Here is a 144,179-nt window from a genome sequence, read left to right as displayed (position 1 = left end):
AGTAACTTCTTAACATAGATCTACCAAAAAGTGGCGGGTCTGTCTTAGAATGTCGATTTCTATTGAAACCCATATCAATATTCTTGCAACCAATCCTGCAGGTATTCCTGTTCTTGTTCAAAATTAGCTGAACAGGCCCATCTTATATCTGCCCAATGCTTCATACCCTCATAGATAAAAGTTGGTCCAATCGCATAAGTTTCTGGTAAAAAATTACATCTTGCCCATCAGGCTCTCTAGTCTTGTTATATTATGAATTATGATTCCTTCATAGAAGTGCCTAAATCATCTTCAAATCTTGCTTTTATTATTCTCCAGAAGAGATGATGTAATCTATCCACATACAATCGTTGATTGAGGTGCGGTTTTTTCTTCCATTCACAGGAATCAGCTTCTAGATTTCTGTTGACTGAGACTTTCATGTCTCCATAAATTTTTGTTTCTTGATGACCGCTGATGGAGACCCCTCGTGTTGGTTTCCCTTTGCTTGTTTATCACTTTGTCCAGATGCACCTTCCTCCAATCATACCACAAGCTTCCAATCAAACCACAAGCTTCCACTTGTATGATCGTGATTTTAGATAGTGTTTTTAATTTTTCAAGTATTAAAAAAATTAAAAATATTTTTCATGTACGCATAGTCTAATTTATAAGAGTTTCTCAAAACATTAAAAGATTATGTTTAATACTTGAAAAATAAAAAAATAGAAAAAAAATCTAAAAATTACTTTCTTATATTTGATTTACCATACAAAATATTTATTAATATAAATATTATTTAAATTAATTAATAATTTATATATTTAAACTATTTAATTTTTTTTTTCAAAAAAAGCTTTTGGATAATTTTTTTCACTATTTATTTAGACCACTGATTTAGAACAATATAAATATAGAATTAATTCAAATAGAAAATAATGAAAAAATAATTGAATAAATTCTAACTCATGTCTCTTAGAAGGAAAACCCAGTCAATAACCCTTGAGATACGTAAATTGGATTTGAAAGAACGTAATTTTCTGACTTACCAATCAATCCATTCTTGTGGTGGGTGCCACACTTAATTTCGTCCCTTTCATATATATATGTGGAAGTCATATCAGCATTTTGGAATTTTAGGCAAGTTGTGAAGGAAAATTAGCCCTAAAAATTAAAATAAATAAAAAAGTTTTTAATTAGGTTCAAAAATTGCTTGTACAAATTTTTATTTTTATTTTTATTTTAACCTCCATGGGATGCAAACTTCGGAGTGTCTCACAACAACCAATACCAAGTAAATTTAGAGTATCATTAGTGACAAAATTTGAACCCATTTTTTAGTGTTCATCTTGATCAATTGGACTATTTTGATGGGTTTTAAATATTATATAATTAAAATTTTATAATTTGTCATATGTGGGAGGCCGGATTCTCTTCCCCTCCTCACCCCACTCACGCTCCACCACAACTCAAGGTTCTTGATTTGAGGTCAACCCTAGATGAAACCCTAACTTTATTATATCAAACAAATTGAAAACAAATAATAACATAAGATATTAAACTATTAAATATAATAATGGGTTGGTTTAATAAATCGGATTAAACTTATGGGCATGAAGACTTATATGAAGAATTTAATTTATTAAATTGGATGAATTGAATTGTATTCATCCCAATCTACTTGCATGTGAACTTTGAGGATATTTTTTTCTCATGGTTTGGAGGTCACCTTGTCCTATCTCTCATTTTCTTTTGATCTTTAAAAAATAATTAAAAAATTAAAAATAATTCTATTTACCTATTCTTTTTTCTATATAAAGGAAGAGACCAAGGCAAGAGGCAAAGGAGGATAAACCACATGGCAATGCAAGGCTATTTTATCTTAAGACTTTTTCTTCTTCTTCTTCTAAGCTCAGTGGGCATTATCAAAGCTTCTGATACACCAAACTATGGCACTGCTTTGCTCAACAGAAGCAGCTTCCCGGAGGGTTTCATTTTCGGGACGGCGTCGGCATCTTACCAGGTGATGGATTCATAGGTTTAGGCTTGTTGATCTGCAAGTGTTTGCTCATGTTTTCTTGGTCTGGTTTCTCAGTATGAAGGTGCTGCATATGAAGATGGTAGAGGACCTAGTATATGGGACACTTACACTCATAAATATCCAGGTTATTTAATTTCTCTCCAAAATCAACCCTATATGATGAGCTCAAAAATTGTGGAATATTATGGTTTTCTTATTCTTTTTTTCCTTTTTATTTTTTAATTTTTTTTTATTTTTTACCTTCATGGTTTCATAGCATTTTGGTTAATATTTTTATAGGGTTTGGTTTTGTTAAAAAGCATGATAAGCACATTAAACCCAAATCTGCAAGTTTAAACTTTTAGGAAAATTGATAGTTTAAAAATGGTTTGAGTCATGTCTTTGCAATCTGCTCGTTTGTTCCCTATTCGATATTTGTTTTTGTTTGTTGGATATGACACATACAGATATAAAATCGCACGTAAGAGAAAGTATTACGAAACATGATATGCATATTAAGCCTAAATCCTTCGAACGTAGGCTTTTAGGAAAATCAATAATTTAACAAGTTTAAGTTCCATGAAAATGATGATACTACAATTAGGGTCCTCTTGTGAGATCATAGGTCTTGGATGAATAAGCTAAATTAATTGAAATCTTGGTAAAATTGTTATTTTTATAAATATTTTTAATTTTATTTATTTTAAAATTTCTAAGTCCAAAATATTTTGTCATGTGACCCAAATTAATGAAAATTTCTCAAACTATATATATTTCGAGAAATATTTTTCTGATTTCATATGGTAAAATACTTATCATTGTATTGAAATAATTTTATTAAAAAAAAACAAAAGCTCGCCATAATTTTATTGCTAAAAAATAAAAAATAATTTTTAATATATTATTTATATATTTAATATCAATAAAATAATTTTCATAACTTTTATCATTATTCAGTTGAAAACATGCATGTACTATTGCAGAATCCATAGGTCTTCTTGTCCATTATCACTATTATTCTTCTTGTTGGGTTTTTTATTTTTTTGGAACTGCTTGCAAATGAGTAGATAGATGCCTTTTTCCGTACTTTTCAAAAGTCAAATCCAAAAACAGTAAAATTAAAAAACCCTAACCCTACCCCACCTTTGGTGGACTGCACCCAATTTGTCCATTTGTAATCTTTTTTTTTAAATCAAAATAGGAACAACATCATACTTTCCACAATAGAAAATTTAAGAGATCATATTTTGAGAAAGTAAATAAAATTAGTTTTTAGATAAACTTTTGCACCACTAATTTTTTTAGTTACTCAAGTGGTTCACTCATCCCATCAATTTACAGAAAGGATAAAAGATGGAAGTAACGGAAGTATAGCTGTTGATGCTTATCATCGTTATAAGGTATGATGCATGATGTATCTTTATGATTGATTTTTTATTTATTTATATTTTTAGATTATATTATTTAGAACTTATGACTTACCCAAAAGTTTATTTCAAATTGTTTCAAATTATTACATAATTTTGGAAAATGCAGGAAGATGTAGGGATTATGAAGGGAATGAATCTCGATGCTTATAGGTTCTCAATCTCGTGGTCTAGAATATTGCCGAGTAAGATTATTATTTACACTTTTCGTTTTTTAATTTCTCTAGTTTTTAGGTGTGTTTATATGAAATTTTGTATGGGAAGTAAGGACTTAGAAATAATAAAAGTCTCCTTTTAATAATTTTATTTTTCAAATTCAATATAAGGATCTACAATAGCAAAAGTTTCAAGGAATTACCCCAATTATACTTATGAATAATTTGATGCCTCTAAAATAGTAAGAAAAAAAGGAAGTAGATGTTAAAAAATAAAATAAAATCTACCCATTTTACACAACCAAGGAAAGTACATTTTTCCATTGTATAAATTTAATCAAATTGAATGATGAAGTGATGTTAAAATTTTGAGGGCTTAGGTAATCTCCATGCTCCCAAACACATGGAATTCTAACCGGTATCATTTTCCGATATTTTTTGAGCCATCAGATGGAAAGCTAAGTGGGGGAGTGAACAAGAAGGGAATCGACTATTACAACAACCTCATCAATGAGCTTCTAGCGAATGGTCAATATTCATTCTTATCATTCATCGATTTTATTGCTTATTCGTATGGCTAAAAATTAATCTGATTGTTCCTTATCATGAACAGGCATTCAACCTTTTGTGACCATTTTCCATTGGGACCTCCCTCAAGCCCTAGAAGATGAGTATGGTGGTTTCTTGAGTCCCCATAGTGTGTAAGTGACTCACTTTTCTTCCCATGTTCCATCAATCTTAGTCGATGGCCAGGAATAGCAGTCGAACCACAAATTTCTAAACACCTCAGAGAACTGACTTTGAAAAATGTTTTAAAGATTCAAACCCTATCATCAAGATTCGATCCGATGTCTCTACTGCAAACTCCTAAAAACTTCAAGAATTGTTTCTTGACATAATGTATTAGGGATGATTTCCGAGATTACGCGGAGCTTTGCTTTAAAGAGTTTGGGGACAGGGTGAAGCATTGGATAACATTAAACGAGCCATGGAGCTATACCATGGGTGGTTATGTGCAGGGGATATTTCCCCCTGCTAGATGTTCTGCATGGCAAGGGCTGAATTGCACTGGTGGGGACTCAGGGACTGAGCCCTATTTGGTGTCACACCACCTACTTCTTGCCCATGCAGCTGCTGTCCATGTCTACAAGCAAAAATATCAGGTTTCATTCAAAACCCTCCAAAAATCGAACTTTTAATGACATTTCAGTGAATAGTACTAAACCGATATGATTAATTCATTATGGAATAATTGCATGCAGGCATATCAGAAGGGGAAGATAGGAATCACATTGGTGTCGCACTGGTTTGTACCATTCTCGAATGCGACTCACCACCAGAATGCGGCGAAGCGGGCTCTTGACTTCATGTTTGGATGGTGAGTACTGCATCAATCACATGAGCGTCCATAGTAACACCATGGGGGTAGGGCATCACCATAACAGTTCCCACCAGTGGATTTTGCTATGATGCATCCCAATACTGTGCCATATGGTGCAAATGTACAAACAGATGCCCACTTCTTTAATGGGCTTCACATGGGCCAAAATGAGTGTGTGTCGTGTCGTCAAGACCCATGAACAGTGCAAATATATGAATCTTTGATGTTTGTTGTAGGTTCATGGATCCATTGACTAATGGAGACTATCCTCATAGCATGCGATCGCTTGTTGGAAGCCGATTGCCTAAGTTCTCTAAGGAGCAATCCATGATGGTAAAAGGGTCATATGATTTTCTTGGATTGAATTACTACACTGCTAATTATGCAGCCTATGCTCCCCACTCTAGTAATACAAAACCTAGCTACACAACGGATCCTTATGCTAATCTTCTGAGTAAGTCTAATCAAAATCGTTATGTATATTCATTCATTTAAAAGTAAATCGATACTTATCATCCATACATGTTATTGTGGCGTGCAGCTCAACGGAATGGCATTCCTATCGGTATAAAGGTATGATGATGCGTTAACACTTACTTGAAGTTCAAAAAATTAAACAAAAAATAAAAAACCTACTTTTAGTTTATGTTTGATTTTTAAAAAAATTTGAAAGAAAAAAAATAGAAAAGAAAAATAAAAGGAATAAAAAGAGTAAGGGGAGTTATGAATTTTTTTCTCTTAGTTGATTGCAATAGGAAAGTTGAGGGAAAGAAGTTTAATTGTTGAGAAATATATTTTTTGAAGGCTTTTGTTTCAAAATTAAAATAGAGGAAAATCTTTTATGCTATGTTTGATTCTTAGAAAATTTGATAGAAAATGCAAATAAAAGAAAATACAAAGGAAAAAGTAGAAGAAAAATAAAAAATAGATTAAAAGTCGATAAATTATTTTTATTTATTACTTCAAACTTATTCTATTTATTTTAACTCATCGATATAAAAATTAAATAATTTAAAAATACACAAGTTTCTAATTAGTTTTAATTAGATTTGATTTTCTTTGATATTTTTTAAAGGACAACCAAACATAAAAAAAAAAAAAAAAAAAAAAAAAAATCATTTTCTTTTACATTTTTTTTTCTCTCCTTAGTATTTCTGGGAACCAAACATAAACTTAGTATTTTCTTCGATTTTTTCTTTTTTTAACGAACTAAACATAGTCCAAAGAGAAGATATTAAATGAGATGACCTTAATGTTATGTTCTCATAATTGACTAGCTACCTCCATTTCCTTGAAACAATTTTGCAGGCAGCTTCAGATTGGCTTTATATTTATCCAAGTGGAATTCGAAAAATTTTGTTGTACACAAAGAAGAAGTATAATGCTCCACTTATTTACATTACAGAGAATGGTAATCAACTTAATGAATTTCGGGTATTATTAATTAATTACTGCTTTGGTATCAATAAGAATTTAAATATCGATATTTTCCCACTATTTTGCAGGAATTGATGAAGTGAATAATAGCACATTATCACTTAAAGAAGCCCTTGTTGACAACTTAAGGATATACTACTACTATCATCATCTTTCTTACCTTAAGAGCGCAATCAAGTAAGTGCTTTAAAAATAACTAATTCGATTTATTTTTCCCTGCCCATCTTAAGGTTTATCTATAGTATCGAATTGTTTTTTTTTTGTGTATAAATATTTAAATCACTAACAATTAATATGTGTTGTTAAGTATAAGAATGACAACAAGTATTTTCAAGGACCAATTGCGCCCCACCTATAAAACCTTTTTATAGGACATATTTAGGAGTGACCTAATTGGATCTAGAATAAGTTTTATTGTCTGTTTTTTAAACTTTAGGGGTTCAATTATTATGCCACCTCCTTTGAACCCATTAAGATTATATATAAATTTTAAATTAGCTTTTTAACATTTATAATATAAAAAAATACATATTCACTTTTCATAAAAAAATAATGCATAAAATTTATTTCCAAAATATATTTATTTAATATAATAAAAAATAAAATTGTAATTAAATATTTTTAAAAGGATTGGGGCACAATCGCATGAGAAAAATCCAAATCCACCCGTTCTACTACTCATATTTGGTGTAGGGACATCCTTATCAATAATCAAGATAAGATCACTTTGGGGATTTAATACCAAACACGTCCTATTGGCATACCTAGTCAAGTTCTATTATTTAGCTTATGTATTATTTATCCATTCTTTATAGGTTAAATTTATAGATTAATCGCTATTTTAACTTTAAGGATGTACTATAGAAAAAAAAAAGTTAAGGTTTCTTGTCTTATATTTACAAAAGATCGTCACTCATATAGTATGATTCTTAATTTGTAGAGATGGAGTCAACGTGAAAGGATATTTTGCATGGTCATTATTGGACAACTTTGAATGGAATTCGGGTTATACAGTTCGCTTTGGTATAAACTTTGTTGATTATAAAGATGGATTGAAAAGATACCCAAAACTCTCAGCAACTTGGTTCAAGAATTTCCTCAAAAAGTAAAAGCATATATGTGACCACCTTCACTATATATGCATTTTCTATTGATGTTTTTGGGTATAAAATCAATAAGCAGAAGATCTCTTCTTCTATGATATGTATTTGTGGTAGAATCCATTCTTTGAGCTGCTAAAAGAATATGTTTAGGTGTATTTGCGACAGTATTAGATTGCATGTGTGTTGGCAAGAATTCGGAAAAAAATTAGTGAGAATAATGAATTGACCTTGAAGTTAAAATTTTTTCATATTGAATGATACATATAAATTATCAATGTTTATGTCACAAACTATATATCACATGATAATAATTTTGTTTGTTTACTAGATTTTACATCAAAATTAGGTGAACAATCTCTCCTAATTAAAATTGGCATGCTTCCTTTGCTATTCTTATTCAACAATTAATAAATTTAATTTATTTAATAATTATACCATTTTAAGGCTATGTTTGATTTTTAGAATTTTTGATAAGGGTCTCCAACGGGCGGGGCGGGCCGGGCCTGAAATAAGAGGCCCGCGGCCCAGCTCGGGCCGGGCCTATGGGCCCGTTGACCAGTCAACGGGCCGGGCCGGGCCATGCAAGAATGGTAGGCCCGCGGCCCAGCCTATGAGCCCGCGGGTTGGCGGGCTGGTGGGCGGGCCGGGCCGGGCCGGCGGGCTTTTTTATTAAAGCCAAAATGAAACAAGGGAAGGGAGAGGGGGGGATTCGAACCCCTCCCCTCATGGTTAAAATTTGAGGCTTTAACCAACTAAGCTACAAACTTTTTATGTTTATTAATGGACTTAGTTATATGTATATAAAAATACAGTATATTATTTAAAAAAAAAAATTAAAGGCTCCAACGGTCACATGACCGTTGGAGCCTTTAGCTCCATCCCATTATTCCCATATGACCGTTGGAGGCTCCAACGGTCACATGTCAATTTTTTTTTTTTTTTTTTTAAATCTTCCTATAAATACATCTTCTTCCTTTTCATTTTTTCATCAAATTCTCTCTATTTCTCTCTCTATTTCTCTCACATTCTACAATATTTCAAATTCTTTTATTTTTCCATCAAATTATACAATATTGTTGGTGGTGCAAAACAAGCATTGGTGGCTCAAAGAGTTCAAATTTGCTAGGAATTTCTGCATCGGTTCTCTAATTGAGTAACATACTTCACCCCTACTACTTTATTTTTTTGTTACATTTTTTTTATATTTATTACTTTATTATTTTTGGCATAATATTTTATCAATAATTATAATATGACAAGTGCTTCTTCATCTAGTCCATGTGATGAAATATCATCAAACAAAAAATTTACTTCAAATATATGGAATTTTTTTGATAGAATAGAAATAATTTTAGAAAATAATAAAAAAGAAATAAAAGCAAAATGTAAAATTTGTAATAAATTTCTTACTGGTGGCTCAAATGCAGGCACAAGTCATTTAAAAAGACATCATGAAAATTGTAAAACTAAAAATAATGTAGATATTAGAAATTATATGCAATTAGGTAAAAATGAAAGTGGAAATTTAAAAACATTTTCTTATGATGAATCTAACTGTCGTGAAGAAATGATTGATTATATAATAAGAGCAGAACAACCTTTCAACATGATGGAAACTCATGATTTTGTAGGAACAATTCAACGAGGTATTAATCCTCAATTTAAAGGTTGGTCTGGAAATACAGTTAAAAGAGATATTATGAAAAAATTTTATACATAAAAAGAAATTAAAAAATTTTTTTTTGCAAATTTTGAAGGAAATATTTGTTTAACATCTGATATTTGGACATCTTTAACTCACACTGGTTTTTTATGTATAACTGCTCACTACATTGATAATGAATGGAAATTAAATAAAAGAATAATTTCATTTAAATTAATAAATGCTCCACATAGTGGTAAAAATATAGCATCTTTAATAAATGATGAAATTATAGATTTAGGCATTCGTGATAAAATATTGACAATAACATTAGATAATGCTGCTAATAATGATGCAGCAATACATAGACTAAAACTATATTGGCAAGTAAAAGAAGATCATGCTAAAATATTTCATGTGCGTTGTTGTGCACATATTTTAAATTTAATTGTAAAGGATGGATTAAAAAATGTTGATAGTACATTGGAAAAAATTAGAGGCATTGCATATAGTATTAATAGTTCTCAAGCAAAACATGAATTATTTTTTCATTGTTGCAAAATGTTAAATATGAAAAGAAAAAATATAAATTTGGATATGGCCATTAGATGGAATTCCACATATAAACTTTTACAAAATATTACAAAATATAGAAAAGTAGTCGAATTATATGAAATACAATTAATTAATAATGATTGTGAAGCAGATATTTATGCATTAAATGATTATGATTGGCATATTGCGGATCTTTTAAGAGATCTTTTTGAAGTTTTTGATATTTCAACAAACATTTTTTGTGGTGTATATTATCCAACTTCAAATCGAGTTATTACGCAAATAACTAATATTTTTCTTGTATTTAAAAAATATTTAAGTTTTGAAATATTTAATGATACAATATTTGCAATGATAGAAAAATTTAGAAAATATTGGGGAGAAATACCTTTAATTTTTTATATTGCTTTAATTGTGGACCCTAGATTGAAATTTGAAGCTTTGGATGAATGGTTAAAAGTTATTTATTTTAATGACCAAATAAAAATTGAAGAAATTAAAAATGAAATAAATTCATTATTATATAATTTATATAACTATTATAAAGAAAAATATGGTAATGTTATTAATACTATTAAATTACCACCTACATCTACAAACTCCTCATCTTTTTAGAAAGGAGCTCTAGAAATGTTGAAAAGTCGAAAAAAGACAACAAATAGTTCTCCAAATAATACATCTGATTTAGATAAATATCTTAATACTGATACAATTTTATTTAAAAGATCAAGAAGATTTTGATATTTTAATATGGTGGAAATCACATCAACACAAATATCATGTGCTTTCTATAATTGCTCGTGATGTACTAACAATTCCTGTGAGTACAGTTGCATCAGAAGCTGCTTTTAGTGCAGGTGGAAGAGTAGTTAGTAAAAAACGATGCAACTTAGCGCCAGATGTTATTGAAGCAGGGATATGTGTGAAAGATTGGGAAATAACAGATAAAAGGATGTATGATTCCATTCGAGAAACAGAGATGTTTGCCGATATGGAATCTTTAAAATTATCAAGATCTTCATGGATGCATGATAGTTCGCCATCACCGCCAGAAAATAATGACTAAATGTATATTATATTTTTATTTTTATTTTTTGTGGTTGAAAAATACAGATGATTGACAAATAAATAGGTGCCAACCTAGTTGGGATGTATTTATTTTGTAGTGATGTAAACTTTTCCCACATTTTCAAATGTAATTATATATTCAATGAATAAAATTTTGAAATGAATATTTTTTTTAATAATTTTTATTTTTGTAATTTTTTTTTAAAGGGCCGGGCCGGGCCTAAACTTAGGCCCGCGGCCCGGCCCGCCCAAAAACGGGCTTGGGCCGGGCGGGCTTGGGCCGGGCCTAAAGCGGGCCACGGGCCGCGGGCTTTTTGGAGACCCTTAATATTTGAGGAAAGATGAAAAGGTAAATAAAATATAAAGAAAAAAAATAAGAAGAAAGAAAAAGTGAAGGAAAAAAAAAGATTTAAAATTAACCAATTATTTGTATATATTGTTTCAAATTTATTTAACTTATTTTAATTCTTATGTAGATTAAATAATTCAAAAAAAAGTATAAGTTTCTTATTAATTTTAAAGCCAAATATGAGAAAAAAAATTTTCTTTAGCATTTTTTCTTTCCTCGATACTTCCTGGAAACCAAATGTGATGTTTTGAAGAAAAATTAGCCTTAAAATGTAATGTTCTAAGAATTAGATCGTTAGTCAAATCTCTTTTTAATTTAATTCACATTTTAATTCGATTTTGGATCAAAGGCCATTTGATGGTGTTTTTAAAAAACATTTATAGTAAAAAACAATTGAAGAAAAATTAGATGTTTAATAAACTTTTAAAAAGTTATAAAACTATTTGTAATGCTTTTTGTAGAAGCACTTGATAGATAACTCTTCAAAAAACGCATATAGAGAATAGACTTCAACAATGAAAAAGACTTCCAAACACAATTTGATTCTTATGCAATCGTTTTTTCATGAGAGCATGCAAGGCTCCAAGGTAAAATGGAGACATTCAATAGTCATTAGGCCAAGTTAATCTTGTTATCATATTGTATATGATTTAGTATAATAAAATAGAACTGTACTAGTTTGAATTGGATGAACCCTTGCAATTTTAAAAAGTGTATGTATGGTTAAGATAAATTAACTACATATATGGTGTTAGAAATTCCTTTCCATATATATATATATATATATATATATATATATATTCTCTTGATTACATAAATGTGCCTTAAAATCGTGAAGGTCGTTGGGCTCAAAATAGCCAATATCCATACAAAAGGGAGCAAGTCGTTATAAATGATATCAATAATCATCTCTATTAATCCTGACTCAACTCGACCTTGATGTGAGACTTTGCCTATTCAACCCTACAAAAATGTTGTGAGTTTGACTTCATGACCTTATAGGATAAGGTAATTGTATTTGCACATAAGTTGACCATGATACTTGGCTAAAAGAAAAAAAAGTTTCTGACATTATTTATATGATAAAACTTCTTTTAATCATATGGATGCATTTAAAAATCGTGACCATCATTGAGCTTAAAGCGAACAATGACTTCTTTTAAATGTGATTGGACAGTTAAATGTTATATTTTTATTAATTATATTTATTAAAAAAAATGGAAAATGTATTTCCTATTTTACATTTTAAAAATAATAAAAATGCCATTATTTATGACTTTAATAAAGATAAAAATTCCATTTAATATCTCCCAGGCACTGAACTTTATTTTTAAATATTAGAAGTATAAACATCATGTTATCTAGAAAATCCATTTCTTAGGCATTAAATTCTCATTTTCATTTAGTTTTATAATTTTTGACATTTACAATCCCTTAATTATCACTTTATATATGATTTTTATTTAATAGTTTCTTCAATTTAGGGATGAGGTTTATTTTTTTATTCAATTTTAATCATATATTTATTTCAAAATTAGGTGATATTTGTTTGTGGTTTTTTTTTTTTTTACCTAATTTTAAATCAAAGTTAAATGTGTAAGAAAAATTCTCTCCATCATCAATTTGAGATACCATAATCACTTTTATGTAAATATGATGTCCTCGACACATCCTATGAGATCATGAGACTAGTTAGAACACTCACTTTAACTCTCACATTAAGGTTGAGATTTACTCTAATATTATTTATAATGACACATTATACTTCTATTTGAATCAACTTCCAAGAAGTTATTTGTTTTTGTTTTTAAACTCAATAAAGACTTTTAATAAAAGCCAATATAAAAACCAAAAAAATATTGCTTTTAATAAAGTTCGTTTAATAAAATTTTTATAATATCAATATTGTCTCTTAAAAATTATAATTTGAAACCTCAACTTCTAACTAAAGTGAAAAATAGGAAGTGATTTGACAGGAGCCCTATATATGCATAGTTAGGATTTTACTACATATATCCTTAAATATCATGAATCAAACATTTTTATAAGGGTTGATTTAATATCCCATCCAGATTTGATGCAAATATATTTTATGATCATTGATTTCAAATTTTTTTAGTTAATATATATATATATATATATATATATATATATATATATATATATATATAATTTTTTTAGTAAAATGGAAAAAGTATTTTATGGGCTGCTAATCCCAAAATTCACTGCCCTACTTTTCAAAAAGAAGCATACATTAATCTAAAAAATTATTATGTTTACATGTACTATGTATGCCCTTTCCTATCCTCCGGGTCAACTTGAAAAAATGCAATCAAACAAAACGAAACTCCCTCCATTTGCTTCATCTCCCAAGAATTGATCTCCGTCTCGAAACCAAATCCTAACCTTCCTTGTTTTCCTCTTATTTTGGAAACCCGAAAAGCCCTAACCTTCCTTGTCTTCCTCTCATTTAGGAAAATCGAAAAACCCTAACCTATTCCTCTCATTCCGAAACCTCTCCACCTCGTTTTCCTCTGATTCTAGAAACCCGAAAAACCCTAATAATAATGAAGCAGCTTCATAGGGTTAGAATGTACAAGAGACTCAAAGAGTGCGCAACGCCCGGTTCCATTGCGAATCTCGATCTTTCTCTCCATATCTGGCCGGCGATCTCTCATAATCTGAGGTCAATCAATCGTATTTTCAGTCTAGGGTTTTCGGAATTCGGTTATAGTATGTTGAATTCTCTTCGTTTTGATTGGCGTTCAAGAAAGTGGGGATCTTTGTTTGGTTCTCTTCATAGCAGAGGAAAGAAAGAGAAAATAGATTTCTTTCGAAAATTACAATGGTGTTTAAGGGGCTTTGAAGCTGGAAGGCTCTATCCCGAGAACCGTATCTGGAAGGCTCAATCCTTCGATTCTCCTGTCTGTCTGTGTATACATGGTGTGTAATTCGGAAGCAAGAAAGCAATGTCAGGGCCTCAATGCTGCAAGAATCCACCAAGCCTGAACCCGAACAGCGGAACAGGGGATGTGGAACAACTTGGAGGCCTTTCCTGTTATATTGCTGGCTTTCCTCATTCCAAGCTCGCCATTCTTGTGGTTTCTGACATCCTTGGTATCCTTTCCCCAACACCCACATTCACCCCTGTGAAAACCCAACAACAATCATCCTCACAATTCTTGAATCTGCAGGATATTGAGAACACACCCACCTCCATACCAATCAACTCTAGCACCCTATTGTCCCAAAAAATAAGGATCCCCCTAGACAAGCCTCGCGCATTCAGAGCGCCCCACTCAATGAATCTGCCTACTCCAATAAAGCAAACCAAACCAGTCGATCCTGAACCTTAGTTTCTTGTAGACATACCAGGTCCACCCTCTAGGCTTTAACCAAAGACTTTTTGTCCAGGCCACTTGCCCTTTTCACATTCCTAAACATGATTCTGAGCTTCATTTACCACTTGAATCAAAGACCCGCCCCTCCTTTCCTTGACCTCCACTACTTGAGCCTTTAAACTTGACTGAACATTCCAATCTTCTGAGCTCCCTCGCGAACTTTGAAGTACCGCCCCTAACCCTACCATTGCCAGCCACCTGACCATTCTACTCCTTACTCATCTTTATTTTCTTAACCAAGGTTAAAATCTCCACCTCATAGCCCTTTGTGGGCATGCCCAACCAATCGGTAAACTGTGCAAGACGGTAGACCGGTCCTCGACACCTAACCTCTCAACCGCCATCCGACATCATCGTAAAACCTAGTCACTGACTCACTACCGAATCTTGAATCACGCCATTCTCACCCCCTGCCGAGCTCCCATCAGTCCAATAGAGTCTTAACGAATGGAGGAAGGCTTCCCCTTCCATTCCTTCCAAAACGACGTCATCCCCATCCACTTGACTCCTTTAGACTCCCGATCCCAAAGAGAAGAAGGAGAAGAAGAGAGGTCCCGCAACCCCAAAGGAAACAGAAGAGAATGAGATGAAGGAGGGCACCTTAGACGCCTCTTCCACTAGTGCTTCGTCAATGCCCCCCATCCGAAAGAACTTTGACAGACTTTGCTCGTTGAACTCTACAAAAGCTTCTACCCCAAGGAATGAGCCCTAGGGAGTCATCCTTAATTGCTAAAGGCTCCGTAGCACTTAAACAACCACAACCCTTCTGGGCTTTGCCCAAACAAAGCAAACCCCCCAACTTTGGGCTAAAAGGCCAATGGCCTTCTCAAGACAATGGTCCTGTAGCCTTATGGGCCTCACTCAGCACATTTAAACACCCATCACTCGGCCCAAAAGGACGCCTTTTAAATCCCATCCGACCCATCAACTGCTACAGAATTGAAGAAGTTTCGAGATCATGCCCTAATGCCTAACTTTCTGGAGGCCTTTTCTGCTAGAGGATTTGATTGCGGTCAATTGTTGAAATTTCTGTAACCCATTTTAGAGTGATTATAAGAAGGTAAAAAAAAAATTCATTTATTTCTGGATTTCTGTAAAAATATATTATTAAAACATTTTTAGATTTAAAGAATCATCTCAGGCGATTATTATTATTATGATCAATCAATTACAAATGTTATGGTAATCCGTGTGTGAAAGAGGCAAAGGAGCAACATGATCAAACAAACCTTCAACCATTATATGAAGTCCCTTCAATCCATAAGTCCAGACAACAAAAATTGAGAAATCTAAACACCTCTTACAATATTATCAATATTCTACTATTCATTGTTCCTGCAATTCCTGAAGCCACATTTCAATGAGGAAAATAAGGACTCTGATTATTCACAAAATAAATGATGTAAAGGGAAGAAACAAAATACGCACCAGAGGCAGGTTGAAGAGATAATTGATATTGTTGAAACACATGGAAAGTGGTTGAAATGGAAGAACCATGTTCTTCTACTGCTCGATATTTGTAATGAAGTCAAAAACACATTGATCAGTACTCAGTAATCACCATCTGGATTCTCCTCTGCATTTCAACCATGTCGAAACGCAAAAAGCAAAAAGCAGACGGAGGTTCCTGGATGGGCGCAACAGGTTGCCTAACGCCCAAAACCCGGCCCGGCCCAAATAACCTTTTATTTTATTTTATTTTTTTTATGTGCTGAAAACCCAAAAGCTAAATTTAGGTATCATCCATGATAGGACTTGAATCCAAAATCAAGTACCACTTACTCGCATTCATGAATTGAAATATCGGTAAATACAGATATATCAGTATTTGAATTTTACAGATATATAAAAAATATCGAAGAAATATCGGTGGATATTTTTACATAAATATCGGTGAGACAAAAATGATCCAAAATTGATAGGAATGCTTAGAAAAATCCAAAGAATGATAAAATAAGTAAGAATATACATGTTAAAGTGATTTTATAAGTGTAATTGATATTAATATGGTCAAATAAAAAAATGTTGGTAAATAGTTTACGATACTTGGATTCTAAGAATAGAAAATATGAATTTTGAAATTGCACACTTAAAAAGTTAGAATTGAGTTAAGAATTATTTGATTTTATTAAATGAAAACAATTTACACATGAACATAATACATATGACATTGCAATAGTTCTTAATATCAAAATGAAGATCGATGTGATTTTATCATATTGTTAGATGAAGGGAGCTCATCTTGTTGAAGACAATATTCATATCAGGACATAAAGTTTCGATAGTACTTTTCATTGTAAGTACGAACATGTCATGCATAAATGAGATAGATATAAAAAGTAGTTAAAAATAAAATGATAATAGAGATTTAAAATAAAAAAATAAATTAAAAATGAATAATTAAAAAATAAAAATAAAAGATAAATATTTAAAATATATATATATATATGATATATTGCTAATATATCATCAATATATTCGATATTTTGACAAGCTTTTTCCGCTGCTCTGTGCATCGCTTCATGCTCGATTTATCTGTTCCAAATTGATATATCGTTGATATTTAAGCAATTTTGCTGATTTTTTGCCGATATTCCTCCCGTTTGATAATCGGTGTTGAATTTCGTTTCGAGGCCGCCCGATATCCAATATATCAACAATAAAATCCTATTTTTCAATCCATGCTCACATGACACTTCCTAATAATCGCTTCAACCAATTGGGCTACCTTAATGGGTCCAAATGACATTTCTATTTCTAGTAAATTAGGGTCCAAATATATTCACTATCAATAATAAGAAAATTTAAATCTACTTATAAAGAAAAAATATGGGATATCAAATTTGTAATCTCAATCATTGAAAGTAAAGTATATGGTAAAATTTAGGGTTATTTGAATAAAAGCAATGAAATAATCTCATATTTTTAAATATGTTGCTTTCCAATTTTAAACATGAAAGAGATTGGATTTACAAATTTAGAATCATTTAATCTTTTTTAATCAAATAATTCTAAAATTTAAGCTATTAAATACATATATAAATAAGTGAGATCAAATACAAATAAATAGATAAAAATATAAACAATTAAACCAATATATAAAATAATGAGATATAAATGAGGTGGAAAGTAATAAAATCAAATTAGTCACGTATTATGATTAGACTCAATTTTCAATAAATGTCAATTTGATATTGTAATCAAACTCATGTATTAAGCCAAGTAAATATCAATAATTTAAAATATCAATGAAGTAAATTTGTGGAGGTAATTGGGAGTTCATTTGGCAGTGATTTTAGAAAATGGCTTTAGTCTAAAAAATGCTTTTGAAAAAAAAAATAAATGTTCGACAAAATTCGGAGATTTCTCCGTGCTTTATGAGCTTTATTAAGAGATTTTGCACATGTTATGAATAAATAATTACTCAACTCATTATACATCATTGCACAAGAAGGGTTTTTTTTTTAAAAAAAAATAAAAATAAAAAGAATGAGGCATGACTATATTATGGTTGAAATTAAAAATAAAAATAAAAATTTATGTGTATATAATCATATGAGAGTTAAGTTAAACTTTACTTTGGTTATGTTTAAAGATGCATTATTAGGTGCTTTATTTCATTTTTCCATTGAAATTGAACCTAAACCTGTGCTCGCGATAATTGTCCATACATTACTAAGAGATCTATGGATTTTCAAGGAACAACTTTTAAATTGACCAAACTTTTATCCTAAAGAGAAACCAATATCTTTTTTCTTAACCTCGATTTGCCCAACCTTAGGTGATGTGCTTACATGACTCTTCCTAGTCTTAAACTTTGTGTGGAACCTGTTTTCTTTCTTTGTTTTTAGGATTTGATTTATTAGGAAGTTTGACTCACTCACTAGAGTATAACACAAGATTGAAACCTATTGAAGAGTCTATTAAAGCATCTACTTTTGTCATGTCCAGGTTTGTCGCAAACAGTGCAGTGGGGAGTGGAGCTGGTGGAGGACTTCAAAGATAGAGCACTTTCCTAGGCCTTAAGAAAGTTGGTTTTTCCACTAGAAGTCTCATATCTTTATTCACATAATCTAGGCCTGTTTTATCTTTAGTGAACTTTACCTTGCTAGTTATTTCATCATTTGTCCTTTGGTGAAACATCTCATTTTTAGATCCGAAATCCTTTCTCATTTTTTTTAAAAAAATTCTAGAGATATATATTTATTTTTCTCAATCACATTCTCATGTTCACATTCAACAAATTTTATTTTGTTGACCTTTTAAGTGTTTAGTGAGTTGTCTAATTCATTCACTTTTAAAGCCCTATTATGTACCTTAATACTATCAGTTTTAATTTTTAGACTTTCTTCAAGCACGACTTTATATGAACTGTGTAAACTAGCGAGCTCACACTTAACATCATCATCATATTCTATATCATGCATGAGATCAGAGCCAGAGTTTATTGATTCAACAAAAGCAAGATAATTATCATTTTGATCAAACCTACTATCTCTTGAGTTTGAAGATGCACCATCACTTGACTCAGAATCACTCTAAGTAGCAAGCATTGTTTTCTTAATATTTTTTAGAACAAGAACAATCCACAATCATGTGTCCTACTCCTCCATAATTAAAACATTCAACCTTTTTATTCTTTGATGATTTTTTTTTTCTTTTTCTTTCATATGATTATCAACTCTTTTTCCTTTCATAGAGTTTGTTTTGTGAAAATTTATTTGATGATCTTTCCTAACTTTTTTTAAAACTTTTTAGACAAGAATGAAAGCTTATCATATGTTAAAATTTGATTATTAGATTTTTCATACTCTTTACCTTCATTCTTAGAAGCTTTGAAGGTTGGCCCCTTAGGATTTTGAAAACCAACCATGATTCTAGTTAGTAAGCATTTGAATTTTGTACAACTTTACAACAAAAGTGCCCCATTGTGTAATTGATCAGATGATGTCCTATGCTTATTTAGTATGTTTGCATGTGACTATCCTACAAAAACTTAGCATGACTCACCTTATTAAAAATATAGAGAGCTGAGTATTGGCCTCACTACCCTCTTTGTCCACTTTATTCCATTCTTGTTTGGGTTTTAATTCATCAATTGATCGATCTATTCTATCCAGTTTTAATTATGGCCCCCAATTGACTCTAACCGTATTCTAAACCCATTCCCTCTACTTTCTTAAAAAGAATTCTATATATGCTTTCCAATGAGGATAATTATTACCATCAAAATAAGGTGGATTATTTATAGAAGATCCTATTCTTTGTGGTTTAATGATTTAAGATCTTTATTTTATTTTTTTGTTTTTTTGGCTTTGATACAAATTGAGAGTTTAAGACCTTACTCCATGAAACTATCTAGAGAGAGGGACTTTAGGGGGGAAGGGGAGTAAGGGAGTGTTTGAATAGATAATCTTGCAATATTTGCCCAAAATATCGAAATTTTAGTTTCTATATGTTATTAATTGGGATATAATTAATCAATAAAAACAAATTAAGAACATTCAATTGCACAAAGAGATGCATGATTTACATGGAAAACTACTCACAAAAAGACCTTACGGATGTAAATTAAAACCATGGGTTTGAGACCATAAAGTTAAAATCCATTAAATATAAAAATAAGTATACAGTTTTACCTTATAGTTGTTACTTTTTTGAGACTTATATTGCTAGTACCTACACACACAATACTTTTGTGCTCCTTAGTGTGCTTCTCAATATCTTGATGGGATGCAATTCTATACCACAAACTTCAATGAGCAAAAGATGTTCTTGAGAGTATTGAGTTAAGCGCAAATAATAATGATGTAATGCTTAAGACATGCTTCTTGAGTATTGGGAGTGCTTGAGTTGTCCCTAAGGGTGTTTGAGCACTCCTTTATAAATTTTCATTTTTCAATTATTTTTCACACCCAATTCGTTTTTCTGTTTTTTCAAATCAATTTTCAATTAAAATTATTTTCCAAATCAAGTTTATTCTTAATTTCTATAAAAGTCTGTTTTATATCTTTTACATCATTATTCTCAATTAACTGAACCATACTTGTTAATTTTGGGTTGATTTTGCATCAATATTTAACCTTTATATGAGTGTAAATCACAAGAGTGTATGTAGAGCCCTGAATCAAGATGAATAAAATAAAATTGTCAACTTAACTAAATAATCTAATAGGTTATAAAACACTAAGGTTGTGTTTGTTTTTTGATTGAATAAAAAAAACCAAAATATTTGGTTTTTTCTATTCAACTAAAATTAACCTATCAATATCAACTAACAAAATTAAATTAAACCTATTGATAACAAGTTTACTTGGTTGATATTAATATGTTACTTTTAATTGAATAGAAAAAGACAAAATTAGTTTTAAAAAAAACCAAACACCACCTAGCATCTACAAAAAAATACAAAAAGCTTAAGAAAATATGACAACACCTAGAATTGAGGTATGGCTTAAAGATGAGCTAATAAGGGCTGAGATGCACACAAGGATGAAAATATTGGTAATCACAGATATATCGGAGATATATCGGCGGATATTTGGAAAAAAATATCAATAAGCCTAAAATCGATCAAAATTTATAAAAATATAAGAAAAACTTCATAAAAGTGTAATTAGAAGTATATTGATATTTTTAAGTTGTTTTATTAAATAATTTGATACATGTATAATATGATTTATCATATTTGATAATAATATCGTATGCATCGATAAAAATATGAATTTTATAAGTGTACATATATTATTAAATTACATCTAATATTATGATATTTGGTTGTAATATGTCTAATTTTAAAATATATATTAATATTAAAATTATGATTCATTTAATTCAATTGTATTAAACAATATAAAATAAATTATGATATATGTATAATTTTTTAATATTTAATTAATTATTAATGATATTAAAAACATTATAAAGAAAATTATATAATTTTTATAATTTTGGTAATCAATTAAAAGAAAATTTTGCATTTAATTATAAAATAATTATAATTAATTTGCTCTTTAAAATATTCTTTTAATATTTTCTTTATATAATGAGTTTAACTATATATGTTTAATGCATATTATATAACAAGGGTGAGTTCCCCGAGCAACAAAAGGTTTTCAAGCACTAGTGCATTGACTTTACTATATCGCGTTTGACTGTCGTTGACCCTCCCGAGCGGGGATCAATCTTAGTGCTCATCACTAGAATTTTGAAATACATGCATATTTTCTAGGGATGTAAAAATGGTGCACATACAATGTTCAAAATGATATTAAGAATGATAATCCAAATGTTTAGAATTGCTTAATTAATTAAATGAATAAAAAATCTGGTTTTAAAAAGGAATACACTCAAATCAATATAATGAAAGAACTTTATTAAACAAATTAATTGTTGACTTATTTATTGTTTGAACCATGCAAGTTTTTGAAGGAAAGCCCAAGTCAATAACCGTGAATCTATGTTGTTTGAGTTTGAATAGATGTGATTGCAGACTCACCAGCCAGTCCTCTTGGCCATGGCCACTAAGTCATGCTTTGATATGTGGAAATCTTATCTTCACTTTGGTCAAGTTGGGCTATAAAAGTCTTATGAAGACAATCTGCTACTTCATTTTAAAGACTTATCGTAGATTAGTATAATCAGTTGCATAAGAGATTGTGGAAAACTTTGCAGCCTCTACTGAGTCACATGCTTAAATATAATATTTGCTCTATGATGTGGCAGATGAATACAAATTGATTAGCTGAAAGTAATTTGGTCATGGTGCATGGGAGGAAATTTTGAAACTGATGATGAGGATTCATTAAATTGTGAAGTCACAATTTTCTTGGTCAGGATTTGAGTTGATTTTGTGTAGGGCTATTCAGATGAAGCCTTTCTTAAATTTGAATCATGTCAAAATTTAATATTAAATTTCTAATTATTATTTTTCACTCACAGTTTCTAATCAGTATTTCTGAGTGCAACAAATTAAAATATGTTGTTTTGGAAATTAAATTACTTTTATGTTTTAAAATATTTTAGGGATCAATATTTTTTACTATTTCTTAATTACCCATGTTGATAAACAAAATTTTCTTATAATACTCATCCTTGGAAAGTTTTGATGCACTTAAAAACACATAAAGTCAAAAAACTAAGACATGTTTGTTTGTTTAGCCTTTTGCTAAAAGTAATTTGTTTGTGAATTTTAATTTTTTTTTTTTTTACTTTTTTATAATTTATTATAAACTTTTTACTGAATAGAGAAATTCAAAATATTCAACTTTTTTTCTAAATCGAAAAAGTAATATGTTGGTTTTCTTTATTTTTTAATATTTAATAAAAATAAAATATTATAAAAACAAACCATTTAATACTTAACACTATTTAGTTTTAAGTTCTATTTTTCTCATTATAATTAATATTTTCTTTTATAATTTAATATATATATATATATATATATATATTATCTTTTAAAGATAAACATTCATATGATTCGGATGACAATTCTAACTTCAAAAAATTTGAAAATTCAAAACAACTTCAAGAATTTCTAACATTGATAATGACTTATTTAACGATTGTGGTTATGGTGCAATGGTCCATCTAGTGTACTTTCTTAAATGAATTATCTTTTTATTCAACATGTAAGTATAATTTTCTTCTATCAATCTTAATCATATCTTTTTTAAACATATTTTTATAAACTATATGATAGTACACACTTTAGGGTTGTTGTCATATGTTGACAAACTCTCATCCTCCTTTTAGATAAAGGCAAGATGTCCTATCATTATGGTCAAGCCTTGATGAAATCCATGAGTTGTTATATACAAAAAGAATTAAAAAACCTAGTGCTACCTTTGTTTAAGCCGTTAGATTAATCTCATAAAGATATATTAATTTCCCATGCCATAGTCCTACACTAATCTCTCCAATTTTGACACTACTTCTTTCATAGGCATATGGTGACATTTATAATGAGTCACTATAAAGGGTACCAATTAGTGACGTATTTGGAAGCGACATCAAAATAGATAAATGGTGACACATTTAGAAGTGACACCATATATTTTTAGTGATACTTAATTTGATATAAAATTATGTGAGATATATAAGGTGTTATATTAAATGCATCATATTTGAGTTATGGTGTCACATCATTGTAAATGATTATGGAAGATATGATTTTTTTTTTTTTTTTTTTTTTTTGTTGATTAGCCTGTTAATAAATAAGATCAACTTGTGCATATTTTGTCTATAAATATAATAATCATATCATATTTAACTTATATTTTCGTAATACTTATGGAGTAACCTATAATACATGACATCATCTAGTAATATTTGTACATTAAATGTTCACAAAACGGTAGTACATCAAACCCACCAAAACTAAACAAGAAAAGTGAATGCATATTAAAACATGATTTATAAATGTGAAGCATCCCAACATTCATGTATACCTGCATTTCATATGCATAAAACTAGCTAACCATAAAATGATACAAGAGTTGCATTCAAAAACCCAAAAATTCTCAATATCAAATAAAGTAACGTTTATATCCTATAATGTATGGTATAAGAGTCACATCTAAAAATCCAAAGTCTTATTGCCTCTTTTTCCTTTCCTTTTATTCTTCATATTGTCCTCCTAAGAGTGTATCCTGCGTTTCATAGTTTAATGAGTTTTAGAGTTCTTATTGAAAATAAAAATTAATTAATATTATAAAAAATAAACAAATCTAAGTACTAATGTTTTCTTTTTTCTTTTTTCCATTTTGATATACAAATAGTTCGTAAAGAATATAAACATTCATATGATTCAAATGACAATTCTAACTTCAAAAAATTTGAAAATTCAAAACAACTTTAAGAATTTCTAACATTGATAATGACTTATTTAACTATTGTGGTTATGGTGCAATGACTTTTCTTCCATTGGGTCCATCTAGTGTACTTAAATTAATTATCTTTTTATTCAACATGTAAGTATAATTTTCTTCTATCAATCTTAATCATATCTTTTTTAAAACATATTTTTATAAACTATACTATTAGTTTACACTTTAGGGTTGTTGTCATATGTTGACAAACTCTCATCCTCCTTTTAGATAAAGGCAAGATGTCCTATCATTATGGTCAAGCCTTGATGAAATCCATGAGTTGTTATATACAAAAAGAATTAAAAAAAATCACTAAAACCTAGTACTACCTTTGTTTAAGCCGTTAGATTAATCTAATAAAGATATATTAATTTCCCATGTCATAGTCCTACACTAATCTCTCCAATTTTGACACTTCTTTATTTCTAGGCATATGGTGACATTTATAATGAGTCACTATAAAGGGTACCAATTAGTGACGTATTTGGAAGTGACACCAAAATAAATAAATTGTGACACATTTAGAAGTGACACCATATATTTTTAGTGATTCTTAATTTGATATAAAATTATGTGAGATATATAAGTGTCATATTAAATGCATCATATTTGAGTTATGGTGTCACATCATTGTAAATGATTATGGAAGATATGGTTGTTTTTGGTTGATTAACCTGTTAATAAATAAGATCAACTTGTACATATTTTGTTCATAAATATAATAATCATATCACCTTTAACTTATATTTTCGTAAAACTTATGGATTAACCTATAATACATGACATCATCTAGTAATATTTGTACATTAAATGTTCACAAAATGGTAGTACATCAAACCCACCAAAACTAAACAAGAAAAGTGAATGCATATTAAAACATGATTTATAAATGTTAAACGTCTCAATATTCATGTATACCTGCATTTCATATACATAAAACTAACTAACTATAAAATGATATAAGAGTTGCATCTAAAAACCCAAAAATTCTCAATACCAAATAAAGTAATGTTTATGTCCTATAATATATGGTATAAGAGTCACATCTAAAATTTCAAAATCTTGTTGCCTCTTTCTCCTTTCTTTTTATTCTTCATATTGTCCTCCTAAGAGTGTATCATGCATTTCATAGTTTAATGAGTTTTTAGAGTTCTTATTGAAAATAAAAATTAATTAATGTTATAAAAAATAAACAAATCTACGTACTAATGTTTTCTTTTTTCTTTTTTCTTTTTTCCATTTTGATATAAAAATAGCTCGTAAAGAATATAAACATTCATATGATTCAAATGACAATTCTAACTTCAAAAACTTTGAAAATTCAAAACAACTTCAAGAATTTCTAACATTGATAATGACTTATTTAACTATTGTGGTTATGGTGCAATGGTCCATCTAGTGTACTTTCTTAAATGAATTATCTTTTTATTCAACATATAAGTATAATTTTCTTCTATCAATCTTAATCATATCTTTTTTTGAACATATTTTTATAAACTATACGATTAGTACACACTTTAGGGTTGTTGTCATATGTTGACAAACTCTCATCTTCCTTTTAGATAAAGGCAAGATGTCCTATCATTATGGGCAAGCCTTGATGAAATCCACGAGTTGTTATATACAAAAAGAATTAAAAAATCACTAAAACCTAGTACTACCTTTGTTTAAGCTGTTAGATTAATCTCATAAAGATATATTAATTTCCCATGTCATAGTCCTACACTAATCTCTCAAATTTTGACACTTCCTCTTTCATAGGCATAGAGTACTTTAAATTTTTTTTTGTTTTATAAGGAAAAAATTATTCTTTCATAATGGCCTTTCCTTGTGCACTTCCCTATATAAAGGCAAAGAGCAAGGTACTCTTGGCAACAGAAAACAATGGCAATACAACGATATTTTCACTTTAGCCTCCTCCTCCTCCTTAACTTAGTCACCATTATCATAGCTGCTGAAACAGCAGACTATGGAACTGCTTTGCTCAACAGAAGCAGCTTCCCAAAGGGTTTCATTTTTGGAACAGCCTCATCGGCTTATCAGGTAATGAGTTCATAGGTTTAGACTTGTTATTCTTCCTGTCTTTGCTCATCTCTTTTGTGGTTTGTTTTTTCAGTATGAGGGTGCTGCATATGAGTATGGCAGAGGACCAAGTATATGGGACACTTACACTCATAAATATCCAGGTTATTTTCTCTCCGAAATTGGGAGAAAATATTTGTTTTCTTTTGTTTTCTTTGCATCAATGCCTTCATGGTTCCAAAGCATTCGGGTCGTAGAGTTTAGCTTGACTTTTACAAGGATGAGTTTTTTTTTTTTTTCCATTTAACTTCTTTAAAGTAGTTCTTTGAATTACAAATGAAGAGGAAAAAAATTCAATGGGCTATTCAATTCTATAAATCGTATTGGTATGAATTAAGTTAATTAGGTTTTCATGTGGATGCATTTATTGTTAACCAAATCATACATACACACACACACAAATAGAAAAAAAAAATCAGATTTTTAACTTAGTTTGGTAATCAATATGATCCTTACGTTCACAGAGTGCATCAATATTTAACAATCCACTAATCAAGAGAAATAAGAAGAGTTACAATGGTGAGTTGATTGGACAACTCAATCCCCACGAACTTAGTAGGGAGCTCGACCCTCGTGAGTTGATCAATAGTTTTAATCATTATGGATCGATGTCTATATTCAAGTGAAAAAGTACTACTAGGAGGTGATATGTGAGGTTACTGATGAGGATATGTCATAAAATCGATATTTTTGTTTTACTTTTCCTTACACTTTTCCAAAATCAAATCCAAATCAAGACTAACCTACCCCACTTTTTTCGATTCCTTTGAAAAGGAAAATTTGTTAAAAAAGAAAAGGAATATTCAATAAATATATTTTTATAAAAGAAATGAGCATAAAAAATTATTTAATATATTCTTCTTTTGAGAAAATTTTTTGGTGTATCGCAGAAAAGGTAAAAGATCGTAGTAATGGAGATGTGACTATTGATGCATATCATCGCTATAAGGTATGGCCAAGATGATTACACCTTTGTATTTGACTTTCTCATATTTAAGGATCAATACTGTTTCCTCAACTACCATAAGATTGTGATTAGATCATCACCAATTATTTTCATTTTGTAAATATGTGACAGGAAGATGTGGGGATCATGAAAGGAATGAGCTTGGATGCTTACAGATTTTCAATTTCATGGTCTAGAATTCTTCCAAGTAAGATGATAGTTTCTATTAACCAACTTCCACGATTGGATAACCAAAGTGTTTATGTATTGTATTTATAGAATTAACTTAATAACATTATTACTGAAATTTTATTCATTTAATGTAAAGCACTCGAAAAATAAAAAAATGCTCTTATAATAATTTTCACTTAAAAAAATATATTAAATTACATAAGGAGCACCTCTAATTTGCTTTTTCAACCCACTCAATAGTATTCATGTCATTTTGTCAAAAAAAAATAAGGATATTTGTCTTTGTATTTTTTTTTTTTAATAAAAAAAATCACTTTGGAGAAGCTCTTCATCTTGAATATTCAATATTAGGGATTTTTCAATACCAAACTTCTAAAGAGATCCAATTGCATTTGACTAATATTTTTAAACTATAGATGGAATTCAAACTCTCTTCCCTCAATTTTTCCTTTTTTCTTTCCTTTGTTGCTTAAACCATAGATGGAAAGTTAGGCGGGGGTGTGAACAAGGAAGGAATTGCATACTACAACACCCTCATCAATGAGCTCCTTGCGAATGGTACTCAGAATTCAGCCTTACTCTTTATCACTTTTTATCCCTCATTTTTACAATTAAAATTAATTGGATTGTTTGCCATCATGAACAGGCCTACAGCCCTTTATAACCCTCTTCCACTGGGACCTTCCTCAAGCCCTAGAAGATGAGTATGGTGGTTTCTTAAGTCCCCTCATTGTGTAAGTTATTCAACTTTTTTCCCATGCTCTCTTAACTGCCCATGCATTAGATAGCCTTTGTTACACAATAATAAGATCATTTTTGTGGTCAATAATTATTTTTGACACAGCCTAAAAACAAAAGTCAAAAATCTTATAAGAACTTTAATAACCGTTTGTTAATGTAATGTTTTAGGGATGATTTTCGAGACTATGCAGAGCTTTGCTTTAAAGAATTTGGGGATAGGGTGAAGCATTGGATCACATTGAATGAGCCATGGAGCTATAGCAATGGTGGGTATGTAACAGGAAACTTCGCCCCTGGTAGATGTTCTGAATGGCAAAAGCTGAACTGCACTGGTGGAGACTCTGGAACTGAGCCTTATTTGGCCTCACACTACCAACTTCTAGCTCATGCAGCTGCTGTCCAAGTTTACAAGAAAAAATATCAGGTACTGCTTATCAAACCTATTAACTAATTATATGAAAATTGAAAGCCTCTATGATAATTACTTTTAAAAATAGTTCTGAAAAAAGTTTTAGTTTTTGAAACCGTTTTATGATGTTTATATAATAAAAATCTATTTGAAAATTTAAAATATTTTTAACCTATTTTTAATATTTTAAAATATATTTTAGAAATAATTTTATGTTTAATGTTTTATCTTTAATTATTCTATTTGTTTGTATAATTATTTTCTAAAATATCCCTTAAAAAACAAGTGAAAACGATTGAAAATAATTAACTTATCATTTTTTTTAATTACTAATCCAATATTAATTGTGTGGATTTTATTTAGGCATCTCAGAAGGGGAAGATTGGAATCACTATAGTCTCACATTGGTTCATACCTTTCTCAAATACAACCAATGATCAGAATGCGGCAGAGCGAGCTCTTGATTTTATGTATGGATGGTAAGTATTTATCAATCACATGTGTATCATGCATGCTTTTCGAATATATTCATTGATAAAACATTATAAATAAATACTTCAAATTTTAAAAAATAAAATAAAGTTTATGACAAGTTTGGTACAACAAGTGTTTGTTCCAATTCTCAATCATAGGTTCATGATAAGAATAGAACTAAAAATTTTGGTGGTATATTTGAAAATGTTTTGAAAAACAACTTGAAGAAAAAAAATTGAGAACAATTCTTAAATAATGTTATCTATTATTTTCAAGGACAAAACTTTATATAAGGAATCAATTATGAATAATAGTTTTCAAAACTTATTCTCAATGAAAGTATTATACATTTGTATATAATGTAAAAGTTTTTAAACCGCTCTCCATATTTTTCAACAGTTGTCCTGGAAATTTTACAAATAAAACCTGAAATTTATTCTAAAAATTAGCCTACATTTGAGAACAAATTCTTAGAAAATTGTTTTTATTAGAAGTTCATCAATTATGTTTTTTGAATTAGAAAACTGAATATTTTCTATAGAATAGAAAACTATTTTCAAGAAAAGTTTCCAAACAGAGCCTTGTTGATTTCTAATAAGTTGGGCCTAGTATCACCCAACAACCAAAAATAAATCATGTTTAATTAGAAACGTAGATGCTTTTTTCCATTAGTTGATAAATTGTTTTGCTCTATGTGAATTTTCAATGTTTATTGAAGGTATATGGACCCATTGACATATGGAGACTATCCCCATAGCATGCGATCTTTGGTTGGAAAACGTTTACCCAAGTTCTCAAAGGAACAATCCGAGATGTTAAAAGGGTCATATGATTTTCTTGGATTGAACTACTACACTGCCAATTATGCAGCCCACTCTCCCCATAACAATAGCATAAACCCCAGCTACTCCACCGATGCTCATGCTAAACTTACAAGTAGGTTTGATCATATATACACATATATTCTTTTTCCTTTTCACTTTACAATGTAATTGATGGTTATGACATTATATTTTTGGTAAGCAGCTGAGCGACATGGCATCCTTATTGGTGCAAAGGTATGATGTATCAGCATAATCTTTTTGTTCTTTGTGAACATGAAAATAAGAAAGATAGCAAATAGTTCAAATTTTTGTTTAGTAATTTTGTTTGAAAAACTGTTTCCTACATAGGTGTTCGTCTTTTTAGAATATGAGAACAATGAATACAAATTTGCAATATTGGATTCTAATCATCTACCTTCATTTCCTTAAAATAATGTTACAGGCGGCCTCGGATTGGCTTTATGTTTATCCAAAAGGAATTCAAGAAATTCTGTTGTACACAAAGAACAAGTACAAGGATCCAATTATATACATCACAGAAAATGGTAACCAATTATATATATATATATATATATATTTCAAGTAGGTAGACAAAAAATCAAAATATTAAAAAATTTCTAACTATTTTGCAGGGATTGATGAGGTAAATAATGATGAATTATCACTCGAAGAAGCCCTAGCAGACAATGTGAGGATAGATTTCTACTATCATCACCTTTCTTTTCTTAAGAGTGCAATTGAGTAAGTACTTCAAAATTGAGACTTTAACTTTGAATAAAATTGTAAAAAAAATAAATGAGAAATGTAGAAGTTGAGCATTTTCTATTGGGGCTAGGGTTTTTGTTGCATAAATTTATAGAAGATTGATGCTTATATGATATGACTCATTGTAGGGATGGTGTCAAAGTAAAGGGATATTTTGCATGGTCATTGTTGGATAATTTTGAATGGAGTTCCGGTTACACTGTTCGATTTGGCATAAACTTTGTTGACTACAAAGACGGATTGAGAAGACACCCAAAACTCTCAGCATTCTGGTTCAAGAATTTCCTTAAAAAGTAGAAATATATATATATATATATATATCTTCTCATTATATGTATTCTCTATAAAATTAGATTAAAGATCCAATCAATAAGTGTTAGCATATTCCCTTTCATTATATATATTCACTATAAACCACATATATCATATGAATAAGTAAGGAATTGTGTACTTTCTATGTTTTTTTAATAATGTTTATGTTGCATTTATGTATCCAAAAGTAATGATTTGTTAACCCCTCGTGCTCCTATTCCATCATTCTCACATTATCAATAATATCTTCATTAGTTGTAATTTTGTAGCTTTGAAAAGTAAGAAGTAAGATATTATTACCCAATAAGGGTAGAACACAAATATACAACTATATTAGCAGTTAGTTGATTTGACTCCTTTATATACTAGGACTTATAAGTGGTATTTTGCAAATGAGTCCAAATATAGAAGCTGCCTATATAGTGAAAAAAATTACATATAAAAGAGTTAAAATAAGTTAAATGAGTTAAAAGTGATATAAAAAAAATAATTTAATGACTTTAAATTTGTTTTGTATATTTTTTTTCACTTTTTATTTTTATTTTTATCTCTCATTTTTTTCTTCAAATTTCCCCCAAAAGAATAGAAAGAGATTTATAGAGGAATTATAATAACAAATATACCCATGTATGAAAGGTGTTAAAAGTAGTCCTATGATAGCAATGTGTAGCTACATTATCAATGTGGTGGAGCATAGCATTAATTTTGGATGGAGGTGATGCCCACATTGACACTCATAAACTATCTCACAATGAATTATCTCGATCTACTCAATCACTTTAATAAATTTTGGATCCTTAGAGTAGTTGGATCACGAATTTAGAATTCAAGATTAATATGTGAACATTTTAAGGATTTATTTAGGATTCTCAAAACCCTACCTTTCTTTTAGATCACGAAAATTAGGAAAAATTTCCACAAACTTTCATTAAGAAGAATCACTTAATGGTATATAGTTATATCTTTTTCCGAGTTTTGATATATAGTTATATTTTTTAATTTCCACAAACTTTCCACAAACCAAGTCTTGTGATAAGTGAGAAGATTTATCTTCAAATCTCTGTAATGTTGATAATATCAAAATAATATGCTTTACATTATATCAAGTTAATCTATCGTTCTAAGTCTCTTCTTGAAACCAAGTGACATGTATCATGCTTTTAAGTTAAAAATAAAAAAATTGACATTATCTTCTTTTTATTTATTGCTTCAATTATATTTTTGAAAATAATGATCATATTGTATAACTTTGTATCTAATTTATATTAAAATGAACATTAATAGAATTTAATTTGAAAATATTTCTAATATATTCCTAAAATTTACAATTCTTAAGGAAGAAAATGTTTTATAGTTAAATTGTTAAGCTATCAATTAATATAAAAGCTTAATCTATTGGGTAACAAACCATCAATGTATATAAAGTTTAAGGGGACTAAACCCTAATGTAATTATAACATTGGTGAAATTTATTGCCCATGACCTCCTATGTATATTATCATGTTAATCTACCTAATAATTAACAAAAAAAATTAATTTATTAGGTAATAATCAACCCTTGACAACCTTTTGACATTACTAAGTAGGTGATTTTTTTTAACTAAAAATAAAAATAAAAATATTGTTATAAGTGCATTTATTGACAACTAATAACTTTGGAATGATCCAAAACTTGGACCGGTTGGACCCGTCGGTCCGGTCCCGTTCTTAGATAACCGGAAACCATTATTTTGTCTGATTCAGGGCTCTACTAACTAGGGGGCTCAATTGGCCCAACTAACATTCCAAATACTGGTGTGATTCTAGGCTCGTCCAATTGGCCCAACTAACATTCCAAAGACAACAAAAAAGAGTGTTGGGAGATTTGAACCCTGGCCATTCACCTACTTGACTATGTATTGTTTTGAAGAATAATAAACTATATAAAACTACAAATATGTTTTTCAAAATTTTATATATTAAACCATTAAACAAATGCAAAAATTTATATTCACATTTATTTTTTATAATAAATATTCAATTATAAATATGAAAAAAATTATAAATTAATTAATATAAAAATTTAAAATAATAAAATATATAGACATATAAATAAAATTAAATATTATAATTTTCTTTTCATCTTAAATATATCTTTAAGCTTAAGTATTATATATGTTCTATTTAATAAAATTTAATACATTTATATTTATCTCCATGATATAATTTGATATACAAAAATAAAATATTATTAAAAATTTTAATTATATTTATGACATCACCGATTTGACGATGGTTCGATTATCGATCCAACATTAAACCGTGAACCAGTAACTTTTTCGATTCAATGACCGTCTGATTCTAAAAACATTGAAAACAAGTAATAAGTAAGGTGAATACTTCAATGATGCATAAAACTATATATAGAAAAACAATTTTGTTAAAATTTTCAAATAACAAATAAGATTACAACTTTTATTATCTAGTTTAATGATATGTGAATATATGATGATCAAAGGTGACAAAAATATAAAAAAAAAATTATGTTATTCAAATTATAAAAAAATTTGGCAGTTAAATAATCACATTTAACTTCAAAAATAGTAAAAATGATGATAGAATTAATCAAATATAGTTTCAAGAAAACACGTGATTATTTCAATATAAGTTAAAATTCTCATGTCTCATTGAAATATCATCTTTTTTTTTCTCTCCATCACACATCTAATACAACAAAATTTAAAAGCATGATCATCCATGGAATATGTTGGGTTATTTGGAACCACACTTATATTTGTTGGATTTTAAGAAAAAGACAGTACGTGAGTACGAGACATGAGCTATTACAAGGACCATGTCAAGTCCCTTTCGCTCATGGAATCTGCCCTAAATTAAGAATATCATCAAAGTGGGATCTATTTGCCCTTCACAAAATCTCATTTACCAAGAATGTCTCACGATTTATACATGGATTGGATGACTTAAGTTGACTACAAACAAAGTCATATATATGTCCAATTTTGATATTAATGTACCTTTAATGGTCCAATTTTCTTGCAATCTGGGGCCAGAATATAAAAACCCAAGTAAAAACTTCTTAAATTTATTCTAAAAAAATTATATAATTCTAAAAACAAATGCTCAAAAATCTATTTTTGATTAAAAAAAACTGTCAAATATATTTTCTATTGAAAAAAAAAAACAAAACCTTTTTTTCAAAAATAGATACCAAACAAGGTAATAAAACCATGCATGAGATGTGAACGAGTTCTTCCTTCATACATGATGTTTAAACTACTTGCTACGGCCTTCCCTACAGCTTTTCCAATTTTTATGTCCAAGTCCATTTTCAATCCTTTTTTTTATTCTTTAAAATTATCATGATTGTTCAGTCTTACATATATAAATAAATACTTAACTCATCTATTATTGAGCTTGAACTTGATTATAACAGTTACGATTAAAGGAAGGAAGTATACTTAGCTCATTTAGTATCGAGCTTGAACTTAATTATAACCATTAAGATTAGAGGGAGTAAGTTATGTCCAACTAGTGCATAATTGGGAAAGATTATAACTCTATTCTAAAGTATCAACAATTTTATTTAGAAACTCAATTATATATATAAAAAAAAAAGTTCTGTTTTATGATTTAGGATAAGATGACATGAAAAACAATTGAAATTTATTCTTAAAATTGCCATATTCTTCATAAAATAAATAAAAGCATCTAAATTCCCTCTCAAAATATCTTCTCTAAGATTAAAAAAAATCTCAAAAATATGATTTTAGGTTAAAAAAATTTCGAACATATTTTTTAAGTTGGAAAATAATTTTCTTTTTTTTTAAAAGGTAAAATCATTTTAAAAATATTTGTTTTGTGAAACATATTTTTAAAATGAAATTTAGCATTTTCTTTTTCATTTTCTAACCATTCAAGCCTCATGATGGCCAATTTGATACGAAGATGAAATTTCAAAAATCTAAAAGATGGAAAGGATATTGAGGGAAATTCAATCACATATATTATATATACCCAAGTATAAAAATTGTTAAAAGTGGCCCTCTAATAGCAATGAGTGTAGTTACCTTATCAGTGTGATGGAGCATCAGTTTTGGACCGACGTGATGCCATCAACTGATACATCTATTTCACAATGAATTCTCTCTCTCTTCCCCACTTCAATAAATTTGGGATCCGTGAGAAGTTCGATCATGAATTTGTAACTCAAGGTTAACATGACAACATTTCTAGAATTTATTAACCTCTTTTTCGCACATAGAAATTATAAATAATAATAATAATAATAATGATAATTCTTTTATCTAATTTATTGTAGATGATAGCATTTAAAGATTTTAAAATTTTCTTATTCTTTAAGAAAAAAGAAAACATATCAATTTGAATCATGTAGAAACATTTATTGAATTTAAATATAATTTTTTATTCATTTTTATTTTTTATTTTTTAACTTTTCATGTCATTGTCTTACGCATTGACTGACATAATCTTGAAAAGGAAATAACAACAAAAACAATAAATTCAAAAATGAAACATCAATAAAAACAACAAATGACAGAAGAAACGATCATTTAGGGTACCCCTCTGACCAAAAGATGACAAATTTTAATTTAAAGTTATATAAATCTTTCTTCAAAAACCAAGTCTTGTGATAGGTAAACATCCAATCATATGTTTTGCATTGTATAAAGAGTATCAATATTTAAAAGTGAGTATACCATTATATGTCTTTTCTTGAAACCAAATGTCATTCAAACTTTTCTAATTAATTTTTTTTTTGTTGGGGATTCAAATAAATACAACACTCTAAATTCTCGTATTAGTTACTATGAGTGTAGCATATTTAATCTTGAAATAATGGAAAGCTCAAGTATATAAGTGAGACTAACTTATGTTTTGAAAATACATACAATACGACTTTGTACTTTTATATTAAGATGATCATTACTATAACTTAATTTGAAAATATTTTAATATTCCCAAAATTGGTACATCTTAACAAAGAAAATGTTGTATGCTTACATCATTATAAGTTATCATTTAACAAAAAAACTTGACCATTAATGCACGTATATAAATTACTTTACTTGGGCGAAACCCAATTATAAAATAACATTGATGAAGATTATAACCCATAACCTTCCTAAATTAATAGTGTGTTTGGCATTGATTATAGAAAATGTTTTTTTTATAAATATTTTTAATATTTGAAGAATGAAAAAATTTCAAGTATTACAAATATTAGAAATATTTTCTAAAATTACTATCAAACGCACTCTAAATCTTTCATATTACATTAATCTATTTATTTACTTAAAAATTTAAGTTATCAAATTTGACATGCATTGTTGGTTAGCAAAAAGCTAAAAGGATAATTGATTTTCTTGACATAAAAGATACAAAATTCATTTACTTGAAGTTAATAATTTTGATATGATTCAAAATAAATAATAGGTGAGATGAACATATCAAACTATCTATAGCAAAATAATTTTATTACAATTTTTAAATAGTAAATAAAATTTTAAATTACAACTTTTATTGTTTATTTTCATGACATGTAGTGATTGGACAAGGTAAAATTTTAAATTTTTTATTATTATTCAAACAATAGAAAATTGCAATTAAATCATCACATTTGACTTTAAAAAAAAAAAAAAACTGAAATAGTAAAAGCGATGAAAGAATTAATCAAACATTCAAACACTAAACCTGAAAACACATTTTTATTTCAATGTAAGACGAAAGTAACGTCTTATTGAAATATCATCTTATTTTTTGTCCTTCATTGACAGTACAATAGACCTCACACCAAAAATCAAAAGCATTTCATGGTTTGTTTTGCACCACGCTTGTATGTCCCCCACCATGTGATTTCCACTTTATTCTGGGAATTCATAAGAAAGGGCGCCCATTTGCCCTAGATAAAGATAGCATCAAAGTGGTCTCTCTCTCTCTCTCTCTCTCTCTCTCTCTCTCTCAACCACATTGGAATTTTGTTAATTTTTTTTTTTCTGATATTATATTATTTTGAATAAAATATTTGCATTGTTATCATTTTTAATAATTATATATATCATTTTTAAAATTATTTCGTTCTTCTCACAAAATTACAGGATAGAGACATGTGTCTCTCTTCCTGGTTCCTACTGCTGTATAAACAGAAAAGGTCGACCTAATAACACTTATCGAACACCCATGGCAACTCAGGTCCACCGGCCACATCTTGTGGGGATATTCTTCTTACCGAACAAACCATGCATCCACAGTCGCAGTTGGCCTTCATTTTCCGTAAGGCCATGGCCACAACCCCAGAAAAAATATAGGAAAAATACCAGGGTTGGCTATGTCCCCAGCAACATTAAAGCAGTAGCAGTAGCAGAAGCAGAAGTTGAAGCAAGTGGAACCGAGATTTCCACTTCTGTCAAGGCAACTGCAGGAGTTACCATGAAATCACCAAACTTGCTTGGCGGATCACTCCTTTTAGAGCTTGTTAGTGCAGAGCTTGATCCTCGTAAGTATTTTATCATTTAACTGATCATTTTTTTGTATATGAAATCGAGTAAAACTGGACTGCTGCAGTTTTCTGCAGGGACCATGCAATTGCAGGCCTTGTTTGGCTGCGGTGTTGTTATTTTTATTTTTTATTTTTTTTAATTATCAAACACATCTTCAGTCAAGAAAATAAAATTTTAAGCAGAATGGACAAAAAAAAAAAAAAGGAAAAAAAAAGGTGCATTATAGAGGCTAATGCAAGGGAAGATTTGAGTCTTCCTGACCATGTGTTTAATTACCCTAACTTTTTGTTTGTTTGCTGAGAAAATAAAGTAGAACACCCAAAAAAAATCTGAATTTTTCTCCTTTTCTACACTTGCTCGTCTGAATTTTAAAATTTGATCCATGGAGTACTGATATTTTCGTTAATGATTTTGCAAAGAGACGGGATCACAGAAGAAGCCGATTAACGCGAATGCTCACCAAGTACTCCCAAAGGATGGCCCAGAGGGTGGCCCAAAGGATGGCCCAAAGAATGGCCCAAAGGATGCGATTTTTGAGTCAAAATTTGTGATTCCTGGTGACTTTGGGGAGATTGGTGCAGTTCTAGTGGAGAATGAACACTCCAGTGAGATCTACCTCCAGCATATAATCCTCGATGGCCTCCCAAATGGCCCTATTAGATTTCACTGCGGTTCATGGATTGAGCCCAAATCTGATAATTCTAGGAAAAGGCTCTTTTTCACCAACAAGGTTAGCGACCTTCCTCAACACTTTCTATCATCTCGTAAGCATACTTTGCCTTTGTTAGAGTTTGATGACTCAAATTCTATTTGGTCTAACTCAAAAAGTTAATAGTGTGACATATGTGATGTAACTATAATTTTAAGATTTTCTTTAAGGTCTATGGTAGTAACAGAGGGATCAGGCCAATAGGCCCGATTGCTTTGTTATATCTATATATATATATTGTATGTGTGATGATGTATAGTTGATGATTATATATCTACTATAACTATTCATAACTCTCATTTCTTGTACCAATATTTTGATATAGTAGATTTTCTTGTCCTCTACCCGTAATTTTTTTCGTCTAGAGTTTTTCATGTAAATTTATGTTCTTATTCTATTTTTTTTAATTGCCTTTTCTTGTTATTGTGTAACAATATTATTTACCTCTAATTAAATATCATAAGTTTTTGTTTGGATAGACTTCTTATGTTTTGGAAACCATTATCAAGGTAAATCTTTTAGAATTTTTATATTTTATATAAAAATTATTATAATTTTTTAGTTTTCAAAATAAGAAAGAGAAATTGCACAAACAATGGATTCTATGATTATTATCCTAACTTTAGATAGTATTTCATAATTTTATGAAGGATCGATAGGTAAGTATTCATTTGGATAAATTTTTTATTTAAAAAAATAAAAAGTAATAATAAATTTTATATAAAAAGTCATAGATTTTCTTTATGTTATTAAAAATTATTTTTAAAAAGTTTATATTCAGGTAATAAAAAATTTTGACAAGTAAATTTTTTTTAACAGTTTTTAAAACCATTAAATTTTCGATATAAGCCATTGGAAAATTTCAATTAAATATAATACACAAAAATAAAAAGTTTTGTGGACAAAACTTTCAACTATCAAATAAATAAATTTTGACATCTCCTTTCAATGAAATAACTCATCTTTTTATTTCCTTTTATAATCAACTAATTCTTGATAATATGACACTTCATTTTTTTTATTTTTTTTTATATTCAACTATTTTTTTTTTTATAAGAAGACAGAATATGAACAAACAATTCTAACAAATGAGCACCACCAACACATCAAATACTTTATCATCACACTCATCTTCGACCTATTTCTAAAGTCATCACTTAAGCATAGTAGAATCATTTCAATGGCATTTGCTTAATTCCATAAAATACATTCTATATCTTTTGGTAGTGGCATCCTAAAAATTGGACAATATATTATAACATCAAATTAAAATTTTCACTTCATATAAATTTTTTTCTTCTCTATTCAAAAACACTTTGATCCTACTAGCATCATGACTCAATATTGTCAATATCAAAAGCCTTATTCACCCTTATGAGAAGTGTTACTCATTTTTTGTTCATATGGAACAGTTATACTTACCATCACAAACACCAGAAGGCTTGAAGAACTTAAGAGAAAAAGAACTTGATAGTTTGCGAGGCAATGATGAAGGAGAGCACAAGACCTCTAATAGGATCTATGATTATGATGTATATAATGATTTGGGTGACCCTAACAATCCTAAATTGGCGCGACCGGTGCTTGGTGGCAGCAAACAATATCCATACCCTAGACGATGTGGAACTGGACATCTACAGTATAAGACTGGTATGAAGTTAGAATTGAACTTTCTCTTTTTTAATAAGGAGCTAATAAAATCATAGGATGTCAAAAATTTAGAAATAAAAAGGAAATATTAAATTTTTATATAGCGCAACATATTTGAAAGATAAGAGTACAAATTTAAAATATTAATGCTCATATAATCATATTTATGTTTATAGAGAAATATGGAACTATTAAATTTTTTATTATATTATTGCATTTCATTTGTAGAAACTACTAGTCTTTGGTTCCAGTGTGTAGAAGCTCTTATGCTACTCATTATGATATTAATTAAACACATCAAATGATTAACGTGGATCAACAAATCATTTTTATCTCCATGATGAGATAAAGATTTAGACATACATCATTCATTCACATTCAAGATTTACAATTGATACAATATTAAAGTATCATTCATAGCATCACACCCTAAGTTTAAACCCTTGACTAGACTCATTTTTTCATACTTTGTATGAGTTAAGAAACAAAGGCACATAGTGTGTTGTATTGTATTGATGTTTCCCTTCTCTCTTAGTTAAATTTCATGAGATTTCATATAGAATGTTATAGAGATACAAGGATTCTAAACCTCTCATTATTTGCTTTCCAGTTCTATAAGAAACTTTAATGACAAAATGAATCCTAAAAGGATCTTGTCGTATATAAGGTTTCAAAATCCAAAAAAAAAGAAAAAAAATCTTAAAGGAAAAAAGCTAAAGTATCTTAGTAGTATCTATATAATAATAGATTTAGATTGTTGAATATATATGGTGACATTTAGGTCATTGAACAATACAACAATGAAAAATCGATCAAGGTATAAGGATACAAACAATAAGATGTAAAAATGTGTAAGTGACACCACCTGATTGGTTGTCATTTCAATAGATGCTAAAAAAGAAGTAATTAATTAATGATCAATGCTTATTCTAACTTACAATACAATTCTCAAAGCAGTTAGAGTGGAGGCACATAACAAAAATATTTAATCAGGAATTGTATCATTCTCATTTGATCGAATACGAAATTACCATGATCCATGCAGATCCTTGTTCAAAGATGAGTAACAGCTTCTATGTGCCAAGGGATGAAAAATTCTCTGGGGTGAAGGAGAAATCATTTAGAGGAAAGACAATAGAATGCGGGTGGCACGCGGCAATTGCGCATCTAAACAGTCCAACAAAGAGTGAATTTCTACACCTCTCAGATATATTCAAATTATACTACGAAGGAATCAACTTGAGTAGTCCTGTGAATCGAGGATTTTGGCAACGGGTTTGGAACGTCTTGCTTAATGTTAAAGATGATTTCCTGAAATTTAAACCCCCTGCACTGTTTCTCAGTAAGAAAAAACCTTCGAACCCCCACCTCCTCTCTTGATCTCTCTCACTTACAAACTGAAGTCATTTTGCAATTGCAGAGGACAAGTTTTCTTGGTTGTGGGATGAAGAATTCTCACGCCAAACTCTTGCCGGTATTAACCCATGTAGTATAAAGTTGGTTACGGTATGATAAGCAACTTCTTTCGATCATATATTAATACTAGCCTTTCTCTTTCATTTGATTTGTGGATTTTTGAGTGTTGATATACTTTATGGACATGAAGATCACATTAATTATGGAACCATGTTAAAAATTACTTGTGTTTTCTTTATTTCTCCTTGTGTGTGTGGTATAGATATAACATCTATAAAAGGCCGTGAACGTTAATAAGATTGTACACAAATGATACTCCATGGTATTATAAATCCATAAAATCGTGCAGGAGTGGCCATTAAAGAGCACACTGGACCCTGATGTCTATGGTCCTCCCGAGTCGGCAATCACCACAGAGTTGGTCGAGCGAGAGATAAGAGCCTTCATGACTATTGACGAGGTACCTACTTTTCTCCTCTTTCTCCCAAGAATTAAGTTGCCTAAATTTGGGAACATGTATGCAGGCATTAGAACAAAAGAAGCTATTCATAATAGATTACCACGACTTGTTATTACCATATGTGAGCAAAGTGAGGCAGATCGAAGGGACAACACTGTATGGTTCCAGGGCACTTTTTTTCCTAACCCCTGACGGCACCTTGAAGCCTCTAGCCATCGAACTCACGCGCCCACCAATAGAGGGGAAGCCACAGTGGAAGCAAGTTTTCACTCCCACATCGGAATCTACAGGTCGCTGGCTATGGAGGTTAGCCAAAGTTCATTTCCTCGCTCATGACTCCGGTTATCATCAGCTTGTTAGTCACTGGTACATGCCACTGCCTTGATTTCTTGTTTGAATAACGTTTTTATTTTACCAGACCTTTCAAACTGATTCCTTGGATTTGTTGGATGAAGAGTTGGACAACTTTATGAATGCCAATCAAACAACTTTGTTCAATGTTGCAGGTTGAGAACTCACTGTGTAACAGAACCTTACATAATTGCAACAAATCGGCAACTCAGTGTAATGCACCCCATCTACAGACTATTGCATCCTCATTTCCGGTACACAATGCATATCAATGCTCTTGCTCGAGAAAGTCTCATCAATGCGGAGGGGATCATTGAGTCTTCATTCTCACCCGGCAAGTATTCTGTGGAGCTTAGCTCAGTAGCTTATGACCAGCAGTGGCGGTTTGATAGGGAAGCCCTGCCAGCAGACCTAATAAACAGGTATGATTTGATAACCATAATAATGGATGATGTAAATCAAACCCCCATTTATACTCAATGAAATTATGTGAAACCAACTATACTTTACGCCGCAAACTAGCATACTAGTTCATGGCTTAAATTCAAAGTCCTTATTTCTTGTTACTAAGTTATCTCTTGCTCATGGTTTCCCTCACAATTTTTCATTACGCTCTCATGTGGCCTCTTGAGTAAATGTTGGTACCTTGACATACATTGCGATCCATATCCAAACCCCCTTAAATTTTATTTTCGAATTTCTCTCTAATGAGATGCACTTTTACTCTTGCCAGCAAACCTAATAAACAGGTATGATCTGATAAGCATAGTAATGGATGATGTAAATCAAAGCTCCATATATACTTATTGAAGTGTAGAGGGCTAGTTAATATACAGTTGCATAAAAGTGCCCTGGCTGACTTTTTTGGTTTCGTAATTGCCAGGGGCATTGCTGTTGAGGATCCAGATGCTCCCCATGGCCTAAAGCTACTGATCGAAGACTATCCTTTCGCCAATGATGGTCTGATCCTTTGGGATGCCTTAAAACAATGGGTTGCAGACTATGTCAATTACTACTACAAGGATGCGAGCATGGTACAGTCTGATCCAGAGCTCCAAGCATGGTGGACGGAAATCCGAACCAAAGGTCATGAGGATAAAAAAGATGAACCATGGTGGCCAAACCTCCAAACACCCGACGACCTCATTGGAATTATCACAACAATAACTTGGGTAACCTCTGGTCACCATTCCGCAGTCAACTTTGGACAATATGCTTTTGCTGGTTACTTCCCCAACAGGCCTACCATTGCTAGAACCAATATGCCCTGTGAAGAACCAACAGAAGAAGGATGGCAACGATTTTTGGACAATCCCAATTCTGAACTCTTGGCATGCTTCCCTTCAAAGCTACAGGCAACAAGGATTATGGCCACTTTAGATCTGTTATCGGAGCATTCCTCAGATGAGGAGTACATAGGAAAGGATAGGAAGCTAACATGGGATGAAGAACCGGTTATAAAGGAAGCATTTAACCGGTTTTCTGCAAAGTTAGAGGAGTTGGAAAGAACTATTGATGATAGGAATAAAGACAACAGTTTGAAGAACAGAAACGGAGCTGGGGTGGTTCCATATGAGCTCTTGAAGGGAGTTCCATACAGCATCTCCATTTGAAGCTATAACATGTAGATGTAGCTTTGGGAGTGAAGTTTCAAATCCATTGTATGGTAGAGATAATAACTGACGTAACATCCATGAGACATTGACTGATAGTAAGTATTGAATAAGTGCAATGGAATCTATTGACACGGAGTCAACAATAATTTTATCTTCAAACGGATTTAAGAAAAGCCTCTAGTCATACCTGCCTATTCATCTCTAGATAAGGTGAATGTAAGTGAATCAGAGGATTTTTCTCAATAGTACGGTAATTTAAAAAAGTTATGCTTAAATTACTGTAGTAGAAGAAGTTATTACAAATATACGGTAGTTTTTGCCACCTAGGAAAGAGGATTTGCCACTTAGGAGAGAGGAGAGAGGAGAGAGGTTCAGCGGATAATTTTTTTTTAAACAAAGGGAAATCGTCTTTTCAAAAGACGAGTTCCATGAAAAAAAAATAGTATTTAAAAAAATTCCCCATTTACAAGGGAACTCGTCTCTTGAAGAGACGAGTTCCATGAAAAAATTATATATATATAAAAAAAAGAAATTCCTCAAGGTATATATTTTAAAAAAAATTCCTTTTAAAATAAAAAAAAAACTTCCACAAGGGAAATTCAAGAGACGAGTTTCCCATGGGAAATTATTATTTTTTTTTAAATAATTTTTTTTAAAAAAAATTCCTAAATTAAAAAAAAAAAAAAAAAAACACACACACACAATACCACAAAGGAACTCGTTTCTTGATGAGACGAGTTCCCATGGGGAAAAAAAAAAATTTTAATTTTTTTTTTATAAAAAAGTTCCCAAATTTAAAAAAAAAAAAAAAAAAAACAATTCTTCAAGGGAACTCGTCTCTTCAAGAGACGAGTTCCAGGGGAAATTTTTTTTTTTAAAATATTTTTTTATAAAAAAATTCCCAAAAAAAAAAAAAAAATTCCACAAGGGAACTCGTCTCTTGAAGATACGAGTTCCCATGGGAAAAAAAATACCAAATTTAAAAATAAAAAAAAATAAAAAATAAAAAAAAAACAATTCCTCAAGGGAACTCGTCTCTTCAATGGGATAAAAAAAAAATTTAATGAAGAGACGCAACCACACAATTCAATTGAAGAGACGAGTTCCCAAATTAGTAATTTTTTTTTTTTTTTGGGGATTTTTTATAATTTGGGATTTTTTTTTAATGAAGAGACGATTTCCCTTTTGCAATATTTTTTTTTATTTATTTATTTTATATTTTGGGATTTTTTAAAAAAATATATTCAAAATATTACTTTTTTTTTAAAGAGACTATTTCCCCTTTGGAATTTTTTATTTTTATTTTATAATTTGGGATTTTTAAAAAAATAAATAAATATATTTTTTTTATGGGAACTCATCTCTTCAAGAGACGAGTTCCCTTGAGGAATTGTTTTTTTTTTTTTTTAAATAATAATTTGGGAATTTTTTTTAAAAAATATATATATATATATTATATATATATATATATATATATATATATATATATATATATATATATATATTGGGAACTTTTTTTAAAAAAAAAAAAACGAGGAATTGTTTTTTTTTTTTTTTTAAATAATAATTTGGGAATTTTTTAAAAAAAATATATATATTTTTATTTTCATGGAACTCGTCTCTTGAAGAGACGAGTTCCCTTGAGGAATTTTTTTTTTTTTTTTTTTTTTTAATTTGGGAACTTTTTTTAAAAAATATATATTTTTTTTCCATGGGAACTCGTCTATTGAAGAGACGAGTTCCCTTGCGGAATTGTTTTTTTTTTTTTTTAATTTGGGATTTTTAAAAAAAAAAAAAAAATTTCCCATGGGAAACTCGTCTCTTGAAGAGACAAGTTCCCCTTGTGGAATTGTTTTTTTTTTTATTTTTTTTATTATATTTTTTTTTAATAATTTGGGAATTTTTTTTAAATATTTAAAAAAAAAAAATTCCCATGGGAAACTCGTCTCTTGAAGAGACGAGTTTCCCTTGTGGAATTGTTTTTTTTTTTTTTTTTTTTTTTAATTTGGAAAATTTTTTTTAAAAAAAATATTAAAAAAAAAAAGGAAAAATTTCCCATGGGAAACTCGTCTCTTGAAGAGACGAGTTCCCCTTGTGGAATTTTTTTTTTTAATTTAGGAATTTTTTTTAAAAAAAAATTCTTTTTTTTTTAATTTTTTTCCCATGGGAAACTCGTCTCTTGAAGAGACGAGTTCCCTTGTGGAATTGTTTTTTTTTTTTTTTTGGGAATTTTTTTATAAAAATATTTAAAAAAAAAAAATTCCTCTGGGAACTTGTCTCTTCAAGAGACGAGTTTCCCTTGTGGAATTGTTTTTTTTTTTTTTTTTTTTTTTTTTTAATTTGGAAATTTTTTAAAAAAAAATATTAAAAAAAAGGAAAAAATTTCCCATGAAGAGACGAGTTCCCCTTGTGGAATTTTTTTTTTTTTTTTTTAATTTAGGAATTTTTTTAAAAAAAAAAATTCTTTTTTTTTTAATTTTTTTCCCATGGGAAACTCGTCTCTTGAAGAGACGAGTTCCCTTGTGGAATTGTTTTTTTTTAATTTAGGAATTTAAAAAAAAATTATTTAAAAAAAATAATAATTTCCCATGGGAAACTCGTCTCTTGAATTTCCCTTGTGGAAGTTTTTTTTTTTTTTTTTAAAAGGAATTTTTTTTTAAATATATACCTTGAGGAATTTTCTTTTTTTTTTATATATATATTTTTTTTCATGGAACTCGTCTCTTCAAGAGACGAGTTCCCTTGTAAATGGGGAATTTTTTTAAATACTATTTTTTTTTCATGGAACTCATCTTTTGAAAAGACGATTTCCCTTTGTTTAAAAAAAAAATTATCCGCTGAACCTCTCTCCTCTCTCCTCTCTCCTAAGTGGCAAATCCTCTTTCCTAGGTGGCAAAAACTACCGTATATTTGTAATAACTTCTTCTACTACAGTAATTTAAGCATAACTTTTTTAAATTACCGTACTATTGAGAAAAATCCGTGAATCAGATCTGGGCTGAATGCAAGTTCCTCTTTAACCAACAGTGGTAGCGGCAGCCAATCTGTCATGTTAGGCTTCAGTACTGGAAATCTCCTAGCATGGTGGAAAAGATTACAAGATGAATCATGGAAATGATTATAATTAAAAAAAAATGGTCATATAGTAAAAGTAAAAAAAAAAAGAAAAAAGAAATAAAAAAGAAGGTTTTATACCTTTAGATTTGGCAATGCTTCCATTTCTTTATATTTAAGTTAAAAAAAAAAAAAAAAAAAAAAAAAGTTGATCCTATTTGTTTATATCTTTTTTTTTTTCTTTTTATACCTTTATTGAATAGTTGGACTGTACACATACCTATTAGTTTAAAGCTCACTACAATTGATCTAATTTTTTTTTCTTTTGCATAAGTTTGATTTTTTATTTTTTATTTTATTTTTTCAAGTTCTTGTAGGTCAAGAGTAATATGCAGTTTAGGCTCATGCTTTGAGGAATATCGCTACTTTTCAAACTTCTGTTGTATCGAACAGTTGAAGTGTATCCATAGGCTTTACTTTATTTGTTGTTTGAACATTTGTAGTGACTCCTTATTTGAATGAATTAGACTCTAACCAATGATGAAAATATCGTGATATATAGTTGATTTTTCATCAAAATATCACTTATTAGAAGGCCCCAACACAATACATGCCACAGATATTTCGATCACTAGATTTTTATTTTTATTTTGCATTTTTCACCAATATATTGGCAATATTCCAATATTTTAGCAACAATATTATGATATTTTAGCAACATTTTGACTTTACTATAAAAAATTTGGTGATTTATCGATGTCACATATAAGTTGACATGAAGATCCAACCTGAAACTTAGTCTTGTTGATGAATTGCAAGACCCTCACCAATAGGCTACTCATCCTTATATTTCATGAGTTGCAATATATATATATATATATATCCTTCAATTAATATCAATTTCTTTACAAAAATAATTTTAATATGTGTATTATTATGTTTCAATCATTTTTTTTTAGTTTTTCCCTACATTTCTAAGTTTTTTATTTTTTATTTTAATTTTTTAATCAATTTTCACCCATCGATATTTTGTGTCAAAATATCCACTGATATTTTGCGATATATTTCGATATATCTTTAAAATTAAGTTATCATCAAAACCGATATTTTCATCCTTGACTCCAACTTAAGAGTAGCTTTTATCCCTTTTTGCTTAATTGAAGGAGATTTTTTTGTCATGTTTTTAAAGCATAATAGAGTGTCAAGGTTTGAAAATAAATCTAGTGAAATGTGATGTCACATTCTCTTCATCCTCATTTGTGATGTTTTTGCTTCAGTAGTGTCATCTTTCAATTCTTTAATAGACATGTTTTCACTTACATTTGTTTTTATAACAAACTCTATGTTATGTGCTCGTGTAGCCAACTCTTCGAAGGCGTAGGATCATATCCCTTAGAGGATGTACAGAAGACCCCAATATATATCTTGTATGTACATTTCCACAATAGACATGCACCTCGAATAATCTATCTTTCTAGTAAAGGCCTAAGGAATTCCAATAATTGATGTAGTTAACAACCGACTCATCTTTCCATTGCTTAGTATTGATAAACTCTATCATGCTCATAGTTTATGGGTGCTATAGAAGCAATTAAGTAATTTGCACTCCATTTGGTCCCAACTATCAATGCACTTGGGTGTAAGGTTGATGTACCAATCAAAGGCATTCCCTTGTAGGGATCAAACAAATTGTTTAAACATGATGTCACCCTCTATACATGTATTGTTGCAAGTTTTGATGAAATGGGCAACATGTTGCTTCAAATTTCCTTTTCCATCGAATGACTGAAACTTTGAAGGTTCATGACCCATAGGCATATGCAGGTTATCAATCCTCTTGGTGTAAGGCTTAGAGTACATGAGTGTGAGGATTTGTCATATTGCACTTTAATGATGTTTGTTATCATATCCTAAAATTGTTAGAAAAATCGCAATGCCACCAAGGCAAATTCAATGGTTTGTCCTCCAATTTGCACCAACTTAAACTTATTTGGTGCATCACCTAAAGACATAATCTTCGAAGAGTAAGTCCTTGGTTTGACTCAATCGTATTTTGTGTCTATCATTGACCTTATTCATAAAATGAGCTATTTGTAAATATTTATCTCTACAGTTTTGGTGAGTTTGACGACGACATGAGTCATCTTTGCTAAATATTCTTCTACAAATGTAGTGCCTATTATCATTACCGACATAATCATCAAGAAGAAAGAAGTAAAAGAGTTGGAATGGTTTGAGGAGTTGTCTTCCTTTGATATCCTAGCTTGTGATCCAAAATGTGAGTTGGTGTTGGAGTTGGAGTTGGCATCGACAATAGATTAAGGGGACTTATCCCCATAGTCCTTTAGTGTTGAAGGGCGTTTTTCCCAATTATGAGGACTTTGATTCTTTGACTTCAAAGAGGTTAAGGTGAAGAGTGGTTGGTGACTATTGCGTGTTCCCAATGATTTTGTTAAATGAGTATGCTCACTTACTAGCTTTGCTGAAAGTGCAGTCATTGATTTTACTTTGCTACAAGTCATGAGACCCTGTTGACTAAGTAATGACAATTTTGACATCACCCTTATTGACATGTGTAGCTTGAGTTTTTTTAGATGCCATCATCTTAGTGCTAATCACTTTCTTAATGGAATAGATGAGAGACAAAGATGTCCCACATGGCGTATCAAAAATTTGTACAAACAAATTTCGTGAAGTCCTGTAATGTAAGCAAAACAATAGAAAAATATGCAAAGTAATTTTTTTTTAATTAAAATTAATTATTGGGATACAATCTTTATGGTAATATTTTTTATAAAAGAATATTTTCCTTTGATTCATTCACCTTGATCACAATTTGAAAGACGATGATGAAATTTTTTGTTTTTTTATTTTGAAGATCAATCAAGGGCCACAAGTGGCTTGTTCCTGAATGAACTCCTTGAAGGACGAAGATTGCATTTGTAGCACTTCTCCTATTTCTCGGACTTACAGGGAGATTTTGTGAAGACTTTTCTTCTTTGTGAAGCTTCTTTTGCCATGTGAAATCGTCTTGTCAATTCGAAGAAGTCTCCTTCATTGAAGGAAGTCACATTATTTATAGGTGAAACTAAGGAATTAAATTTGGAGTCCCTAAGATTTAGTTGCTTAATTCAAAAAAGTTGGTTGCTTGATTTTAACAACTTATATTCTTCATTAAGGAAATTTGCCAACAAAAGAATATTTATTTTTAATTTTCTTGTGATTTCAATTGGAAGATTTGTTTCCTTTAGAAATTTACCAATGATAAAATATTTATTTTTTAATTCTTTTTTTACTTCAATTGAAAGATTTGATTTTATTTGCAAAATTAAATTTTGTAACTCTCCAAATTTTGTCACGTGTCATCTTTTGAATATATGTCATATGTCAAATGTGTGTGATCCATCACTTGTTAAGTTCAAATTTGTTGAATTAGGAAGTTGCAATTTTAAAGACCAATTTAGTGATAATTTAATTCATTAAAAAAAAAAAAAATTGATGTTTACAACCATATCTCTGAGGATGACCCTTTGGGCTATGCTAACAAATGCCTTGTGATAGTCTTCATCTAACACATGCAGTTGTTATTGTTTACTAAATTTTTCCAAGATTCTTTTATTGAGATACTTTATCACAAAACCATTACTAGATGAGAACTCAAAGATGCATACATGCTCATTTGTTAATTATCCAATTGGTAACAAATTCCTTTTTAGATTAGAAATGACAAGCACATTTTTTAATTTCAAATTGCAATGCTTAGTATCTAAATAGCTATCACCAATATGAGAAATATTTAAATAACAACTATTACCAACATAAATATTGTCTCATTCCTTCTAAGGTTGTACATTGCAAATTTTAATTAGGTCATCAGTCATGTGTGTAGTTGTATCCAAGTCTATGTAGAACTTTGAGTTTGATCTTCATTTAAACTAAGATCGGCAAGTGCTAGCTAGTGAGGCATCCTTAGCTTGATAAGCATAATCGAACCTATGTCAACATCTTATACCACTTTGATTAGCTTTTCTACAAATTTAACAAATTAGTTTACATTTACTTTTTTTGCATGATTTGCCACAATATATTGTATTTCCACTTTCATCAGGCATATGATCAATATTATTAGGGTTGTTTCTTGAACTTTTGATCTTTGTAAGTGTGCACTCTTACCCTTGTGAACTAACACCATCACCTCACCATCCTCCTCTACCTTGATTATGTTGATTCAGAAAGACTTGATTATGATTCATCTTACTTTTATTTTCTTCATTCTAAACTACATGAAAATGAATGTGGCTTTACAAAACTATTAAGAATTATCTAAATAATAGATAAGGTGGTTTTGCAAGGCTGGCTACTTGAAAATCAATGTTCTTTAACTCAAGTCCTCTTGTAAAATGCAAAAACCTTGTGAAGATTAGATAAGGGTTGGATGGTGGTTGCCTAACTATCCTAGATCTGTTCAAATCCTCATTGATAAAAGAATTTTTTTGTCTACGCTTAGATTTAATGAAACTACCTACGAAAAGGTAAATAGGTCTAAGTTAATCCTCAAATTAAAATTTTTACTATCTACTTTAGGTTTATCCCTTTATATTAATTCTTTAGCGGGAGCTAGCCAAATCTCATACACAAATAAAGAAAATTGATTCTATATAGTAAATATGGTACGGAACAGCGTAGAAAGCTATAAGTGGTCTTTAGACACTAACTATGAGAAAAAAAAGTACATAGTTTTATATAATTGAATGCACTTACTCTCTGGGGTCTTCTACCACCCACACTTATACTTCTTTTTTAATCAATTTTGGACACACATTCCCGCTTACGATACCATCAAATGGTCAAATAAATACATCTATCTCACAATGAATTCTCTCTCTCCTTCTCTTCAATAAATTAGTTATCCTTTAGAAGTTGGATCATAAATTTTGAACTCGTTAATATGCTTACATTTCAAGGATTTATTAACTTTCTTTTAGAACATAGAAATTATAAAAAAATAAAAGATAAATTATCTTATCTAATTTAATATAGAAAAATAGTATAGAATAAAATTTATTTAATGATTTTAAAATTTTAAAATTTTTTATTCTTCAAGAGAAAAGAAAAAAAAAATTATTTGAATCATGTAAAAAAATGTATTGAATTTAAATATATTTTTTATTCTTTTAATCTTCCACTTTTAAAATTTTCATACCATTGTCTTACATATTGGCTGACATAATCTTGAAAAGGAAATAAGAATTATGAATTGTAGAAAAAAGAATCATTTAAGGGTATCCCTATCATGAGAAGATGACAAGTTCCGATACATAGCTATATAAATCTTTTTCCACAAACCAAGTCTTGTGATGTTGAGAAGGTTTATCTTGGTTTATCTTCAAATCTAAATGATGTTGATGACATACAATCATATGTTTTACATTGTATCAAGAGTGTTAATATTTAAAAGTGAGTCTACCATCCCTGTCTCTTCTTGAAACCAAATGTCATTAATCATGCTTTTCAAGTTTAAATTTTTTTATTGAGGGCTCAAATAAATACGTACTTCTAAACTCTCACATTGTTTTCTTTTCATTAGTTACCTGAGTACAATGTATATAATCTCAACATAATAAAAGGCTTAATATATAAGTAAGACTACCTTGTGTTTTGAAAATAGATATAGTGCAACTTGGTACTTCTATATTAAAATGATCATTGATAGAATTTAACTTGAAAATATTTCTAATATTTCTAAATTGATGGATCTTATGAAAGAAAATTGTATAGTTACATTATTAAGCTATCATTTAATTATTGAAAAAACTTACTTGACCATCAATGTATATAAAATACTTACCTAAATAAATACTTAGCTCATCTAGAATTGAGCTTGAACTTGGTTGAAACTGTTAAGATTAAAGACAATAAATTATGTCAAACTAGTGCATAACCAAGGTATTATAACTCTATTCTAAAGTATCAATAATTTTATTTAGAAACTCAATTATGAATAACAATTTTCCACCCGTTTTATGGTTTAGGGTAAGATGACATGAAAAACAATTGAAATTTATTTTTAAAATGACCATATTCTCCATGTCTCCTCTACTCTTAGAATGGTTCAAATAAATAAATAAAAACATCTAAATTTACTCTCAAAAAATCTTCTCTAAGATACCAAATTCTCCAAAAATCTAATTTTAGCTTAAAAAAATTGACAAACATATTTTTTAAGTTGGAAAATAAATTTTTATTTTTTATTTTTTTAAAATAAAGATAAAATCATTTTAAAAAATTTGTTTTGGGAAACATATTTTTTAAATTGAAATTTAGCATTTTCTTTTTCATTTTCTAACCATTCAAGCCTCATAATGATAATTTGATACAAAGATGAAATTTCAAACACCTAAAGGATGGAAAGGATATTGGGGGAAATTCAATCACATATATACCCAAGTACAAAAATTGTTAAAAGTGGCCCTATAATAGCAATGAATGTAGTTACATTATCAGTGTGATGGAGCATCAATTTTGGAATGATGTGATGCCCACATTCGTACTTGGGATGCCATCAACTGATACATCTATTTCACAATGAATTCTCTCTCTCTCTTCCCCACTTCAATAAATTTTGGATCTTGAGAAGTTGGATCATGAATTGATAACTCAAGGTTAGCATGACACATTTCTAGAATTTATTAACTTCTTTTTCGAACATAGAAATTAGATATATATATATAAAATGAATTTTTTCATCTAATTTATTGTAGATAATAGCATATAATAAAGTTTATTTAAAGATTTTAAAATTTATAACTTTTCTTATTCTTTAAGAAAAAAGAAAATATATAAATTTAAATAATGTAGAAAATATTTTTGAATTTAAATATGATTTATTTATTTATTTTTAATCTTTGACTTTTTAATTTTTCATGTCTAGTCTTTTAAGTGTTGGCTGATATAATCTTGAAAAGGAAACAATGACAATAACAATAATCTCGAAAAGGAAATAACAATAAAAATAACAAATGGCAGAAGAAACAATCATTTGGGTACTCTTATGATGAGAAGATAACAAGTTTTGATATAAAGCTATATAAATCTTTTTTCAAAAATTAAACCTTATGATGGGTAAAAAGGTTTATCTTAAAATTTATAAGATGTTGATAACATCCAATCATATACTTTGCATTATATCTCTTCTTGAAACCAAATGTCATAAATGAACCTTTTCTAGTTATATTTTATTTTATTTATTTATTTGTGGATTCAAACAAATACACTTTTGTAAACTCTCATATTATTATTTTTTTTCATTAATTACTATGAGTATAGCATATATAATCTTGACATAATGGAAATCTCAAGTATATAAGTGAGGCTAATTTGAAAATAGATACGATATGACTTTGTACTTTTATATTAAAATGATCATTACTAGAACTTAATTTGAAATTATTTAATATTTCTAAAATTGGTAGATCTTAACAAAGAAAATGTTGCATAGTTACATTATTAAGTTATCATTTAACAAAAAATCTATAAAGTACTTGGACCAAACCCATTTATAAAATATCATTGAAGTTTATGACCAAGGACCTCCCCTAAAAGTACCGATCTCCTTAACACCCTTTTGACATGTATTGCTGATTAGCAAAAAGCAAAAAGGGTAATGAGTTTTCTTAACAAAAATTATCTAGCATAAGTTCATTTGCTTGAAGTTAATAATTTTGGTGTGATTCAAAATAAGTAGTAGGTGAGATTAATATATCTACGAAGCATGAAAGTATAACTAAAGCAAAATAATTTTATTACAATTTTTAAAAAAGTAAATAAAATTTTTAATTACAACTTTTATTCTTTATTTTCATAACATGTAATGATTAGACATCATAAAATTTTAAATTTTATTATTATTCAAATAATAGAAAATTGCAATTAAATAGTCACATTTGACTTAAATATAAAACTAAATTAAATAGTAAAATTGATGGAAGAATTAATCAAACATTCAAACGCATGGTCTGAAAATGCATCTTTATTTCAGTGTAAGACAAAAGCCACATGTCTTATTGAAATATCGTCTTATTTTGTTTTCTCACCAACAATACGATAGACCTAACACCAAAAATTAAAAGCATGATAACCCATGGAGTAGACATGGTTTCTTTTGGATTATGCTTGTATGTGTTGGAAGAGAATGCGAGTGAGTACAAAATATACTGCGTCCCTCACCATCTGAATTCCCCTTTATTGAGGGAATTCATAAGAGATTGACTTCCCTTTTATTGAGGGAATTCATAACAGATTGACACCTGTGAGGGGCATCCATTTACCCTAATATCATTAAAGTGGACTTATGAGTGTGTCCTACTATTTACGTATTAGTTGACTTAGCTCTATTTCTATCTATCTATATATATATACTAAGGTCCAAAATACAAAAGCAAGTAAAAGCAACTTAAATAATAAATTATCTTATTTTGATAATAAATTCTTGTAATATTATTATTTTTTTTACTAGAAAAAGGTCTAATGAATTTTTATAGGATTATGGAATAAAAGAAAAAATGAAAATTGTTTTCTAAAAATATTACATTCAACTTTGATTTCAAACAAACACACACATATAAACGCAACATATAGAAAAAGAGTTAAGAAATTGGATAAAAACCAATGTTTTCAGAACTAGACCGATTATTGAATCAGAAAAGTTATCGGTTCACGGTTCATTGATTGGACCGGCGATCGAACCGCGGTCGAACCGGTGACGTCATAAATATATATTTTATTATTTTATATATTATTAAAAACAAAAAATTTAATAAATTCTATCTAAAGTTGAAATCATGGATTTTGTTTTGACAATTAACAAATAACTTTTAAACTTTATTTCATAATATAAAATTTTCTAAATGAATTAAATTATGAAACCATTAAAACAAATAAAAACCAACATTACCATAAATGCTCAGACATTAACCTTTTCGCAGGATCTGGTCCTCAATCACAGCTCCCACAGTGTGCATTGCTAATGGGAGGCCATCACACTGCGCTATAACCTCATCCTTCAATTTCAACCTATATTTTTTAAGTGCATCTGATTTTCCTTTGAATTGCCACATGTGATCCATGGATGTTAATGGAGGCTGCATGTGATACAAATTGTGAGGGCCCACCATCATTCTTGCTTTATGGGGGGAATAAAGGGTCAAAATAGCCTTCCGTTGAAACATAATGTTCAGAATGACCTACTTTTCAAACAATTGTTCAAAATAGCCCTTTTGAGTCCACGTCAGCATACAAAGTAATTTGTTATTCTTTTTATTTTTTACTTTCCCAAACTTCAGCTGCATTTTTTCTTTCCCAATCCCAAACTTCCATTTGAGCTGCTCTCTTCCCCGTGCTCTGCGTGTGGTTTTTTCGTTAAAAACCCTAGCCCCACCAGTGGGCCACTGAGGGAGACGTTGGAGCTACAACTTCCATCCGAGTTGCTCTCTATTCCCAGCCCGTGCTCATTTTTCCTTAAAAATCCTAGCCCCACCAGTGGGCCACTGAGGGAGACGTTGAAGGTTGAGGTTAGTGTTAATTTTTTTCAGATCTGAGCTTTTTTTTATCATGTGTTGTTAGTATTTTTATTTTTCCCGTTGGATGCTGAGAAAAGTGGGAAACGAGAATGAAAACAGAAAGAAAAAAATTCTTGATTTTTCCTGTTTCTTAGTTTTGATTTAGGGTTCTTGAAATTTAAATCCAATGGCACAACAGCAAAGAGACCCCTAAAACGGATCCAGAAAACACAGAGAGCAAAAGAAAAGCAATTTTTTTGGTTTTCCTTAGGGGTTTTGCATGGATTTTCTCGAAAATCAAACGAGGATGAATTTTCGCGGAAATCGAATGGGGCATGGATTTTCTCGGAAATCAAACGAGGATGAATTTTCCCGAAAATCGAATGGGGCATGGATTTTATTGGGAATCAAAGGGGGGTTGCAAAAAAAAATAATAATAACATGATTAGATTAGTACCTGCGAGGATTGAGAGTGGCAGAGTGAGAGAAAGGCTTTTTTAGGGATTCTCCCAGCTGGAGGGCAACTTCAGAAAAGGGGTTCTTCATGCCCGAGTGAGAGAAGTGGGTAGCCTTTTGATTTTTAGATTTAATAGAGTTAAAAAAAAAAAAAAAAAACAAATCATGAGAACAATTTTATCTCATCTTAATAGAATATATTATAATTTTTAATAAAATTAAAGATTAAATAAAAAAGATATTAATAAAAATAATTTTATCATATTATTATTATGAAATTTTCCTGTGGAATTATTATTATAGGTTTGCTTTGGTATTGGTACATCAGCTTATCACTTTTCCTATGGAATTAATTGAATTTACTAAATTTATATTAATATTACTAAATTTTCCTATTGATATTAAGTAAATTACTAAATTTATAAAATATTTATATATTTGAATATTTAAATGAATAAATGAATATAAGAATTAAAGTTGAAGGTGTAGTAGAGTCATTTTTATAAATATATCATATTTAAATACTTCACTTTTAAATAAATTTTATAAAATATAGTGTTATTTATTTTTATTTTCATATTTTCAATTGCTAATTTACTTAATATCTTGTTTTTGTTAAAAAAATATTATTTAATTTCATAACAAGTCAACATAATACCACAGTTATGCGTGATGTTCATTAATCAATTATCAAATTTCAATTAGAAAAATTTCTCTTTATTTATCAAAAAAAAAAATTCAATTAGATAATTGCTGGCTTTTGAATAAGACAAGGGGACCCAGCCTAGTAATTGTTAATTATTCAAATCAAAAGGGTAGTTAGTTGGTTTGAAATTTGAAACTTTGGAATTGGAATAGTTGTTTTATTGTTTGTTTTTTATATTGATTGGAAAAGTCAAAGTAAATACTTAATAATGGATGATAATAATAATATGTTAGAGGCAATTAGTGACATTAGATAATATTTGTTGTTATGTTAGAGGTGATTGATGAATCCCGATAATAAAAGTTTCTAGAATGTTAAAAAGATAAACATAATTTTTAAAAATATTTAAATATAAATCTTATACCTTTCAATGTAATTTATCTATATTTTGAAAATATAGACTTTTATTAAATAAAGATAAGATAATAAAATAATTACTTATATTTTATAATTCATGTTTAGAAAACTTCTAAAATATGAGTAAACATTTTTTTTTAAAAAAAAAAGCCAGATTCTTAAAGTACAAACACTTTCTCTTTAAAAAGATTTTTGTATTTGGTTATATAACAAAATTTACTTTTTATTTAATTATAATTTTTAAAGATTTCAAAATTACCCATACTTTTAATAAAAATATTATTAAAATAAAATAGTAAAAGTAAAAAATGAATGGTCCAACTCTACAAAAACCTATTCTAAAATAGACCATATACCTCATGTTTGATGACTCCACTTAGACTACTAGATTATGGATGTGATGGGAGTGGAGGAGGATGAAAGGGAGGCTAAAAGTGAACCCATCTGGAAAAACTTTGATTATGGGTTGGAGAAATTGAATGTGGGTAGGGACCATATTGTTTATGTGATCCTTTGTCAATTGGGTTGTACGTCATTTTCGTGACCCAAAAGTTAATCTCATCCTAATTATCAAATTAGAAAAATAAACTAAACGTGTTTGTAACCCAAACACATGTAATATCATCCTACTCTTTACTTATACACTTCTTTGCTTATAAATTGCTTTCATTTGAGTTGAACTTATTATTTAGATATGAAGTTTTGTTACATTCCAATATTTATTTGGTTTATTCTTGTCTTTTATGAATCATTGACAGTAAAATATTATTTTTTACTTGAATAAATATTATGTTTTATATAATAACCATTTGTTATTATCTATATGAAGGCAATTATGAATGATTCCTCGGTAGAAGTGCTATGTTATTGGAATGGAACAATTTTAAGGATAGAAACGGATTTAAAGATAGAACCATTCCGAGGAGCAGGCGGAGCCTACATCGACCTAGATTGTTACCTCCACCACTACCTCTATTTTCGACTCCAGCCCCATCGCAGATAGATGTTCCTCATGTGTCACATGCAGTACCTACTACAGTTAAAGAGGAACGTCCAAAAAGGAAGAGAGTATCAGTTACATATAGGTTCTCTCCTTGTGGAGGCATGTGAGATTATATATGTTTTTTATTTTCCACTATATTAATGTTTAGTGCTTATTTTTTGTGACTTTGATTAAACTATTAAAAATTACATTTTGTAGTAGACTATTTGTAATTAATTTCATTAACTAATTTTGTCAAAAAATCTATATATGACAACTGCGACTTAAGAGTATACTATTATTTCAATAAAGATAAATTTGTCGTAATACAAATAAATTAATATCTTAAAAAACAACAAATTAAATATTTTAAATTAATAAATTATGCAATTTTATATATTATTTATATGTTATATAAGTTTATTATTTTAAGATTATTAATCATTTATAATATATTTTATTTATTAATTTATGTTTGTTGAAGTAATACTAGATTTTTCATTTTAAATTTTCCACCACCACCTCTATTTCCAGCTCTAGCCCCATCACAGACAGATGTTCTTCATGTGTCACATGCAGTACCTGCTACAGTTAGAGAGGGGTGTCCAAAAAGGAAGAGAGTACCGGTTACACATAGGTTCTCTCCTTGTGGAGGCATGTGAGATTATATATGTTTTTTATTTTCCACTATATTAATGTTTAGTGGATATTTTTTTGTGACTTTAATTAAATTATTAAAAATTACATTTTGTAGTAGACTTTTTGTAATTAATTTCATTAATTAATTTTGTAAAAAAATCTATATATGACAACTACGGCTTAAGAGTATGTTATTATTTTGTTAAAGATAAATTTGTCATAATATAAATAAATTAATATCTTAAAAATTAACAAATTAAATATCTTAAATTAATAAATTATACAATTTTATATATTATTTATATGTTATATAAATTTATTATTTTAAGATTATTAATTTATTAATAAATCAAATATTCATTTATAATATCTTCTATTTATCAATCTATGTTTGTTGAAATAATACTAGATTTTTAAGTTTAAATATAAATAATTTTTTATTTAAGTATATTTTAAAATTTCAATCATAAATTGTCATTAATAGTTTTTAATTAAATTTGAAAGTAAAAAAAAAATATTATAATTGAAATATCAGTTATTAACTATTATACTATTATTTCGATAAAGATAAATTTATCATAATATAAATAAATTAATATCTTAAAAATTAACAAATTAAATATCTTAAATTAATAAATTATACAATTTTATATATTATTATATGTTATATAAATTTATTATTTTAAGATTATTAATTTATTAATAAATAAAACATTCATTTATAATATCTTCTATTTATTAATTTATGTTTGTTGAAGTAATACTAGATTTTTAAGTTTAAATATAAATAATTTTTATTTAATTATATATTTTAAATTTCAATCATAAATTGTGATTTAATAGTTTTTAATTAAATTGGAAAGTAAAAAAAAAAATTATAATTGAAATCTCAGTTATTAACTACTATACTATTATTTCGATAAAGATAAATTTATCATAATATAAATAAATTAATATCTTAAAAATTAACAAATTAAATATCTTAAATTAATAAATTATACAATTTTATATATTATTTATATGTTATATAAATTTATTATTTTAAGATTATTAATTTATTAATAAATAAAACATTCATTTATAATATCTTCTATTTATTAATTTATGTTTGTTGAAGTAATACTAGATTTTAAGTTTAAATATAAATAATTTTTTATTTAAGTATATTTTTAAATTTTCAATCATAAATTGTGATTTAATAGTTTTTAATTAAATTGGAAAGTAAAAAAAAAAAATTATAATTGAAATCTCAGTTATTAACTACTATACTATTATTTCGATAAAGATAAATTTATCATAATATAAATAAATTAATATCTTAAAAATTAAAAAATTAAATATCTTAAATTAATAAATTATACAATTTTATATATTATTTATATGTTATATAAATTTATTATTTTAAGATTATTAATTTATTAATAAATAAAACATTCATTTATAATATCTTCTATTTATCAATTTATGTTTGTTGAAGTAATACTAGAATTTTAAATTTAAATATAAATAATTTATTATTTAAATATATTTTTAAATTTCATTCATAAATTGTAATTTAATAATTTTTTAATTAAAATTTAAATTTAAATAAAAATGAACTAAAGCCGCTGTTACCAACCACGGCTTTAGTTAAAAAATGAAGACGCGTTTGGCAAATGCGGCTTTAGTACAAAAATGAAGTCGCGTTTGCCAACTGCGGCTTTAGTGCAAAAATGAAGTCGCATTTCCCAACTACGACTTTAGTACAAAAATGAAGCCGCGTTTCCCAACTGTGGTTTTAGTGCAAAAATGAAGCCGCGTTTCCCAACTGCGGCTTTCACTATAATGACGAAAAAAAAATATTTTTTAATGATGTGGCGCTTACGTGGCATGAAAGAGGTCATTTTGAACAATAGTTTCAAAATGTGCCCGTTTTCAACATTAAGTTTCAAAAATGGGTCATTTTGACCCAAAACTCTTGTGGGGGAGTCGGCTTGTGATGATGACGTGCCTATCACCATCACCACTTACAGACTTCAACTATTCCTTTAACTTGAAATACCTGTCGATGTTGATGCCCCAGATGCCATCCAACACCATCAAATAACCGACCGATTGGGGTGGTTTTCAGCGGTCGAGAGGTTTCCAATGCCGCGGCGAGGAATTGGGAAGAGGGGACGACAGGGAGGGTTGCCAACTTGTAGTGACCGCCGATAGGCTATTTGGGTGTTGCTCGCCGCTAGCCTGTCGACGGGGCATCGGTGGCGGGCGGAGCAGTAGGCCGACAACTGCAGTTGGGGGAGGAGGGAGGATTCGGTTCACCGGTTGGACCGTCGGTTTAAGCTGTCCGATCTTGATTCAATGCTATTCCGTTCTAATTGACCGGATCGGATCGGAACCATGACCGGCATATAGTTGGACCGGGAGGTCCAGTTTTTAAAATCATGTCCGGATTTATTTTAAAATCATGCTAAAAACATTCAAATCACGTGTGTTTTGGTTTTTCCCTCTGCACTGCACTGCATCAGTGAGCTATCTAATCACCTTTTGTAAGCATTGACGTCATCATTTTAATCATTGTTTCCTTCTTCCAACAAAATTTCCTAGTTCCTATTTCCTACTGCTATATAAACAGAAATGGTCGACCTAATAACACTCATCGAACTCCCATGGCAACTAAGAAAATGGGTATGTTCAAGCCTCAGGGTCACAGGCCACATCTTGTGGGGACAGTCTTCTTACCGAACAAACCATGCATCCCCAGTAGCAGTCGGCCTTCATTTTCCGTAAGGCCATGGCCACAACCCCAGAAAAAATATAGGAATAATATCAGGGTTGGCTATTTCCCCAGCAACATTAAAGCAGTAGCAGTAGCAAGTGGAACCAAGATTTCCATTTCTGTCAAGGCAACTGCAGGAGTTACCCTGAAATCACCAAACTTGCTTGGTGGATCACTCCTTTTAGAGCTTGTTAGTGCAGAGCTTGATCCTCGTAAGTATTTTGTCATTTAACTTATCAATTTTGTATATGAAATCAAGTAAAACTGAACTGCTGCAGTTTTCTGCAGTGACCATGCAATTACAGGCCTTGTTTGGTTGCGGTGTTGTCACTTTCTTTTTTTTTCTTTTTTTAAATCAGTCAAGAAGATAAAATTTTAAGCAGAATGGAGGAAAAAAAAAGGTGGATTACAGAGGCTAATAATGCAAGGGAGGATTTGAGTCTTCCTGACCATGTGTTTAATTACCCTAATGTTTTGTTTGTTTGCTGAGAAAATAAAGTAGAACACCCAAAAAAATATCTGAATTTTTTTCCTTTCCTACACACTCTCGTCTGAATTTTAAAATTGGGTGAATCATGAAACCATACATCAACCCCCACCCAAAAAAAAAAAAGTAAGTTTTTAAAACTTTGTTTTTGACTTTTCAATTCAAGTGCAAAATAGGAAAAAAAAAATTACCCAACCCACCGTCCGCCTCTCCCTTTCCATCGAAACCGGCCGCGACCTTGCCGGCGTCATCACCGGCCGCTTCTCACAGCCCTCTACGGCCGGCAACCTCCCCCCTCTCTCTCTCCCTTTCCCCTCCCTCTTTCTTTCCCCTTCCTTTCCTTCTTTCTCTCTCTTCCCTTCCCTTTCCACATCACCACCGCCACCAATGCCAGCGACCCACTGCTGCTGCCATCTCTCACCGGCGGCGACTGGTGCTGCCAATGAGAGGCGGCAGGAGCAGTGGGTCGCTGGCAGTGGTGGCGGTGGTGATGTGGAAAGGGTAGGAAAGGGAGACAAAGAGGGAGGGGAAAGGGAGAGAGAGAGAGGGAGGTTGCCGGCCGGAGGGGATCGTGAGCGTCGGCCGGCGCTGGTGATGGCGCTGACAGTGGTGGCAGTGGTGATGTGGAGAAAGGGAGGGCGAAGAGATGTTGCCCAGTCGGAGAGAGCTTTGCGCTCTCGGCGATGACGCCGGCAAGCTGGCGGCAGATTTGGGTCGGGAGAGAGAGGCAGGAGGGTAATTTTGAAAAAAAAAATAGAATTACTGTCTTAAGTGTACGAAAGGGTTTTTTTTTCCATTTTACGTTTAAATTGAAAAATCAAAAACAGAGTTGCAGAAACTTGCTCGTAAATTTTAAACTTTGATCCATGGAGCACTGATATTTTCATTAATGATTTTGCAAAGAGACGGGATCACAGAAGAAGCCAATTAACGCGAATGCCCACCAAGTAGGCCCAAAGGATGGCCCAAAGGGTGCTATTTTGGAGGCAGAATTTGTGATTCCTGGTGACTTTGGGGAGATTGGTGCAGTTCTAGTGCAGAGTGAACACTCCAGTGAGATCTACCTCCAGCATATAATCCTCGATGGCCTCCCAAATGGTCCTATTAGATTCCACTGCGGTTCATGGATTGAACCCAAAGCTGATCATTCTGGGAAGAGGATCTTTTTCTCCAACAAGGTTAGCCACCATCTTCTACTCTTTTCATCAGATCGTAAGCATATCAATACTTTGCATTATTTACATGTTTTTGTTTCGATAGACTTCTTATGTTTTGGAAACCACTATCAAGGTAAATCTTTTAAAAAATTTTATATTTTATATAAACATTATTATAATATTTTAGTTTTCAACATGGGAAACAGGAACTGTACAAACAATGGATTCTATGGTTATTATCCTAGCTTTAGATAATATTTCATAATTTTATCAAGGATCGATAGGTAAGTATTCATTTGGATAGACATTTTAATTTTTTTAAAAATAAAAAGTAATAATAAATTTTATATAAAAAGTCATATAGGTTTTCTTTATGTTATTAAAAAACCTACATTTTTATAAAGTTTACATTCACGTAGTAAAAATTTTTTGACAAGTCAATTTTTTTAATCCGTTCCTAACACCATTACATTTTCAATATAAGCCTTTGAAAATTTTCAATTAAATATAACATATAAAAATAAAAAGTTTTGTGGACAAAATTTTCTACTATCAAATAAATAAATTTTGACGTCTCATTTTAATAAAATAACTCATCTTTTTATTTACTTTTATAATCAACTAATTCTTGATAACATGACACTTTTTATTTATATACCACCAACACACTGAACACTTTATCATCACACCCATCTTCAACCTATTTCTAAAGTCAACACTTAAGCATAGTAGAATCATTTCAACCGCATTTGCTTAACTCCATAAAATACATTCTATATCTTTTAGTAGTGGCATTCTAAAAATTGGACAATATATTGTAACATCAAATTAAAATTTTCACTTCATATAAATTTTTTTCTTCTCTATTCAAAAACACTTTGATCCTACTAGCATCATGACTCAATATTGTTAATGTCAAGAGTCTTATTCACCCTTGTGAGAACTGTTACTCATTTTTGTTCATATGGAACAGATATACTTACCATCACAAACACCGGAAAGTTTGAAGAACTTAAGAGAAAAAGAACTTGATAGTTTGCGAGGCAATGATGAAGGAGAGCATAAGACCTCTAATAGGATCTATGATTATGATGTATATAATGATCTGGGTGACCCTAGCAAGCCTCAATTGGTGCGACCGGTGCTTGGTGGTAGCAAACAATACCCATACCCTAGACGATGTGGAACTGGATGTCTACAGTATAAGACTGGTATGAAAGTTAGAATTGAACTTTCTCTTTTTTAATAAGGAGCTAATCAAATCTTAGGGTGTCCTATAATCATGTAGCGCAACAAATTTGAAAGATAAGAGTACAAATTAAAAATATTAATGCTCATATAATTATATTTATGGTTATAGAGAAATATGGAACTATTAAATTTTTTATTATATTATTGAATTTCATTTGTAGAAACTACTAGTCTTTGGTTCCAATGTGAAACTATTGTTGTTGTCCAATGGTAGAAGCTCTTATGCTACTTATTATGCTATTAATTAAGCACATCAAATAATTAATGTGGATCAACAAATCATTTCTATCTCCATGATGAGATAAAGATAAAGATTCAGACATACATCATTCATGCACATTCAAGATTTACAATTGATACAATATTAAAGTATCATTCCTAGCATCACACCCTAAGTTTAAACCCTTGACTAGACTCATTTCTTCATGCATTGTATGAGTTAAGAAACAAAGGCACATAGTGTGTTCTATTGTATTGATGTTTCCCTTCTCTCTTAGTAAAATTTCATGAGATTTCATACAGAATGTTATTGAGATACAAGGATTCTAAACCTCTCATTATTTTCCAGTTTTATAAGAAATTTTAATAACAAAATGAATCCTAAAAGGATCTAGTCATATATAAGGTTTCAAAATCAACAAAAATAAAAATAAAAAAAATGTTAGAGGATAAAGCTAAAGTATCGTAGCGGTATCTACTTAATAAAAGATTCAGACCATTGAATATATATGGTAACATTTAGGTCATTGAACAATACAAATAAATAAAAAATGGGATCAAGGTATAAGGGTACAAACAATAAGACGTAAAAATGTATAAGTGGTATCATTTGATTGGTTGTCATTTCGATAGATGCTAAAAAAGTAGTAATTAATTCCTGATCAGATGCTTATTCTAACTTATAATACAATGCTCAAAGCAATTGAGAGGAGGCACATGACAAAAATATTTTATCAGGAACTGTATCATTCTCATTTGATCGAATAAGAAATTACCATGATCCATGCAGATCCTCATTCAAAGACAAGGAGTAACAGCTTCTATGTGCCAAGGGATGAAAAATTCTCTGACGTGAAGGAGAAATCATTTAGAAGAAAGACAATAGTATGTGGGTGGCTCACGACAATTGCGCATTTAAACAGTCCAACAAATGGTGAATTTCTACATTTATCAGATATAGTCAAATTATACTATGAAGGAATCAACATGAGCAGTCCTGTGAATCGAGGATTTTGGCAACGGGTTTGGAACCTCCTGCTTAATGTTAAAGATGATTTCCTGAAATTTAAACCCCCTGCACTGTTTCTCAGTAAGAAAAAACCTTCAAACCCCCGCCTCCTCTCTTGATCTTTCTCACTTACAAACTGAAGTCATTTTGCATTTGCAGAGGACAAGTTTTCTTGGTTGTGGGATGAAGAATTCTCACGCCAAACTCTTGCCGGTGTAAACCCATGTAGTATAAAGTTGGTTACGGTATGATAAGCAACTTCTTTTGATCATATATTAATACGAGGCATTGGTCTGCTAGTTATACGTTTTTGATTTATTCTTAATGAATAACTTAAATATTTAGTGCAAACAGTACCTCGATGGGATAGCAAAGGTATATATATATATGGTTTTCGTTTATTTCATAATTTAGTATTTTTATTTTTTTGCCATTTTGCCAAAAGCCACATAGTTGTCTGCCGGAGGCAGTGACCTTGGGAAAATTTTTTGATGTATTAAATAATGAGTTTAACCTTATTGTGTTTTTAACCCTTTTATGATTTAAAATTTCGTTTAACAGTGTGCTGCATTTAAGAGGAAAGGAAGAATTTTCATCATTGCAACATTTCTCTTTCATTTGATTTGTGGATTTTTAAGTGTTGATATACTTTATGGACGTGAAGTTCACATTAATTGTTGAACCATGTTAAAAATTTCTTATGTTTTCTTTATTTCTCCTTGTGTGTGTGATTTGGGTAACAAACCCATCACTTTGCATCTATGCATATAGATATAAACATCAATAAGAGGCAGTGAACATTAATAAGATTGTACACAAATGATACTCCATGATATTATAATCCATAATCGTGCAGGAGTGGCCATTAAAGAGCACACTAGACCCTGATGTCTATGGTCCTCCCGAGTCGGCAATCACCACAGAGTTGGTCGAGCGAGAGATAAAAGCCTTCATGACTATTGACGTGGTACCTACTTTTCTCCTTCTCTTTCTCTCTCTCCTTTATCAATCTCCCAAGAATTAAGTTGTCTAAATTTGGGAACATGAAAGCAGGCATTAGAACAAAAGAAACTATTCATCATAGATTACCACGACTTGTTTTTACCATATGTGAGCAAAGTGAGGCAGATTGAAGGGACAACACTGTATGGCTCCCGGGCACTTTTTTTCCTAACCCCTGATGGCACCTTGAAGCCTCTAGCCATCGAGCTCACTCGCCCACCAATAGAGGGGAAGCCACAGTGGAAGCAAGTTTTCACTCCCACATCGGAATCTACAGGTCGCTGGCTTTGGAGGTTCGCCAAAGTCCATTTCCTTGCTCATGACTCCGGTTATCATCAGCTTGTTAGTCACTGGTACATGCCATTGCCTTTGATTTCGTTTTTTTGAGTAATACGTTTTTATTTTACCAGACCTGTCAAACTGATTCCTCGGATTTGTTGGACGAAGAGTTGGACAACTTTATGAATGCCAATCAAATAGCTTTGTTCAATGTTGTAGGTTGAGAACTCATTGTGTAACAGAACCTTACATAATTGCAACAAATCGGCAACTCAGTGTAATGCACCCCATCTACAGACTATTGCATCCTCATTTCCGGTACACAATGCATATCAATGCTCTTGCTCGAGAAAGTCTCATCAATGCCGATGGGATCATTGAGACTTCATTCTCACCCGGCAAGTATTCTGTGGAGCTTAGCTCAGTAGCTTATGACCAGCAGTGGCGGTTTGATAAGGAAGCCCTGCCGGCAGACCTAATAAACAGGTATGATTTGAAAAGCATAATAATGGATGATGTAAATCAAAGCCCCATTTATACTTACTGAAATTATGTGAAACCAAATATACTTTACGCCCCAACTAGTATACTAGTTCATGGCTTAAATTCGAAGTCCTTATTTCTTGTTACTAAGTTCTCTCTTGCTCATGGTTTCCCTCTCAATTTTGCATTACGCTCTCAGTTGGTAATTGCCTCTTGAGTAAATGTTGGTACCTTGACATACAATGCCGATTGATATCCAAACCCCCTTAAATTTTATTTTTGAATTTCTCTCTAAAGAGATGCACTTCTACGCTTGTCAGCAAACCTAATAAACAGGTATGATCTGATAAGTATGGTAATGGATGATGTAAATCAAAGTGCCCCATAAATACTTACTGAAGTGTAGAGGGCTAGTTAATATATAGTTGCTGGAAAGTGCCCTGGCTAACTCTTTGGTTTCGTAATTGCCAGGGGCATTGCTGTTGAGGATCCAGATGCTCCCCATGGCCTAAAGCTACTGATCGAAGACTATCCTTTTGCCAATGATGGTCTAGTCCTTTGGGATGCCTTAAAACAATGGGTTGCAGACTATGTCAACTACTACTACAAGGATGCGAACATGGTACAGTCTGATCCAGAGCTCCAAGCATGGTGGACGGAAATCCAAACCAAAGGTCATGAGGATAAAAAAGATGAACCATGGTGGCCAAACCTCCAAACACCCGACGACCTCATTGGAATTATCACAACAATAACTTGGGTGGCCTCTGGTCACCATTCCGCAGTCAACTTTGGACAATATGCTTTTGCTGGTTACTTCCCCAATAGGCCTTCCATTGCTAGAACCAATATGCCCTGTGAAGAACCAACAGAAGAAGGATGGCAACGATTTTTAGACAATCCCAATTCTGAACTCTTGGCATGCTTCCCTTCAAAGCTACAGGCAACAAGGATTATGGCCACTTTAGATCTGTTATCCGAGCATTCCTCAGATGAGGAGTACCTAGGAAAGGATAGGAAGTTAACATGGGATGAAGAACCGGTTATAAAGGAAGCATTTAACCGGTTTTCTGCAAAGTTAGAGGAACTGGAAAGAACTATTGATGATAGGAATAAAGACAACAGTTTGAAGAACAGAAATGGAGCTGGGGTGGTTCCATATGAGCTCTTGAAGGGAGTTCCATACAGCATCTCCATTTGAAGCTATAATATGTCGACGTAACTTTGGGAGTGAAGTTTCAAATCCATTGTATGGTAGAGATAATAACTGATGTGATAGAAAATTTGGATACAAGGGAGAAAAGAAACACTCTCAAACACTCATTTTGATACAATAAAACTCTCAAAGATACAAAATAAGAACAAGAAGAAGAAGAATACAAGAAAGGCTCAAACAAGTTCTTGAAATTTTGTCCAAGGACTCTATTTTCTCTCACTTCTAAAAATCTTTAGGGAACTAATGGAAATAGTTTTGGGATTGATCAAGCCTTTTCACTTTTCTGCATAAGATTTCAAAAAGAAGAAAAGTCATATAAAACACTCTTAGGGTTGAAAAATGGTTACAAGGATGAGAAAAAACTCATTGTCTTCCTCAATCTCTTCATCTTCGTAACATTCAAAAAATTAAATCATATGTTTAATTCACACATTAAACATGATTTAACCTCAAATGTGTAACTCTCTTATACTTAACCTCTTAAGTTTTATAAAGTTACAAATATGAGAAGACTCGTTGTCTTCCTTAACCTTTCAAGTTTTGTAACATTTCAAAACTTAATCATGTGTTTAATTCACACATTAAAAGTGTAACCCTTCTTACACTTTATTTTCAAAAGTTATTTTTCAAAAGTGTAACTCTTCTTACATTTTATTTTTAACAAACAATATATATATATATATATATTTATATAAATATAATAGATGTAACATCCATGAGACATTGGAGTGATAGTAAGTCATGAATAAATGCAAGGGAATCTGATGACACGAAGTCAACAATAATTTCATCTTCGAACGGATTTAAGAAAAGCCTCTAGTCATAGTTGCGCATTCATCTCTAGATAAGGTGAATGTAAGTGAATCAGATCTGGGCTGAATGTAAATTCCTCTTTAACCAACGGTGGTAGCTTCAGCCAATCTGTTGCTGTTAGTATTCAGTACTAGAAATCTCCTAGCATGGTGATTAGGAGATGAATCATGGAAGTGATTATAATTTAAAATAAAGATGGTCATATGGTAAAAGTAAAAAAAAAATATAAAAATTGTTCTACACCTTTAGATTTGGCAATACTTCCATTTCTTTATATTTAAGTTAAAAAATAAGAAATAAAAATTGATCCTATTTGTTTATATCTATTTTTATTATTTATTTTTATACCTTTATTGAATAGTTTTTGACCTTACACATTCCTAACTAGTTTAAAGCTCACTATAATTGATCTAATAAAGTTTTTTTTTTTTTTTTTTTTTAAACTATAGTTCAAGTTTTTGTAGGTTAGTAGCAACATGTAGCTTAGGCTCATTCTTTGAGGAGTATCGCTAATTTTCAAACCTTTGTTATATTGAACAGTTGAAGTGTATTCATAGGTTTCACCTTGTTTGTTGTTCAATCGTTTGTAGTGATGTCTCGTTTGAATGAATCAGACTCCAACAAAGGATGAAAATATCGCAATATGTCAACGATTTTTCGTAAAAATATTGCTCATCAAAGGGCCTTGACATGATACATGGCATATATATTTCGATCACTAGATTTTTGGTTCTTTTCTTCATTTTTCATCGATATATCAATGATATTATGATATTTTAGAGATGATATTCCAATATTTTAGCGATATTTTGACTTTACCATTGAAAAATCAATGATCTATTGATGTCATGTATAAACTGACATGAAGATCCAACCCAAACCTTGGTCTTATTGATGAATTACAAGGCCCTCACCAATAGGCTACTCATCCTTATATTTCACGAGTTGCATATATATATATATATATTCTTTTACATTCTTTAATATATCCAAAATAAATACATTATATCCTTCAATATATATCAATTTATTTACTAAAATAATTTAATGAGTATCATTATTTTTTTCAATCATTTTTAGAGTTTTTCTCTACATTTCTAAGGTTTTTTTTTTAATAATCAATTTTTACCTATCGATATTTTATATCAAAATATCCATCGATATTTTTTGTTATATCTTGATATATCCATAAAATCAAGTTATTGATATATTCGTCAAAACCAATATTTTCATTTTTGACTCCAAGTTTAGAGTAGCTTTTATCATCTCTTTCTTAATTAAAGGAGAGTTTTTTTTTTAAATTTATTTTTAAACCATAATAAAGTGTTGAGGTTTGAAAATAAATGTAGTTAAATTTGACGTCACACTCTCTTCATCATCATTGGTGATGCTTTTGCCCTTAGTAGTATCATCTTTCAGTTATTTAATAGACATGTTTTCACTTACATTTGTTTTTATAACAAGCTTTATGTCATGTGCTCGTGTAACCGACTCCCAAATGTGTAGGGTCGCATCCCTTGGAGGATGTACAAAAGACCCCAATGTATGCCTTGTATTTACATCTCCATAAGCTGAAACCTCTGATAATTTATCCCTATAGTAAAGGCTTAAGGAACACCAATGATTGATGTAGTCAACAACCGATTCGTCTTTCCATTGCTTAGTATTGATAAAATCTATTATGCTTATAGTTTATTAGGTGCTATAGAAGCAGTTAAGTAATTCACACTTCATTTGGTCTCAATTATCAATGCACTCAAGTGCAAGGTTGATGTACCAATAATAAAAAAACATTCCCTTAGAGGGATTGAACAAATTGTTTAACCATCGAGGGTCATCCTCTATACCTGCATTGTTGTAAGTTTCGAAGAAATGGGCAACATGTTGCTTTGGATTTCCTTTTCCATCAAATGATTGAAACTTTGGAGATTTGTAATACATAGACATACGTAGATTATCAATCCTCTTGGTGTAAGGTTTAGAGTAGATGAGTGTACTTTGTGAGAGTTTCATATCCTAAAATTGTTGGATAGATAGTGATGCCACTTAGGCAAATTCAGTGGTTTGCCTCTCGGTTTGCATCGACTTATACTTATGTGGTGCATCATCTAGAGACACAATCTTCGTAGAGTAAGTCCTTGGCTTGACTCAACTGTATTTTGTGTCTATGCATTGACCTTGTTTATAAGGGAGACTATTTGTAAATATTTATTTTCGACGGTTTTAGTGAGTTTGGTGATGGCATGAGTCATCTTAGCTAATTGTTTTTTCTACGAATGTAGCGCTCATTGTCATTATCGGCATAGTCATTAAAAAAAAAAGTTAGATGATCTTGGTTTATCCTCAAATGTAGATGATGTTGATGACATACAATCATATGTTTTGCATTGTATCAAGAGTATTAATATATAAAAGTGAGTCTACCATCCTATGTCTCTTCTTGAAACCAAATGTCATTAATCATGCTTTTCAAGTTTAAAATTTTTATTGAGGGCTCAAATAAATACACCCTTCTAAACTCTCACATTGTTTTCTTTTTTATTAGTTACTTTGAGTATGACATATATAATCTCAACATAATAAAAGGCTCAAATATATAAGTGAGACTAACTTTTTAAAAAAAAATAGATATGGTACGTGTAACTTGGTCCTTCTATATTAAAATGATCATTGATAGAACTTAACTTGAAAATATTTCTAATATTCCTAAAATTGATGGATCTTATGAAAGATAATGTTGCATTGTTACATTATTAAGCTATCATTTAATAATTGAAAAAACTTACTTGATCATCAATGTATATAAAGTACTTTACTTGGACTAAGCCCCATTATATAATAACATTAATTTATTAATTAACATAAAATTTCAAGCTATTAAGTAATAAGTACCTTAACAACTTTTTCACATGTGTTAGTTATTAGCAAAAGCTAAAAGGATAAAGAGTTTTCTTAACATGAAAGATATAAAATCTATCTATCACAAGTTCATTTGTCTAAATAGTAAAAATAATGATAGAATTATAATACATTTGGAAGTGATTTTAGAAAATATTTTTTAACATTTTTAATCCTTAAATAATAAAAAATTTCAAGTATTAAAAAAATTAACAAAATTTCAAGTATTAAAAAAATTTTCAAATATTAAAAAAATTTTTTAAAAAAATTCATGTATTAAAATTTTTTTAAAAATAATTACAAAAAAAACTCTTAATCAAATATAGTCTTAAAACACCTCATTATTTCAATGTAAGATAGTCACATGTCTCATTGAAATATCGTCTTACTTTTTCTCTCCTTCACACCCCTAATACAACAAAAATCAAAAGCATGATTATCCATAGAATACGTACACGTGGGTTATTTGGGATCACTCTTATATTTGTTGGATTTTAAGAAAATGAGAGTAAGCTATGTGTTTCGATTTTTCCCTCTGCACTGCATCAGTGAGCTACGTAACCACCTTTTGTTTGCACTGCGTCATCAACCAACTTTGTGTTAAATATTTTGAATAAAATGGTTATATGTTATCATTTTTATTCATTAAATATATCATTTTAAAACTGTCAATAAATATAATATTTATGCAATAAAATAATTTTAATAATTATTTATTAAATTAATGGAAATGATTCAACGTATGAAATTTATTTCGTTCTTCCCACAAAATTACAGGATGGAGACATATGTCTCTCTTCCTAGTTCCTACTGATATATAAACAGAAAGGGTCGACATCATAACACTCATCTCTAGCCAGGAAACCATTCCAAGTCCCATGGCAACTAAGAAAATGGGTATGTTCGAGCCTCAGGTCCAGCGGCCACACCTTGTGGGGACATTCTTCTTACTGAACAACCCAGTAAGAAGTTGGCCTTTCATTTTCCGTAAGGCCATGGCCACAACTCCAGAAAAAGTAGGGTTGGCTATCTCCCTAGCAACATTAAAGCAGTAGCAAGTGGAACCGACATTTCCACTTTTCTATCTTGAATGTGTACAAAAATATCATCCATCTTTAATTTTGACCACAACTTTTTTCATGTAAGGTTGAACTTCGCCTTGCAATCATAACTTAATTTTGTGTGTGACTATATGATTAAAATTAATTAAAATTTTATATATTTTAAAATTATTTATCTTTTATATCATTATATGAAAGAGTTAAAATAAATTAAATGGGTTTAAAGTAGTATAAAAAAATAATTTATTAATTTTAAATTTATTTTTTATTTTATTTATTTATTTATTTATTTCATTTTTCCTTCAAATAGTTCCAAAGCCAAATATAATGGAAAGAATAGAAAGATATTATTTATAGAGGAATTATAATCACATATATACCCAAATATGAAAGGTGTTAAAAGTCAATCCTCTGATAGCAATGTGTAGTGACATTATCGATGCCATAAAGCATACCATTAATTTTGGACGGAGGTGATGCCCACATTCTTACTTGCAAACTATCTCACAATATTACCCCACTTTAATAAATTTTGAATCCTTTGAGTAGTTGGATCATGAATTTAGAAATCAAGATTAATATGTGGACATTTCAAGGATTTATCTAGGATTCTCAAAACCCTACCTTCATTTTAGATATAATAAACAAAAAAAAAATAACTTTAAAACATGTACTAAGAAACTTTTATTGAATTAAAATACAATTTTTATTTTCCTTTTATTTTTTTTATCCTCTCGATTTTTTATATTTGTTTCCTTTTTCCTTCATTTTCTCCCAAATAAACAAAAACCAAGTGAAAACTACTTAAATTTATTCTTTAATTTTAAAAACAAATTCTCAAAAATCTATATTTGTAGACCCCTTTTTTGGACCCCGCGGGGCGGGGGGGGGGGGGGGTGGGTGGGGCATTTGATCTTGAAATAGGGGGGCCCCTTTTCTGCTGGAGGGAGCCAGATGGGACGGGCAGCCATGAAGGTCGGTGGGGAGCCCATGCTGCTGACGGGGTGAACAGAAAAAAAAGCAAGCTTGTTGAAGAAGATACAAACAGAGCTTGTTGAAGAAGATACAAACAGGGAGACTTTTTTTTGGAGGGTGACAGAGAGAGGCAAGGGGGGTTCCAGCGGAAGGGGGAGAACAGAAAACAGAGCTTGCAGTTAGGTGAGTTTTCGTTCGAGAAGAGGCTTTTTCAGGTAAGGAGCCTGAATTCGCCATTGTTTCTATTCATTATCTTCTCATTCTTATTTCTGGATATTATTGTTTGTTTGGGTATGGGTATCAAACATACATGTTTAGCTTTCATGGGTCCCGGGAATATCTATGGATTTGCTGTCTCTGTTTCACCACTTTTTTTTTTTTTTCTTGGTTTTGCTGAATAATAATTTGACTTTGTTTTAGTTACATTGTGAGATATCCCCGAATTCGTTCCGCTGTATTTTGTATGGACCTACAGTCTTTCAACCTGCTTGCAAGCCCATGGATAACCCTTGAAGTGAGGCTTTGCTTGATGTCCTTTTGGGTTCATTCATTCTTGTTTTCTTTTTGCTAACGGTCCTTGTCCCATGTTCCCTTGCTTCCGGTACCTATCTGTGGTGCATTTGGGTGTATGCATCTCCACCTGAGGGTGCTTGGACTCCGTTTGGTTGGTCAGAGCAAATTTGTTATTAGAAAAGGACCCAAGACAAAGGATATTTCCCTCCAATTTACCTTATGGGTCCATAATTTCTGCATTTGATGATGTGAATGCTGAAGACAGAGATTATGGGTTTATTCAAGCCCTAGCAAAGGCCGGCATTATATATAGTAAGCTATCAGGGAATTCCAACTCTGATCTTGACGGTTTGAAAGTCCAGGGAGAGGTCTATTTTTCCCTAGAGAGATTCATATCTGGACGAGATAGGATAAACTGGAAGGCTCAATTAGAATATAAATTCACGCCAGGAATTAAAGAGAAGTCCAGATATCCAGAACAAAAGTGGATTTTATGGACATGAATGAGATCAGTTCAGACATATCACCAGAGTTTTTTTTTTTATAGACATGCTGGCTGGTGACGGGAGTATGGTCAGAAAAGTTTTTTTTTTATTTGGACAGAGCAAGCGTTTTCAACCAAATAAACTCTCCACAAAAGCATAACCAGCAGTTGCACTGACAAGCGGTAGGATGACAGAAGTAATTCATGCAGAATTGTTGAGACTAAAGGCTGAAAAACTTTTCTTCTTCCCCGGGTACATGACTTCTCCCTCTGCTCTCGGGTTAGGTGCTCCTACTAAGCTTGTTTCACTTGTTTCTGAATATGGACCATCTCCTCTATGCTCTGATGATTGAGGAGATGCAAGAAAGGCTTGACCGTAGGCTTGTTGATGGGATACCTTTTCATGCCATTTGATAATATCATCTGAATTCATCATGCGAACGTCTTGCCACCCACCTCTTCATCCTTTATTCTCATCACCCACAATTCATCTCACATGAACTCACCACTTAGCCGAATCCGTTACCATACTAATCTCTCCATCATTCTTACCAACGATACCCATCTACTCTACAATCCATCAAACTTGCCACCGCCACAAACCCGTTTCTCTCTCTACACCACACCACATGCCCCCACCACCTTTTCTCTCTCTACACCATCATCTTCCACACCCTCACCCCGTTCCATTTCCAACCTCCATACCCATCTCATCCTCTTTCATGCTCATGGTACCCACTGCTGGATGCCCATTCCACTCATCACGCCCATTTCCTTCAATAATCATACCCACTACAATACCCATCCTCCACATCTTTAACCTCACACCCGTCTTCTTTTGATACCTATTTTCCACACATGCATATGCATCCCCAAGCTCAATTCCCCCCCTGCAATCTCCTCAAATGCATCCTTCCTAGGCTCACGCTCGAAGTCAGCAGCAGTCGGCTTTGTAGCCTTTGCTAGGTCAGGCCCAAGATGTCCTCCCTTCACGACAGCTACCGATCTATCCTCATCAACAAGCAAGTCACCCGGTCCACCAGCGTGCTGCCATGCAGTCGATTCAACAGTCATTGCCTCACCAGTTTGTCCAACAGTCACCATTAGGCTTCGGTCAGAATCAATTACATCAGCATGGGCCATGTTGAACCTCTAAATGCAATGCCAGTTGCCCCCAAGCCCACTTGCACAATTCTATTTCACATGGCCACCTTTCTTGGCCCATTTCCAAAGCCCACAGACCTTAAAAACTGATTTTCAAAAATCCCAAATAATCCGACTCTATAATCTTTCATCCTTAGAATTTTCAAGTCCTAAATTCCATCTTCCAATAAGTCTTCGAAACTCCATCTTTCATATCTATTTATTTACTCTTTATTATTATTATTTTTGTTATTGTTATCATTATTTCGTATTTAGTTATTTATTTCTTCTGAAAATTCCAATCATTACTAAATTTAATTTTCAATCTTAAACATCACACTATTCACTCTCATTCATTTAAATATCATTCATGTTAATCGTTATTATTATTTCATGTTTATTTACTTATTTCTTTTAAAAATCACAATCATTAAAGTTCAATTCACCAAAAATCCGACTCCTAAATTTAATTTTCAATCTAAAAAAAATTCTACTATTCACTTTCAATTCGTTTAAATATCATTTTGGTTAATTATTAATACTATCCCGTATTTATTTACTTATTTCTTTTAAAAATCACAATCATTAGAGTTCAATTCACCAAAAATCTGACTCCTAAATTTAATTTTCAATCTAAAAAAATTCTACTATTTACTTTCAATTCGTTTAAATATCATTTTGGTTAATTATTAATACTATCCCGTATTTATTTACTTATTTCTTTTAAAAATCACAATCATTAAAGTTCAATTCACTAAAAATCCAACTCCTAAATTTAATTTTCAATCTAAAAAAATTCTACTATTCACTTTCAATTCGTTTAAATATCATTTTGGTTAATTATTAATACTATCCTGTATTCATTTACTTATTTCTTTTAAAAATCACAATCATTAAAGTTCAATTTTTCAAAAATCCAACTTCTAAATTTAATTTTCAATCTAAAAAAATTTCGCTACTCACTTTCATTCATTTAAATATCATTTTTGTTAATTATTATTATTATTATTCCACATTTATTCATCTATTTCTTTTAAAAATCACAATCATTAAAGTTCAATCCATAAAAAAATCCGACTCCTAAATTTAATTTTCAATCTCTAAACTCAATCTCCAATCTCTAAAATTCTATTTTTCGCATTTATTCACCTAACCGTTATTGTTTCGTCAGTATTATTGTTCCATTAATTTATTTACTCACTTCTTCATTTCACTTAAAATTCCATCTCTAATAATTTTTTAAATTTCCAAACCCTAAGTTCAATTTCCAATGTTCGATATTCTGACTTCCGCAAATATTTATCTGGTCATTATTATTCCATCATTATTATTATTCCATTCACTTATTCATTTGCTTAAAATTTCGTCTTTAAGTAATTCTTCAAATTTTCCATTGCCAAATTTAGTTATCTGAAATTTCGATTTTCTAATTTCCTTCAAATTTAATTTTTAAAAATTCTCATTCTTATATTTAATTTCTAAAGACCGAATTTTCGAATAATTTTTAAGACTTCAAACTTTCAAATAAACTTCAAAAATCCAATTCTCCCTCAAACAGTTTTAATTTGACGATGTATGTGATAGGTTTAGTGATCTTTATTGTACACTGACCTCATTTTTATGAGAGCACATTGCTCGTTCATAGTCCAGGTATGCATCCACTTTCTTTTTGATCACTCTCTATGCGTGTTTTGATTCCCATATGTGCATAATCGATTCGAGTTTACATTGATTTCCTTATTAGATGTCATGATTGCTTCATCTCATTAGTAGAGACCCGACTTTAGGAACTTAGAGGGGTACTATGGTCCTTACCATACCTTCCCGATAAGTAATCTGACCCCCGAGCCCGATCAGGTTTTTCACAGACCACCTTTTCCAAAACAAAGAGTCACACTTAGAGTTTTCTTTCTTATTTTGTTTACCCTTGTAAATATAAAACAAAAATAAGTGGCGACTCCAAATCATTTTCTTAATCAATAAAAATCATAATTTTTCAAATAAAAATCGAGCTCGCCATCGAGTGGGAAATGTATGAGCCAAAATACGGAGTCCACAATATTTGATAAAAAAATCTGTCAAATATATTTTCTAAATTGAAAAACTATTTTCTATTTTTAAAAAAGAAAAAAAACTTTTTTTAAAATAGTCACAAAACTAATAAGACTTATTTTCTTATTTTATTTGTTATAAAAAAAATGAAAATAAAATACAATAACTTCTTATGATTAATTACTATTTATTTCATTGTATACATGTTCATCATAGCTAATATATTCAACCCACTTTTATTTTTATAAGTCTAGGAGTTTAAAATCAATATAAATTCCAATTATACAAATTACTGTTTGATTACTACTTTTTAAATATTTTTATTTTTCAAAGTATGGAGTCTATATCATGCATGAATGAGATGTGATTGAGTTCTTCCTTTATGCCATGCACTGTCTAGGAGATTGCCCCAAGGAGTAGTCCACCTGATGTTTGAACTACTTGCTACTGCCTTCCCTACCACTTTTCCAATTTTTATGTCTAAGTCCACTTTCAATCCTTTTTTTTTTCTTTAAAATTATCATTGTTTAGTCTTACATATCTAAATAAATATTTAGCCCATCCAGTAACGTGCTTAAATTTGATTGTAACAATTAAGATCAAAGGAAGTAAATTATGTCAAACTAGTGCATAACTGAGGCAAGATTATAACCCTATTCTAAAGTATCAACAATTTTATTTAGAAACTCAATTATGAAAAACAATTTTTTGTTTTATGGTTTAGGGTAAGATGAAATGAAAAACAATTGAAATTTATTCTTAAAATGATTATATTCTCCACATCTCCTCTAATCTTAGAAGTTCATACAAAATAAATAAATGCATCTGAACTTACTCTCAAAAAACTTTCTTTAAGATAACAAATTCTTAAAAATCTAATTGTAGCTTTAAAAAATTGTCAAACATATTTTTTAAGTTGGAAAATAATTTTTTATTTTTTAAAAAATAAAATCATTTTTAAAATATTTGTTTTATGAAACATATTTTTAAAATTGAAATTTATCATTCTTTTTTAATCATTTTCTAACCATTCAAGCCTCATGATGGCCAATATGATACAAAGATGAAATTTCGAAAATCTAAAGGATGGAAGCAATATTGGGGGAAATTCAATCACATATATACCCAAGTATAAAATTTGTTAAAATGGCCCTATCATAGCAATGGGTGTAGTTTCATTATCGGTGTGATGGAGCATCAATTTTGGACCGAGGTGATTCTGACATTCACTTGGGATGCCATCAACTAGTCAAATAAATACACCTATTTCACATTGAATTCTCTCTCTCTTCCTCGCTTCAATAAATTTTGGATACTTGTCAAGGTTAACATGAACATTTCTAGAATTTATTAACTTATTTTTCAAACATAGAAATTATAAAAATAAAAAAATCGAATTCTTTTATATAATTTATTGTAGATAATAGCATATAATAAAGTTTATTTAAAGATTTTAAAAAATTATTACTTAATTTTATCATCCTTTGAGGAAAAAAGAAAGATACTAATTTGAATGAAAATTTTGTTGAATTTAAATATAATTTTTATTTTCTTTTAATCTTTTACTTTCAACTTTTCATACCATAGTGTTATCTATTAATTAGCTGACATAATCTCAAAAAGGAAACAAGAACAAGAACAACAAATGGTAGAAAAAGGAATTATTTGAGGGTAACCCTATGATGAAAAGATGACAAATTTTGATAAAAAGCTATATAAATCTTGTGATGGATAAAATGGTTTATCTTTAAATTTATATGTAAGATGTTGATGATATCCAATCATATGCTTTGTGTATCAAGAGTTTCAACATTTAAAAATAAGTCTATCATTCTATGTCTCTTTCTTGAAACCAAATGTCCTAAATCAAGCTTTTCAAGCTATTTTTTTTTTCTTTGTCTGAGATTCAAATAAATACACCCTTCTAAACTCTCATATTGTTTTCTTTTCATTAGCTACTTTGAATGTAGCATATATAATCTAGACATAATGGAAAGCTCAAGTATATTGGTGAGACTAGCTAAATTATATTTTGAAAATAGATACAATATAACTTGGTACTTTTATATTAAAATGATCATTAATAGAACTTAATTTGAAAATATTATAATATTCCTAAAATTGATAGATCTTAACAAAGAAAATGTTGCATAGTTACATTATTAAGTTCTTAAGTTCTCATTTATAAAAAAAACTTGACCATCAATGTATATAGAGTACTTTACTCGGACTATGCCCAATCATAAAATAACATTGATGAAATTTATGACCCAAAACCTCCCCTAAATTAGATCTTTGATGTCTCGTTAATTTATTAATTTACATAAAAATTTAAGTTACCAAGTAATGAGCTCCTTAACAACTTTTTGATATGCACTATTGATTCGTAAAAAACTGAAAAGATAATGAGTTCTATTAATACGAAAGATACAACAATCATCTATCACATGTTCATTTGCTTGAAGTTAATAATTTTGGTATGATTCAAAATAAGTAATAGGTGAGATGACTATATTGATTGATGAAGCATGAAACTACCTATAGCAAAATAATTTTATTATAATTTTTTAAATAGTAAATAAAATTTTTAATTACAACATTTATTGCTTATTTTCATGACAAGTAATGATTAGACATGATAAAATTTAAAAAGATTTTATTATTCAAACAATAGAAAATTTCAAATAAATCATCCCATTTGACTTAAAAAAAAAAAAAAAACATAAAGTAGTAAAAATGATGTAAGAATTAATGTAACATTCAAACAAGTAATCTAAAAACACATCTTTATTTCAATGCAAGACAAAAGTCAAATGTTTCATCAATATATCATATGCAAGACAGAAGTCACATGCTTCATTGAAATATCATCTTTGTTTTGTACCTTTCACTGACAATGCAATAGACCAATACCAAAAATCAAAAGCATGAGCATTCATGGGACGTCGTTTCTTTTGGACCACACTTGTATGTGTTGGAAGAGAACGAGGGTAAGTACAAAATATAGCATGCCCTTATCCTTGTGAATTCCCCTTTACTAAGAGGGTTCAAAAGAAATTGACACCTGTGGGGTGCCCATTTGCCCTAAATAAAGATACCATCAAAGTGGACTTGCTTGACCTTAACAAAATCTCATTAATTACTATCAATATATATATACAAAAAACAAGTAAAAACATTAGTTGCTAAGTAAGCCTAATTCTCTTGTTATGTTTGTCATAAAAATACAAATGAAATGAATATAATGACTTTCTTATTCATGAAATCAGTCTTCATAGCCAAACCGGGATGCATGTGCAAAATGTTAAATACATTCATCACAACCAATAACAAATCTCAGTCAAAGTGATATAAACAAAAAGGAAAAAACAATTTGTATAGATCAGTGTTACCATTTTTGGCTTCATGTGGAACATTGCTTCTCCGCCATATGGGTTTCCCAGCATGCATAAGGTAAATTTCAATATCAACGAGCTTCTTCTGGTTGTAACATTCCGATAGCCACTCGTGGAAAAACAGGCTAAAAGTCATTAGATGATTACTCATCATTTATTACTCGAGCATGCTAGTAAAGCTAATTAGTTCACAACACTGGGAACATCTAACCAAAAGTTGAACAAAAAGTAGGCTTTTGTTAATTGGAAAACATTTATTTTTTGATAGGGAAGATATGTGTATCAAAATCCAGGTACAGCCGGAATTTACAGAGAGCATCAAAAGGCCTTACCCAAATTACCAATGAAATTTAAATAGGCAGCATTGCCCCGACAATTTATGACACCCAAAAAATAAACATTTAAGAAACAAATTTCCCACTGACGATGAAGAGCCCTAAGCTCTAACTAAACTATCAAAGAAGTCTAAATAAGCAACATTGTTAAAAAAAAAACATACCAACTTGTGAGACAAAGCAAACAAGGATATAATCAGGAATCTTTCATTAACAATGGAGAGCCCTTTAAACCATTAAAAATACTCTGGTTTTGCTCTTCCTTTAAACACCAAACCAAGCAAAAAGGGGCTGGTCTCCACAATTTCTTGCACCTCTTTCCCATGAACCCGCCATGCCACCCTAATAACACCCCCTTGCCTTTAAACCAAACAATATTCTCTAATACTTATGCTAGTCTTTAAATCGAAGATGCGGGACCTCATATTTTTTTAGTAAACTTTCCAATAACTTAAAAGGATATGGCGAACCGCCATGGCTCTCTCCTCAACTAAAGAATGCTAGATGTGAAGTGTGAGGAAGAATAATGACAATAACAATTTAATGCATTTCGAATTTTCAATATCATAAGGTGTATTTATGTGGAAAAAATCCTAATGTGTCGAATTAAACAGAACGAATTTAAAAAATATGAAATTTCAAAAAATAAGAAAAACAAAAACAAAAAAACAAAACTGGCCGGTCTGAGTGGTTAAGCGCACAACCCAAGGGTACTTTAAGTGCTCCTGATAAAGAAGGTTAGTGTAATATAAAGAAAAGGTAGAAAGCATGCAGATCCGTGTAATTGTGATAAAAAAGATAGAAAACAGAGCCGTGTAATTGTGATCAGCTATCTCGAAGAAGTTACAATTTTCCATTGAAGTTCTTCATCTTTCACACTCTTTATTTGGTCAATTGTTGTGTTTGATTTTTATTCCCATGACCACTTCTTATTCCATCTTCCGATTCTTCCCTCGAAATTACCAGATACAGACAATTTCCGACAGAAAATTCCTAGATGAATTTTCAAATTGTATTCCCATGGTACTCTCTCTTTCTCTGAATTTTCAAATTGTATTCCCATGGCTCTCTCTCTTTTTCTCTCTACCGCTATATGAATTGACAAGTTGATTCCTATCAATAACTCTCATCTCTAGCCAGAAAGTTAGATATCCAAGGAACACTACTTCTTCGACGACCACTCAAACTAGCTATGGCAACTCAGAATTTAGATATGCTCAAGACTCAGATCCACCGGCCAGACAATGCCCGGACGTTCTTCTTTCTGAACAAACCATGCTTCCCCAGCCACAGTTTTGCTTCATTTTCCTTCCGGCCAGGGCCACAACTCCAGAAAAAGTATAGGAATGTTAGGGCTGGTTATGTCCTTAACAATGATAAAGCTGTAGCAGGTGGAACCCGCATGTCCACTTCTGTTAAGGCAACTGTTACCGTGAAATTAAGCGATGGAGGGTGCTTCTTCAACTTGGTAGGGTTGAGCCATGGGCCCGATGATATATTGGACTTACTTGGTAAATCACTCCTTTTAGAGATTGTTAGTGCAGAGCTTGATCCTAGTAAGTATTCTATCATAACTCAATTTCAGAAATGAATAAAAAGTGTGGTTTAATTGAGTTTCAAAGGTGGACTCATGCAGTTTTGCTGCAGGAACCATACAAATTGCAGGCATGTTGTTAACCCTTTTTTTTTTTTCCTTTTTTCTTAATTTTTTTTTTTAAATGTTATATCAAACACATCTTTAGTCAAGAAATAAAATTTTAAGCAGCATGAAAAAAGGGTGCATTGTAGGACATCATACAAGGGAGGTTTTGAGAGTTCCTGACCATTTGTTTACTCTATCTTTTTGTTTGTCTTCTGAGAAAGTAAAGTAGAACACCCAGAAAAATCCTAACATGGTGCCAAAAGTTCTTCCCATGAAATGGGAATATAAATATAAATATATAATAAGTTACAGAAGATACACAAGTGGCTCCAAGTAGCCAAAGTGATGAAAATTTAACATATTTCCTTTTCTTTTTTCTTTTTTCTGTCCTCTTTTTGAATTCTAAAATTTGATCATTAGGTTACTGATAATTTCATTAATATTTTTGCAAAGAGACGGGATTAGAGAAGAAACCAATTAGCGGGTATGCTCGCCGAACAGGCCAAAAGGATGGGGAGGTGATTTACGAGTCAGAGTTCGTGATTCCTGGTGACTTTGGGGAGATAGGTGCAGTTCTAGTCGAGAATGAACACAAGAATGAAATGTACCTCAAGCATATAGTCCTCAATGGCCTCCCAAATGGCCCTATTGAGTTCAACTGTGATTCATGGGTTGAGCCAAAGTTTGATAAGCCTGAGAAGAGGGTCTTTTTCACCTTCAAGGTTAGTCACCATCTTCTACACTTTTCATCATCTCTGAAGCATATGATCAACTAACAAGTTCAACTATTACTGTTCTATGATTTATTACCCTAGGTTTTGATAATTCAAATTTCACAATTTTGTGAAGGACCATGACTAAATTAATTAATGATTTTTCAATATTCCTCTGCATAAATTTGAATATATTCTTAAAACTTAAATACATAAAATATTTTGGTTGACTAAAAGCTTTGTGGTTTACATTATCCAACACTCAATTGTCATATGTGGTGGTGTCTATTAATTTGCGTCATGTCTTTGTCCCATATAGCCAATTGAACAAGGCTGCAGAAATGTCTCCGTAGAAGTAGTCATTGCCTTTGAGTTTGTGGAATTAGTCACAAAGCCCTGGTTGTTTCACACGAAAGTTCTACGTGGTGTGGTCCATAGATTCTTTGTTTGCTTCCTTAAACTCTGCACGCTTTGACCTTTCTACATTAACCACAATAAACCTAACTATTTGGTTGGACCAACTTTAGAAGGCGACTTTTTTTTTTAAAATAAATTTCAATATTTATTAATATTTTCCACCCAACGGAATACGCATATAAATTTATTAATTTTATTTAATTAGAAATTTAGAGGGCTTTCAATTTCAAAATTTTTAGTCCATGATAAGTCACCCAATATCTATACCTAGGGTTAGTTTGAAATAAGTTTCTGTACAACTGTTCAATATTGAAAAATGAGGCACCTTGAATATGGGTGCGGTATCATCCAAAATTATGATGTTGAAATAGAGGAATTAGGCAGAATACAGTTAGATTTTGCAGTCAGAATTAGGCGAGTGATGGCAGCCGGTACTGAAAATCTTTGCTTGGGTTAAGAGATGTGGCTCTAAGAGAAGACGCAAAAATAGTCGAGGACTAATGGATCACGAGTTTATAAAAATAGTCCTCGTTTTATTGCGTAAAGAAAAAAGTATATAATGGCATCACCTCTATTATATTGTGTTAGTATATGTCATATGATACAACTTTCTATCCATATTTTATATAAAAATTTAGAAATAAGTAAAAACAAAAAGTTATTTGAAGTTGAAACTGATTAGTGGAAATTTTCAACTGTTGGATAAATACATGGTAAAGTTTCCTTTAATAGATAGCTTATCAATTTATTTATTTTTATGGTCAACTAATTCTTGATAAGGTGATAGGTATTGAATTTTTACCTTTGTACTGAATACTTGCTCATCACACCCATCTCCACCTGTTTCTTGAATCATCATTTAAGCATATTAGCATCACCAATAGGTCCATGAAAAAGGATTCAGAGGCATGTTTCCAGATGGGGATATTGCTAAATTTCTCATCATGAATGCATTCCATATCATTCAGCAGTGGCATTCTAAAACTTAGGCATTAATGACGGTAACTTCAATTTCAGATTAATAGAATTTCCATGAAGAAAATATATAGCAACATCATGATAAAGTTTTCACTTCATATGATTTTTTTCTTCAGTATACAGAACTACATTGAATCATGCTAGCATCATTTTATTAATATAAAAACCTCATTCATCATAATGAGTTCTCTAAGCTTCTACGCATGCATGTTACTCATCTTTTGTTCATGTGAAGCAGTCATACTTACCATCACAAACACCAAGAGGCCTCAACAATTTAAGAGAAAAAGATCTTGTAAGTTTACGAGGAAATGGTAAAGGTGAACGCAAGACTTCCGATAGAATCTATGATTATGATGTGTATAATGATCTGGGTGACCCTGATAGCAAGTCTGAATTGGCCCGACCAGTGCTTGGTGGTAGCAAGAAGTACCCATACCCTAGGCGATGTAGGACGGGACGTCCACGGTCCAAGATTGGTATGAAAATTAGAATCAAACTTGTTCAATCATTTTTAATAAGGACATAGCAAAATTTTAGTCTAAGTCAAAAATTTTAAATGGAAAATGTAACAAATTTTAATCTATCATAATAATTTGCAATCAGATTTGCTAAATAGTGTAAGAAATTTAAAAGAAAAAAAGTATGAATTAAAAAATATATATATAATTCTCAAATAATCATATTTATTTTTATAGATGAGTACGGAACTAATAAATTTGGCTCATGCTATAACATTCAATATAAGGCTCAAAAGTCTAAAACAATGGAGATGACACAATTGTAAATGTAAATGAAGAATTGCATCATTAAACTCATTAATCAAATAGTATCTTTCATCCATGTATGCAGATCCCCTTTCGGAGACAAGGACTGGCACCTTCTATGTGCCAAGGGATGAAGAATTTTCTGAGGTGAAGCAGAACTCATTCATAACAAAGACAGCAGAGTCAGTGTTGGACGCGTTATTACCATCCCTAAAGGCAGTCCTACTTGACGACCCTGGTCTTGGATTTCAACACTTCTCAGATATAGACCAATTATACAATCAAGGAATGCCCATTCCTAAGGTTAAAAATCAAGGACCTTTGCAAAGTATAGTGCTGAGACTAGTGAAGGCCATTGAAGATGCAGACGATGTCGTGAAATTTGAAACCCCTGCAATGTTTCATAGTAAGAAAAAACCTTCACACCCCCATCTCTCCTCCTGTCTCTCTCACATACGAACTGAAGCTTTTTTGAATTTGCAGAGGACAAGTTCTCTTGGCTTCGGGATGAGGAATTCTCACGCCAAACCCTTGCTGGTGTTAACCCATACAGTATAAAGTTAGTTACGGTATGATAAACAAATTTTATGAGTACATATTTTTACGGTTTGTTCTTAATATTTTAATTATTTACGCAAACAATACTTTTATGGAATAGCAAATTTCAATATTAGGTTTTCGACTATCTGATTAGATGGTTCTTACATCCTTTCCCTATTTTGCAAAAAGCTAGTAAGAGGAAGTGAACGTTTATTATAAGACTGGAAAAAAAATGATACCCCATGCTAATAGAAATTGCATAATTTCATGTAGGAATGGCCATTGAAGAGCACACTGGATCCTGATGTCTATGGTCCACCCGAATCGGCAATCACCACAGAGTTGGTCGGGCGAGAGATAAAAGACTTCATGACAGTAGACAAGGTATGTACCCCTCTCTCTCGTCTCTCCCACTCCACTATCAATCTCCCAAGGATTAAATTGTCTAAATTTGGGAACATGAATGCAGGCATTAGAACAGAAGAAGCTATTCATCATAGATTACCATGACTTATTATTACCATTTGTAAGCAAAGTAAGGCGGATCAAAGGGACAACACTGTATGGCTCAAGGGCACTTTTCTTCCTAACACCTGATGGCACCTTGAAGCCTCTAGCCATCGAGCTCACTCGCCCCCCAATGGATGGAAAACCACAGTGGAACAAAGTTTTCACGCCCAGTTCGGAAGCTACAGGTTTGTGGCTTTGGAGGTTTGCCAAAGCCCATTTCCTCGCCCATGACTCCGGTCATCATGAGCTTGTTAGCCACTGGTATGTTATTGCCTTTCTTTCCTTATTTGAGTGATAACTCTTTCTTGTCAAATTTGCCAAACAGTTTGTGTCCCTTGGATAAGCAATAAGAAGTTTAACAAACTTATTATTTCCCCTTTTTTCCTTTTATTTCTCATGCCAGAATCATTTATGAGACCCAGTTTAGAGAGTAAACTTCATGAACGACAATACAATAACTTAATATGTCTTGCTCATTTTGCAGGTTGAGAACTCACTGTGCGACAGAACCTTACATAATTGCAACACATAGGCAACTCAGTGTAATGCACCCAATCTATAGATTATTGCATCCTCATTGCCGGTATACAATGAAGATCAATGCTCTTGCCCGACAAGTTCTCATCAGTGCAGATGGGGTCATTGAGAGTTCATTCTCGCCTAGCAAATATTCTATGGAGCTTAGCTCCGTCGCTTATGACCAGCAGTGGCGGTTTGATAGGGAAGCTCTGCCAGCAGACCTAATAAACAGGTAATCTGATAAGCATGATGATGAATGACGTAAATCATAACCCACAAGTCAAATATATACCTTGAGCTTCGGTTAGTATACTTCCGCTTAAATTCAAAGTCCAACTCACAGTTAATAATTCCCTGACAATTTTTTCATTATGCTCTCATTTGGTAACTACCCCATATTAGTGGTAGGTACTTTGATATACATTTCTGACCATTTCCCATAACATACTTAATATTTTGGTTCCAAAATTCTTTCTGAAGAGATGTTCACTTGCTCATGCATTCATTTGTTTGTATATTCCTCTTTTGGTGAATTATTGTTTTGTGAAGTGTAGAGGGCTAATTAGTATGCACTTGCCTGAAAGTCCCCTTGCTAACTTTTTCAGTTTTGGTAATTGCTAGGGGAATTGCCATTGAGGATCCAACTGCTCCCCATGGCCTAAAGCTACTGATCGCAGACTATCCTTTTGCCAACGACGGTCTGGTCCTATGGGATGCCTTAAAACAATGGGTTGCAGATTATGTCAATTACTACTACAAGAACGCAAGCATGGTGCAGTCTGATCCAGAGCTCCAAGCATGGTGGACAGAAATCCGAACCAAAGGTCATGAGGATAAGAAAGATGAACCATGGTGGCCAGTCCTCAAAACACCAGAAGATCTCATCGGAATTATCACAACTATAGTGTGGGTGGCCTCTGCTCACCACTCAGCCGTCAACTTTGGGCAATATGCTTTTGCTGGCTACTTCCCCAATAGGCCTACGATTGCGAGAATCAACATGCCCTGTGAAGACCCAACAAAAGAAGAATGGAAACAATATCCCGATTCTGAACTTTTGGTATGCTTCCCTTCACAGATTCAAGCAACAAAAGTTATGGCTATTTTAGATGTGTTATCGAATCATTCCCCGGATGAAGAGTATCTAGGGAAGCATATGGAGCCAACATGGGGTAAAGAACCAGCAATAAAGAAAGCATTTGAAAGGTTTTCAGAGAGATTAAAGGAACTCGAAAATATTATTAATGCTAGGAATAAAGACAATAGTTTGAAGAACAGAGGCGGAGCTGGGGTGGTTCCATACGATGTTTTGAAGCCATTTTCTAAACAGGGGGTGACAGGAGAAGGAGTTCCATACAGCATCTCCATCTGAAGTTACAATATATATGGAAGAGATAATAATTGATGTAACATGTGAACTTTGTGCTAATTAAGGTAATTAATGAATAAAGGCAATGAAATCTTACAGGACTAAAAACAATTGTATCATCAAACAAAAAAAAAAAAAAAATTAAGCAAAGCTTTTGTCTTGTATACATATTGAGTCCATAATCATGCTTAAGCCAAAACTTGTTACACCATATAAAATCTTTTATGAAAAAGTTTTCCACTCTTCATGGGCAACCAAAACCCAAGATTACTTCCTATACCCAAAAAAATATTTCCATGGAACAAAAAGGCATCTTTTTTTTTTCCCCTTTAATCTCGGCAATGATTTCATTTCCTAATACTTTTAAGTCATTATCTTTGTAATTATGTCTCAATTCCTTATCTTGGACTTGGTTTGACCATCTCGTTTAAAAAGCCAATTTGTTTTTCACAAATTAGTTTATATGCAAGAAACTTTTATAGAATTCTCAAATTAGTTTTTGACAATAGATATTAACAACAATTGTTTATAATTTTTAGGAGCGAAAGTTGAAAAAACATGAAGGTTATTCTTCATCCTTTACAAAACGATGGCATAAAAAATAATTAAAATTCAGTCTTAGAATGACCGTATTTTTCATATTCCTTTTATTTTTAGAATATATAGTTTACATAAAGAGAGTAAAAGTTTTATGAAATTTATTCCCAAAAATCATCTTCTTTCAATGACAAATTCTCAAAAACTTATTAATACTATAAAAAGTTTATCAAATTAAGTTTTGAAGTTGGAAACTATCTTATGCTCTAAGAAAAATAGTTTTAAAAATGGTTATCAAATGGAGTGTAAGGCCTTGTTGGATAACTATTTTTGAAAATATTTTTTATAAAATAATTTTTGAAAACTGATCTATAATGTTTTATAAAATAAATGTTTGTTTAGAAATTTAAAAAAAAAAATAACCTGATTTTTATATTTTAGAAATAATTTATATATGTAGTGTTTTATTTAAATTTTTTTCATATTTGTATAATTATTTTTTTTAAAAAAATCTCAAAAAATAAATGAAAACAACTAAAAATTGATCTAAAAACACTATTCTTTTGTTTTTAAAAACATATAACATTATTTTCTATTTTATGGTTGTCAAATGTATTTTACTATTTTTTTTTTCTTGAGAATAAAAAATTGTTTTTAAAAACAGTTACCAAATAAAACCTAACTCTCTTATTTTATTTGTCATAAAAAAGATAAAAATGAAAATGAAATATAATATCTTCAAATGATTCTATTTAACTCTAAGTTACATATGAAACTAATTTATAATTTCATGAGCATGAGAGTTTAAAATCAATGTAAATTCCAATTATAGAAATTATTCTTTTATTTCCACGTTTTAAATGTTCTCATATTCTAAAAAAGAGGAGCTAATTGTTGATGTTGGCCCACTTGTACCCTAAAAACCTATTTCTCATTGAGCATATGATATGAAAGGTTCATGAGCTGTTGTTAACATAGTGGGAGGTGACTTGTTTAAAGTAACCTGTTGGACTAATAGATGCAGTTGCTTTCAACTTATCATATTAAAATACAATTTTAATATTTAGTGCTTTGGCATTAAATCAAATAAAGTTATCATTAATTGAAAAATAATAATAATAATACTAAATTATAAAAATAAAAAATAATAGGCAAATTGAGGGAAAAGAAACCATACTGAAATCTATGTCCATTTATTTTTACATGATTAAAATCAAATTTCATATTCAAGAAATTTATAGAATTTGAATTAATTAACTATGGTTGTAAGATATTTCTCCTATTAGAAAATTGAGTATAAAGGAAAAAAACACTTTACAAGTTTGACCATAAAAATTTCAAGTTTGTGGTAATTTTAAAATTTTCAATCTTATTCCTCCTCGAAACAATTTGAAATATAAAAAATTAGATAAATTTCCTATCTTCATTCTTTATTTTAATATTTTAAACATAAATAAGGTGTTATATAGTTTGAAAACCATAATATGAATAAATTTCCTTTTGGATCGCAACACAAAATTTGATTATAAGTCTCAAATACTACTCTATCAATAAATAATTAACTCATGTTTGTGCATAGTACTACATCAAAAGAGTCATGTATACAGGTTTTCTGTAGTAGTGTGATTTTTATAAATATTTTTTAAAAAATCATAACATAAAAAATAATTCTAAAATTACGATATTTTTCAATTTCAAATAGAAATCGTCTTTTGAAAAAACAAATTCAAATATAAAATAAGTGAACTTGTCTTTTGAAAAAACAAGTTTAATATAAAAAGTTTTAAGAAAAAAATTTTTGTCTTTTGAAAAGATAAATTTAGTACAAAAATAAAAGATGTAATAAAAAGTGTTGTATTTTTATATTTATTTTTTAAATAATTTTATTTTAATAATATTTATTGAAAAAAAACAAAAAAAAAAAAACAAAGAATTCCCATGTATACATGACCATCTTTGAAAAGCTGACATAGGATAACATCAATATTGCACCTTTTCTTTCTCTTCAAAGTATATACCAAATTTTCAAGGTGTATGATTTCAAAGAAAGACATGCACATGCACGTACATTAGAAGAGTTCATAAGAAATTGACCAAAACATTCTAATCATGTGTGGAGTACTCATGGCTGTTGGAATTTTTGTGTGGACTTACATAATCAATGTGATAATGTTATAAATCAATGCTATTTTATTTTTGCATTGTGGTCCATAATGGGGCTAGATACATATTATTCTTTGATTTTTTTATGAGTTCACCTTAATTCACTTAATTGACTCATTAAGTCAAGTGGTTCAAATAATGTGTGTAATGTATGATATATATGTGTATATATATATAAGTGCAAATGAAATGACTCTCTCCTTCTTCTTGGCTGAAAGAGCACGCACTCTTGAGAGCACACACTTGGACTGAATCTTGAGAAGGAAAGGGAAGAGCTCATTGAACCCAAATTTTCACACCATCACTGGACTGAGCTTCTTTTTGAACACCAGTGGAGCATGAAATGGCTTTCCATGGCATTAATCAAGGTGAGCATTTCATTTATTGTCATTTAATGCATGCTTTAATGTCTACAAGTGATCCTATGTTGTTTAAATTTTCATTAATTGGTATCAAAGCACTACATGGATGACATTTGAGCTGCATGTTTGGGTTATTTAGGGTTTCCCGTTTTCTGGTTTGGAAGCCATTTTTTTGGAGCTTTTTTTTTTTCGTTTGGTGTTGATTCTAGGTTTTCAAGCCCGATTGAGGTTGGAGACTTGTAGAAAATATTGTTTGGAGCAAAACCCATCATTTTTATGGTTTTTTGGAGCCCATTTGATGGGATTTCAAAAATTAGGGCTTATTTTGGTTCTTCATTTTATGCATTTTTTTTGTGTGCAATTTTTGGGTTTAGATTAAAGGATTGATGTTTGAGGATGGAAACCTAAGTGTTTTTGTCGGAAAATGCACAAAATTTTGGCCGATTTTTTTTTTTTTTTTCTCTAGAAGAACCAGGTTGTGTTCAGGTGGAGAAAATGAGATGACATCATAATTTTTTTTTTTGGTTGTCTTGGTATTCTTGGAATTGTTGTGCATTTGTTAAATTTGGTTTTATTGGGACAATTATTATTTTATTGTTCTTTATGGTATAATTTTTTATCTTATACCAATAATGTTGTCCTAGGCCATTTTTGTTAAATATTTAAATTTATTATGGCAATAAAGAACACTTGTGTGATTGCCTATCGCAATTCCAAGTGTGTCAAGTTGTGCAAATTAAATATTTGAGTTTGTCATGACAATAGTGAACATATACGTGGTTGCCTATCATGATCCTATATGTGTCAAATTGTCTTTGTTGAGATATTTTATCTCCCACTTTTAATTGCTTTATTATTATGATTACTAAGGTCCATACGGGTATTGTAATTGTCCTATCGATAATTATAATACTTGGAAGGATGTTTAGATTGAAGGAAATTAATTATATATTATGAACCGTACTATTTTTTTTTTTTTTTGCCCTTTCAGTAATAAAATTAGTGTATCTTGGTTGTAATATTTAATTAGTTGTCCTTACCGCTGTGGAATTTCAAAACTCCAAGTTATTGCTAAATTGAGAAATTTTGGAAACTAACAAATAGCGTGATATTGAAGTAACATGCATATTGTTTAATTTTGCTATTATCCAACTACTAGCAATCTCAGAATTACTCTGCAATTATCTATCATCAAGCCTCTTACTGGAAATAACTTTGAGGAATGGTATGAGTCTTTCAATGTGCATATGACTCTGCACAATTTGGACTTGGCGTTGAGAGTTGATGAGCCAAGTAAGCCCACTGATGTGAGCTCTGCTGATGAAAGATCCTTTTATGAGAAATGGGAGCACTCCAATAGAAGTTGTTTGATGGTGATGAAGTATGTTATGGATAAATCTATTAAAGAATGTGTGCCAAAGACGGAAAAGGCCAAAGACTTTGTGGAATATGTAAAGGTTAATTATACCAAGATTGATAAGGCGGAAATGACAACTTATTTGAAGCTTCTCACAACCACTATGTATGATGGAGTAGGTGGGGTTAGAGATCACATCATCAAGCTAAAGTACTACTTCAACAAGACAAATGAGATGAAATTGGAGTTGAGTGAGAAATTCTTGAAATGTTTGATACTTGAGTTTTTTCCTACTTTCTTTGATGCGATGAAGTTGACTTATAATGCCTTGAAGGAAGAATGGACTCTGGAGGAGTTGATGTTCCAGATGTGGATGTTCCTATTGTCCAACAACCTCCACTAATCAAGGAGAGCATGGTGATCAAGTAGAACCTGGCGTTCCTGTTGATGGTACTGTTGTTGATGGGATTCCTCTGAGAAGATCATAGAGGGTTCGTAGGCCGGTTATTTCAGATGATTACATGATTTATTTGCAAAAGCATGAGTATGATGGTTATGATGCTTCTAATCCAGTCACTTATCAAAAAGCAATTCATTGTCCTCAATTCACTTCTTGGAAAGAAGTCATGGATGATGAAATGAACTCTATGTATATGAATGGTGTTTGGGATTTGGTCGAATTACCACATGGTTGTAAACCGGTTGGATGCAAGTGGGTCTTTAAGATCAAATGTGATTTTAGCGGGCAAATAGAGAGATATAAAGTTAGACTTGTGGTTAAAGGTTATAGTCAAAGAGAATGAATTGATTTTAAAGAAACATTCTCACCTATGTCGACCAAGGACTCTTTTAGAGTGATTATGGTCATAGTAGCTCATTTTGATTTGGAGCTACATCAGATGGATGTTAAGAAAACTTTCTTGAATGGTGATCTGGATGAGGACGTGTGTATGGAGCAACCTACTGGTTTTGCAGAAGTTGGAAATGAAGATTTAGTTTGCAAGCTCAAGAAGTCAATTTATGGTCTTAAACAGGCTTCGAGGCAGTGGTATCTGAAGTTTGATAGGATTATCACCCAAAATGGTTTTAAAGAGAATATAGTTGACAGATGCATATATTTGAGGGTCAATGGGAGTAATTACATATTTCTTGTTTTATATGTTGATGATATACTTCTCGCATCAAATGATTCTAACTTGTTGATTGAGATAAAACACATGTTGTCAATCCATTTTGACATGAAGGATCTTGGTGAGGCTTTTTATGTTTTGGGCATAAAGATTCTTCGTGATAGGGCTAATGAGGTGCTTAAATTGTCTCAAAGAACCTATATTGAGAAGATATTGAAGATGTTCAATATGCACAATTGTAGTTCTACTAGAGTGCCAATTGGGAAGGGTGATAAGTTTTCAAAGACTTAGTGTCATCAAAATGATGATGAGAGAAATGAAATGAGAACCATTTCTCATTCATTTTTTGTTGGCAGCCTTATGTATGCTCAAGTATGTACACGCCCTGATATTACTTTTGTTGTGGGCATGTTGGGAAGGTACTTGAGCAATCCTGAGTGTCAACATTGGAAAGCTGCTAAGAAGGTCCTTAAGTATTTGCAAGGAACTAAGGACTTAATGTTGATATATCAGCGCACCAACATACTTGATGTAGTTGGGTTTTGTGATGTTGATTTTGTTGGTTGCATAGATGATAAGAAATCCACTATGGGCTATATTTTTGTGATGGCAGGAGGAGCTGTATCTTGGAAAAGTGTCAAGCAGACACTTACAACATCCTCAACTATGGAGGCAAAGTGTGTGGCATGTTATGAGGCTTGTTGTCATGCTATGTGGATGTGAAATTTTATTTCAACATTGGGAGTTGTTGACTCCATTTCTAGACTACTAAAATTATTTTGTGATAATTCCGCAGTTGTTGTTTTCTCTAAGAACACTAGGAGTACTTCTCGCTCCAAGCATATTGATGTAAAGTTCTATTTTGTTAAGGAGAAAGTGGCAGAGTCTCTTATTGATATTGAGCACATGTCCACAAAAGGTATGTTGGCGGATCCACTAATAAAAGGCTTACCCATAGTTGTGTTTCATGAACATGTATCTCAAATGGGGTTGTTGGGAGCCTAGGTTGCATTAAGTTAGTGGAAGCCATTTTTGGTATTATAATATTATGTTATTGTTGGAAGGATTGCTATTATTGTATATTTCTCTATGAATCAAGCAATGAAGCATGTATGATTGCTTTTGATTATTTGTTTTGATGAGATTTAATGGGACATTGATTTATGATTATGTATATGTTGTGATGTTTGATTATATAGTCCAAGTGGGAGAATTGTTGAAATTTTTATGTGTGGACTTACATAATCAATGTGATAATGTCATAAATCAATATTATTTTATTTTTGCATTATGGTCCATAATGGGGCTAAACACATATTATTGTTTGTTTTTTTATGGGCTCACTCTAATTCACTTGACTGACCCATTAAGTCAAGTGGTCCAAAAAATGTGTGTAATGTGTGATATATATATATATATATATATATATATATATATATATATATATATATATATATATATATATATATATATATATATATATATACACGTATATTTATTTATATAAGTGCAAATGAAAGGGTTCTCTCCTTCTTCTTGGTTGAAAGAACACGCACTCTTAAGAGCACACACTTAGACTGAATCTTGAGGAGGAAAGGGAAGAGCTCATTGAACCCGGATTTTCACACCATCATTGGATTGAGCTTCTTCTTGAACACCAGTGGAGGACAAAATGGCTTTCCATGACATTAATCAAGGTGAACATTTCATTTATTGTCATTTAATGCATGTTTTAATGTCTATATGTGATCTTATATTGTTTAAATTTTCATCAATGGGTGCATACCTATATTTTAAAAACCTAACCCTATGTGTTAGACCAGAGCACTATGTACCCACATGTGATATAATATAAGAAATTGATTAAAATATGCTACCAATAGGGTCATGTCATTATACCAATCTTTGAGAAGTTAATGACGTGAAGGATATCATAGATCAAAACCCTATGTGCTTCACCACATCATTGTATCTTTTACATGTGATTTCAAGCATACCCATTAAAATATGAGAATAATCCACTCTAAATTGGCCAAAGTCATCGTAACCAAATCTTTGAAAAGTTAACAACCACAATGTTTCAAAAACTAGATTTTCCCATTTTATTGGTTAGACTATCATTGGATAATAATAATAAACAATAAAAGGAAAAAACTTATTGAAGTTGTGTCCTTTTATATGATAAAAATAAAATTCATGGTTAGTGATGGTTAAATATCATAAGTTTGAATGAGTTAATACTTTTCGTGTAAGACATTTCTCCTAAACATTAGAAAATTGAACACGTTTGTACAAGATGATAAAAACCTAACAAATTTATAATAATAATAATTTTTTATTCTTATTCACATTTAAGGTTGTTCGTTTAATTGGATTATCACAAGTAAATTAAAGAAAAACTTTGTTAATGGTAAGTTTTTTTAAATAAGGTAGCTTTGGATTTGAAGTTTTAAAATTGAATTAAAATGTCTTTATTAATTTTTGACAACTTTAAGATTTTATTTTTATAAGAAAATTCTAAGTTAATATTTTTTAATAAATTTTTAGAAAGATAGTATTTTATTTTTTAAGAAAATTGTTTTCTTAATTAATTTTTAAAATTTTGATTTTTTATTTAAAAATAAAATAAAATTCTTTTCTCAATTAATTTTTGAAAAGTTTATATTTTATTTTTTGAGAAAATTCTATTTTCCTACCTCTAGGCTCTTATAGATCTACCTAAATATGTTTTTGGGTTGAATACTCAAAGAGATCATGTCGGTTATGCATATATTTGAGAAGAGTTCACAAGATATTGACTAAAACATCCCAACTCTAGAATAAGGGGTCACGTCATGGTACCAATCTTTGAAAAGTTATTGGTGGAGGAAATCGAAGAAATGTGCTAAACCACATTGCTATATGCCACCATGTGATTTCAAAAATATATGCCCATTAGATATTAGAAGAAGTCACTGGAAATTGGTTAGACTTTTATGGGATGATTATGAAGGGACGAAATTGGTCAAATCCTTCAAAAGGCAAACCTCATCCTTTTCACTTTAAACAAGTAAACTTTTGGGCTCATACATGCATTTACTTTCAACTTATCATATTAAAATGCAATTTTAATATTTAGTTGCTTGAGCATTAAATCAAATAAAGTTATTACTACTACTACTACTAATAATAATTAATAAATAAAAAAAAGGGATAAATAAAGGGAAAAATTTATTGAAGTTGTGTCCTTTATATGATAAAAAAAATTCATAGTTAATGATCATAAATGTCAAGAGTTTCAATGAATTAATACTCTTCGTGTAAGACATTTCTCTTGTACATTATAAAATTGAACACCTTTGGCAATTTATGATAATGATAAATTTTTCATTTTTATTGGAAATTTTATTTCTTTTTACTTTGACATATAAATCTTTTTAGATAATGATTTACTTTTCATTAAAGATTTAATGTTATTCATTTAATTAGATTGTCACAAATAAGTCCAAAAATGTTTGTTAAAGGCAAGTTAGTTTCTTTTTTTTTTTTTCTAATAAGATAGCTTTGGATAGAAAGTCTTAAAATTGAATTAAAATGTCTTCATTAATTTTTTTATAAGTTTAAGATTTTATTTTTTTTAGAAAATTCTAAGTTAATATTTTATTTTATTTTAATAAAATTCTTTCCTTAATGAATTTTGAGAAAGTTGGTATTTTATTTTTTGTAAGAAAATTATTTTCTTAATTAATTTTTAGAAAGTTGATGTTTTATTTTATTTTTTAAAAAATAAAATAAAATTCTTTTCTTAATTAATTTTTGGAAAGTTGATAATTTATTTTTTGAGAAAATTTCATTTGCAACTCTCTAGGCACTTATATATCCTACCTAAATAAGTTTTTGGGTTAGCTACTCAAAGAAATCAAGCCCTAATTTGCCCTAATATTCTCCAACTTTCAACAAGAATTCATTATATTGAATTATGGGTTGTTGGAAGGACATGCCTCTCTCAAAAGGTAAAGTGAATCCATCGAGGCATTGAAGATGTTGCATAGCATATATGGATTTTGATATAAGAACTAAAACGTAAGCTTTTTAGATTATTAGATTAGAGGTCTTAAGTCGTATGAATTTTTATCTCCACATGAGGGGCTGATTCTCACGTAAAGATCTCTCTTGAATGATTCTTAATTTGATCATATCTAGTTGCTTCCAAAATTTTATTTGGGTAAAAGATTTAGCTATATTATAATTTTTAAGAGAGAGAGATTTGAGAAGAGTTCACAAGAAAAACTCCTCTAGAATAAGGAGTCACCAGACGGTACCAATCTTTGAAAAGTCATTGGTGGATGATATCGAAGATATGTGCTAAATCACATCGTGATACCAACGTGCGCACTTGAAATTAGTTAAGTTAATTGGTTGGATTTCATGGGATGGTTATGAAGGGACGAAATTGGTCAAATCGTTCAAAAAGCAAACCTAATCCTTTTCACTTTAGACAAGTAACCTTTTGGGCTAATACGTGCATCTGCTTTCAACTTATCATATTAAAATGTATTTTAATATGATAATAATGACAAATAATTGCAAATAATAATAATAAAATGTCAAGAATTTGAAAGAATTAATACTCTTGTAAGTCATTTTTTTTATATATTAGACAATTGTACACATTTATAAGAAGAGGAGAACAATAGAGGAGAAAATTTGTTTTCATATACTTATATGAAAATAATCACAAAATAAAAATTCTTTAAAATAATTCAAATTTTATGTACTTATCAATAAAATATAATATATCTAAAATGATTAAAGATTGTATTCGTATCATTAAAACCTAGTACCTCAAATATAGTACCTTCAATAAAAAAACATGAAATGTTAATTATTTTTAAATAGTTATTTGAAATTTATATTTTATAAATTTTAGTTCTGTTGAACATTTATAAAAATTAGTTTAAAAAAAATTAAGTTATTTATATTTTTTTATTTAAAAATAATAAAAGTAAAAGTGTATTCAAAGGTTATGGTATCCGGTATTTGATGACATAAAGGAGAGTGGAAAATATCTTGGAATGGAATGGATAGATCAATTGCCCACAACATGCACAATTGTCCTTCCTTGAATATGTGACTTGAGTTCAAAGTGGGGACTTTAGAGGTCATACCCTTCCCTTACAGCTAGCTACCAGTCTCAGTTCTATCTATCCTGGAGACCACATCACGTTTCATCAAACACAGTTCTATCTGTCCTGGAGACCACATCACGTTTCATCAAACAAACTTCCATCATAGGTTCCACCGTTCCAGACTTTGTAATGACCTAAAATATTATTTATTTTAAATTTTGTTTGTTTTTTTTAGATTTTAAAACAAGTCTGACTAAGAATAATCCGTGTTAGAAACTTTCCCTATTGGATAAGAGATGTCATAATTATAATAAAATTTTGGTATTTTGCGTGATTCGGAGATTAAATAATTCTATGAAAAAGTTAATGAAATTTCTTAAAGAAGTAAAAGAAGTGAGAAAAAAGAAATCAGAAAATAAACATTTCCTCTAACAAACTTCTCCTTCATTTCCATGAATACTGCACAGCCCTGGTACAACTTCAACCATGGCTGCCTTTGTGCATGCTATTTTACTTCTATTTTAATACTTATTTTATTATTTTAAAAGAAGGATTAAGAGTGCATTTAATAATAATTTTATAAAATATTTCTAACATTTCTTATATTTAAAAGAAAAAAAATTAAGTGTTAAATGTGTTAAAAATATTTCTTAAAATCAATAACAAATCATTTGAAAAGTGTGTTTGACAAAGATTTTAGAAAATGTTTTTAACACTTAAATGATAAAAAATTTCGAGTGTTAAAAATATTAGAAAAGCTTCATAAAATCACTATTAAACAAGATCTAAAAACATTTCTTAAAATTACTATCAAACAACTCTAAGAATTAGTTAGACAATAATTTTAAAAAATTGTTTTTAACTTAAAATGTGTTTTAAAAAAAATAGATGTTTGATCAAATATGAAAAATATTTTTAAAAATCATTTATAATATTTTTTGAAAATACTTTTATTAAAAATATTTTAAATAAAATCACTGTTAAACGCAATGTAATTATTGGAATGTTAAGGTTTCGAAAGCATGAAGGTGGACAACAAGAAAAGGCAAATTCGAAACCTAGAGAGTCAGACATTTTTGTTATCTTGCATTCCATTCTAAAACTTCCGTAAAGAAAATTCCTAGATGGAGTTTCATCACGACTCTCTTTCTGCTGCTATATATATAAACACAAACATCTCAAAGGCACACTTCTCCAACTACCACTCAAACTTCCAATGGCAACCCAGAATCCAGAAATGCTCCAGACTCAATTCCACCAGCCACACCTTGGCCGGACCTCCTTACCCCACGAAGCAGTAGCAGCTGGAACCAACAGTTCCATTTCTGTTAAGGCAACTGTTACCGTGAAATTAACTGATGGAGGGTGCTCCTCCTGCTTGCTAGGGTTGTGTAGTCCGCTCGATAATATATCGGACTTGCTTGGTAAATCACTCCTCTTAGAGCTTGTTAGTGCAGAGCTTGATCCTCGTAAGTATTTCATCATTACTAATCAATTGTATGTATAATATTTTCCTTTATTTTCAATTGCAAGCCTTTAATTTTAAGCAGCCTGAAAATAGGGACCCTAACTTTTTGTTTGTTTTCTGAGAAAGTAAAATAGAACATCCAAAAAAAATGGTACGGAGAGCTCTTCCCAGATCATGGGAATATAAACATAAATATATAAGAAGTGAAATAAGATTCACAGGGGGCTCCAAACAGCCAAGCTGATGAAAATTAACATTTTCTGTCCCTGTTTCCATTTTTTTTTTCCTACACTCATTTGTTTGGATTCTAGAATTTTATCAGCAGAGAACTGATGATTAAGTTAATGATTTTGCAAAGAGACGGGATTGGAGACAAGACCGATTAGCCGGTATGCTCATCGAGTAGACCAAGAGGATGGGGATGTGATTTACGAATCAGAATTTGTGATTCCTGGTGACTTTGGGGAGATTGGTGCGGTTCTAGTGCAGAATGAATACCGCAGCGAGATGTTCCTCAAGTATATTGTCCTCAATGGCCTCCCCAATGGCCCTATTGCATTCAACTGCGGTTCATGGGTTCAGTCGAAGTTTGATGATCCTGAGAAGAGGATCTTTTTCAGCAACAAGGTTAGCCACCATCTTCTACACCTCTCATCATCTCTAAGCATATCAATGCTTGATTATTTGCGTAGGATTAACTAAGTTCAGCCATGCATTATGGATTTTATGATTTTTTTTTTTTTTTATAAATTTGAAAAATTAATGTAATTTAAAAAAAAAAATGAAGATATTGATGCCATTGGTTTGTCCCATTAATCTAATGGAATATATATGGTTGTAGAGATGTCACTTCATTCCCATTAAATGTCCACGTACCGCATGCCTTGACTTTTCTACGATCTATTACAAGAAGCCTAACTATTTGATTGGACAAACATTTCGAGGCTACTTTATTTTCTTCTTTTTTTTTTTTAAGATAATGTTAAATATTTATTAATTTTTTTTCATCCAAGATGTATAAATTTAATTTTTTTTTTTTTTTATTTCTCTTCACCTCTTTTCTTTTCTTTTTATTATTTTTTATATTTTCGGACACATTTTTCAAACCAAACATAACAGCAATAGATTGGTCTTCATCATCCATAGTAAATAGCTTTAGCCAATGAATTCAATCAACCATATATGAAAATCTCTTTTGGGTTCATTGACATTCAGAGAAGATGACTTTTAAAAATGACGCAAGAGACTGGTCGACAACTTACCTACTTCTATTGCGTGGAGAAAAAGCAAATGAAATTCTTTAGTGGGTTTTTTATTTGCTTTCAAAATTAATTATTTCTTCATAAATATAATATAGGGAAGTTGAATGGTCAATTTAACATGAAAACCAATTGCCACCCAATAAAGGAAGTCAAGCCTATTGAGGTACTCAACACCACACGAAAGTATCCGAAGAGTCTGTTGCATCGGGCCATTATGTTGATGTGACCGACTCTGGCTTGGTTCCTTTTCTTTCATTTAAATTTGTACAGACTGACTATTGAAGGATGGGAGGGATAACTTGACAAAATTTCATGGAATATAACCTTAGATTTGAAGGATTAAGATGCCACCACTCTTTTGCTTATGCTAGATGTTAAAATTACAAAGCAATTAATATATGAAATAACATAATTCTTTTAAAAATTTTAAAATAATAAAAATGTTAAAAAAAAAAAAGAAAGTAAAATAATATAATATTCTTTAAAACTAAAAAATAATTCAATCAATATCTTTACATTTAAATATGATATATGTTTTATTTAACAAAATATTAAAATATTAAAATATTAGTACATCTATATATTTAATTTGATCATATTTAGAGATGTGAAAAATAAATAACATTAATTTTTAATTCCTTTATATGTGATTAATTAATTTTTGTTATAAATATTTTAAATTTTAATAATATACAAATTATTAATTGTAAATTTATGAGATTACCAATTCAATCACACCACTAATCCGACTATTAAATCATAATTAGTATTTTTTTTTTTTATTCAATAACCTGGTTTTAAAAATATTTCATAATTGCATCATTGCAACCTCAATAGCTTAATTCCATGAAAAAGATTCAGATGCATGTGTCCAACATGGGAAGCTGCTAAATGACTTCATAAAAACGTTCTATATCAATCAGCAGTGGAATCCTAAAACTTGAAGAATGAGGATGATTCCAATTTGCAACACCAAATTAAAGCTTTCACTTCAATGAATTTTTTGTGTTGTATTAAAAAATGACTTTGAATCATGATAGACCATAACTTGATATCATCAATATTGAGAGTCTTATTCATCCTAGCGAGTTCTTTTGATTTCTAAGCCTTACTCATCTTTTATTTGTATCAAACAGTCATATTTACCATCACAAACGCCCGGAGGCCTCAGGGATTTGAGGGAAAAAGAGCTTGCAAATTTGCGAGGTAACGGTGAAGGAGAACGCAAGACCTCTGATAGAATATATGATTATGATGTTTATAATGATCTGGGTAACCCTGATAGCAAGTCTGAATTGGGGCGACCAGTACTAGGTGACAATGAGAATTATCCATATCCTAGACGATGCAGAACTGGACGTCCACCGTGTCAGACCGGTATGCAAATTACAATTAAACTTATTTATTTTTAGAAACTAGAATCTATCGTATAATAATACATTACAATCAAATTTGTTAAATGGTGTAAGAAATTTACAAGAAAAGAGTACAAATTGATAATAATAATGATGATGATGACGTATGTAGAAATTGCATACGGTGGAAGCTCTTACACTTGATATGCTATTAATCGCATTAAAAGGCTGACATGGTTCGGTAAATCATTTCTATCTCCATGGATATGAGAAGAGAAATCAGATAGACATATCATCCAAACTATTAATCACTCTCTTTCACCAATTAATTAAGCAATTTCCATGATGCATGCAGATCCTCTTTCGGAGACAAGGAGTGGCAGCTTCTATGTGCCAAGGGATGAAGAATTTTCTGAGGTGAAGGAGGCATCATTCATAACAAAGACAGTAGACTCGGTGTTGCATGCTTTAAAACCGTCCCTAGAGACAGCCCTACTTGACAGTAATCTTGGATTTCCACTCTTCTCAGATATAGACCAATTATACTATCAAGGAATCACCATTCCTAAGCTTAAAAATCCAGGGCTTTTGCAACTTATACTGCCCAGACTAGTGAAGGCCGTTTCTGATGCTAAAGATCGTCTCCTGAAATTTGAAACCCCTGCAATGTTTCTCAGTAAGGAAAAACCTTGACACACCTCCTCTCTTCTTTATCACAAGCTGAAGTATTTTTGCATTTGCAGAGGACAAGTTTTCTTGGCTTCGGGATGAGGAATTCTCACGCCAAACTCTTGCTGGTGTTAACCCGTATAGCATAAAGTTGGTTATGGTATGATGAACAATTTTCCATGCATGATCATGTATTAGTACTAGGAAGCAGTGAACATTAATAAGATTGCGTGAGAATGGTACTTCATGATAATTAAGTTGTATAAAATCATGCAGGAATGGCCGTTGAAAAGCGCATTGGATCCTGATGTCTACGGTCCACCTGAATCGGCAATCACCAAAGAGTTGGTCGAGCGGGGGATAAAAGGCTTCATGACAGTAGACGAAGTACGTACCTTTCCTCTCTCTTTCTTCCTCCCCTCCATCAATCTCCCAAGAATTAAGCTTTCTAAATTTAGGAACATGAACGCAGGCATTCGAACAGAAGAAGCTATTCATCATAGATTACCATGACTTGTTATTACCATATGTGAGCAAAGTAAGGCAGATCGAAGGGACAACACTATATGGCTCCAGGGCACTTTTCTTCCTAGCACCTGATTGCACCTTGAAGCCTCTAGCCATTGAGCTCACTCGCCCACCGATGGATGGAAAGCCACAGTGGAAACAAGTTTTCACGCCCGGCTTGGAAGCTACAGATTACTGGCTTTGGAGGTTTGCCAAAACCCATTTCCTTGCTCATGACTCCGGTTATCATGAGCTTGTTAGTCACTGGTACGTGTCACTGCCCCGTTTCCCTTTCTCATGCGAAATCATTTCTAAGAAGCAGTTTGACAATACAGTAACTTAACAACTGCTTTGCTCATTTTGCAGGTTGAGAACTCACTGTGCAACAGAACCTTACGTGATTGCAACAAATCGGCAACTCAGTGTGATGCACCCGATCTATAAACTATTACATCCTCATTTACGCTATACGATGCAGATCAATGCTCTTGCTAGAGAAGCTCTCATCAATGCGGATGGGATCATTGAGACTTCATTCTCAACCCGCAAGTATTCTATGGAGCTTAGCTCTGCCGCTTATGACCAGCAGTGGAGGTTTGATAGGGAAGCCCTGCCAGCAGACCTAATAAGCAGGTATTCTGATAACCATAATAATGGACGATGTAATTCAAAACCCCCATAGATGCTTCTTACTGAAATTCTACAAAACCAAAGATCATTTATTCCACATTTTGTTTTCTATCTCATAATAAGTTCCTTCATGCCTCTTTTTAAATGATAAATTATGGCTTAGTGAAGTGTAGAGGGCTAATAAAAAAATAGTTGCTGAATTTCCACTTGCTAACTTTTTGTGGTTTCGTAATTGCTAGGGGAATTGCTGTTGAGGATCCAAGTGCTTCCCATGGCCTAAAGCTATTGATCGAAGACTATCCTTTTGCCAACGACGGTCTCATATTATGGGATGCCTTGAAACAATGGGTTGCAGACTATGTCAATTACTACTACAAGGACGCGAGCATGGTACAGTCTGATCCAGAGCTTCAAGCATGGTGGACAGAAATCCGAACCAAAGGTCATGAGGATAAAAAAGATGAACCATGGTGGCCAGTCCTCCAAACACCAGAAGACCTCATTGGAATTATCGCAACAATAGCTTGGGTGGCCTCCGCTCATCATTCAGCCGTCAATTTTGGACAATATGCTTTTGCTGCTTACTTCCCCAATAGGCCTACCATTGCTAGAACCAATATGCCCTCTGAGGACCCAACAAGAGAAGGATGGAAACGATTTTTGGACAATCCCGATTTTGAGCTCTTGGTATGCTTCCCTTCACAGGTTCAAGCAACAAAAGTTATAGCTACTTTAGATGTGCTATCCAATCATTCTCCGGATGAGGAGTACATAGGGGAATATATGGAGCCAGCATGGGGTGAAGAACCAGATATAAAAGAAGCATTTGAAAGGTTTTCTGCGAGGTTAAAGGAACTCGAAGTAATTATTGATGCTAGGAATGCAGACAATAGTTTGAAGAACAGAGGCGGAGTTGGGGTGGTTCCATATGAGCTCTTGAAGCCATTTTCTGAAGCTGGGGTGACAGGAAAGGGAGTTCCTTACAGCATCTCCATCTGAGGTAGCTTTAGGAGTGAAGCTTCAAGTTCATTGCATGGCAGAAATACATAATAATTGATGTAAAAAGTGAAAAAAAATGAAAATTTTTTCATGGAAAAGGTTTCTTCTCTTCATGAAGCAACCAAAACCCTAGACTAATGAGCCTAGGCTATGACTTTTTTTTCCTGTACCCAATAAAAAATTGCCACGTAACAGAAAGTGAGAATTTCATCATTCTCAAGTGTTAAGTACCAATAAAAAGCTATAAGGCAAAAGATCACGACGTTTTCGAGATCTGTACCATCCTCTTCTGCAAATGGAACTAATCTAAGAACATCAATATGAAAAGTAAAATTTTTATAGCCCTAAATCTACAATTTTGTGTTATTATTGCTTCCATTGCATAAATCTGGTGTCCCTAGATATTTATAAAGCATGTATCTCTCATCCTGAAGCATCCCAACAACTTTCCATCTTGATTGATTAAGGTGGAAGTTGATTAGACATGAATCTATGACCATGTCTTCTTGTTGCAGGTAATCGACACCCTATATCTCCATAATTTGGCAACTGTTCTACTGATAGGGGGCACACCACATGCTAGTAGAATTTTGCAAATCAGTTCGACGTTCCTCTAGTCGATGATGAATGACAAAGAACTCAAAGAAAAAACAAATGAAAAAAAGAGGGCCGGAGAAAAAAAATAAAAAATACTCAAGGAATCATAAGAAAAAAAAAAAAAAACTAGTTTATGCATTAAGCTTTTGGATAACAGAGGGGTTAGATTAAATCTTGAAAAGTAGCAGGAAGGGAGGAACAATTCACATAAAAGAAGTAAAAATTATTAAAAAAAAAAAAATCATCTTATTCCAGTAACAAACTCTCACAAAACTATTTTTAGTATAAAAAACTAATCAAACAATTTTTTAAAAATTAAGAACTATTTTCTTTTCTAAAAAGAAAAAATAATTTTAAAAATAATTACTCTAATTCTTTTTTTTATTTATCATAAAAAAAATACAAATAAAAATTAAATAAAATGTTTTCACACACGTTCATTATAAGTAACATCTTAAACCCGTTTTCAATTTCACGAGTCGGAGAGTTTAAAATCAAAAGTAAATTCCAATTATAGAAATTATTTTTTTACTACCACGTTTTAAGTATTCTCATTTTTTTAAAATAGAAGCTAACGACCGACGCGGGCGGCCTACTTGTACCTTAAAAACCTATATAGTTTGGAGCATATGATATGAGATGTTCACAAGTTGTTTTTACTTTTTATAGTGGAGGAAGATTCCTTCAAAAAGAAAACGTAGTCCTTTTTACTTCAAACTAGTAGCCACTTGGACCAGTGCATGCACTTGCTTTAACTTACCCTATCAAAATCCAATTTTAAATATTCAGTAGCTTAACTTATCATTAGATCAAACAAAGTTGTCATTAATTGAAAAATTAAAAACTAAAAATTAAAAAATAGATAAATAAAAAGAGAAAAAAAAAATCTTATTGAAGTCTTAGTCATTAGATCAACATGTTTCTACAAAAAAGAGAAAAGTCTTACAAGTTTGACCACAAAAATTTTAATAAGATTTTCACTTTTATTTTTATTTTTTAAAAGAGATTTAAATTTAGGAAGCCGAATAAATTAAAAACGATAATATGAGTAAATTTCTTTCACAATAACAAGATTCATAATACAAATGAAATTTGGTTGTGGTCTCAAATACAACTCTATTAATAAATAATTAGCTTGCGTGGCTCATGAGTGCGCACAACCTTATCCACAAATATGGCTAATTGGATCATAGGTATCACGTGCGTTTGTACAACCATCTTTGAAATGTAAATGGTAATAATGTCAATGTACCTTCTCTATTAAAAATATTAAATATCCAACTTGTATGATTTTAAAGTTTAAACAAACACATGCCCTTATACAAACCTATATTTGACAAACCGAAGTCCCTTGTGCCAAACCACAGCTCTCTCTCTCTCTCTCTCTCTCTAGGAGAAGAATGGAAATTGGCCAAGTCATCGTGACCCATCTGCTTAAATCACATCATACAGTCATGCTTACTAGTCTTCGAATTGTTAACATTAACCACAATGTTTTAAGAGCTAGATTTAATTTCCCATTTGACTGTAATTAAGTTACATCAACATTGCATGGAACAATTCAATGGATTTGAAAGGACTAACCAATTGGCCTAATCCTTCAAAAAGCAAACCTAATCCTTTTTGCTTTAAACAAGTAACCTCTTGGACTAATTACACGCATTTGCTTTCAACTTATCATGATAAAATTCAATTTTAATACTTTGTGATTTTGATATTACATCTAACAAAGTTATCGTTCCTTGCAAAATAATAATAATAATAAATAATAAAATAGACAAATAAAAGGAAAAATCTTATTGAAATCTACATGCTTTTATAATTTTTATATGATTAGAATCGAATTTCATATTTAATGATTAAGACAGTTTAACTCAAAAGTCTTTTATGTTACTTCACTCCTAAATCTTTAAGAGGCCTTCATACCATCAATACTCATTAAGTTCCAGTAACACTTGAACCTAACTATAAGAATGAATTTAGTCATCATATCTATGGGATTATCCATTATAGGGATTTATGGGATTATCCATTATAGGGATTTTTTTTTTCACTGCAATAGCACCATGTGCAATCACATTCCTAATAAAATGACATGAATATGTTTTATCCTCTTGTAGAACATTTGATTTTTGATCAAATGTATAATACTTTAGCTATCACAATACACAATAGCCAACTCATGTTGTGAACCTAAATCGCCAACCAAACCCTTAAGCTAGCCAAATAGCTTCTTTCACTACTTCAATAGTTGTTATGTATTTTGCTTCTATTATTGACAAAGTAATTTAAGATTGTAAGGTTGTTTTTCAATTAATAACACTACAACAAAAAGTGAATATATACCCTATTGGAGACCTTCTATCAAAATCTGTAGCATATTAAGAATCAACATAACCAATAATTACCCTAGAAACATCACTACTTTTAATATATACTAAACCAACATATGATGTTCCTCTCGAGTATCAAAATATCCATTTCACTGTTTGTCCATGAATCTTTTCAAAGAGATCTTTATATCTACTTATCACATTAACTGCATGTGAAATGTCTAACATAGTGCAAACTACAATATACATAATGCTTTCAACTACACTAGCATAAATACCATGTGGTATTTGTTCTCCCTCTTCATTGATTTGTAATTATAAAGCACTTGAAAGTTCGAACTAAGCTATCAGTGAAGTACTCACTAGTTTTTACTCTCACGTTCCAAAATTAAATGTTCCAACACCTTTTCAATGTACTTTTTTGGACTAAATACATTTTTTGTGCTTCTGGTCCTATGATTATACTTAATATTTTCTTTGCAATTAGATATTTCCTTTATAATAATTGAAAACTCCTTTACACAAATATGTCTTGTTATAAAATTATTAATTTTTTTTAATTAACTTAAAATAAAATGTATGTACATTAAGGTTTTGAACTTGATTTTGACATCGGAGGCCTGTTTGGCCCTTTGGGCATTAGGCATCGACCTTTGCCCTAATTCCTCGTCCATTCTTTTAGGATCAGCAAAGTACGAAACTCACATGCCATTAATTGAATGCTCAGAATCCACCTCATCTAGATCCCATGGGTTAGAGCATGGCCTTCTAAACATTGCTGTAGCAGTAATTACTTCAATTAAACCCCTAAATGCATTAGTGCAATTCACTGGAGTAGGTAAACCACAACAGCTAAAATATTTTATTTCTTTGTTTATTTAGTATTGGAGATGAAAGGGAAGATACGAAGGACTAGAATGGGGTACCTTCGAGAATTCCAGTGAAAGTTTCAGATTTTCCACGATTTGGAGATGAAGTAATCCCATGGAAATGTTAATGAAAATTCTAAGGAAGAAAAAAAAAAAGTGGGAATTAAAGAAACGAGAAAAACATTTCCTCTATAAAAACTTTTCCTTCCTTTCCATGAACACGGCATTGCGATGGTACGACGTCATCCACGCATGGCCGCCTACCACGCACTGTGTTATTTGACTTCGTTTGATTATTTTAAAAGAATGATTTGAGTGTCCCCATGTTAGGGTTTTGAAGGCATGAAGGTGGATAACCATACACAGAGAAAAAGAAGAAAAAAAATTCACCATCGTTATGTAAACTTAAAGAAAATTCCGTACATCCCAGATTGAATTTCAAGTTATTTCACAAGGACACGTCTCTCGTTCCACGCCTTCCACGGCTCTATAAAGACAGAACCCACTTCGTAATGGGTCTTATCTCAAGCCAGGAAAGTTAGACATCCAACTATCCAAGGCACACTTCAACTACCACTCAAACTTCCTATCGCAACTAACATGTCCATTTCTGTTAAGGCAACCGTTACCGTGAAATTAACCATTGGAGGCTTCTTGTCGAGCTTGGTTGGGTTGAGCCATCGGCTCGATGATATATCGAGCTTGCTCGGTAAATCACTCCTGTTAGAGCTTGTTAGTGCAGAGCTTGATCCTAGTAAGTATTTTTTTCATAACTGATCGATTTTACATATGATAGTTTCGTTGAGTTCATGAATCCGAATTCGATTTAAAAGCCGGACAGCTGCAGTTTTCTGCAGGAAGAACCATGCAATTGCAATAACCTTGTTTTGCTGCATGTTTTTTCCCCCTGTTTTGTTAATATCAAACACATTTCCAGTCAAGAAAATAAAATTTAAGCAGCATGGAAAACGGGTGCGTCATGAAGATCATGCAAAGGAGGTTTAGAGCCTTCCTGACCATGTGTTGACCCTTTTTGTTTGTTTTCTGAGAAAGTAAAATAGAAAACCCGAGAAAAATAACATAGATATATAAAAAGTGAAAGAAGATACACATGAGGCCCCAGATAGCCAAGGTATTGAAAAATAACATTTTCTGTTCCTGTTTCCAATTTCTTTTAGTCCAATTATTTGGTTGAATTATTAAATTTTATCAGCGGAGTACTGAAAATTTTGTTAACGATTTTGCAAAGATACGGGATTGGAGAAAAAACCGATTGGCCGGTATGCTCATCGAGTAGGTCAAAAGGATGGGGAGGCTATTTACGAGTCAAATTTTGAGATTCCTGGTGATTTTGGGGAGATAGGTGCAGTTTTAGTGCAGAATGAACTCCGCAATGAGATGTACCTCAAGTATATAGTCCTCAATGGCCTTCCCAGTGGCCCTATTGCATTCAACTGTGGTTCATGGGTTGAGTCGAAGTTTGATAACCCTGAGAAGAGGATCTTTTTCAGCAACAAGGTTAGCCACCACCTTCTACACTTTTTATCATATCTAAAGCATATCTTGACTTGATCATTTGCATATGTATGATCAACTAGGTTCAACCATTATAGATTTCATGATTTATTACCCTATAGCTCTTGTGAAGGATATAACTTTGATAGCTAAATTATTACCTTATACATTTCAACTGTGGTTCATGGGTTCAGTCAAGGTTTTCAAAACCATTGTTTTGACAACTGTGGCTCATGGTGTCACTTCATTAAATATCTTTGACAAAACCGCGTTAGCAGTTGCTATTGATTTTCAGATGCAATCTAATAACTAACTTGTGGTCATCTTTAAAATTAATAGATATAATTTTCCACTTTTTTCTTCACAATATTTCTCTATATAGATTTGAATATTTTCTTCTCAAATATTAGCATTCAGTTCCTCCCTCCCTCTCGCTCTCTCTCTCTCTGCGTCATGTGTTTGTCCAATTAAGCTAGTTTAATATGTAAGGTTGTAGAGATGTCTCTTTATCCCCATGAACTTTCCAGATGGTGTTTGTTTGCCACCTTAAAGCCTGCATGCCTTGACCTTAATTTCTACAACAACTATAATAAACCTAAATTAATTTAGACGACTTCTCATTTCATATTTTTCTAATACATTCAAAGCCTGACCACCGTCACCCTAAATATCTGTAAATAAGGTTGGGTTGAAATTAGCTTTGGTACTTAAAAGATGACTTTTAAAAGCTAGTAGGGCACAACTTTATAAAAGTAGACCTAATTTTATTGCTTAAAGAACAAGTACAATTTCTTCCTATGAAAATTCTTTGAATGGATTATTCATATCTAAGTTGAATAGTCAACTAAACAAGAAAACGATTGCTGCCTGGCCAATAGAGGAAGGCAAACCTATATATTGAAATGTTCGACATCAAAGTCATTAATATGAAAGTTAATATTATTTTCTATTTTTAAAAAATAAAAAATTTATTTAAACGAGTACTTATCATTTTATTTATTTTTATATTCGACTAATTTTTATAAGGTAGCATAGTATAAATGCATAGTCCTGCCATGTCAACACCAGGCAAATGGATACTTTCTCATCACACACATCCCAATCTATTTCGAAAGTCATCCTCTTAAGTATGATAGCATCATTGCAACCTCAATAGCTTAATTCCATAAGAAAGGATTCAGATGCATGTGTCTGAAAATGGGAAGCTGCTAAATGTTTCCTGATAAAAAAACATTCCATATCATTCAGCAGTGGCATCCTAAAAGCTTAGACAATGACGGTGACTTCAATTTCAAATGAACAGAATTTTCATGAAGAAAATATATTGCAACACCAAATTAAAGTTTCTACTTCATATGAATTTTTTCTTTGGTATTAAGAATGAGTTTGAATCATGTGAGCACCATAACTTGATATTATCAATATTGAGAGCATCATTCATCCTAGTGACATCTCTTAACTTCGAAGTGTTACTCATCTTTTGTTGATGTGGGACAGTCATTCTTACCATTGCAAACGCCAAAAGGCCTCAAGGGTATGAGAGAAAAAGAGCTTGTAAGTTTGCGAGGTAATGGTGAAGGAGAGCGCAAGACCTCCGATAGGATCTATGATTATGATGTTTATAATGATCTGGGTGACCCTGATAGCAAGCCTAAATTGGGGCGACCAGTGCTTGGTGGCAGCAAGAATTATCCATATCCTAGGCGATGTAGAACTGGACGTCCACGGTCCAAGACTGGTACGAAAACTAGAATTCAACTCAGTTCGTTTTTAATAAGAACCTAGCAAATCTTGGATGAGTCAAAAATTTAAAAAGAAAAGGAAATGTCTTGCAACTGATTAATGATTTCTAACTTATAACACAAGGGTCATAATTAACAGTGAAGAGGAGGCACATGACAAAAATATTTTATCAAGAATTGTAATATCATTCTCTTTCATCAAATAAGCAATTTCGATGATGCATGCAGATCCTCATTCAGAGACAAGGAGTGGCACCTTCTATGTGCCAAGGGATGAAGAATTTTCTGAGGTGAAGGAGGCTTCGTTCATAACGAAGACAGCAGACTCAGTGTTGCACGCATTAATACCTTCCCTAGAGACATCCCTACTTGACAGTAATCTTGGATTTCCACTCTTCTCCGATATAGATCAATTATACAAAGAAGGAATCACCATTCCCAAGCTTAAAAATCAAGGGCTTTTGCGACGTGTACTGCCCAGACTAGTGAAGGCCGTTTCTGAGGCTAAAGATGATATCGTGAAATTTGACAGCCCCGCAATGTTTCAGAGTAAGAAAAAACCTTCACACCCCCACCTCCACTCCTGTCTCTCTCACATACGAACTGAAGTCTTTTTGAATTTGCAGGGGACAAGTTTTCTTGGTTTAGGGATGAGGAATTCTCACGCCAAACTCTAGCTGGTGTTAACCCATATAGTATAAAGTTGGTTATGGTACGATAAGCAACTTTTAATGATCATATGTTAATATTAAGCATTAATCAATTTTACATGCATCATTGGTTTACTCTTAAATAATTCTTACATCATTTTTCTATTCTGCAAAAAGCAATTCAACAAATTAACCCATCATTTTCTGTGTATGCATATAGGCATCTATAGCAGGCAGTGAATGGTTATAAGATTGTGCTAATAAAAATTGCGTCAAATCATGCAGGAATGGCCATTGAAGAGTGGACTGGACCCTGATGTCTATGGCCCACCTGAATCGGCAATCACCACAGAGTTGGTTGAGCGAGAGATAAAAGGCTTCATGACAGTAGACGAGGTACGTTCCTTTCCTCTCTCTCTCTCTCTCTCTCTCTCTCTCTCTCTCTCAATCTCCCAAGGATTAAGTTGTCTAAATTTGGGAACATGAACGCAGGCATTAGAACAAAAGAAGCTATTCATCATAGATTACCATGACTTGTTATTACCATATGTGAGCAAAGTAAGGCAGATCGAAGGGACAACACTATATGGCTCCAGGGCACTTTTCTTCCTAACCCCTGATTGCACCTTGAAGCCTCTAGCCATCGAGCTCACTCGCCCACCAATGGATGGAAAGCCACAGTGGAAGCAAGTTTTCACGCCCAGTTTGGAAGCTACAGGTTGCTGGCTTTGGAGGTTTGCCAAAGCCCATTTCCTTGCTCATGACTCCGGTTATCATGAGCTTGTTAGTCACTGGTACATGTCAAACTTATCATTTCCTTTTTTTTCCTTTCTCATGCGATATCATTTCTAAAAACCAGTTTATAGGGTAAACTTCATGAATGACAATACAAGAACTTAACATCTGCTTTGCTTGTTTTGCAGGTTGAGAACTCACTGTGCAACAGAACCTTACATAATTGCAACAAATCGGCAACTCAGCGCGATGCACCCAATCTATAAGCTATTACATCCTCATTTCCGCTATACAATGCAGATCAATGCCCTTGCTAGACAAGCCCTCATCAATGCGGATGGGATCATTGAGACTTCATTCTCGCCCAGCAAATATTCTATGGAGCTTAGCTCTGTTGCTTATGACCAGCTGTGGCGGTTTGATAAGGAAGCATTACCAGCAGACCTAATAAACAGGTATTCTGATTATTAATATATAGTTACCTGAAAGTCCACTTGCTAACTTTTTGGGTTTCATAATTGCTAGGGGAATTGCTGTTGAGGATCCAACTGCTCCCCATGGCCTAAAGCTACTGATCGAAGACTATCCTTTTGCCAACGATGGTCTCATACTATGGGATGCCTTAAAACAATGGGTTGCAGACTATGTCAATTACTACTACAAGGAAGCAAGCATGGTACAGTCTGATCCAGAGCTTCAAGCATGGTGGACGGAAATCCGAACGAAAGGTCATGGGGACAAAAAAGATGAACCATGGTGGCCAGTCCTCAAAACACCAGAAGACCTCATTGGAATAATCACAACTATAGTGTGGGTGGCCTCCGCTCACCACTCAGCCGTCAATTTTGGACAATATGCTTTTGCTGGTTACTTCCCCAGTAGGCCTACCATTGCTAGAACCAATATGCCCTCTGAAGACCCAACAAGAGAACGATGGAAACGATTTTTGGACAATCCCGAATTTGAACTCTTGGTATGCTTCCCTTCACAGATTCAAGCAACAAAAGTTATGGCTATTTTAGATGTGTTATCGAATCATTCTCCAGATGAGGAGTATCTAGGGGAGCACATGGAGCCAGCATGGGGTGAAGAACCAGTTATAAAGGAAGCATTTGAAAGGTTTTCTGCGAAGTTAAAGGAACTCGAAGTAATTATTGATTCTAGGAATGCAGACGACACTTTGAAGAACAGAGGCGGAGCTGGGGTGGTTCCATATGAGCTCTTGAAGCCATTTTCAGAAGCTGGGGTGACAGGAAAGGGAGTTCCATACAGCATCTCCATCTGAAGTACTAATAGATACGATGTAACTTTTGTTGGATCAATCAGGTTGAAAGAATCACAGAAATAATTACACGAAAGAAGATGAAAATTTGAAAATTAAAAAATTCATTGTATTCCACAGCTCTTTTTCAAATATTGCATGACATAATATTTTATTCATAAATACGTCTAACAATTGAAACTTTTGACAATAAAAATATAAAATCTTCTAACACTCAACTCTTTAAATATAAAATCTAAATCAATCACACAAAATAAAATAAATCTAATTATAATTTTTAATTGGACAAGTAAGAGCCTTATCAACTGACTTAGGTTCAACATCATCATATTGAGTTACAATATGAACTTCTCCTTTAATTTCAAATCATCATCAAGGAATAATTTTGTGGAGAACTTTTTCTCAACATCAAATCTCTTACTATACTCACTACAAGTACTAGTTCACTCCTACTTGATTCAATTGTTGTTCAAGTGTGGATCTTATGTCAAGATCCATTATATCATACAGATGTAAATTCCTATCAATCTCACACATACATGGGAAATCATCCTCTAAGAATGTGATATTTTGTGATTCAAATGCAATTATTGTTCCATCTTCATGTTCACTTATGAATACATACCCTTTGGAGTGTTCAATGTATCTTATAATGATATTTTATGACCTATTTTTTCATATTTATGAGAAGAATTATAAACATAAGCCACTAACCCCCAATGTCGCAAATTGTTAGGATTAGGTTTTCAATTATTCCATAACTCATATGGAGTAGATGCAACAAACTTTAAGGGTACTTAATTAAGTCAATGAGTAGCAGTCAATAATACATCTCTCCATAACGAAATAGGAAGATATGTTTGAGCCATCATTGACCTAATCATATTCAATAACATTCTATTCCTCCTCTTAGCAATACCATTTTATTGTGGAGTCCCTGGAATAGTCAATTGTCTACTAATACCATTTTCATCACATAAATATCTAAATTGTTCTTATAGATATTCTCCATCCTAGTCTGTTTTTAATATTTTAATCCTTTTGTCCAACTAATTTTCAACTAAATTAATGTAGTGTCTAAAATAATTTAATGCTTCTAACTTATGAGAAATCAAATAAACATGACTATAACGAGTAAAGTCATATATAAATATGATGAAGTAGAAGACATCATATATAAATATAAATTGCACGATTATGTGTTATAAGAAGACCAAGGGTACGGTCACAATTATTGTAATCATAAGAGTGTGAGAGAAGATGAGCAAAGGGGAAAAAAAAATAGCAAACTGGGGGTGCGATTGCAATGACAATAATCCTAGGAATAAGAAAATATTAAGAAATTTGAGGGTATGGTCATGATGATTATAATATTGGGAATAAAAAATAGAAGATCAACGGATAGAGATAGAAAATTAAAGGAAAGAAATAGAAAATCGAGAATCAATTATGACTATTAAAATCTAAAGACCTATATGAAACTAATAAGGTATGGTTACGATGATCAGAAACACAATCTCAATTATTGAAGACTAGGAAAGATTGAAACTACAGCCATGATGATCAAAGCTAGGAAAGACTAAAGATATAGTTGTGATCATTGAAACTGATAAGATGCAAATGTAATGATCAAAGGCTAATAAAATGCGGTTACAATGACCAAAGTGCATGTGATAAGATATGGTTGTAATGACCAGAACTAATAGAAATGACTAACAAAGATGAAAGACATCAATAAACCAACTATTGAAAAAACAAAAATAACAAGAAAAAACAATAAAAACATATTATGAATTACTTCAAACCCATTAAGCACTTTGGGATATGTTTACCATCAAAAGGAAAATGAGTCCCATCCCCATTATGAGAAAAGGAAAATTACACCAACACTTGCTAAGGTATATGATAATTACAGCAAGTGTATATGATAATTACCGTTCAAGTACCTTAAGGGTAGTGTAAATCCCAAGGAAGCATGTAGAGTCAAATATCAAGAATGAATAAAACAAAATTACTAACTTAAATTAAGGTTATATTTGGTTCCGGAAAATTTGATTGAAAATATGAGGAAAAAAAATAAATAGGAAAAGTATAGGAAAAAAAAAGTAAAGAAAAATAAAAAATAAATTTAAAATTAATAAATTATTTTTATATACTTTTTCAAACTAATAATGAAAATTTCCATATATATGTCCGACTATTGATATATCGAATAGAAGAAATTTCAGAAAATATCGTCATATTTTGCCGATATATTGGTATTTGTTGATTTTTGGATGATATTTCACAGATTTTTTGACGATATTTATGGAAATATCGCCAACTATTTCCATTTCTTTTTTTGGTTCAAAAATCATAAACTGGGCTCAGCCTAGAAGCCCACATAGACGAACTGTCAACCCAGCACGCTTTTCGTGCTTGGGAGTGTCCCATGACTCACGCTCACAAATACTCCCACTACCAGTCGACCAACCACGCTGTATGTTATAAACTAAAAAAAAATTATATATTTTTACATTATATATATATATATATATATAAATTAATTAGAATAAAATTATTATAAATTAATTCATTTTGGTTAGTGTGAAAACCCCAACTTCCCTATCCAATAAGAATTTGTCACATTGAATTTTGGGTTGTTGGAAGGACTTGCATTCCTCAAAAGGCTGAGGCGAATCCATTAGGGCATTAAAAATGTTGTATCATAGATATAAATCTTGATATAAGTTAGATTATTATATTAGAGGTCTTAGGTCCTATGATTTTTTATTTTCATGGTTAGTATGAGGGGTTTCACATAATAATTTGTGCATGTTGAATTATTATCTGATCATATCTAATAGCTTCAAGATTTAGTTTGGGTAAAAGATTTCATTACCCCTCTGGCTCTTACCTATTGGACAAAAGTTTTTTCATATGTATGTTAGAAAAATTTTATATGGGCTCACATTAATTGAATAATTTGTATTTGCAAAAATGGGTTAATACATAGTCTATTATATAATGAGTCCAATTAACTAGTGATCACATTGGATTAGGTTTTGCATCTTTTAAGTTGAAGCTCAGTTGAGTGGCAAGTGTAAGCTATGAGTCTCATTGAAGCCCATTATGGGAGGGCCCAATGAGAACCCAATATTGAGTTATGCTAATTCCCCTCTCTAATCTTGATAAAAGGGTTTTTTTTTTTTTTGTTATCTCATAGAACCACCATAGCTGTTATCAAGATCATAGAGAGGAACACTTGGTTGCAACAATCAATCACCTTTTTTTTCTTTTTTTTTCTTTGTGATGGCTCAAATAGGTATGTTATTCATAGTGATTTTCTATTGTTAGTATCCTTTAATCATGTATGACTTATTTATGTGATTATGTAAATATTCTACATGTGATATCAGAGCTAGATTTATATGATTTAGGATCTACAATTGGAAATCGAAAATAAAATTTTTAGTTTCTTATTTTATTTTATTTTCAGAGCCGAATATGTGATCCATGACTGTGTATGGGTTTTTGGTTTCTTTTGATTGTGAAACTTTAGGCCTTTTGTTCCTCTCATCACAACCTTCAAATTGATATATTATGTGTGCAATTTCGTTGTTTAAATTTGGAGTAATTAAGTTTTTTAAATTTTCGGAATTTTCTTATTTAAAGATTCAAGAAAAAAATTATTTGTTCAAATTATTGTGTTTTACTCAAATTAAACTCTTGGATTTTTTTTGTTTACATATATTATAGTTGATATGTAGAATCAATTTCGGTTTTTTGGCTCAATTTGGTGAAAATTGAAAATTCGAAAATATGGGTATGAACCCTAGAAAATTCGTTTTATATTTTTTAAAAGATTGAGCAAGATTGAGAAGTTTTTTGTTTAATTAATTGTTGTAGAGATATTTATTATATTGTTAAGGTAAAAATACATGTAAAATGAGGCTGAAATAGGTGTTAAAATAGAATTTTTCGATCTTGGATATGGAGGTATAAAAACCGAATTTTGTTAGTCAATTATGGAGATCTTTAAGTTGTTTTTTTATGATTAAATGACTTAGAATTGTTAAAAACAACCTAAAGTTTAAAACCCCTCAAGATCCCCATCAAAAAACCTATTTTTTTCAATTGTTTGTAAGTCGAGTAGCAACCGAGTCATTTAACCCGAATTGCAGATTTTTTGACCCGCTGCTGGAGGTTGAAGATGACCTCCAACACATGCCACACGTGCCACATGTGCCGCACGTTCCCCACACGCGGGTCAAGTGTGTGAGGCACGTGTAACCTCATCCGATGTCCATTTTGAGCCCCGTTTTTTTTTCTGTACGCTCATTTTTTTGTCATCTATTTTTCTAGATATATTATTTTATTTTTTGGGGGTCAAAAATACTTATTAAATAATTATTACTTTTTTTTTAATTAGCTTAAAATCATTCTTTGGTATAATTTTATGTTGAGAATTTACCAGAAATTATGCTAATATATATGGAATAGGAGTGCAGTACTCACTCTCTCTAGATTGAAACTTTTTCAAGCATACTCTCCTACTTGGTCTAAATCACATAAACTAGTTAAATAATTAGTTTAAAGTGTAATAAAAAAAAAAATTGTTGTTCAAATTCTTGCAACTATAATTGATCATTGATCATTGAAAGTACATTTTGTGACGTACTTCATCTTGTTTGATCATATGCATATATATCACTAATATGCACTATTGTTGTTGGGCAATATTGTTTTTTAATTTACCCAATTTTGGAACGTTGCATGTGAATTGTTGAGGTTATTTCACCAAAGTGATTTAACCATCAAAATTTACAAGTTTATGAGTTCCTATTTTGTTGATGGGAAAAATTTTAGATTAATTTGTACAATCGTCTGCCCAAAGGAGATTATTGTGCAAATTAATTTAACAACATGAGAATATTGAATGAGATAAATAATTTGATAAATTTGTTTGCCCAAAGGAAATAAATTTTAATGAATTATTTGTTGATCTTCATGCTTAGAGAATAGTTGTTTATTGTGGACTCTGCCCAAAGGGGAGTTTATGATAATACAATTGATTCTTGTATTGTATTGTTTATGCTTATTTAAGCATTTTACCTATTGCCCATAATTGATCTAGTTGCAAATTTTTGTCAATCAGTTTCCTTTGCTGTAAATAACAATAATGCTACAATTGAAATTCTCAGTGAGTCATACTATAAGAGATGGAGATCAAACATAGAGTTTGTTTTAGGAATGATGGACTTGGACATGGCTCTACGTGAACCTCCTAAGCCTACTAATGAAAGCACTAAAGTTATGAGAGCTCATTATGCGAAATTGGAAAGATCGAACCGTTTGAGTCTCATTTCAATCAAAAGGTCCATTGCTGAGCATCTCCTTGGAGGAATACCTGAGAGCAACAATGCTAAGGAATTTCTCGTTGTTGTGGCAAATAGATACCAGACATTTGACAATGCCTAAGTTGGGTATTTTATGGATGAATTGATGAATATGAGGTATAATGATATGAAAAGAATTCGTGAGTATATCCTAAAAATGGTGCATCTTCATACTAGATTGAAAGCACTAGACATTCCCATTCCCAATAAGTTTATTGTTCATCATACCCTCAATACTCTACCATCTTCTTTCAACCAAATCAAGATTGCATACAACACCCTGAATCAGTCTTGGGGTGTGTATGACCTGATCATTAAGTGTGTGGCTGAGGAAGAAAAATTGAAAAAAGAAAAAAATGAATCTGCTCATCTCGTTGCTCTTAGAAAACCGAATAATCAAAAGAGAGTTGAAAAGGCTAGAAAACCCAACTTCCACAGTCATAGGAAAAGCAAGAATTTCAAGAAGAGTGGGAGTGAGAAGCAGAAGAATGGAAATGCCAAGAACACAGACCTTAAGTGCTATCATTGCAACAAAAATGGTCATAAGAGAGTTGATTGCTTTAAGTTTAAGAATTGGCTAGAGAAGAAAAAGAAGGAATAGGGTATGTTATCTGCCTATATCTGTTTTGAATCTAATTTAGTTAATGTTCCTTTAGATTCATGATGGTTTGACAGTGGTGCTACTATTCATGTTGCAACTTCTTTACAGGGGATAAGAAATCTAAGGAAGCCAAGTGAAAAAAAGTCAAAGCTTAAAGTTGGCAGTGACATCGGGATTGATGTTGAGCATATTGGGATTGTTGTTCTAGAATTAGATTCTGGTTTTCAGCTTGTTTTGGACAATGTTTTTTTGTGTACCTTCTTTTAGAAGGAATTTAATATCCCTTTCAGTACTTGACAAAGTTGGATATAGTTTCACTTTTGCAAATAAAAGAGTTGAGGTGATTTATGACTCTAAAGTGATTGACAATTGTGTTTTGTCTGACGGGCTTTATAGATTGTCATTGTTATCTGCTTGTTCTTGTAATGTTGAAAACAGTGTTACTAAAAGACCTTTGACTAAGGAAAGATCTTCATTGTTATGGCATAAGCGTTTGGGGTACATTTCTAAAGAACGAGTAGAACGCTTAATTAGTTCTAGGATTCTTCATCGCCTTGATTCTGATGACTTAGAAATTTGTGTTGATTGTGTGAAAGGAAAATTGACAAAGACTAAGAAAAATGGTGCAACTTGTAGTCAAAATTTGTTGGAGATTGTTCATATAGACATTAATGGGCCTTACTCCACTACCTTGTGTGGCAACAAGTACTTCATTACATTCAATGATGATTTCTCCCGATATGGCTATGTATATTTGATCAAAGAAAAGGCAGATGCTCTTGAAATGTTCAAAGTCTTCCGAACCGAAGTTGAGAAACAATTGGGGAAAGTCATCAAGATCGTAAAATCAATTACGGGTTCTAAGCATATGGAAATCAATTACCTTACAATCAAGGACTTAGTGAAGAAAGAAGATATTGTCATTGAGCACATAAGAACTGAGTCCATGCTAGCTAATCCTCTAACCAAAGGTTTAAAGCCCATAACGTTCAAGGAACATGTTGTGAATATAGGTGTCATTAAGTCTTTTGATTCTTTGGTTTAGTGGGAGCTTTTGTGATTTCCCTTAGTTCAATTATTGTTCTGTGTAAACATTGATCATTATTGTTATGCTACTTGAAAAATTAAAATCTTTTTATTATGATCATCATTATTAAGTATTATATTATATCATGTCGTAATTGAATTACATGCAACATGGTATCTTAAGATATTGAACCTTAAGAATTACAATTGTAAACAATTGGATGTCACAAATACCACTATTTTGAGATCTTATGGTGCACTGTTGGTGACATATGACTTGTTAAAGTCAAGCAATTTCATATTGCTTAGAAATTGCAGCAATTTCATATTGTTGAGAAATTGCAATTACAATTTCATTTTGTTGGTAAATTGTAATGAGGACTGATGAGAAACAATGCATATAGATGATGATCACATGTTGGCATTGATTTCTTACTACATTATTGGGTTTACGATCCATGTCGATATGGATATAAATATTCGTGACTATAAGGGGCATTATGTTTGTTGAGATTAACATATAAACCATCATAGTCCAATATTAAGACCATGTTGAATTGGATAAGTTTATCAAGATGCTACTTATAGATTATCATTTCTTTAAAAAATATGTGGCCACACAAAATAAACTTTTATGTACTTAACCCGAGAGTCTTATTTTCAAAATGAATTTAATGAATCCTCAAAAAAACAATTAATGTAGCCCAAGTGGGAGAATGTTAGAAAATTTTTATATGGGCTAACATTAATTGAATAATTTGTATTTGCAAAAATGGGTTAATGCATAGTCTGTTATATAATGAGCCCAATTAACTAGTGATCACATTTTGGATTGGGTTTTGCATCTTTTGAGTAGAAGCTTAGTTAAGTGGCAAATGTAGGCTATGGGTCTCGTTGAAGCCCATTATGGGAGGGCCCAAGGCCCAATGAGAACCCAATATTGAGTCATGCTAAGTCCCCTCTCTAATCTAGATAAAAAGGTTTTTTTTTCTATTTTCCCATAGAGTCACCACATAGCTGTTATCAAAATCATAGAGAGGAAAACTTGGTTGCAACAATTAATCACCTGTTTTTTTTTTTTTTCTCAAACAGGTGTGTTCTTTATAGTGATTTTCTATTATTAGTATCCTTTAATCATGTATGACTTATTTATGTGATTATGTAAATATTCTACAATATATATATATATATATATATATATATATATAAGAAATTAGTTAAATCATAGTATTGTGTATTCACATGTAATTCAAAATTTACATATAGATATTTGAGGTTCACGAGAAATTGATTAAAAAATTCTAACTCTACAATAAGGAGTTGTGTCGGTTATGCATATATTTGAGAAGAGTTCACAAGATATTGACTAAAACATCCCAACTCTAGAATAAGTGGTCACGTCACGGTACCAATCTTTGAAAAGTTATTAGTGGAGGATATTCGAAGAAATGTGCTAAACCACATTGCTATATGCCATCATGTGATTTCAAAAATATATGCCCATTAGATATGAGAAGAAGTCGATAGAAATTAGTTAATTGGTTAGACTTTTATGGGATGATTATGAAGGGACGAAATTGGTCAAATCCTTCAAAAAAAACAAACCTCATCCTTTTCACTTTAAACAAGTAAACTTTTGGACTCATACATGCATTTACTTTCAACTTATCATATTAAAATGCAATTTTAATATTTAGTTGCTTGAGCATTAAATCAAATAAAGTTATTACTACTACTAATAATAATAATAATAAATAAATAAATAAATAATAAAAAGGGATAAATAAAGGAAAAATATATATTGAAGTTGTGTGCCTTTATATGATAAAAATCAAATTCATAGTTAATGATCATGAAATGTCAAGAGTTTGAATGAATTAATACTCTTGGTGTAAGACATTTCTCTTGTACATTAGAAAATTGAACACCTTTGGCAATTTATGATAATGATAATTTTTTTATTTTTATTGGCAATTTTATTTCTTTTCACTTTGACATATGAATCTTTTTAGATAATGATTTACTTTTCATTAAAGATTTAAGGTTATTCATTTAATTAGATTGTCATAAATAAGTCCAAAAATATTTGTTAAAGGCAAGTTAGTTTTTTTTTTCTAATAAGATAGCTTTGGATCAAAAGTTTTAAAATTGAACTAAAATGTCTTCATTAATTTTTGATAAGTTTAAGATTTTTTGTTTTTTAGAAAATTCTAAGTTAATATTTTATTTTATTTTAATAAAATTATTTCCTTAATGAATTTTGAGAAAGTTAGTATTTTATTTTTATTAAGAAAATAATTTTCTTAATTAATTTTTAGAAAGTTGATAATTTATTTTTTGAGAAAATTTCATTTGCAACTCTCTAGGCTCTTATATACCCTACCTAAATAAGTTTTGGGGTTAGCTACTCAAAGAAATCATGCCGTAATTGGCCTTAATATTCTCCAACTTTCAACAAGAATTCAGCATGTTGAATTATGAGTTGTTGGAAGGGCATGCATCTCTCAAAAGGTAAAGTGAATCCATCGACGCATTAAAGATGTTGCATAACAAATATGAATTTTGATATAAGAACTAAAAAATAAGCTTTTTAGATTATTATATTAGAGGTATACGATTTTTTATCTCCACATGAGGGGTTGATTCTCACATAAAAATCTGTCTCTGGAATTATCCTTAATTGGATCATATCTAATTGCTTTCAAAATTTTATTTGGGTAAAAGATTAGCTATATTATAATTTTTTAAGAGAGAGAGATTTGAGAAGAGTTCACAAGAAAAACTCCTCTAGGATAAGGAGTCACGAGACGGTACCAATCTTTGAAAAGTCATCGGTGGATGATACCAACGGGCGGACTTCAATGTTTGTGTTTGTATTAAAAAATGACTTTGAATCATGATATAATATAATTTATATTGTACTATATCCTAGTGAGTTCTTTTGATTTCTAAGCCTTACTCATCTTTCATCTGTATCAAACAGTCATATTTACCATCACAAACGCCAAGAGGCCTCAAGGCTATGAGAGAAAAAGAACTTGCAAGTTTGCGAGGTAATGGTGAAGGAGAACACAAGACTCCGATAGAATATATGATTATGATGTTTATAATGATTTGGGTAAACCTGATAGCAAACCTGAATTGGGGCGACCAGTACTAGGCGGCAATGAGAATTATCCATATCCTAGGCGATGCAGAACTGGACGTCTACCGTGTCGGACTGGTATGCAAATTACAATTAAACTTGTTTATTTTTAGAAACTAGCAAAATCGAGCTGTGTCAAAATTTGAAAAGAAAAAAAAAGGGGGGGAGGACTAGAATCTATCATATAATAATAAATTGCAATCAAATTTGTTAAATTGTGTAAGAAATTTACAAGAAAAGAGTACAAATTAATAATAATAATAATAATATGATGATGATCATAGAATCATATGTATTTGTCAAGTTAAATGTGGACAGATCATGATGAAATTAAACATTCCATATGTAGAAATTGCATATGGTGGAAGCTCTTATACTTCATATGATATTAATCGCATTAAAAAGCTGACATGGTTCGGTAAATCATTTCTATGCCCATGGATATGAGAAGAGAAATCAGATAGACATATCATCCAAATTATTAATCACTCTCTTTCATCAATTAATTAAGCAATTTCCATGATGCATGCAGATCCTCTTTCGGAGACAAGGAGTGGCAGCTTCTATGTGCCAAGGGATGAAGAATTTTCTGAGGTGAAGGAAGCATCATTCATAACAAAGACAGTAGACTCAGTGTTGCATGCTTTAAAACCGTACCTAGAGACATCCCTACTCGACAGTGATCTTGGATTTCCACTCTTCTCAGATATAGACCAATTATACTATCAAGGAATCACCATTCCTAAGCTTAAAAATCCAGGGCTTCTGCAACTTATACTGCCCAGACTAGTGAAGACCGTTTCTGATGCTAAAGATCGCCTCCTGAAATTTGAAACCCCCGCAATGTTTCTCAGTAAGAAAAAACCTTCTCACACCCACCTCCTCTCTTCTTTATCACAAGCTGAAGTATTTTTGCATTTGCAGAGGACAAGTTTTCTTGGTTTCGGGATGAGGAATTCTCACGCCAAACTCTTGCTGGTGTTAACCCGTATAGTATAAAGTTGGTTATGGTATGATGAACAACTTTCCGTGCATGATCATGTATTAGTAGTAAGAAGCAGTGAACATTAATAAGATTGCGCGAAAACGGTACTTCATGCTAATTAAGTTGTATAAAATCATGCAGGAATGGCCGTTGAAAAGGGCATTGGACCCTGATGTCTATGGTCCACCTGAATCGGCAATCACCAAAGAGTTGGTCGAGCGGGAGATAAAAGGCTTCATGACAGTAGACGAGGTACGTACCTTTCCTCTCTCTTTCTTCCTCCCCTCCATCAATCTCCCAAGAATTAAGTTGTCTAAATTTGGGAACATGAACGCAGGCATTAGAACAAAAGAAGCTATTCATCATAGATTACCATGACTTGTTATTACCATATGTGAGCAAAGTAAGGCAGATCGAAGGGACAACACTGTATGGCTCCAGGGCACTTTTCTTCCTAACCCCTGATTGCACCTTGAAGCCTCTAGCCATTGAGCTCACTCGCCCACCGATGGATGGAAAGCCACAGTGGAAGCAAGTTTTCACGCCCGGCTTGGAAGCTACAGGTTACTGGCTTTGGAGGTTTGCCAAAGCGCATTTCCTTGCTCATGACTCCGGTTATCATGAGCTTGTTAGTCACTGGTACATGTCATTGCCCCGTTTCCCTTTCTCATGCGAAATTATTTCTGAGAAGCAGTTTGACAATACAGTAACTTAACAACTGCTATGCTCATTTTGCAGGTTGAGAACTCACTGTGCAACAGAACCTTACGTAATTGCAACAAATCGGCAACTCAGTGTGATGCACCCGATCTATAAACTATTACATCCTCATTTCCGCTATACAATGCAGATCAATGCTCTTGGTAGAGAAGTTCCCATCAATGCGGATGGGATCATTGAGACTTCATTCTCAACCCGCAAGCATTCTATGGAGCTTAGCTCTGCCGCTTATGACCAGCAGTGGCGGTTTGATAGGGAAGCCCTGCCAGCAGACCTGATAAACAGGTATTCTGATAACCATAATAATGGATGATGTAAATCAAAACTCCCATATGTACTTCTTACTGAAATTCTACAAATCCAAAGACCATTTATTTCACATTTTGTTTTCTATCTCAAAATAAGTTCCTTCATACCTCTTTAAATGATAAATTATGGCTTAGTGAAGTGTAGAGGGCTAATAAAAAAATAGTTGCTGAATGTCCACTTGCTAACTTTTTGTGGTTTCGTAATTGCTAGGGGAATTGCTGTTGAGGATCCAACTGCTCCCCATGGCCTAAAGCTACTGATCGAAGACTATCCTTTTGCCAACGACGGTCTCATATTATGGGATGCCTTGAAACAATGGGTTGCAGACTATGTCAATTACTACTACAAGGACGCGAGCATGGTACAGTCTGATCCAGAGCTCCAAGCATGGTGGACAGAAATCCGAACCAAAGGTCATGAGGATAAAAAGGATGAACCATGGTGGCCAGTCCTCCAAACACCAGAAGACCTCATTGGAATTATCGCAACAATAGCTTGGGTGGCCTCCGCTCACCATTCAGCCGTCAATTTTGGACAATATGCTTTTCCTGGTTACTTCCCCAATAGGCCTACCATTGCTAGAACCAATATGCCCTCTGAAGACCCAACAAGAGAAGGATGGAAACGATTTTTGGACAATCCCGATTTTGAGCTCTTGGTATGCTTCCCTTCACAGGTTCAAGCAACAAAAGTTATAGCTATTTTAGATGTGCTATCCAATCATTCTCCGGATGAGGAGTATATAGGGGAATATATGGAGCCAGCATGGGGTGAAGAACCAGATATAAAGGAAGCATTTGAAAGGTTTTCTGCGAGGTTAAAGGAACTCGAAGTAATTATTGATGCTAGGAATGCAGATAATAGTTTGAAGAACAGAGGCGGAGTTGGGGTGGTTCCATATGAGCTCTTGAAGCCATTTTCTGAAGCTGGGGTGCAGGAAAGGGAGTTCCTTACAGCATCTCCATCTGAGGTAGCTTTAGGAGTGAAGCTTCAAGTTCATTGCATGGCAGAGATACATAATAATTGATGTAAAAAGTGAAAAAGTGAAACTTTTATTTCAATCTTAGCAATGATTTCATTTCTTTATATTCATCTCTCAATTCTTTATTTTCGATTCATTTCATTTGAAATCCACTACCTTACATTCAAGGTCACACCCTATGTAAGGAAAAACAACCACTTCACTGACCCATGACTTGGAGTTGGGGATGGTATCGCAGCTCACCAACATTTTGTACCTTTAATTATCAACACTTTATACCCTCATTCAACCATCTATATCTAACTATACACACCTCAGATTTAAATTATAGAGCTTTTTTTTTATTGTTATTTTTCCTGAAGGTCCGCATTGAATATTCTTGGCTAAGTATGAAGTATGGATGGTAACCATATAACCCTATCGAAAAGGATAAACAATAGCCTCTCTTACACAGCCACCAACATGTCTTTGCCCCCTTGTAGTTGTTGGAAAGTAAACTTGAATATAGGATGTCTCTAAAAAATAAAATAGAATTTGATTTAGTTAAATTTTATATTGAAATAATTGAGCCTTACTAGATTTGATATTTTTTATTAGGAGTTTTTATTTTGTTAGATATGAGTGCCTATAAATAAGAGATTTGTAATAGTTAAATTATTCTTAATTTTTCTCAATTATTTATCTTTTTATATTAATTAATTGTAAATTTCACTTTATTACTCCAATGAATCGATATATTTAAAGATAATTAGAATAATTGAAGTACAAATTAACTTTTTGAGGTGGAACACAAAAATTCCAAAGATTGATTTTTGTTAGAATAAAGACTAGGGGTCTCCAACGAGCGGGCCGGGCCGAGCCGAGCCGTAAATAAGAGGCTCGCGGCCCAGCTCGAGCCTATGGGCCCGTTGACTGGTCAACGGGCAGGGCCGGGCCGGGCGGGGCCATGCTAAAATGGTTGGCCCGCGGCCCGACCTATGAGCCCGCGGGTTGGCGGGCTGGTGGGTGGGCCAGGCCGGGCCGGGCCGGCGAACTTTTTTATTTAAGCCAAAATGAAACCAAAGGAAGAAAGAGGGGGGGATTTGAACCCCTCCCCTCATGCTTAAACCTTAAGGCTCTAAGCAACTAACCTACATTCTTTTTATATTTATTAATTGAGTTAGTTATATGTATATAAAAATAAAGTATATTATTTTAAAAAAAAAAAATTAAAGGCTCCAACGGTCATGTGACCGTTAGAGCTAAGCCTCCAACGGCCATATGGTCAATTATTTTGATTTTTTTTTTTTTTTTTTTTTAACCTTCCTATAAATACATCTTCTTCCTTTTCATTTTTTCATCAAATTCTCTCTATTTCTCTCTCTATTTCTCTCACATTCTACAATATTTCAAATTCTTTTATTTTTCCATCAAATTATACAATATTGTTGGTGGTGCAAAACAAGCATTGGTGGCTCCAAGAGTTCAAATTTGCTAGGAATTTCTGCATCGGTTCTCTAATTGAGTAACATACTTCACCCCTACTACTTTATTTTTTGTTACATTTTTTTTTATATTTATTACTTTATTATTTTTGGCATAATATTTTATCAATAATTATAATATGACAAGTGCTTCTTCATCTAGTCCATGTGATGAAATATCATCAAACAAAAAATTTACTTCAAATATATGAAATTTTTTTGATAGAATAGAAATAATTTTAGAAAATAATAAAAAAGAAATAAAAGCAAAATGTAAAATTTGTAATAAATTTCTTACTGGTGGCTCAAATGCAGGCACAAGTCATTTAAAAAGACATCATGAAAATTGTAAAACTAAAAATAATGTAGATATTAGAAATTATATGCAATTAGGTAAAAATGAAAGTGGAAATTTAAAAACATTTTCTTATGATGAATCTAACTATCGTGAAGAAATGATTGATTATATAATAAGAGCAAAACAACCTTTCAACATAATGGAAACTCATGATTTTGTAGGAACAATTCGACGAGGTATTAATCCTCAATTTAAAGGTTGGTCTGGAAATACAGTTAAAAGAGATATTATGAAAAAAATTTATACACAAAAAGAAATTTTAAAAAATTTTTTTGCAAATTTTGAAGGAAATATTTGTTTAACATCTGATATTTGGACATCTTTAACTCACACTGGTTTTTTATGTATAACTGCTCACTACATTGATAATGAATGGAAATTAAATAAAAGAATAATTTCATTTAAATTAATAAATGTTCCACATAGTGGTAAAAATATAGCATCTTTAATAAATGATGAAATTATAGATTTAAGCATTCGTGATAAAATATTGACAATAACATTAGATAATGTTGCTAATAATGATGCAGCAATACATAGACTAAAACTATATTGGCAAGTAAAAGAAGATCATGCTAAAATATTTCATGTGCGTTGTTGTGCACATATTTTAAATTTAATTGTAAATGATGGATTAAAAAATGTTGATAGTACATTGAAAAAAATTAGAGGCATTGCATATAGCATTAATAGTTCTCAAGCAAAACATGAATTATTTTTTCATTGTTGCAAAATGTTAAATATGAAAAGAAAAAATATAAATTTGGATATGGCCATTAGATGGAATTCCACGTATAAACTTTTACAAAATATTACAAAATATAGAAAAGTAGTCGAATTATATGAAATACAATTAATTAACAATGATTGTGAAGCAGATATTTATGCATTAAATGATTATGATTGGCATATTGCGGATCTTTTAAGAGATCTTTTTGAAATTTTTAATACTTCAACAAATATTTTTTGTGGTGTATATTATCCAACTTCAAATCGAGTTATTACGCAAATAACTAATATTTTTCTTGTACTTCAAAAATATTTAAGTTTTGAAATATTTAATGATACAATATTTGCAATGATAGAAAAATTTAGAAAATATTGGGGAGAAATACCTTTAATTTTTTATATTGCTTTAATTGTGGACCCTAGATTGAAATTTGAAGCTTTGAATGAATGGTTAACAGTTATTTATTTTAATGACCAAATAAAAATTGAAGAAATTAAAAAATGAAATAAATTCATTATTATATAATTTATATAACTATTATAAAGAAAAATATGGTAATGATATTAATACTATTAAATTACTACCTACATCTACAAACTCCTCATCTTTTTATAAAGGAGCTCTAGAAATGTTGAAAAGTCGAAAAAAGACAACAAATAATTCTCCAAATAATACATCTGATTTAGATAAATATCTTAATACTGATACAATTTCATTTAAGATCAAGAAGATTTTGATATTTTAATATGGTGGAAATCACATCAACACAAATATCATGTGCTTTCTATAATTGCTCGTGATGTACTAACAATTCCTGTGAGTACAGTTGCATCAGAAGCTGCTTTTAGTGCAGGTGGAAGAGTAGTTAGTAAAAAACGATGCAACTTAGCGCCAGATGTTATTGAAGCAGGGATATGTGTGAAAGATTGGGAAATAGCAGATAAAAAGATGTACGATTCCATTCGAGAAACAGAGATGCTTGCCGATATGGAATCTTTAAAATTATCAAGATCTTCATGGATGCATGATAGTTCGCCATCACCGCTAGAAAATAATGACTAAATGTATATTATATTTTTATTTTTATTTTTTGTGGTTGAAAAATACAGATGATTGACAAATAAATAGGTGTCAACCTAGTTGGGATGTATTTATTTTGTAGTGATGTAAACTTTTCCCACATTTTCAAATGTAATTATACATTCAATGAATAAAATTTTGAAATGAATATTTTTTTTAATAATTTTTATTTTTGTAGTTTTTTTTTAAAGGGGTGGGCCTACGGGCCGGGCTGACGGGCCGGGCTGTGCCTAAAATTAGGCCCGCGGCCCGGCCCGTCCAAAAAAGGGCTCGGGCCGGGCTTAGGCCGGGCCTAAAGCGGGCCGCAGACCGCGGGCTTTTTGGAGACCCTTAATAAAGACCTTGAAAGCATATATAACATGATATAACATTATAAGATTTCATTAATATAAATTTATTAGGATTTTTTATTTCTCTTTTATCCTTGATTGCATTATTTATTATCTAAGCATTCACATCTATATTTCTTCCATCGTACATAACTTTGGTGCAATAGGAGTTATATAAAATATCCAAGTTATGGATTTCTTACAATATAATAAGTAGTTCATAGTTTATTAATAAAACTGAGTAATTCATTAGAAACTATAGTACACTACCTTTTAATTCGAGGGATGACTTATCTTGGCCATCATAATGGTTTTACCATAACAAATACATTAATGTGTGGTCATACATTAGACAGAACTTACAATGAATTATGATATTTGCTATCAAATAATCTTAATTCATTAAACTACTATACTGGGTTCTCAACCTTAAGAGAATATCAAGATATTGATGAGTTCTTTAATGGTTTTGACTTATAAGTGAGATCTTAAGGTAGCCATATATTCCCTATAAATTGATTCATTGTTAATCAAGGCAAGTTGTAATAGATATATTATTAAGATAGACACCATAACATATATCTCATGAGATTAAGAAAACATGTTCCCTTTGGTGATTCTAAGAACATGTGATCATGAAATCTATAACTATAATAATTTTTTATGCAAAATTTGACACATGCTCTTAAAGAGTTAAAGTATCTCAATTGAGCACATATTAAGAGAATCTGACACTCAAGAGAAGTTGATAACATTTGTATCGTTAGATTATAAACATCAGTTCATAAGGAGCTTACATGCATGTAGTCATTAATAAAACATCGACCTAAACTTTATATCTTGATTTAATATCATAGGTTATTGAAATGTGGTTAACTCTCTATAATAGAATATTGAGTCAATTTTAAAATTGAATTCTAAAAAAGACAATATTTTCTTATGGGTCATAATGGTTCTTACATTTCTTGGTGGTACAATTTTTGAAGAATACTTGGGTTCCTTATTTATACTTGTGCTTATAATATGACTCATTTTGTCTTCCAGAAGGCTAAAACCTAACCTCCATTCCCAAGTGAGAATTTCACCATTCTCAAGTGTTAAGAACCAATAAAATGCTATAAGGCAAAAGATCACGATGTTTTCGTACCATCCTCTTCTGCAAATGAAACTAATCTAAGAACGTCAATATGAAAAGTAAAATTTTTATAGCCCCAAATCTACAATTTTGTCTTATTATTGCTTCCATTGCATAAATCTGGTGTCCCTAGATATTTATAAAGCATGTATCTCTCATCCTGAAGCATCCCAACAACTTTCCATCTTGATTGATTAAGGTGGAAGTTGATTAGTAGAAGTTGATTAGACATGAATCTATGACCATGTCTTCTTGTTGCAGATAATCGACACCCTATATCTCCATAATTTGGCAACTGCTCTACTGTTAGGGGGCACACCACATGCTAGTAGAATTTTGCAAACCAGTTCGACGTTCCTCTAGTCGATGATGAATGACAAAGAACTCAAAGAAATAATAAATGAAAAAAGAGGGAGAAAAAAATAAAAAAATATGTAGGAATCATAATAAAAAAAAATAACTAGTTTATCCATTAAGCTTTTGGATAACAGAGGGATTAGATTAAATCTTGAAAAGTAGCAGGAGGAACAGTTCACATAAAAGAAGTAAAAATTATAAAATAAAATAAAAAATTGATAATAATAATAATTATTATTATAATAATATAAAAAAAAATCATCTTATTCCAATAACAAATTCTCACAAAACTATTTTAGTATAAAAAACTAATCAAACAAATTTTTAAAATTTCAAAACTATTTTCTCTTCTAAAAAGAAAAATTAATTTTAAAAATAGTTATCAAACAAAGCCTAATAATTTTTTTTATTTATCATAAAAAAAAATACAAATAAGAATTAAACATAATGTTTTCACACAAGTTCATTATAAGTAACATATTAAACCCGTTTCAATTTCACGAGTGGGAGAGTTTAAAATTAAAGTAAATTCCAATTATAGAAATTATTTTTTTACTACCACGTTTTAAGTATTCTCATTTTTTTAAAAAATAGAAGCTAACGACCGACGCGGGCCTACTTGTACCTTAAAAACCTATATAGTTTGGAGCATATGATATGAGATGTTCACAAGTTGTTTTTACTTTTTATAGTGGAAGAAGATTCCTTCAAAAAGAAAACGTACTCCTTTTTACTTCAAACTAGTAACCACTTGGACCAGTGCATGCACTTGCTTTAACTTACCCTATCAAAATCCAATTTTAAATATTCAGTAGCTTAACTTATCATTAGATCAAACAAAGTTGTCATTAATTGAAAAATTAAAAACTAAAAATTAAAAAATAGATAAATAAAAAGAGAAAAAAAAAAATCTTATTGAAGTCTTAGTCATTAGATCAACATGTTTCTACAAAAAAGAGAAAAGTCTTACAAGTTTGATCACAAAAATTTTAATAAGATTTTCACTTTTATTTTTATTTTTTAAAAGAGATTTAAATTTAGGAAGCCGAATAAATTAAAAACGATAATATGAGTAAATTTCTTTCACAATAACAAGATTCATAATACAAATGAAATTTGGTTGTGGTCTCAAATACAACTCTATTAATAAATAATTAGCTTGCGTGGCTCATGAGTGCGCACAACCTTATCCACAAATATGGCTAATTGGATCATGGGTATCACGTGCGTTTGTACAACCATCTTTGAAATGTCAATGTACCTTCTCTATTAAAAATATTAAATATCCAACTTGTATGATTTTAAACAAACACATGCCCTTATACAAACCTAAATCCCTTGTGCCAAACCACAGCGCTCTCTCTCTCTCTCTCCCTCTCTCTCTAGGAGAAGAATGGAAATTGGCCAAGTCATCGTGACCCATCTGCTTAAATCACATCATACAGAGTCATGCTTACTAGTCTTCGAATTGTTAACATTAACCACAATGTTTTAAGAGCTAGATTTAATTTCCCATTTGACTGTAATTAAGTTACATCAACATTGCATGGAACAATTCAATGGATTTGAAAGGACTAATCAATTGGCCTAACCCTTCAAAAAGCAAACCTAATCCTTTTTTCTTTAAACAAGTAACCTCTTGGACTAATACACGCATTTGCTTTCAACTTATCATGATAAAATTCAATTTTAATACTTTGTGATTTTGATATTACATCTAATAAAGTTTTATATGATTATAATAAATAATCATATAAATAATAAAATAGACAAATAAAAGGAAAAATCTTATTGAAATCTACAAGCTTTTATAATTTTTATATGATTAAAATTGAATTTCATATTCAATGATTAAGAGAGTTTAACTCAAAAGTTTTTTATGTTACTTCACTCCTAAACCCCATCTAGATCCCATGGGTTAGAGCATGGCCTTCTAAACATTGCTGTAGCAGTAATTACTTCAATTAAACCCCTAAATGCATTAGTGCAATTCACTGGAGTAGGTAAACCACAACAGCAATGTGGGCATGCAAATCCTGCCTTGTAAATATCCATTCACAAAGTTTCATTGTATGTAACACGTTTTTAACAACTAAAATATTTTATTTCTTTGTTTATTTGGTATTGGAGATGAAAGGGAAGATACGAAGGACTAGAATGGGGTACCTTCGAGAATTCCAGTGAAAGTTTCAGATTTTCCACGATTTGGAGATGAATCCCATGGAAATGTTAATGAAAATTCTAAGGAAGAAAAAAAAAAAGTGGGAATTAAAGAAACGAGAAAAACATTTCCTCTATAAAAAATTTTCCTTCCTTCCTTTCCATGAACACGGCTTTGCGATGGTACGACGTCATCCACGCATGGCCGCCAACCACGCACTGTGTTATTTGACTTCGTTTGATTATTTTAAAAGAATGATTTGAGTGTCCCCATGTTAGGGTTTTGAAGGCATGAACTGAAAGAAAATTCCGTACATCCCAGATTGAATTTCAAGTTATTTCACAAGGACACGTCTCTCATTCCACTGCTCTATAAAGACAGAACCCACTTCGTAATGGGTCTTATCTCAAGCCAGGAAAGTTAGACATCCAACTATCCAAGGCACACTTCAACTACCACTCAAACTTCCTATCGCAACCAACATGTCCATTTCTGTTAAGGCAACCGTTACTGTGAAATTAACCATTGGAGGCTTCCTGTCGAGCTTGGTTGGGTTGAGCCATCGGCTCGATGATATATCCAGCTTGCTCGGTAAATCACTCCGGTTAGAGCTTGTTAGTGCAGAGCTTGATCCTAGTAAGTATTTTATCATAACTGATCGATTTTATATATGATAGTTTCGTTGAGTTCATGAATCCGAGTTCGGTTTAAAAGCCGGACAGCTGCAGTTTTCTGCAGGAAGAAAATAGCCTTGTTTTGCTGCATGTTTTTTTCCCCCTGTTTTGTTAATATCAAACACATTTTCAGTCAAGAAAATAAAATTTAAGCAGCATGGAAAACGGGTGCGTCATGAAGATCATGCAAAGGAGGTTTAGAGCCTTCCTGACCATGTGTTGACCCTTACTTTTTGTTTGTTTTCTGAGAAAGTAAAATAGAACACCCGAAAAAAATAACATAGATATATAAAAAGTGAAAGAAGATACACATGAGGCCCCAGATAGCCAAGGTATTGAAAAATAACATTTTCTGTTCCTGTTTCCAATTTCTTTTAGTCCAATTATTTGGTTGAATTATTAAATTTTATCAGCGGAGTACTGAAAATTTTGTTAACGATTTTGCAAAGATACGGGATTGGAGAAAAAACCGATTGGCCGGTATGCTCATCGAGTAGGTCAAAAGGATGGGGAGGCTATTTACGAGTCAAATTTTGAGATTCCTGGTGATTTTGGGGAGATAGGTGCAGTTTTAGTGCAGAATGAACTCCGCAATGAGATGTACCTCAAGTATATAGTCCTCAATGGCCTTCCCAGTGGCCCTATTGCATTCAACTGTGGTTCATGGGTTGAGTCGAAGTTTGATAACCCTGAGAAGAGGATCTTTTTCAGCAACAAGGTTAGCCACCACCTTCTACACTTTTTATCATATCTAAAGCATATCTTGACTTGATCATTTGCATATGTATCATCAACTAGGTTCAACCATTATAGATTTCATGATTTATTACCCTATAGCTCTTGTGAAGGATATAACTTTGATAGCTAAATTCTTACCTTATACATTTCAACTGTGGTTCATGGGTTCAGTCAAGGTTTGATAACTAAATTAATTATTGCTAAGTTTTTCAAAACCATTGTTTTGACAACTGTGGTTCATGGTGTCACTTCATTAAATATCTTTGATGCATGTGTCTGAAAATGGGAAGCTGCTCAATGTTTCCTGATAAAAAAACATTCCATATCATTCAGCAGTGGCATCCTAAAAGCTTAGACAATGACGGTGACTTCAATTTCAAATGAACAGAATTTTTCATGAAGAAAATATATTGCTACACCAAATTAAAGTTTCTACTTCATATGAATTTTTTCTTTGGTATTAAGAATGAGTTTGAATCATGCGAGCACCATAACTTGATATTATCGATATTGAGAGCATCATTCATCCTAGTGACATCTCTTAACTTCTAAGTGTTACTCATCTTTTGTTGATGTGGGACAGTCATGCTTACCATTGCAAACGCCAAGAGGCCTCAAGGGTATGAGAGAAAAAGAGCTTGCAAGTTTGCGAGGTAATGGTGAAGGGGAGCGCATGACATCTGATAGGATCTATGATTATGATGTTTATAATGATCTGGGTAACCCTGATAGCAAGTCTGAATTGGGGCGACCAGTGCTTGGTGGCAGCAAGAATTATCCATATCCTAGGCGATGTAGAACTGGACGTCCACGGTCCAAGACTGGTACGAAAACTAGAATTCAACTCGTTCGTTTTTAATAAGAACCTAGCAAATCTTAGATGAGTCAAAAATTTAAAAAGAAAAAGAAATGTCTTGCAACTGATTAATGATTTCTAACTTATAACACAAGGGTCATAATTAACAGTGAAGAGGAGGCACATGACAAAAATATTTTATCAAGAATTGTATCATTCTCTTTCATCAAATAAGCAATTTCCATGATGCATGCAGATCCTCGTTCAGAGACAAGGAGTGGCACCTTCTATGTTCCAAGGGATGAAGAATTTTCTGAGGTGAAGGAGGCTTCGTTCATAACGAAGGCAGCAGACTCAGTGTTGCACGCATTAATACCTTCCCTAGAGACATCCCTACTTGACAGTAATCTTGGATTTCCACTCTTCTCCGATATAGATCAATTATACAAAGAAGGAATCACCATTCCCAAGCTTAAAAATCAAGGGCTTTTGCGACGTGTACTGCCCAGACTAGTGAAGGCCGTCTCTGAGGCTAAAGATGATGTCGTGAAATTTGACAGCCCCGCAATGTTTCAGAGTAAGAAAAAACCTTCACACCCCCACCTCCACTCCTGTCTCTCTCACATACGAACTGAAGTCTTTTTGAATTTGCAGGTGACAAGTTTTCTTGGTTTCGGGATGAGGAATTCTCACGCCAAACTCTAGCTGGTGTTAACCCATATAGTATAAAGTTGGTTATGGTGCGATAAGCAACTTTTAATGGTCATATGTTAATATTAAGCATTATCAACTTCATATGCATCATTGGTTTACTCTTAAATAATTTAAGTATTTTGCAGAAACAATACTTTTGTGGATAACAAAGTTCAGAAATTAGGTTTTCGCCTATCTGATAATGTAATTCTTACATCATTTTTCTATTCTGCGAAAAGCAATTCAACAAACCCATCATTTTCTGTGTATGCATATAGGCATCTATAGCAGGCAGTGAATGCTTATAAGATTGTGCTAATAAAAATTGCGTCAAATCATGCAGGAATGGCCATTGAAGAGTGGACTGGCCCCTGATGTCTATGGCCCACCTGAATCGGCAATCACCACAGAGTTGGTTGAGCGAGAGATAAAAGGCTTCATGACAGTAGACGAGGTACGTACCTTTCCTCTCTCTCTCTCTCTCTTTCAATCTCCCAAGGTTTAAGTTGTCTAAATTTGGGAACATGAACGCAGGCATTAGAACAGAAGAAGCTATTCATCATAGATTACCATGACTTGTTATTACCATATGTGAGCAAAGTAAGGCAGATCGAAGGGACAACACTATATGGCTCCAGGGCACTTTTCTTCCTAACCCCTGATTGCACCTTGAAGCCTCTAGCCATCGAGCTCACTCGCCCACCAATGGATGGAAAGCCACAGTGGAAGCAAGTTTTCACGCCCAGTTTGGAAGCTACAGGTTGCTGGCTTTGGAGGTTTGCCAAAGCCCATTTCCTTGCTCATGACTCCGGTTATCATGAGCTTGTTAGTCACTGGTACATGTCAAACTTATCATTTCCCTCTTTTTCCTTTCTCATGCGATATCATTTCTAAAAACCAGTTTATAGGGTAAACTTCATGAATGACAATACAAGAACTTAACATCTGCTTGCTTGTTTTGCAGGTTGAGAACTCACTGTGCAACAGAACCTTACATAATTGCAACAAATCGGCAACTCAGCGCGATGCACCCAATCTATAAGCTATTACATCCTCATTTCCGCTATACAATGCAGATCAATGCCCTTGCTAGACAAGCCCTCATCAATGCGGATGGGATCATTGAGACTTCATTCTCGCCCAGTAAATATTCTATGGAGCTTAGCTCTGTTGCTTATGACCAGCTGTGGCGGTTTGATAAGGAAGCATTACCAGCAGACCTAATAAACAGGTATTCTGATTATTAATATATAGTTTACCTGAAAGACCACTTGCTAACTTTTTGGGTTTCTTAATTGCTAGGGGAATTGCTGTTGAGGATCCAACTGCTCCCCATGGCCTAAAGCTACTGATCGAAGACTATCCTTTTGCCAACGATGGTCTCATCCTATGGGATGCCTTAAAACAATGGGTTGCAGACTATGTCAATTACTACTACAAGGACGCGAGCATGGTACAGTCTGATCCAGAGCTTCAAGCATGGTGGACGGAAATCCGAACGAAAGGTCATGAGGACAAAAAAGATGAACCATGGTGGCCAGTCCTCAAAACACCAGAAGACCTCATTGGAATTATCACAACTATAGTGTGGGTGGCCTCCGCTCACCACTCAGCCGTCAATTTTGGACAATATGCTTTTGCTGGTTACTTCCCCAATAGGCCTACCATTGCTAGAACCAATATGCCCTCTGAAGACCCAACAAGAGAAGGATGGAAACGATTTTTAGACAATCCCGAATTTGAACTCTTGGTATGCTTCCCTTCACAGATTCAAGCAACAAAAGTTATGGCTATTTTGGATGTGTTATCGAATCATTCTCCAGATGAGGAGTATCTAGGGGAGCACATGGAGTCAGCATGGGGTGAAGAACCAGTTATAAAGGAAGCATTTGAAAGGTTTTCTGCGAAGTTAAAGGAACTCGGAGTAATTATTGATTCTAGGAATGCAGACGATAGTTTGAAGAACAGAGGCGGAGCTGGGGTGGTTCCATATGAGCTCTTGAAGCCATTTTCAGAAGCTGGGGTGACAGGAAAGGGAGTTCCATACAGCATCTCCATCTGAAGTACTAATAGATACGATGTAACTTTTGTTTGATCAATAAGGTTGAAAGAATCACATAAATAATTAGACGAAAGAAGATGAATATTTGAAAATTAAAAAATTCATTGTATTCCACAGCTCTTTTTCAAATATTACATGACATAATATTTTATTCATAAATACGTCTAACAATTGAAACTTTTGACAATAAAAATATAAAATCTTCTAACACTCAACTCTTTAAATATAAAATCTAAATCAACCACACAAAATAAAATAAATCTAATTATAATTTTTAAAAACTTCTTAAATCAAGTTTAACTTTTCTAACATACCCCTTCAACTTGATTTGTTATTCTAAGTATCATACTTAAGCTTCTAAAATCTTCAAACTTGACAAACTTTGTAAAAATGTTCATAATTTGATCACGAGACTTTACGAATTTTAATTGCACTTCCTTTTGTATCATGCACCCTCTAATAAAATGGTATCTTATATTGATATGTTTACTTTGATCATAAAAGACTGAATTTTTTTACATTGCAATCATTAATAATTTGTTGTATAACACAAATCTTTGTGATGCTTGTGGTAAACTAAACACTTTTAAAAAAAAATCA

General features: G+C 31.5%; 8 protein-coding genes and 1 pseudogene across 10 annotated transcripts; all 9 read left to right on the top strand.

The window, feature by feature from the left end:
• The first annotated feature begins 1,825 nt into the window (after window positions 1-1,825).
• On the top strand, window positions 1,826-7,742 carry LOC117915970 (beta-glucosidase 12-like). Of its 3 annotated transcripts, none has more exons than XM_034831748.1 (13): window positions 1,826-2,002; window positions 2,075-2,144; window positions 3,341-3,399; window positions 3,536-3,611; window positions 4,032-4,109; window positions 4,195-4,282; window positions 4,489-4,744; window positions 4,844-4,959; window positions 5,199-5,416; window positions 5,504-5,535; window positions 6,271-6,373; window positions 6,468-6,576; window positions 7,340-7,742. In XM_034831748.1, the coding sequence occupies exons 1-13, from the start codon at window positions 1,838-1,840 to the stop codon at window positions 7,506-7,508; spliced, it is 1,539 nt and encodes a 512-aa protein (XP_034687639.1). In that variant the 5' UTR covers window positions 1,826-1,837; the 3' UTR covers window positions 7,509-7,742. The 3 variants fall into 3 exon arrangements, with proteins under 3 accessions (XP_034687639.1, XP_034687638.1, XP_034687640.1); XM_034831747.1 differs by having other exon boundaries at window positions 3,305-3,399; XM_034831749.1 differs by lacking the exon at window positions 3,341-3,399 and having other exon boundaries at window positions 1,839-2,002.
• An 18,598-nt stretch (window positions 7,743-26,340) lies between these two features.
• LOC117915973 (beta-glucosidase 12-like) lies at window positions 26,341-31,226 on the top strand. Its single transcript, XM_034831752.1, has 13 exons — window positions 26,341-26,429; window positions 26,503-26,572; window positions 27,359-27,417; window positions 27,547-27,622; window positions 28,087-28,164; window positions 28,253-28,340; window positions 28,516-28,771; window positions 29,120-29,235; window positions 29,949-30,166; window positions 30,257-30,288; window positions 30,497-30,599; window positions 30,687-30,795; window positions 30,948-31,226. Exons 4-13 carry the CDS (start codon window positions 27,562-27,564, stop codon window positions 31,114-31,116), a joined length of 1,230 nt encoding a protein of 409 aa, XP_034687643.1. The 5' UTR covers window positions 26,341-26,429; window positions 26,503-26,572; window positions 27,359-27,417; window positions 27,547-27,561; the 3' UTR covers window positions 31,117-31,226.
• Window positions 31,227-37,235: 6,009 nt separating this feature from the next.
• LOC117916870 (linoleate 13S-lipoxygenase 2-1, chloroplastic-like) lies at window positions 37,236-44,010 on the top strand. The gene is made up of 9 exons (XM_034833075.1): window positions 37,236-37,645; window positions 38,069-38,379; window positions 39,771-40,008; window positions 41,054-41,350; window positions 41,429-41,514; window positions 41,774-41,884; window positions 41,949-42,250; window positions 42,391-42,657; window positions 43,119-44,010. Exons 1-9 carry the CDS (start codon window positions 37,330-37,332, stop codon window positions 43,846-43,848), a joined length of 2,658 nt encoding a protein of 885 aa, XP_034688966.1. The 5' UTR covers window positions 37,236-37,329; the 3' UTR covers window positions 43,849-44,010.
• Window positions 44,011-62,263: 18,253 nt separating this feature from the next.
• LOC117915604 (linoleate 13S-lipoxygenase 2-1, chloroplastic-like) lies at window positions 62,264-69,578 on the top strand. Its single transcript, XM_034831204.1, has 9 exons — window positions 62,264-62,572; window positions 63,751-64,025; window positions 64,978-65,215; window positions 66,265-66,564; window positions 66,643-66,728; window positions 67,340-67,450; window positions 67,537-67,838; window positions 67,984-68,250; window positions 68,719-69,578. The coding sequence occupies exons 1-9, from the start codon at window positions 62,266-62,268 to the stop codon at window positions 69,446-69,448; spliced, it is 2,616 nt and encodes an 871-aa protein (XP_034687095.1). The 5' UTR covers window positions 62,264-62,265; the 3' UTR covers window positions 69,449-69,578.
• A 14,589-nt stretch (window positions 69,579-84,167) lies between these two features.
• Window positions 84,168-90,753, top strand: LOC117915603 (linoleate 13S-lipoxygenase 2-1, chloroplastic-like). The gene is made up of 9 exons (XM_034831202.1): window positions 84,168-84,688; window positions 85,228-85,496; window positions 87,121-87,361; window positions 87,735-88,055; window positions 88,133-88,218; window positions 88,463-88,573; window positions 88,659-88,960; window positions 89,184-89,450; window positions 89,840-90,753. The coding sequence occupies exons 1-9, from the start codon at window positions 84,325-84,327 to the stop codon at window positions 90,588-90,590; spliced, it is 2,712 nt and encodes a 903-aa protein (XP_034687093.1). The 5' UTR covers window positions 84,168-84,324; the 3' UTR covers window positions 90,591-90,753.
• Window positions 90,754-102,426: 11,673 nt separating this feature from the next.
• Window positions 102,427-108,416, top strand: LOC117915560 (linoleate 13S-lipoxygenase 2-1, chloroplastic-like). The gene is made up of 9 exons (XM_034831141.1): window positions 102,427-102,713; window positions 103,071-103,339; window positions 105,111-105,351; window positions 105,685-106,005; window positions 106,073-106,158; window positions 106,275-106,385; window positions 106,471-106,772; window positions 106,872-107,138; window positions 107,375-108,416. The coding sequence occupies exons 1-9, from the start codon at window positions 102,461-102,463 to the stop codon at window positions 108,132-108,134; spliced, it is 2,610 nt and encodes an 869-aa protein (XP_034687032.1). The 5' UTR covers window positions 102,427-102,460; the 3' UTR covers window positions 108,135-108,416.
• A 4,073-nt stretch (window positions 108,417-112,489) lies between these two features.
• Window positions 112,490-117,988, top strand: LOC117915954 (linoleate 13S-lipoxygenase 2-1, chloroplastic-like). The gene is made up of 9 exons (XM_034831724.1): window positions 112,490-112,687; window positions 113,183-113,451; window positions 114,946-115,186; window positions 115,419-115,739; window positions 115,817-115,902; window positions 116,126-116,236; window positions 116,333-116,634; window positions 116,764-117,030; window positions 117,101-117,988. Exons 1-9 carry the CDS (start codon window positions 112,534-112,536, stop codon window positions 117,858-117,860), a joined length of 2,511 nt encoding a protein of 836 aa, XP_034687615.1. The 5' UTR covers window positions 112,490-112,533; the 3' UTR covers window positions 117,861-117,988.
• A 5,104-nt stretch (window positions 117,989-123,092) lies between these two features.
• Window positions 123,093-131,056, top strand: LOC117917099 (annotated as a pseudogene).
• Window positions 131,057-139,051: 7,995 nt separating this feature from the next.
• LOC117915956 (linoleate 13S-lipoxygenase 2-1, chloroplastic-like) lies at window positions 139,052-143,631 on the top strand. Its single transcript, XM_034831728.1, has 9 exons — window positions 139,052-139,252; window positions 139,740-140,008; window positions 140,612-140,852; window positions 141,081-141,401; window positions 141,479-141,564; window positions 141,861-141,971; window positions 142,052-142,353; window positions 142,482-142,748; window positions 142,820-143,631. Exons 1-9 carry the CDS (start codon window positions 139,099-139,101, stop codon window positions 143,577-143,579), a joined length of 2,511 nt encoding a protein of 836 aa, XP_034687619.1. The 5' UTR covers window positions 139,052-139,098; the 3' UTR covers window positions 143,580-143,631.
• The last annotated feature ends 548 nt before the right edge of the window (window positions 143,632-144,179 follow it).

Source organism: Vitis riparia, chromosome 6, assembly GCF_004353265.1.
Source record: "Vitis riparia cultivar Riparia Gloire de Montpellier isolate 1030 chromosome 6, EGFV_Vit.rip_1.0, whole genome shotgun sequence".
In the NCBI taxonomy this organism is placed as follows: Eukaryota; Viridiplantae; Streptophyta; class Magnoliopsida; order Vitales; family Vitaceae; genus Vitis; species Vitis riparia.
Note: the sequence above shows the minus strand (reverse complement) of the source record. Positions and strands in the feature narration are given on the sequence as shown.

Coding starts and splice junctions, on each gene's coding strand:
- LOC117915604 (XM_034831204.1), top strand. CDS start 62,266: ATGGGTATGTTCAAGCCTCAGGGTCACAGGCCACATCTTGTGGGGACA. Junction 66,565..66,642: donor ACCCCCTGCACTGTTTCTCA/GTAAGAAAAAAC, acceptor TTGCATTTGCAG/AGGACAAGTTTTCTTGGTTG. Junction 67,839..67,983: donor CATCAGCTTGTTAGTCACTG/GTACATGCCATT, acceptor TCAATGTTGTAG/GTTGAGAACTCATTGTGTAA.
- LOC117915973 (XM_034831752.1), top strand. CDS start 27,562: ATGAAAGGAATGAGCTTGGATGCTTACAGATTTTCAATTTCATGGTCT. Junction 28,341..28,515: donor TTCTTAAGTCCCCTCATTGT/GTAAGTTATTCA, acceptor GTAATGTTTTAG/GGATGATTTTCGAGACTATG. Junction 29,236..29,948: donor CTTGATTTTATGTATGGATG/GTAAGTATTTAT, acceptor TGTTTATTGAAG/GTATATGGACCCATTGACAT.
- LOC117915560 (XM_034831141.1), top strand. CDS start 102,461: ATGGCAACCCAGAATCCAGAAATGCTCCAGACTCAATTCCACCAGCCA. Junction 102,714..103,070: donor TAGTGCAGAGCTTGATCCTC/GTAAGTATTTCA, acceptor GATTTTGCAAAG/AGACGGGATTGGAGACAAGA. Junction 106,159..106,274: donor ATAGCATAAAGTTGGTTATG/GTATGATGAACA, acceptor AAAATCATGCAG/GAATGGCCGTTGAAAAGCGC.
- LOC117915970 (XM_034831747.1), top strand. CDS start 1,838: ATGGCAATGCAAGGCTATTTTATCTTAAGACTTTTTCTTCTTCTTCTT. Junction 4,960..5,198: donor CTTGACTTCATGTTTGGATG/GTGAGTACTGCA, acceptor TGTTTGTTGTAG/GTTCATGGATCCATTGACTA. Junction 6,374..6,467: donor TATTTACATTACAGAGAATG/GTAATCAACTTA, acceptor ACTATTTTGCAG/GAATTGATGAAGTGAATAAT.
- LOC117915603 (XM_034831202.1), top strand. CDS start 84,325: ATGGCAACTCAGAATTTAGATATGCTCAAGACTCAGATCCACCGGCCA. Junction 85,497..87,120: donor GGGTCTTTTTCACCTTCAAG/GTTAGTCACCAT, acceptor CATGTGAAGCAG/TCATACTTACCATCACAAAC. Junction 88,961..89,183: donor CATGAGCTTGTTAGCCACTG/GTATGTTATTGC, acceptor CTCATTTTGCAG/GTTGAGAACTCACTGTGCGA.
- LOC117915954 (XM_034831724.1), top strand. CDS start 112,534: ATGTCCATTTCTGTTAAGGCAACCGTTACCGTGAAATTAACCATTGGA. Junction 115,187..115,418: donor ACGTCCACGGTCCAAGACTG/GTACGAAAACTA, acceptor TGATGCATGCAG/ATCCTCATTCAGAGACAAGG. Junction 117,031..117,100: donor CCAGCAGACCTAATAAACAG/GTATTCTGATTA, acceptor CATAATTGCTAG/GGGAATTGCTGTTGAGGATC.
- LOC117916870 (XM_034833075.1), top strand. CDS start 37,330: ATGGCAACTCAGGTCCACCGGCCACATCTTGTGGGGATATTCTTCTTA. Junction 38,380..39,770: donor GGCTCTTTTTCACCAACAAG/GTTAGCGACCTT, acceptor CATATGGAACAG/TTATACTTACCATCACAAAC. Junction 41,515..41,773: donor GTAGTATAAAGTTGGTTACG/GTATGATAAGCA, acceptor AAAATCGTGCAG/GAGTGGCCATTAAAGAGCAC.
- LOC117915956 (XM_034831728.1), top strand. CDS start 139,099: ATGTCCATTTCTGTTAAGGCAACCGTTACTGTGAAATTAACCATTGGA. Junction 141,972..142,051: donor GCTTCATGACAGTAGACGAG/GTACGTACCTTT, acceptor ACATGAACGCAG/GCATTAGAACAGAAGAAGCT. Junction 142,354..142,481: donor CATGAGCTTGTTAGTCACTG/GTACATGTCAAA, acceptor CTTGTTTTGCAG/GTTGAGAACTCACTGTGCAA.